The sequence below is a fragment of the Hakea prostrata genome, chromosome 3 (genome assembly GCF_041222555.1).
Source record: "Hakea prostrata isolate BN-2017 chromosome 3, UWA_Hpros_2, whole genome shotgun sequence".
In the NCBI taxonomy this organism is placed as follows: Eukaryota; Viridiplantae; Streptophyta; class Magnoliopsida; order Proteales; family Proteaceae; genus Hakea; species Hakea prostrata.
This window is the reverse complement of record NC_142602.1, coordinates 21,957,194-22,091,310: the sequence shown is the minus strand read 5'-3', so window position 1 is coordinate 22,091,310 and position 134,117 is coordinate 21,957,194. Positions and strand designations below refer to the sequence as shown.

The 134,117-nt window shown below is 37.4% G+C and overlaps 12 protein-coding genes across 15 annotated transcripts in view; 3 read left to right on the top strand and 9 right to left on the bottom strand.

Moving 5' to 3' along the window:
• Positions 1-3,378: 3,378 nt before the first annotated feature.
• Positions 3,379-3,840, bottom strand: LOC149021593 (glutaredoxin-C6-like). Its single transcript, XM_089147466.1, has one exon. It carries the CDS (start codon positions 3,838-3,840, stop codon positions 3,379-3,381), a length of 462 nt encoding a protein of 153 aa, XP_089003592.1.
• Positions 3,841-13,661: 9,821 nt separating this feature from the next.
• On the top strand, positions 13,662-22,400 carry LOC149021592 (uncharacterized). 2 transcript variants are annotated; one of them, XM_089149822.1, is made up of 11 exons: positions 13,662-13,863; positions 14,089-14,354; positions 14,530-14,624; positions 15,010-15,077; positions 15,192-15,235; positions 15,491-15,568; positions 15,666-15,819; positions 20,666-20,812; positions 20,958-21,065; positions 21,438-21,503; positions 21,588-22,400. In XM_089149822.1, the coding sequence occupies exons 2-11, from the start codon at positions 14,089-14,091 to the stop codon at positions 21,684-21,686; spliced, it is 1,125 nt and encodes a 374-aa protein (XP_089005948.1). In that variant the 5' UTR covers positions 13,662-13,863; the 3' UTR covers positions 21,687-22,400. The 2 variants fall into 2 exon arrangements, with proteins under 2 accessions (XP_089005948.1, XP_089005947.1); XM_089149821.1 differs by having other exon boundaries at positions 13,662-13,893; positions 21,588-22,399.
• Positions 22,401-22,943: 543 nt separating this feature from the next.
• Positions 22,944-25,949, top strand: LOC149021591 (heat shock factor protein HSF30-like). Of its 2 annotated transcripts, none has more exons than XR_016172347.1 (2): positions 22,944-24,877; positions 24,967-25,949. XR_016172347.1 is itself a non-coding variant. In XM_089149820.1 (2 exons), exons 1-2 carry the CDS (start codon positions 23,209-23,211, stop codon positions 24,499-24,501), a joined length of 1,194 nt encoding a protein of 397 aa, XP_089005946.1. In that variant the 5' UTR covers positions 22,944-23,208; the 3' UTR covers positions 24,502-25,946. The 2 variants fall into 2 exon arrangements, 1 of the variants encoding a protein (XP_089005946.1); XM_089149820.1 differs by having other exon boundaries at positions 22,944-23,544; positions 23,644-25,946.
• Positions 25,950-25,953: 4 nt separating this feature from the next.
• On the bottom strand, positions 25,954-32,029 carry LOC149021590 (BTB/POZ domain and ankyrin repeat-containing protein NPR1-like). Its single transcript, XM_089149819.1, has 4 exons — positions 31,221-32,029; positions 29,518-30,265; positions 27,700-27,900; positions 25,954-26,796 (listed from the first exon to the last, which is right to left on the bottom strand). The coding sequence occupies exons 1-4, from the start codon at positions 31,743-31,745 to the stop codon at positions 26,507-26,509; spliced, it is 1,764 nt and encodes a 587-aa protein (XP_089005945.1). The 5' UTR covers positions 31,746-32,029; the 3' UTR covers positions 25,954-26,506.
• A 5,784-nt stretch (positions 32,030-37,813) lies between these two features.
• On the bottom strand, positions 37,814-39,590 carry LOC149021589 (uncharacterized). Its single transcript, XM_089147144.1, has 3 exons — positions 39,395-39,590; positions 39,056-39,185; positions 37,814-38,985 (listed from the first exon to the last, which is right to left on the bottom strand). Exons 1-3 carry the CDS (start codon positions 39,525-39,527, stop codon positions 38,013-38,015), a joined length of 1,236 nt encoding a protein of 411 aa, XP_089003270.1. The 5' UTR covers positions 39,528-39,590; the 3' UTR covers positions 37,814-38,012.
• Positions 39,591-49,355: 9,765 nt separating this feature from the next.
• Positions 49,356-51,204, bottom strand: LOC149021588 (uncharacterized). Its single transcript, XM_089147145.1, has 3 exons — positions 50,914-51,204; positions 50,543-50,672; positions 49,356-50,472 (listed from the first exon to the last, which is right to left on the bottom strand). Exons 1-3 carry the CDS (start codon positions 51,044-51,046, stop codon positions 49,500-49,502), a joined length of 1,236 nt encoding a protein of 411 aa, XP_089003271.1. The 5' UTR covers positions 51,047-51,204; the 3' UTR covers positions 49,356-49,499.
• Positions 51,205-68,794: 17,590 nt separating this feature from the next.
• LOC149021587 (myb-related protein 308-like) lies at positions 68,795-70,265 on the bottom strand. Its single transcript, XM_089147143.1, has 3 exons — positions 70,120-70,265; positions 69,903-70,032; positions 68,795-69,816 (listed from the first exon to the last, which is right to left on the bottom strand). Exons 1-3 carry the CDS (start codon positions 70,250-70,252, stop codon positions 69,117-69,119), a joined length of 963 nt encoding a protein of 320 aa, XP_089003269.1. The 5' UTR covers positions 70,253-70,265; the 3' UTR covers positions 68,795-69,116.
• Positions 70,266-81,373: 11,108 nt separating this feature from the next.
• LOC149021586 (transcription repressor MYB4-like) lies at positions 81,374-82,819 on the bottom strand. The gene is made up of 3 exons (XM_089147142.1): positions 82,637-82,819; positions 82,417-82,546; positions 81,374-82,331 (listed from the first exon to the last, which is right to left on the bottom strand). Exons 1-3 carry the CDS (start codon positions 82,767-82,769, stop codon positions 81,623-81,625), a joined length of 972 nt encoding a protein of 323 aa, XP_089003268.1. The 5' UTR covers positions 82,770-82,819; the 3' UTR covers positions 81,374-81,622.
• Positions 82,820-93,635: 10,816 nt separating this feature from the next.
• LOC149021585 (IQ domain-containing protein IQM1-like) lies at positions 93,636-97,384 on the bottom strand. Its single transcript, XM_089149817.1, has 9 exons — positions 97,259-97,384; positions 96,627-97,119; positions 96,408-96,522; positions 96,217-96,282; positions 95,835-95,923; positions 95,383-95,470; positions 95,058-95,288; positions 94,654-94,755; positions 93,636-94,474 (listed from the first exon to the last, which is right to left on the bottom strand). Exons 2-9 carry the CDS (start codon positions 97,103-97,105, stop codon positions 93,974-93,976), a joined length of 1,671 nt encoding a protein of 556 aa, XP_089005943.1. The 5' UTR covers positions 97,106-97,119; positions 97,259-97,384; the 3' UTR covers positions 93,636-93,973.
• Positions 97,385-102,801: 5,417 nt separating this feature from the next.
• On the bottom strand, positions 102,802-105,172 carry LOC149021584 (IQ domain-containing protein IQM1-like). The gene is made up of 7 exons (XM_089149818.1): positions 104,948-105,172; positions 104,384-104,795; positions 104,174-104,276; positions 103,984-104,049; positions 103,592-103,680; positions 103,179-103,266; positions 102,802-103,078 (listed from the first exon to the last, which is right to left on the bottom strand). The coding sequence occupies exons 2-7, from the start codon at positions 104,779-104,781 to the stop codon at positions 102,992-102,994; spliced, it is 831 nt and encodes a 276-aa protein (XP_089005944.1). The 5' UTR covers positions 104,782-104,795; positions 104,948-105,172; the 3' UTR covers positions 102,802-102,991.
• A 12,191-nt stretch (positions 105,173-117,363) lies between these two features.
• On the bottom strand, positions 117,364-122,915 carry LOC149021583 (mitochondrial carrier protein CoAc1-like). The gene is made up of 7 exons (XM_089149816.1): positions 122,188-122,915; positions 121,410-121,495; positions 121,108-121,315; positions 120,451-120,577; positions 119,848-120,032; positions 119,216-119,347; positions 117,364-118,204 (listed from the first exon to the last, which is right to left on the bottom strand). The coding sequence occupies exons 1-7, from the start codon at positions 122,377-122,379 to the stop codon at positions 118,103-118,105; spliced, it is 1,032 nt and encodes a 343-aa protein (XP_089005942.1). The 5' UTR covers positions 122,380-122,915; the 3' UTR covers positions 117,364-118,102.
• Positions 122,916-128,361: 5,446 nt separating this feature from the next.
• Positions 128,362-134,117, top strand: part of LOC149021582 (coatomer subunit zeta-1-like) — a 14,074-nt gene continuing 8,318 nt past the window's right edge. For both annotated transcript variants that reach the window (XM_089149815.1, XM_089149813.1), the window contains exons 1-2: positions 128,362-128,480; positions 129,212-129,371. In XM_089149815.1, the coding sequence (XP_089005941.1) occupies positions 128,469-128,480; positions 129,212-129,371 (172 nt within the window). In that variant the 5' untranslated portion in view covers positions 128,362-128,468. The remainder of the gene's footprint in view (positions 128,481-129,211; positions 129,372-134,117) is intronic.

Sequence of the window (134,117 nt, the reverse complement as noted above, 5' to 3'; positions counted from 1 at the left end):
TAAATGAGAAACCATGTGCAAAGGCAAAAGAGATTGAGTTATGGAGTTTAGGGATGTACATTGTTCAACAAAGCTTTCCTTGCCAAACAGAGTTGGAGATTATTGACCAACCCAAATTCATTATGGGCCCAACAGGTAACGCTTGCATATATAAGGATACTTCTTTCTTTGAATGTTGTGCCCCAAATAATTGTTCATGGGGTTGGAGAAGTATTCTATTAGAGAAGGAGGTCTTTAAATAGGGCATTGTAAGAGAAGTGAAAAATGGTGTTAATGCGAATATTTTTAGGGACCCATGGATCCCTTATTTACCTTTCCATTCCACTAGCAATACCCCTTTGGGACATAGCCCGACTTGGGTGCATGAGCTTAATGATTGAGATGCTCACATTTGGAAATTACCTTAACTTCAATCTTTATTTTCTCTAGGCAAGGTTCAGGCTATTCTAACTATCCTTATATTATTTCCAAATACTTTAGATTCTTGGATTTAGAATAAAGCAAAAGATGGTAAGTTAACTGTGAAATTTGTTTATCATCAATGTTTAGATATGTCTGATGACCAAGGTAATGTAGCTTCTTTTTCCTCCTCATTTGAGTATTGAAAACATATTTAGCAGATCCCTACCCTCTCAAAGATTAAAAATTTTCAATGGTCATCATCATATGAGGCTATTGCAATTAGGAGTTCCCTTTTTCGAGGAATATTTCACTTACCCCCCCCTGTCTAATTTGTGGCCATGGCCTAGAGAGTGTATGTTATGCTTTGTTTTTTGTTCTCATGTAAGGAGTGTTAGAGACTATCCCCCCCCCCTTTATATTGATACATTTGATTTTCTAGGGATAAATTTATATGATTGGATGAAATTTATCAAAATAAAGTTCAATGGTTGTGACAACTTAGCCTTGGTGAATCAGATATGGAGTGCCTTTGTTTGGTGCATATAGAATGAGGAATGCAGTTCTATTTAAAGGGGTTGATGCTTCCATAATATACACAATGACTACCTTCTCTTATCTATGTGTAGATATACAACTTCATATTATGTAGTCTCAAATGGCTTGTTGAGAACTTTATCCAAGGCCAAGTCATACCATTACCAAGGAACTTGCTCTATTTCAAATATTTGTAGATGGAGCATGAGATAGTACTTCATACAAAGGAGGTAGAGGTTTGCATTATGTTGGATTATAATGATGGTTTGGTGACAGTTCAAATCAAATGTGAACATAGTTTCTCGACAACTTTAGTTGAACTTGAAACCATTAGAGAAGACATTCTTCTTGGTTCTTATTTAGGAGCTATTGATTTACATATCCATTTAGATTACTTACTTGTGATTTTTGCTCTCCAAGGTCTTCAATCCTCTTTAGAATGGATGAGTTTCAGTTTAGTTACGGATATCTTGAAACTTTGTTCGTTATTTAATGGGTTTCATTTAGTTATATTCCTAGAATCGGCAATAGTGTTTGCTGATTTTTTTGTTAAGGGTGTTTGCAGATTCTCCTTAAACTGAACTTGGTGGGGGGGGGGGGGGTATTCCACCTTTATTGATCGTGAATTCTTCTTGTTTGTATGAATCCTTTGACCTAAACGCTTCCATTCAATATATATATATATATATATATATATATATATATATATATATATATATATATATATTATATGCTTTTCTGTTTTGGCAAAAAAAAAAATCATGCTTATGATCACTTTTTATTCACAACACCTCTTTACCCACTCCATCTTTCCTGACTCTAGCAAATCTACAGCGACCCACAGCTCCCTCCTTCTCTTTCTTTCTCTCACCCTCACCTTTGTAGCTCTCTATCTCTCAACATCCTTGCCACCTCTTTTTGAATCGTCTAACCTTGCAAATCCCTCTACTACTAGAACTCTGTCTTTCTACCCCCCCCCCCCTTGCCCTTAAATTCTATATTTTCTTCTCCATCGGGTCCTAGAAATGCTTTGAGGCTATGATTTCCGATGATGGATGGAGGCTTGATTCTGTGGTGAAATGGAGACCTACGTGATGCTCCTTATACTGTCATTTTCTATTACTTCTGAATCATGATCAGACATTCATGCAACTTCATCATTATTGCTCAAAACATGACCAATTATTGGTTCATTACCGGACAAGATGAGTACATGAGGGACATGCCCCTGAGACTCTCCATTAGATACCATGTTGACTTCAAACATTTCTTAGAAACAGGGAATGCTGTGGGTAAATTTCAAAGTAAGGGCTCTCAATTAGTTATGCTCATGCCATGTTGGTGTCCTAAAACTTATTGGCATCATCAAAACTTCAGTTTTTAGTTTTCAGACTAATTAAAGAAGTTAGCTAAGATCAATAGGAAGTATTGTGTCTACCCCCCTCAAAAAAGAAAAGAAAAGTGAAGTATTATGACTAGCTACATGAATCATGAGCTTGATGAGCATTTTATCGCTTAATTTGTTGAGCTTAAGTCGTCGATGGTAATCAGTAGTCACAGTGACCCTCACCTAACTACAAGAGCACACATCTTAATTCGCAAAATCCCAAAAGGTCAAAAAAACACCATTTCCTCCGTTGTTCATGCTTCTTTTGCTAGCAATTAGGGTTAGGGTTCCTAACACAATCATGATAGTATTTGAAGATAAAGAAGAGACTTCAATCACATCTCAAATTGAAAATCCTTCTTGAGATTTTGTAGGAGATCGAATCACTAAATTTCATACAAAGACAACTCGTAGCAGATCATGGTTATAAATTTATTTAAATTTCATATAAAGATACCTCATATTAGATCAAAGCTGAAAAAAAAAATTTTCGGGTTGAAAATTTAATTGTGAGAAACCTAAGATGGAGGGATCTCTCAACTGGATGACTTAGATCCAAAAAAAAAGAAAAAAAGAAAACAAAAACCCACCGAATGAGCTGAGGTGTGTCATATCACCGATCAGCAGATCAGCCGGTTTTAATTTCGATTCTAAAACCTTGCAAAACCGTGATTGGAAAGAACGAGAGATACATAAAATATACCACATGTTCGTGTACACCTAAAGTTTCGTGCATTAATGAATACCCAAAAAATAAAAAATTGCAGAAGGATCGAGTAGGAATCTAGCTAGCCTTCCCTCTCTCCAGATATCACCTGTACGGGATAAATAATAAAGAAATTCTAAAAGTCAAAATAGAAAAACTAAGTACTAAATTTAACATCGTCGTTCTTCGTTGATACACATACACCTGGAAATCAATCCAATCCAACCCCACGAACAAGAATCAAGAAGAAGAAGAAGACTAAGAAGCATAGATATTTTACATACGAAGTTGAAAGGTAGAATTTGCTACTTAAATACAGATAGACGCATACATGGTGACATTGAAAATATCACGTCCAGAGAGCACCTACATCTCTGAGAAGAGGCACCAGCTGTCCACTGAGATGAAGCGCCGTCAGATTCTCTAATCCTCCCAGTCTCTTCCTTCCTATGAACACAGCCGGTGTAGGCGAAGACGGAGGCGCAACCCTGCTTGAATCTCCTTCACCATCGCCGCCCTGACTAGTGTGAGCAGCGAGTGCTCCCAATTCGGTTTCTTCCAACTCGATGACGGGTGGGTGAACACCAAGAGTGAAAAGCAAATTCTTGATGACGTTGCACATGAAGCAGGAAGTCCTTCCGAATATAACCACCGGATTTTCCATTATCAGCCTTTCTATCTTCTTCTCCGGTGTCTCCTCTCCGTCTATCGTCAACAACCCCGGCGACGGAGAAGAAGAAGAACCCGCTGCCGCCGCAGCCGCCACTTCCACTCTTAATTCCCCCTGTGAGAAGCTTGTTAGTCCTTGCATCGCCGCCGGCTGTCACTGTACGTTTCTGTATATGTATGTATGTTAACTCTAGAAAGAGCAAAGAGAGGAAGGGAGAGATTGAAGAAGGTGTGATCAGGCTTTCCTTATATGTCAACGGTAAGGTTTTTATAAGGAAGAAGGAGGGCGGGCGATTCAGTACATCGCTCCTCTATATGAGATCCCCATGGATCGGCTTCTGTAGACGCGACGTGAGTTACGAGACCGGATCGTGTTTTCTAGAAGGCAGTGTAAATTAGACAGGGTCATTTTCGGAATTACACCTTTAGAAAATAAGTGATTCTTCCTTCCATGAGTACTCTTCTCTCCCCCACGGGAACGGGAGACAACCATACTCCATACATCGTGTGGAAGGAGCATGACGTCAGCTACACGTCTTAGCCATTGGATCCCATCCCTGGAACGGGTTAGAGAGAGAGAGAAGGAGAAGGAGAAACAGTGTATCACAGCAGTGCCCAGATTCCCAGAAAGGAGGGTTTTGACGCAAGTGATGTTGCCGCGGTATGGCCCAGAAAGGAGGGTTTTGAGTTTTGACGCAAGTGATGTTGCCGCGGTATGGTGGAAAGGAAGGAATACAGAATACTTATGAGTGATGTCATCCGCGATGGATGGATGGATGGAGGAACTGAGGAAGTACTGTGTGCTCAGTGCGCCCGGTGGGACTTGACGTCATTGTCGGAAGAAAATCGCTTCCCACGCCACACTCATCTTCGTCTGCCACGTGTCTCTTCTCCAACCGTTGATATACTTACTTCTATCATTCTACATTAATTATTCTTCTTAATCTTAATTAGCGATCAAACAACATTTCTTATACTGCAATCTTTCATGGGACAAGCCTTATATAATGTACGTCGGCTATCACGTAATATATCATTAGCAAAATCAAATTCTAAGATTTCTTCACTAAAAATTGTTGTTTTTTATTAATTTATGTCGATTCTTCAACCTTTGATCAAAGGTTACCATTGCAAAACCTAGTGGATTGTAAATACTATTTTTGTTTTGATATAAAAAAGCCAACAGCTCTGAACAGATAGTGTGGGTGAGCCCTCGAAAATCCGAATTTCCAACAGTAATAAAATTATTTGCCGAGTTTTCCCGGTCCGCGATCATCTTTCTTTTAGCTTTTAGTTCTATCTAACAATTCCTGAAAATAAATATGTTCTACAATCAACATCAAGATAGGTCAGGGGCGTGTCGGAACGGTTAGTAATAGCTTAGTCTCATTCGAGAGTCCAATCTCTTTGTACTGCTTTTGTGTCTTTGAATCAAAATACCGCCTACGTATATGGGATATTTTAAGAATGAACATCTTTCTTAGCAGTAAGGTCTAGTAAGGTCTAGGGAAGGAACAAGAAAAGTGATTTCACTATATTTTTAACGGAACAACACTTATCACAAGAATTTTATTTTTTAGTAGGTCGATAACTTTGAAAAGAGATATTGCCTATTTTTTCTTTCATCTTGGGAGCGACTGGAAAACAGACATGCGCCTTTGTGTTTGACGGGCTTTGCCCTACGACATCTCTGGGTTTTTGTTCATCTATTCAATCAGGAGTCCTGAATAGGATAAGGACTAATGCTACTCATTCTATGGTACCAAAGCAGCAAGTCCACGTGTGATGATAAAAAACTGCAATCTTCTTCTTACAAGTAAAGACTCAAAATTCGAGACACTCTATTTGAGATCCTCTAGGCTACGTCAGTCTGCAAAGGGTGAGAATAAATGAGTGAAAAAAAAATAATATGTGAGCCTCATATATAATGGATGAAAGAAAAATATATAAAAAAATTTTGTGAAAAAATATTAAATATATGTACCACTGTGTTATTTTTCATACTTTCCTCTAGTGAATGAAGTCATAAAACACAATTGAGAAAAGGCGAGAAAAGTATAACACATTTCTTTTGTCCTTTCCTCTTGTTTACCATTTCCATCAACTACAAAGAGTTAGATCGTGTGAGTGCGTGCATAATTTTGTAGTTTTAAAAATACAAGGCAGCCCTTCCTTTTATTAATCCAATGCCCCAATCCCCACTTAGAAATACTATGGTCTGGCTAATGTTGAGATTCTTTTTTTACTCTTTACTTCACCCAAATTGAGGGAGAATCATAGACTTATAGCTTTAATGATGATGTAACCTTTGACTTCAATTTACATTAAAAAATATATATTATATTGTAATCTTAGTTTATAATGCACAATCTTCTTTCAGGTTATGCTATATTATGTGACTGGTCGGAATTAATTAACATAGGAGTTCTTTATTTCAATATTTGGTGTGCCTTGCAAGTGCGCAACCCACATGCAACATTGGTGTGGTTGGTTATGTTGTAATTCTGAACGTCACATATCCTTAAATTTATTGAATTTAATAAATTTCTCTAATTTTCAATATTTGTTCATCTTACTACCAATATATATTAATGATGCATTTGAATCGAGCTAAGAGAATATTCTTATCTTCATGTTCATAAAACTGCAAAGAATGATATATTCTTATTCACTTATTCGTGGCTCCTAATGAGTTTCTTAATCGGTGCTTACTAGTTGTTAATCTTTCCTTAAGTTGGTTTTTAGCACTTTGTGTAACCTTTTCTGCTTTTCTTCTTTTCGTGTAGAGTGCTATAAGTTGCGTCACATGGATTAGTGGAGTAGTTTTATCATAATGGAGAAAAGAAGAGGTGCAAGGAAAAAAGTGGAAAAGATCAAATCGAATATCCTATATATAAATAACTATCAAAAGTGCATTGTTTGGCAGATCATGCTTCAGTGATGTGTCTAGTGATGTGTCTGTAGCATCATTGTTGGATGTACGCTACGCGGATTCTATTAAACAACACTCGCTTAAACTGGTTTAGTTCATCATTTTTTTTTTTGTCATCTTCACTAATTTTGTCTCAGTAAGAGTTGAACCCATAACCTCTTCACTAAGAGATGTTGATTTTACCAGTAATATAAGTTTGCTGCTCTGACAGCAAAATCCTCTTTTAACTAGAGCTTAGACAACATCATCTGCGATTCACTGTTCTTCGTGGTGGCGTTTAATGGTTAGAATGATGAAATGGAAAAGGGAATGAAGGGTAATTACGTAATTTGGAACGTCATAATGAATTACTAAAAAAGTAAGCTAGAAAGCTAAAAATAGACTGATCCCATTAACTAGATTCTCTTGAAAACAGTTAAAAACAAAGAATATTCCATTTGAGTTCCGGTTTTCATGGACGTTTGCCCTTGATCTCTTTGTGTGCCACGTGGATCTGGAAGTCGGTGAGTGACGATAGGAATTAGAAAACTGGGGTTTTAGACTTTTAGTATTAGCTTTTGTTAAAAAATAAAAAAAATGATAAAATCTTTCGGTTGGGTAGTAATGTAGTATTATTGGTTTACTGTGGTGTCGGCGCCGCTGACATTAAAATTACGACAGCTCATGATACACAAAAATGTACACGTGTCCTGTCATTTCATATAAATAATGGACACGTCAATTTGTTGTGTCCCTGGGCCCACGGGTGCGTTTGATGACATCAGTCATTGAATCTTTGTCGGATTCTGATGGGTGGTTCGATGTGTTGGACAAAAGCAATGTGTGTAATGGTATCCCGTTGCCAACTCATTTGAGTCAGATTTTTTTTTTTTTTTTTTGGTTTTGTCCAAACTAATCCGGTGTTCGATCCAGGTCCCACACTTGGATGTGGTGGGTGAGTCTCTTAGCGAAGATTTTTTGCATCCACAAGATTTCGATACCATGACCTTGCTTAAGTGGACCAATCTACTTGGTTACCACTTGGACCAACCTCCGTTAGTCAAGTTAGACTCTTCTACGATAAAGACGGAGGAACTCATGTGAACGGAGTCCAATTGTCCAAAGATGAAGATGAGTCGAGATCATCTTTCCATTGGGGAGCACTCTCCAAAGATGAAGATAAGTCGGGATCATCTCTTCGTCAGGGAGTCTGTGCTCCCCGACGACTTCCCAACCACAAAAACATAGTAGGCCCCACAGGTCTCCGCCGACGGAAAATGATCCCAACTCGATGAAGATGGAGACTAGATTTATGCATTCACATATATTGCAAGGTACTATTGGCACATGTAATTTTAATAGTTTTACGAGAGTGGCTATTATATATTAATCACATAATATATCACCCCATGTAAACAATTTACATGTTAAATAATTGATGCTTTTTGGTACAATTAGATCCACTCTTCATAAGATTTGCGATCTTAGGTAAGTTCAGGATTGTGGGATCCTTTTCTAACAGATAGGAAGAGTTACACAAAATTCGTCAATATATAGGAGGATCGTAAGCTAGTTGACCCTATAGGGTGATGTGATTTTCTGTATGTTCTAAAGGTTGTTTAATGCATTTGAAGAGACTCTGCCTAAGAAGGCCTTGTCAATTCCCGATCTTGATTATTGGGCAATTTCCCATGCGTGCTAACGTATTCTCCTTAAATTTATTAAAAAAAGGTATCAATACTTGATTACTTGGGGGGGTCGTTCTGTGCTGTATTGTCCATTCGGTATTGCGAGTGCATTGTAGTGCAATTCAATAGAGAGATGTATCGATATGTGTTGTGTAAAATATGGATACCTAGCTAATATTGTATCATATCGTGAGATACTTTAAACCTCGTCCTTTAACATGATATCCGTACGTATAGAGGCCTTTACTACTATAGCTGTTGATGGTGGGGGTGTTATGGTAAATTAAGGTGGTCAGCATTTAATTAGTGGGGAATGAAGTGATGAATCCCATAATGTTTCACCCGCAAAAAGAAATTATGAAGAAAATGGAAGTGATGAACCCACAATCACTTATTGTTTAGCTGTTCTTAAAAAGATCTTTCGAACTAGATCTCGGAAGCTTAAGTGGTCTCTTCCAACTTTTTCTCTTTGCATGCTCTTTGTTGACACCAATAATATTTGATGTTTCCTCTTCACAGAGCAATTAAGTACACAGTGCGCGCCACCACCCTTCCATTGATCCACATATCCAATGGATTTTGATGCCTCAGATATGCATGTATTGTCATCTTCCATTAAACCACGAGGGCACTCACCATGCACCTTTTAATTAGCAGGTAAAGCTCAAAATCCTGTATCATCACCCAAAGCTGCTCAGCTTCAAACACTATATGATTCTGCCCAGAAATTGCCTTCACCTGCAAACTGTGAAGCTGATAATCATAGTTGAGAGAACCACGGATTTGTTACTTGTAATACCCAAGTGGGTTGTCCGTTTCTTATCACAGTAGATTGTTTTATGGCCATTTGAAATGCTTTCTTCTGTGTCCACGAGTTTGATTTTGAAGACACCCTTTGCTTTGCGATTTCAATCAATCACCATATCTCTGCAAGTAGCAAAGTAGTGGTTCCTTATCACTTTTCAGGCCTTCTGCCACAGTTCAATTAAAAAACCCAGTTCAGGAAAAGGAGCATGAAGACGACAACTCCACATCAGAGCATTCATAGGTCATGGTCCAATAGGTAAGACTTTTACAGTCCAATTCAAAAGCTAAAGTGCCTGGGGACTGCATTGTCGTTTCTGCTATTCCTTTATTTTCTTCTTTGAAATGGACAAGGAAAGACATCACATTTATTCTTCAACACTAAAGTTTCTGCTCTCTAGGGGACATCTTTGCTTGGATTCGAACCCCAGATAAAGAGAAAAAGAACTCCAGATGAAGACTAACTATTTATGGGCTATTATTACTTGTAGGGTTTAATTTCCTTTGCTCTAATTCAGTTGCTGCTTTTCAATTTCAGGTTTTCGTTTTAGCACGTAAATAACTAGCTGCAAAAGTTGCCCTAACTTTGTTTTTGGTAAACAAAAGTTGCCCTAACAAAGCATGAAACAAGAGCGCATATGTAATCAACTACTACTTTTTGAAAGGAAAATCTGGATTTCAACTTTAGTGCTGTGCATTTATATTCAAGTTCACTCCAAAATCCTGCATTGCTAAAATGACGTAGTGGTTTGCTTGCCTAACAAACTTTTTTTTTTAAGCATCATCATCAAACCAGCCACAATTGGAGGCTCGAATCCATTAGACTTATTGCCTCTACATAAGGAGTTGCTAATTAACATTGTGCTAGAAGCATGCACATCTACTGCATAGTAGATTTAACCTTCATGAAAATCGAATTTCATCTTTTTTGGTATGAGTGTCAATTCTAGGATCAACCCTTTAGAACAAAATTGGCCCATTGAGATTTGGATAAAACTAAGATCTCCACCCATTCACATACAATCACATGAGTATGAGACCCATAATGCTCATAATCTGCCCATATCAGATAGGGCAGTGTGGGTCGACACATACTCATGTAAGTGTGGGTGTGGATGGGTGGAGGGGCATGTTGAATGGAGAGGATTTGGACTTGTGGTTTATGGGTTGGAGATTGAAAAACCTATTGGTTTCAAGTTGCTTTGGTTAAACCCGTAAATGGCCTTTTGACTCCGCTCATCAAACCAAATCATCGAAATCCCAACCCATTATAACCTAATCAATTTAAAGAGATTTAAAAGGTTGGTTTACTTAGACCTTAAGACCTAGAGGTAAGATTGAAAGCCCAAATATAATTTTCAATTTGAAATGGTGTGAAATGGTTTGACAATGACTTAGTAATGGTCTCAAAGCCATACCTCCCCGAATCCAAACCACAACAACATCAAATTGAATCAAAACCAAATTTTGCAAGTACTTCATGTATGGGTTTTGGTGCTTTTAGCCCAAACCGAAACTAATGCAGACCAAACCGTTGATGCCCCTACTTTTTGGCAACTAGCAATTCTTCTAGGTTTGCACCTTGACTAGGAAATGAAGTACTGCACCTTAGCGGATTTTCAATTTTCATCCTATGTATTTTTGACAAGGAAATGGACCATTTATTTCTTAATGGATGAGTAACACATATCTATAAATCACATCAAAGGATTGTGATTAAATTAAATAATTTTTTTTATCTTGTAGATCTACCCCAATCCTTTGATATGACGTAAAGACACTTGTCACTCATCATAAGGAAAATGGATTGGATAAAATTCCACATCTCAGGTGCTTGAGTTGGGCTGGATCCTTGGCCCAACCTGATTCAACCTTATGTTCGAGCATTCAAAATCCAGGCCCAACTCATGGGGGTTCTAGTGGGCTTCTCAGGTTCAAAGCTTCTGCTCTCTGTGGAATAATATGTATATCCCCAGGCAGATCCATTAAATTATAAGTTAGTTTCCTAGAAAAACCATAAGTCTTCTCTTCCTTTCCCAATGGGCAAAGCTGATAACTTACCAGAGCCGGCACCATGCCCAGCCCTTGTGCTTAAGACAAATACATAAACCCAAATACCTAATTTCTTAAACCTTAATTAACGATAGATTCTATTAGGTAATAAGTTATTACAACTACAAAACTTAGAAAATCTCTGCTAGATTTATTGCAAAGATTTACAAGTCATGGCTACCATTACGCTTGGAAAATTGTATTCTAAACATACCACCAGGCTGGGCAGTTGCAAATCTTACCTAATGACTCAACCTAATCTTTGATTTCAAATTTCTGAAGAACTTTTTAATAAGCATCAAATGAAAATCAGAGATCTCAACACTCATCTCTGTATAATAGAATCAATATTCATGAACCAAATTGCACTCACACTTCCATTGCAGGTAAGAATTAAAAGAAAAAATAAATAATTAAAGGTACGTTGGTTGAAGATTTCAAATATGGGTTGGCTACAAAATTAAATAGAAAGGACTGGAGAAGAGAGATGGCATGAGCATTGGCGTGAAGATCTGAAAATGTTATTAAATATGGCTTCTGGGTTTGAGCGTGCTATGAGCTCAAACTGACAGACAAGTATAGGTAGTTTAGAAATTTTGAATGCCCATAAGAGAAGGTAGGCAAGGAATTGATTTGATTATTCATATCGATTAAAGTTCAACAACCAATACTTGTTATTTCTATTAAAATTTTCTTTCAAAGAGAGAAGATAACCCAGTTATGAAGGTAGTTAGAGAAGCCCTTCCTTAGGTTATGGAATCATTATACTTAATTATATGATTGTCTTTGGTTAATCACAATTCAATGTTTCAAAAAACCAATTTAGCAATCTTTTCAGAATCAGAGTACACTTGGCGGGTTGCGTTTGGTTGCCTTGTGGATAAGTTTGGCAAGCTTTGAAGATAATCAGATTTCTTGTTACATTTTGTATGCTTATATTTTGGATTTTTAAGCCAGACTTGCCTTTAAAATATAATTATGGTTTTGATGGGTTATCTTGTTTTTAAAATTTTGGCTCACGTAAGATAGTCATCATTTATAAATTCAGTAACTAAGAAAGATTGGAGTCAGAATTTCCGATATGGGTGAAGCACCTCTTTATATTTTAAATTTTAAATTTTATATAATAATCATTCTCCTTTGTATATAGTCAAGTTGCACATAAGCTAGCTCAGACAAACCTCAAATCCTAAAAAAAGAAAAAAAAAAAAGAAAAGATATTAGAGCCCAAATCCTCTGCCCTTGAGGATGGAGCATCTCGATTTGAAGGGTTAATCCTTGCATTTTCTTATGTAGGTAATTGTAATTAAAATTTAAATTTGAGGAGTTGCTTAGTTAGCAAAAATTAATGTCTCATAGTATGAGATTAAGGGCTGAAATTTCTTTAGATTAGGGGAAAACCTCGCCTTATATTTAAATATACGTCATAGCTAACCTCGAGGAGTCAACGTGCCAGCCCAGCTAATGTCAATTTACATAATTAATTTAGGGATTGTTTGGTTATATGAATCGATTTGAAATCTCTTGATTCATGTAAGCGAGATTTATCCCTATTTGGTTATGAAAATCCCTGGATATCTTTTTATACTAAAAACATAAATTTGTAAATTTATGGGTATAGAATGAAATCTAGAGATTTTACCCCTATTACAAAAGTACTAAACATTTGTGCTTTCGCAAAAATTACGTTGACCAAATAGTTTTTCAGGATTAATTCACATATTCAAGTTAACCAACCTAACAGGCCGTTAATTAATATAAATTGAAACCTGACAGAAGCCAACTCAGATTCTGGGCCCACCCACGGGACGCAGATGATTTTAATTGGTACTTTATGGTACACATGTAATGTGACAGAGCATCAATGAAGAAGTCTGGTGGGCCGTCCAAGTTGGCCTGGATGTGATGGTGGGCTTGCACTACTGCATTCTTAACGTGCAGGCTTGTCACATGGGTTATGGCCCAGTCCCCAGGCCCCTTTCTTACGCGTATCCGGTCAATTCAATTATCACCATATGCTTTAAGGGGGTGTCAAAGTCAAACTAGGAACCGACCGGTCGAACAATTGGTTTATTATTGATCCAATTTCGACTTGACCAGATAAACCAAAATATCAGGTCAGAGGCTCCGACCCGATACCGGTCTGTTTGAGACTTAACAGACCGGGGAAATGGGAATCAGTTGCTAGATTTCTGGTCCTCGGTCGATCGACCAATCTTGGAACTGACGAACACGGAACACACGATTACACGATTACACGATTACTCAGGCGCACACGTCTCAAGAGAGAGTCTAAGTTGCGCCGTTGTCGCAACGGACAACCGTTAACTATTTCGGTTTTGTTTGAGTTGAACTTGAACATGACGGTTATTCTGGTAAATGTACGAGTGTCTAAATGTTGACGACCGTCTAATCGTCCACTCGCAACTCGGCAAGTAATCACCGTCAAATCACAAAACTATAAATGGGTCCCACAAGAAACTGTGATCGATGACCATATGTCGCAAAAGTACCAACGGTGTTTCCATTCCCGTCCTTCGCTCCGTATCATATATCTTCCCTCCTTTCTCTGCAAATCATCAAACATAATTAGTTCGAAAAGGGGGAAAAAAAATAGATAAACCACCATTTTTATCCCTTTCCCCTGCAACAGGGACAAGCAATCTCTCCTATCTGGAAGTCTATTTCTCAAGAATCGCCATTATACTCGGTCTCTTTCTCTCTCTCATCTGTTCTTGAGGTGACCCTTTTCTAACTGTACTTTCTTGCCCTATTTCTCCGGGTCTGTCTTTCTATTGTCTATTAGGGTTCTTTTCTTTTTCTCATTGTCCTTTTGAACACTAGCCATCCGAAAACTGTCATCTATCTTCTTCATCATTTTATCCATTTTTCTGCTGAATCTTTCTCATTGAAGGGTTGGATCCTTTTGACTTAGATGACGACTTCTCTAAAGAACAACTTGTTGCCTCCTGGTCTCGTGTCTAATCTACAAGAGGTTCTAACTAGCAGAAAGGGCGGTGAAGAAGAAGAAGAATCCTCCGAAGCTCCTTCTTCTTCTGCTGCGGATGGTGTCAACGATTGCTCGAAACCCATTGTTCTAGTGACTAATGGAGATGGGATTGAAGCACCTGGTCTTACCTTCCTTGTTGAGGCACTCGTTCAAGAAGGCCAATGCAGTGTTTACGTCTGCGCTCCTCAATCGTGGGTGCTTTCCCATTTTAATGGATTCTTTCGTCTGAAATTTAGAGATAGCCTTAACTTATCCCTTCTGGGTATATCTGGTCTTAAAATTAATTAAAAAAAAAAAGATTGGCAGTCTTTTTCTTCCTTTTCTATTAACTAATTAACTATTTCGGTTGTTATTGGGATGGCGCAGGGATAAATCCGTTTCAGGTCATTCGCTGACTCCTCGGGAGAAGCTTGAAGCAAGTTCTGCAGAAATTACCGGGGCCACAGCATTTGAAGTTTCTGGTAAACGTTACGTTTGGAATTTCCTCCAGACTCACTTGCAATCCCTCTTTTTATTTTTCATCTATAGTGTAATCTAAAATTGCAATGGTTTTGTTATGGAATATTGTTTACATCAAAATGGTTGGTCCATCTTGTTCTTTTGTGTTGCCTTTTCTGTAACATCAATTGAGGGGCTTGTATTAATTCCGATAAAGGACCAGTTTGTATTAAACACCGAAAAGAATGAGATAATATACGGTCCTAGCTTTAAAATGAGGCTGATTACCCAAAAAAAAAAAAAAAAAAGCTTTAAAATGAGGGGCTTGTATGTCAGGCTTGTGATTTTTAAGTAACTGATTTCATATTGATTTGGCTATTTCTGATCATAATTTTTTTTTCTGATCAGGAACTCCTGTGGATTGTGTCTCTTTAGCTTTGTCAGGTGCATTGTTCTCTTGGTCAAAGCCAGTGCTGGTATGTTTGTAACCCCTGCCCCCTCCCTCTCTTTTTCTTTTCCCTTTCTTCTATAGACACTGTGGGTTGGTAATCATCAACTGTAACATTTAAAAAATTGAACTTGATATTCAGGTCATCAGCGGAATTAACAGGGGATTGAGTTGTGGTAATCAAAGGTACAGTAGCATGCTGATCCCTCCATGTCTTTGACATATTCTTGGGTTGGTTATGCTCTTCCTGTGCCTGTAGTTTCCGTTAGTTGGGTCTGCAGTGAAACTCTTTATTGATGTCCAATCAATTAAGATTTTACTAGGCTGAGTGTGTGTCTAATTTATGTATTAGTTCTGTGGACGCAGTCAGTATGTTATATGTTTATTATTTTCCCTTCTACATTTTCTTTGAAAACTAAATTTACTGGCAATACCACACAGTTACTATTCAGGTGCCATTGCTGGGGCGAGGGAAGCTTTGATCTGTGGTGTACCATCTATTTCGATATCATTGAAGTGGTTGGTGCATATTAATTCTTTCCTGGTAATTTCCTTTCTTATTTTAGCTTATCTGAGTATGTACGTTTTGAACTGCGTCTCTGCAATCCATTGATAGGAAAGAAGGTGAAAGCAATGAAAGCGATTTCAAAGATGCAGTTAAGGTGTGCTTACCATTACTGCATGCAGCCATAAGAGATATCGAGAAAGGAGTGTTCCCCAAAAATTGCTTTCTAAATATAGAGATTCCAACTTCTCCCTTGACAAACAAGGTTCACATTTTTGACCTTGACCTATGATTTTTTCGGAGCACTGAATTTCATTTTGTACTATGGTTAACTCCTCTGCAAACCTGTATTCTAATATTATAAGTTACCTTCAATATGATGATGATCTTTCTTTGACAACCTATGTCCTAATATTATAACTTGCCTTCAGTATGATGGTGATCTTTCTGTGACAACATTTAGGGATTCCATTGTGGTCTGCGGTCTTCTCTGAACATGCCTTATGTTTCCTATTTGAAACTATAGCTATCTTGATGTTTCCTGCCTCACTGAAAGGTTTCATGTAATAAGCTGGTAGATTAAAAGGAGCCAACTGGGTGTCTCAGCTATATTTCCATATGCTTTTGTTTTCCTGTTGAGGGTTATTTTCTTTCAGGGCAATTATTTAACTCTTTTAGTTGAGATTATTAATCTCTTACTCGCTCGGTGATAAAATCTGCGTATGTCCCCACTGTGGGACTTACAAGTACTAATTCAGTTAGAACAATTGGCCCTTGCCACATCCGTAGTGAAGGCACTACTGCAGTGAAGTTAATTGTTCATGAGGGCTTATGCAGCAAATCAGGGTCCAATATTTTAGAAGGCATGGCAAATGGCATAGGTTTTCAGGGAGTTAGGGGAAGGCTGATATTCCTCACCTAATCGAATTAGTTGGATAGTATGCTGCATTTTCTGTACGACACATTTTTTTCTCAAATAAAATATTGGCAAAAGGTCTTGCGCATGGTGCACATTCGCAGACAAAACCATTGGATGGGGATAATTGTCCCTATCTAAATTAAAAAAATTCCACCTATTTACAGTTCATCGGTGGCCCGTTTCCTCCTGTGCAAAAAATTCATTCCCCTAAAATATATTTTAGGAAATATTTACTGGCTATGTGTTTCTAATGAGATGTACCTAGGGTATATGATCCTGGCATATATTTATATTTGTGAAAAATCACTCATTAAATGTGTTGCCTTTAAGACTTTCAACCTTTGAGACTTTACCTTAGTGGAATCCCTTGCATTGTGAAACTTTTTGACAAGGTTGCACTTTAGAACATTCAGATTGACTTGCAAATCTCGAGAGAATTTCACAGCCTTCCTTATGGGTAGCAATTCTCAAATTGGGATTCAGCTCTAGAAATAATACTAAATAATTTATTCCAAGAGCCTATAGTTGGCTTCTTGATTTGAGATGGAATATATTCCTGCTACTGGAATAATCGAAGTCATTCTTTAGCCAGGGTAGGGGAGTGGGGTTGGAAACCAACTTCCCTGATAAGGAACCTTCATGTAGTTACCATACCAAAGCACAATGCCTACTTTTCCTCCTGCCTGTGATCTGTCACATATGAGACTCTAACCAAAGTCCCATCTTACATAATGGGGCTCTATGACCATTATTCTAAGTTTTGTGGTGATGTCACCCCTTGTAGCCTTACAAACTTTACATAATAGTCTATTGGACCTGCTGTTTAAGGGGAAAAAGAAATCTTTGTGGCCACTACGATACCTACTATGAGAGTAACTAAATGCTTCTCTATTTTTAAAGTAAAAAAACCATAGCTAATGACCAAATTAAAAAAAATGAGATCCCTTCCTCAGTCTCTCTTTGAAGTACATATCTTTCATGTCTGTCTTCATAGCCTCTTTGATCATTCCTAGCATGTCCATTCAGATCACTCCACAATGATAATCTTTGCTCCTTGTTTCTTGTGTTTAGTCTTGTTAAATCCAGATTAGAAGGCCTTCCTTTGATGGATGAAAATGAAACAATTTGCAGTCGAGATTTTTGCCCAAATTTTACTGTAGATACAATCAGTTGGTTTCTATACTTCACTGGAGATTTTTTTAATATAATGGAAACAAATTTTCAAATAGAGATTTTGAAATAAAGTATTTGGTGAAAGCTTTTGATAATTCTTTGAGAAGTAACAGAATTAGCACCTAGACACCAAGGCTCACCTAGGACGATCTGAAAAAAAGTGGGGAAACCTTTGGGAGCAATTGAGAATGATAACCTAAGAACACACATTAGTATTGGTCAATGGAAACTAATAAAAAGCTTGTTATTACACCCTCTGAGGATGGAGTTATATGTTCTTCTGTGTTGTTCATATGGCCAATAAAATCATTCCATTGTTTGTTGAAGAAAAGTGAGATCAATAGCTAGTCAAAACAGTGAAGCACAGTTTAGTAAAGCAACACATTTATATCTGAATCAACCTTTACTTTATTGCCCATTAAGATTTTTTTACAGAAAGAGAAGAGAGTTTTGAAAAGTCTGTACATGGTGCACAAGGCTCCAGCATTTAGGAGGGTGTTTGGGGGGGGGGGGGGGGATATATGCTGCCTACCTCTGTTTCCTGGACTTGAACCCTTGACCGGGCATCAGCAAGTTAGCACTTGATAACACGCCCAGTGAAGAGATTTTCAATTAGAGAGAAACAAATCTAACATCTTGTATTAAGTTCTTTTTGTTTTTTGTTTTTGAAAATATGGTTTCTCCCTATCCTTTTCAAACATTTCATGGGAGGGTTGTCATTAGATCCAAATACTGTGGGCATGTCACTAGTTAGTTTGATGCCTTTGGACTTAGATGTTGCAATATTTTTCATGGGTGTGAGGCTCATTCCTCCTATGTTGCTCATATGACAACTTGATTTGGTTAAGTAAGGTGCTACTGTGGTTTGGGCTGCAGTTCTTCCCAAAGTTTTCATAACTGCATGTGTAGAATATCTTTATGGTTCCTTAACTTGGATATGATTTGGTTAAAAGGTGCTGCTGTGGTTTGGGTTGCAGTTCTTCCTGAAGTTGTTTATAACTGCATGTCTGGAATATCTTTATGGTTCATTCTTATTTTTGTTAGTTTCAATGCTTTTATAGATATTCAGAAATAAATTTACACCGTGGAATATAGATTTGGGAGTTGCAAAAACTGTGAGAGATTCTAAAACAAATGAGGCTGCATAAGTTTGAGCCTCCCTAGGCCCTGCTTAATATGGGAGCCTAGTGCACTTGGTACATCCTTTTTTTTCTTTTCTTATTCTAAAACAAGTGACCAAGCTTTGAAAGTAACCTCTCCTTGCCAACCAGCCACCCCCTCCCCAAAAGAAGGGGAAAGAAAGAAAATCATGGGGGCATTTCCTTTTTGATTTTTCATTTTTTTAACATGGTTGTCCAGGGCTGTGGCCTGACTATTTCTGCAGGTCCATACTGACCCCAGAACCACATGAACCGGGTCAATTGAGAGATCTCAAGCACCTGTAAGAAAGAGATCTCATGTCTCCATTGAGGGAGAACTCTTCCATGGAATTAGGATAAAAAGTGAAAATAAAATCTAGGATCTTTCAAAGAATGAAACAAATCAATGGGATCTCCAACATTACTGACAAAAATACTGTAGCAAATTTTGGTAGAAGGATAGTAAAATAAAATTACTGAATGAGAGAGAGATAAGAGTGAAAATTTTAGGGAGAGAATATAAAAAAGATAACCCAAAAGAGAAACCAAAAGAAATAAAAAAAAAAAGAAAAAAAGAAAGAGATGAGAGAATAAAAATTTAGAAAGATACCTTATATATAGTATTTAATTATATCTTTAAAATCTACTAAATTGTAGGGGCTTTAACTTGTCAACTAAACTTTTAGGTATTCTAGTTCAGGAACAAAATTTTTATTTTAGAATGAAAACTAAATCCAGGGTTAGGTTTGGAGGATTCCAGTCTGATGATCCTTTATATGATGGTATCTAATACATGCTCCCTATAGGACCAGGTAGACTTTAATCTTCCATATTTCTAATATTTGATATACCAAAATTTGTGGGATCCATGATACCATTTATTCTATAGGCAAGTCCCAAGACAAAGTGTTCAAGAAAATAGTGAGTTTTTGATAGGACACTAATGTGGAGGAGCACTATAGGGACAGGTGAGTTGTAGGGGATCATTTCTACCCAACCATGTGAGGGACGGAATTGAAATACAAGGACACTTGGGAAGGACTTATTGGGGAGCAGGTACTTGCTGTTGGGAATATTCAAGAGGGTATGGCTGAGGCGGAAGGAGTGAGTGAGGATTTGTTTGGGTTATATTGGGGGAAAGTAGGGAATAGTTGGGAGGCTGGGGGAGGGAGGAGAAGAATTGTGTAAAGGGAAGAGATGAGCAGAGCTCGTAGTGAGGGGAAGACCCTCGGTTGGGGCAAGTAGAATAGGATTTGCAGGATTTCTGTGGGGGGGGGGGGGAAAATTGTATGGCATTTGGTCCTTAATTTAAGAGTTGATTGAAGTATTTCCCTTGTTCAGATCCCTGTTCATCCATTTATTTGCAGTGTGTGTGAGTTGGGTGTGGATTGTAAGGCAATTTCAGGTTTATGTCACCAAGATAGGAGCACGGTTGCCGGGCTCTATTGAGGGAATAGCTGGGTTAGATGGCAAAACTTCTTTCGAGCATGTCTCAGGACATTTTCAACACTCCAATAGACAAACTCAAAATTTTTAGGTGAATCTCCCATCCTGATTGTCGTTCCAGACAGCATGAAATATTCAACCAATGAAATCTGTAAAAGTATCCCCCACACCCCTACTCATCCATGTCGTGACAACCATATATTGCCATATTATTTTCTTTTCCCCACGTGGGGTGGGTGGGTGTTTGTCTATGTGATTTTTTTGGTTGAATTTTTCCCATTTCTGTTGGTGTCTTGGTCATCTGAATGATGTGGCTGCTGTGGAAGTGACATGCATGCGTAATTGAGTCTGTTCACCAAGGGAAATGGCTCATCATCAAAAGAACAAGGTTCTGATCTCTCTTTCTGACTTTTAATGATTCCTTTGATTTGCAGGGCTTCAAAGTCACCAAACAGAGTCTATGGAGGTCTATTCCAAGTTGGCAAGCTGTCTCAGCAAACAGGCATCCTGCTGGCTTCATGTCCAATCAACAGAGTCTGGGTCTCCAGCTTGCTCAACTTGGCCGAGATGCATCTGCAGCTGTAAGTTTTTTTCATATGAATATGAGGTCAAACTTTCAGGTTTCTAGACTAAGAGAATATATCCCCCTCTCCATTTGAAAAAAGTGTGGCGGGTGTGTGGTGCATGATTCGTTGCTTGAAATGCTCCAATATCGGTTGTCCACAGGGTGCAGCACGCCGCATTAGCACACAAAAGAAGAATGTGGAGATTGAATCAGTTGGGGCTGCTGCAAAACCTGGTTCCCAACAAGTGAAGAAGTATTTCCGTCTAGAGGTATGTCTTTTGTTTGAAGAACAGGTCAATGTTGGAAAGAAGTGCAATACCACATGAATCAGCCGCTCCCCTACCCCATGGCCATTTTTCATTTTCTTGTGTTAATTTGTGGTAACAAGACTGTTCTGTTCTTGTAACTAGTTATGTTTTCTCTGCTCTTCCTCTCCCCTCTTTATCTGGTTAAAATTTTTATGCTGTTTGTTTTGGTATGTGTTTTTTCTTCTGAGTTTTTAATGAATGACTTTTGTTTATGAGAAGCAAACCTCTACAAGTACATTGATGAAGATTGGATGAGGGTTACTACTGTTACTAGTTGTTTTAATTGAATTGTTGTTCTCTGGCACAAGTGTAACATGATTTTTGAAACTTCAGTTTCTGGAAAGGGAGCAAGAAGAAACAGATGAGGATCTTGATTTCAGAGCAATTGAAAATGGCTTTGTGAGTAAGAAGTGACTTTGTATATATTTCTATATTTTGTCTCTTCTGTTATCTGATTGATTTGCATTTCCTGCTTGTCAACAGGTTGCGATCACTCCTTTATCATTATCATCATACGTCGAATCAGATACTCAAGCATCTGCATCTGACTGGGTTTCTGGCGCTCTTTCCATAGACCAATAAAGCTTGTTTAGATTGACATGGTTGGCATTTGATGTACATTTGGAAGTGGGTTTATTTTTTAACTTTTTTTTCATTTTCTTTTCTGTTCAGCAGGCAAAAATTTGTTCTGATTCATGTTCCCCTTTTCTTCATCTCTACCCCTTAAACTTGGGGGGTTCTTTTATCAGTGTATTCAATGAAACACATGGTTCTCTGTTTAACTCATATATTGATGTAAAATCTCCGGTCAGTAATCTTCTTTTTCCTGATACTGACAAATATTTGGTTCGTTGAAACAGCTGTGGTTTTCATTTTTGAATCCAGTTGAGTTGAGTTCACAGTTTTACCTTTATATGTAGAATGCAGTGGGGCTTGTCTTTTCTCTTTTCCATTTCACCCTGGTACTGAGCTTTGCCTCCGAAATGCCATTTTGTGGACATCAATGTTGTAATCTATTGTTTTTCTGCCTGGAAACTAAGGAATTACCTTATGTCTACTCTTCTCCTTCCCTTTTGTGATGTTTGTTTTTCTGGGAGATTCTGAAAATGAATATCATTCACAGATTGGAAGATCCTCTATGTTTATGCTACAGTGTGTGGTATAAGAATATCACACCTTGGAAGAGAGATATGAATGGGAGTATGAAAATTTTATAGGATGGTGATGTAGTATTGGCAGTCTTGGAGGTTTGCCAAAAAGAAATGGTATTTATTCATTAATACTAGAATTGATGAATAAATAAATTTTGTAACAAAAATCATTGTTTATCATCACAATTCACAAAGGGGGAGATAACCAATTTTGAAATTAATAAATAATTCATTTTTAAGAAGATAATAATCAACATCGAACTAAAAAAGAGCTCTGCAATTTAAAAGAACGGTTATTCAATTCACCCACCTAAGAAGTTTATAACCCTAAATGCTTTTGTTGGATTTTCAGTTTAGAAAGAATCAGTCTGTATGAGACTCATTTCTTCTATAGATTCTGATGAACATAACATAGAACAATATCCCATCCTCGTGATTTGCTCCTCCAACAAAATCTCAGAAGCTCCCGTCTCATCACATCCCTACTGTAGCAGTTGCTGCTGCACCTTCTCAACACAACACCATGGTTCCCGGAGAAATTTTCTTTCCACCGCCTCCAGCAAGAACTGCTAGAAACCTCTTCGATGGGAGAGAGAGAGAGAGAGAAGCTGACAAAGAGAATGCAGTGGGTGTTGAGAAGTTTCTAGAAAGCATGCAGATGCGATACCTGTAGATCAGGGGAGAAAGATTTGATATGGTGGGCGCTGTTTGTACAACTGGCAGACACGTGGCTCTATCTGGACCCGAAACCGACAGGTCCGACAGGTTACATGTATACTCTCTTTCTCCCGAGAGTCTAGATTTTTCGATTCCATCGACTATATAAATTCATCACCGTTCTTGCTTGTTTTGTCACTTTGTGTTGATCGACCAGTTTGTGTTTGTTTTGGATTCGCGTTGAAATGGACTGAGAATCACTTGAGCAGGAAAGAGTAAAGAATCTATAGAAAACCATGGAAGGTGTTCAGGTTAAGGAAGAAGCGGTGGTAGTAATCGGCAGCGGCGGCGGCGGAGGTGGTGGTGGTGATTCTTCACTGTCGTCGTCTTCGTCTTCTTCATCTCGGACGTTGCCACAGCCAATGGAGGGCTTACACGACTCTGGTCCTCCTCCTTTCCTAACGAAGACGTACGAAATGGTGGAGGATCTCTCTACCGATTCCATCGTCTCATGGAGCAGAGCTCGGAACAGCTTCATCATTTGGGATTCCCACCAGTTCTCTACTACCCTCTTACCCAGATACTTCAAGCACAACAATTTCTCGAGTTTCATTCGTCAGCTCAACACTTATGTAAGAACTTGTTCCGGCCCTTCCTTCCTTTTCTCGATATCTTTTCACTTCCTGGAAGATTCTGACTTTTTTTTTCCTTGGATGGTTTCGGCTGTGCAGGGTTTTAGAAAGGTTGATCCTGATCGATGGGAATTCGCGAATGAAGGGTTTCTCGGGGGTCAAAAGAATTTGTTGAGGACCATCAAGAGGAGGAGGAATGTCTCTCAGAACGTCCAGCAAGGAGGAGTAGTACCTTGTGTTGAATTAGGAAAATATGGCCCGGAAGCTGAAGTCGACAGATTGAAAAGGGATCGTAACATACTCATGGTGGAAATTGTGAAGCTTAAGGAACAACAACAATCTTCCAAGGATCAACTCGTCGCAATCGAGGAACGGCTGCTAGGAACAGAGAGGAAACATCAACAGATGATGACTTTCCTTGCTAGAGCTCTTAAAAGCCCATCCTTCGTGCAACAGATTATTCAACGAAACGAGCCGAATAGAGAACTGGGTAGTGGCGGCATTCGAAGGAAACGAAGATTGCCTCCCAGCCGAAGTGCAGAAAATTTGCAGGGCGAGACAGTCTCGGCAGCCGCGGTAGAACCCATGGGCATTCCCGAATTTGAGAGTTTCGTCGGCGAAGGTCAGGAAGAAGTGCTTACTGTTGAATCGGAAATCGAGACATTGTTCTCTGCGGCCATCGATAATGAGTCGAGCAGCCCATTGCAGGGGGAGAAAGTCGATGTGATTCCAAGTAATAACGATCCCGATTTAGGTACTATTGTTAGCGATATAGTTTGGGAGGAATTACTGAACGAGAACATCATTGAAGGAGAGGAAGTAGTAGATGATGATGCCATTAATCAATCTGAAATTGAGGTGGAAGTGGAGGAATTGGTATCCACACCCCCGGATTGGGGCGGAAATATGCAGGACTTGGTGGACCAATTGGGATTCCTGGGGTCTAAAACACCCTGATGCGAGGGTGCAGTGAATGGGTTGCAGGTTTCTGGCTGAATGTTTTCATATCAACCCCTATATGTTGCTTTAAAGAACTTACTAGTATGGTCTACCTATGAAACTAATCAAGCACGGGTCTTTCAGTAGGAGTAGACAGCCCAGGGGAAAGGGTTGATGCATAGGTTCTCTTGTTTCTTAAAATACTGACTATCTTGATTTCATAGTGTTTTGTTGGTTGTGTAGGATAATTTGCTCTGTAGCTCCAACGAAGGTTGCAGAAACTAGAAGCTGTTGTTCCTTTTGACTGCTGAACTCCGGTGCAAGTGCTTGTTGAAAAGTTGGTCCTTGCCATCCATGGTCACCATGCGTGTGTTGAAGCTACTGTACAGAATAAGTATTAGTAGAACTCAGTTTAGTCTTAAAAACTTGGATGGACACTTTATTGTTTTGCTTTTAATTTAAGGTATTGATGGTGTGAATTAGGTGTATGTGATCAACAAGATGAAGAAGAAGAATTGGATGGAAAAAGGTTTGTTCTTTTGCAGTGGAAGCGAACAGACAATGAATTCTGTGATACCTGCGTTGTTTTGTGTTGTCTGTGGTCTACTGGTTTTGACACCCTGTGAAGGTGATTTCGTGCCAGTAAAGCACAGAGCTTAGGTATCAACAGAATGTGCAAGCTGATGGTTGCAGAACAAAGTGCCTACAGTAATCTTCTCCATTTGAATCAAATGAGGTTAGTTATGTGCTGGAAATTGTAACCCATTTTGCAGCCATTAGCAGGGTTCATACAGCACGATGGAACGATCAGAATAGCAGCTTTTGAGCCTGTATACCCGTTGTACTGCAGCCAGTTGTGAACATTTACACAACTCAGAACATGTTTAGGAAGAGGACTGTTTTCTCGACTGTGTAGCTTAGGAGAAACAAATCACAAAGTCGTTCCTTCATAATATAATAATAGTGTGGTCTCATGCGGCTCATGCCATTAAAGCCCAAACAAGCAGACACAATGGAACAATGTTGCCAAAAGAAGAAGATGATCTAAAGCGATGAGAGAAAATATCTTTGTTCACATTTCTCTGCTGTGTACACTAGTGCACTACTATAGACTAACATGTGTATTACACTTAATAAACGGCTGAGATTAAGATTTTAATTTTAAGAAGAAAAAAATTCCAGTTGAGAGACCGGTTTTGACTTATGCATGCCATCTCCAAGAACCTGGCACAACTTTCCTCTCCCATGAAAGAAGAAAGTTTAAATGAAGAAGAAAGTTTTCTCTTTCAGATCTTTCTTAAAGAATTGGAATTTGACGAATAGTCTCATCCACAAGAGACATCTGCTCGAACTAAACGATGCCTTCACTGTTATCATTGTTTTTCCATCATCCCATGTCTCTGCTTTGGTGCCATACGTCTCCTCTATTTTCTATCTCTCTCAACTATTAAATACTTCGGTTTTGCTTTACTTCAAAACTGGATCAACCTTGACTTCTAAGTTGTTTCTGTGAGTGATGAAGAAGATTAGATTGAGATGTGAAGAAGAAGAAGATAGAAGAATTGGGTTTGAATTGTGGGTGGTTTCTTGGAAATGGGCATGTATAGTTAAAATGCGTCACTCAACTAAGTTTTATTTTTTATTTTTAACTTAAAATTAGCATCTTAATCTCAACTCTTAGATATAATTCATGTGTCAGTTTGTAGTGTGCACAGCAGAGGCAAAAAAAACAGCAGGAAAACATTTCATGAATCCACAGTAGTTACAACTTAAAAAACATGGTCACCTTGAGGAGAATTCCACTAACAATAACAGTTTTGTTTCCTGAGCTCAAGTAAACGAAGCCAAGTCATCTGAAGTACCATTACAAACAGGAAACTAACAACAAAATTCCCTGCTCCAAACCCCAAGATGGTCCAGAATATGTTACAACAACATTGGAAGAGTGAACAAAATTTGACTGACGAAAGTAAATGAATTATAATGCTAGGACAAATCCAACGTGGAGTATGTATATTGTTTCTCAGCGATTAGTATTTTGCTTGTTAAAAGTAAACCTATTACTAGACCTTGCTGCTCCTAGTGAAGTGGTTGACGAAGATGATGACAAAGCAGCAGACTTATCAAATTCTTCTTTATCCTCATTGAAGGCTTGAGTGAGGATCTCTTGGAGTTCCACATACCTTCTCTTCTTCAGCTGACGCTCCTCTGGTGTGTCATTCCCAACATATGCAAGCTCCGATAAGTCATCGGCATCCATTATCTTATTGAGTACGTCAGAGCATCGAGGGAAAAAGCGTTTCCCAAGCTCCACTGGAACAACAAACCAAACAGACAATTAGGGTTTTGGATGGAGGACAATTTCAAGATATCTAGTTATACATGTAAATGGGGAACTCTATAACTACTTTCCATGGAGGACCTCCTCTATGTTTGACCATCAAAATCGTATATAGACAGTGAAATGTCTAAAACCAGCATTATTATAAATAAAAAAAAAAGGACTAAAAAAATAAATAACAAAAAGAAAAGAGATTAAAAAAAGCACAATCAGCACATTCTTTGAATATGAACACACAGGAATGAGAGACATTCAGTGATGTTGGGGGGGGGGGGGGGGGTTCAATTTTACCGAAATTAAAATAAGCAGTAAGGGTGGACAAGGATCAGAAAGCTTGTCAGATTCATCTCTGATGTCTTTGGTTCTAAAACTAAAGGAAAAGGAGCCGCACCAGGAGGAGGAATCGAGAAGAAGACAAGCATGAGACTAGGCTAAATCTACCGGTTTAGTCATCTTCATCTGATTGCAACAACATATAACCTTCGCTCCAGTTTGACAACCAGGCAATCTAAAAATTTTAAATGCTAGAGATTCAGCAGACCCAGCCACTCTGGCTCGTTGTATGAGCCTATAAGGTCTCATCAAGTATCGGAATGATAGGTGGACACCAATCTTGACACATCCATCAATAGAACCTGAATACTCAAAGCTGCCTCTATCTTAAATGAGATACTCACACATAATTATTGTTTCCACTTGGATATTTTCAATTTAGCCCCGTATGAATAACCAGAAAATACCTCACCCAGTCTCATAAAAAGTACACATTTCAGCTGGAGTCTTAATGCATGATCACCTAGGGCCCATGTAACATAGGGAAGAGAAAAAAACAGAACATGTGACTGCCAAGTGGACAAGGCATACAGCAGATGTACCTGTCTTGGAGAGTGCTCTCATCCTAGTTAGGTGCTCTTCTTCTATCCTGAAAGGTGCTTCATTTAAGTCCACAGTCCTCTGGCCACGAGGTGCAGCATTCCTCGAATTAAAATTTAATGGGAACTCAAGAGTGCCATCCACTTGAGCAATGTCCATTGCAACTTTTGCTTCCATGGGGAACAATAATTTTGCCAGACCAACTGAGAAGAAATGCAAAGAATCATAATCATTCAAAACGATAAAAATCTCTGAATAGTATAAGGATACAAAAGAATAAAGCTACAGTAATCAGCAGGAACAACGTTTCTCTCATCGAACAATGCTCTTCATGATTGAAAGTCATCGAAATTCAACAAATGTAGGGAAAGGAAACCTAATAAAGCTATTTTGATTGGATGACATGAATAAGATCAACATAAGCGGTAAACTTTTAACTACATCGGTAACCCAGGTACCATCCTGAGTTTCTTCAACTGAGGAGAATCTTTGTAACTTTACAAGCAATGATATAAACAGAAGCTTTCTTCTTAATGGGTTGAGTTGGGAATCTAAGATATACACATATGATGTGGTAGACATGGTAATCTAAACATTTGAACCACTTAGGTGAAGTAGCTTATCCCCATATCACAAGGCCTCTAAATATCAATATGCAAAGAACGTAAATTTAATCATGACAATAAACTACCAAAAATGAACCGAACTGCTATGAAACCAGTGAAGAAAAGGTAAAATCTTCACATTTCTAGTACATGGTGAGTAGCACACGATTCAGAATTGTTAGAAGAAGCACTTAATATTTTGAACAAAAATACATATCCAATGAAGGGAACGTTATTTATTTATCACTAAATATCACACAATCTGAACTAGCATGCTTAGAAACTAGTTCCTTCATAAAAGTTTTTTTTTGGTATAGCCCATTTGCCTTTCTTGCATGTTGAGACTTGAGCTACATGAATCAACTAGTAAACATGTTTTCTTACATGCCCAAATAACCAGGAACTGGAGCTACAGTGACCTTCATGAAGATACTACAGAAAAGGGAAGGAGGGAAAAGAAAAAGAAAAAAAAACACAACACCTTGAGTAGAAGGAACTCTGATGTAGGCCCCCTCAAAATATGCAACTCATCAAAGAGTAAAGTTAAGGGTATTAGAGCATCATCCGGAACAAAGTGGCCCAATAGGGATTGCAATAGAATCTGATGGGACATGACTTTTACCTAATGTGTACTCATTTCCATTCATCACCTGAATGAATGACTAATTGAAATTGGACCAACGTTCTATGTTGGCTGTTTAAAGAAACTTTTGTAAGGGGGCTGGAACTGCAATGTAATATCTTAGTTGGGTGCCTAAATTTTGTATATGGATTGTCACATCACCCTCCATTTATTTGAAAGTTTCAGTCAAATCACATTTCACTATGTCGTAGAATAAATGGTTTTACAGGTGAACCCCTCTTTTTTGACTGGTTTGGATGGAGATATGTCCCTGTTACCCTAGACGTGAAACAAAAAACCAAACCTAGAAAAGTCTTTTTAGGTGCCTGCTCTGGAGAACTGTGACTTTGAAATGGCTTCATTTTGTGCATTCCAAAAATGACATCAATTTTACTTCTCTATGAACTTCAGTTAAGAAATGTTATCATTTTATACCCACCAAAAATGGCCTAAATCTATGAAACCTAACTTATCCATACAAATATTACTGATTCAAAATAGAATAATTCCAAGTAAAAACCAAGGACATCTAAAAGCTGGTTACAGAAGAGATATAGAGAAATATATATATAGAAGTAATAGCGACAGCTCACCTCTGTTTTCAAGGTATAACAATTTCATTCGTAGATCATCGCCCGCCATTGCAAGAGAAACAGAAGCTTCTCCAAGTAATGGATCTCGTCTCTCTGCTTGCTCCAGTATCTCTATGCACAATCGATCTTTCGGAGAAGCTTTTCCTTCTTCAGTAGACCTATTGTAATCCACAGATTTGGTGAGTCTCTTGGAGATTTGAAGAGCCTTTCTTCCATCTGGAGTAAGATCAGATGGACGGGCTCCTTTTGTGAGAAGAGATACTATAATCTTGGGTTCTTTTCGAATTGCAGCAACATGTAGAACAGTGTATCCCCTTGGATTCGTATGATTAACATCAGCAAGTTCAAGATCGAGGAGTTCTGTTGTAGTTTTGGCATCACAATAAGCTACAGCATAGTGTAGTGCATATGCATCATCTAGGGTGGTATGTCTCTCTTTCAGTAACATCCTCACCAATTCAACATCATCAGAATCTAAGGCCCTATGTATTCTCTTCACGTGTCTATCTGGAAAGTTGCTGCTTTCCGGCTCATGTAAGCCAAGTTCCACACGTGAGTCCATGATTTGCTTAACAATATCATGGGGTAATGATTTTTCAAGAGTTATGATATCAATGTCAGACTTAACAACAATATTGATACACTTCTTCTGCAATCTCTCACAAGCTTTGTCACACATATTTGCAATGGATAATATCAACAATAAGTCATCTACTGCTACCTTGTCAAGAATGTCAAGCAGGTGCCTCTGCAACAATAAGAAGGTAGTTCATTCATCATTTCCAGATTGTAAGTAAGAAGAAAAAAGAAACAGAGATATGTTCACGTATATATAATAAATAATGGCATGTGAAGAATGTGTCAGCAGAAGTGGATATAGCGAGATGGCCCAGTTCAACTGTCAAAATGCTGACTAGGAATAGTAGAACTTCATAGTAGCTAGGAAAATACTCAGAAAGAAGCCTATATGTTCAGTTTTGATTTCCTAATTTTACTTATAGCTAGGATAGTGTTAGTTTATAGTCATCATACACATTTACAGTTTAAATGCTTCACATGCTTCAATCTTCATCTCACACAGCCTAAGAGGATCCATTTGTTTCAATACAAAAAAGGAAAAAAGAAATTCGTGGAGAATAAAGTTTTAGTCATAGAACTTATATAATTACAGCCTTCCAAATGTAACAAGGAAGCATACCTGAACATGGTTAGTTGCAAACAGAATCCAACCATGTGATGGGAATAATGTCATCAATCAATTACAATTCCATCAACCATACAAAAGCTTTTCATGGAAGATAACATGTGAAAAATAAATACTACCCTTGCATTTCAGTACCATGATTTCTGTTAAACCTAATTGTATAGGATTCTTATTTTTGGAATTGAAAACGATCCCTGAGAATAATTCAATACTCTTAATTATTGCCAGAGATAAACCTGAAGAAAAGCTTCCGTGGTATTCTATCAGAAGTGTCTGTTATTTCAAAAGTGCGTCGTTTTGCACTATGAGAAGAAAAAATAAAATAAAACTCAGAATAGATATTCATATTGGAGGGAATAGTGATATGAACAATAGCAGTGAGTTTAAGTTCAACGACAATGACATTTCTGTGTTATTTGCAGCTCAACAGAAATACAAAGAACTCGAGAAACTTCGAAGATACTTCAAAATAAAGCTGGAAAAGAAGAATTGATTATACCTGGTACAGAGCCACCAGTTCCGAAATCTGAAAGATGAAAGAGGCATATAGCACCTCCACCATTAAATCGATCGCCGGTCGGCAGCAAATATGCAAGCAATCTTCGTCAACGCATAAAGAAACATCTTTAGGTAAAGGCTTAACCTTGCCACTATACAGATAACCTAGAACGGCGACCAAAGCATCATAACCCACTTTAAAATCTTCGGTCAATTCCTTCAATTTGAACATCCCACCTCCCTCTTTCCCGGCAGAACTGAAGTAGTTCTTAAAGAAGGGGCTTCGAGCCGCCAGAATGCATCGATGTACAGGAACTTGACGGTCCCCATCGACGACGATCTTGGCGTCGCTCCAAAGCCCGAAATCTGATCCTCCGAATACGGATTCAAGATTTTCAGAGAGACGTCTTAAGGCTGCAACATCAGCGGTGGTCTCTGGGGAGAGTGTCTCGGTTGGTGAGACGAAACAGATGCTGCTGCTGCCACTGTTGTCGTTTGAATCAGAGAAAGTCGTACGAGATTCCATGGGCAACAAAAGAGATCGATAATACACAAAACCCACAGCTATGTAGGTGAAAACGCCATTAGATAAGCTTGAATCACAGAACGAAATCGCAGAGAAGAAAGAGGATAGAGAAATCTAAACACGAGAAAGGAACAGATTCACAGCGAAGCTTGGGAAGTCTTCAATAAAGTCAGCAGAGAGAGAATGGAAGGAAGGAAGAAAAGCATCCGAAGCTCTCTCTCTCTCTCTCTCTCTCTCATGTCTCATCACACTCATCAGCTACTCCTGAGTCCAGACAAGTCGACGAGAGACGATGAGAACAGAAAACCTGACGAAGGTGGACCGCATAAAAAGTCCATGGACCGTCTGATTGGAATTAAGAGTGGGTCCATCGTAAAAATAATTTCTAGAGTGGGAGAGTATTCTTTTTTGACGGATAGGATGATGGTATAGTGATTATAAATAAATAAAAGGTTATGTGATGAATGATGATGATGATGATAGCATGGCTTACGGCATCAATTGGCGTATTGAAATATTTAATCCCTCGACGTCTGTATGTTGATGCAAAGCAAAGGTGGAATAAGTCCGCTTTTTTCACCGCGGCTTCGTCGGTTTCTTTATTCCCTGGGTTTTTTCAGTATTTTTCTTTTTCTTTTTAAAGACCAAAATTCCCATTCGGCCCCGTTTGAGGGGTTGGTTTCTATGGGTGGGGCTCTGCTTTTATTTTCTCCTTTTTGGGTCAAGGAGAAAATTATATGAAGTCTTCCAAATTGATGCCCCTGAACCCATGAGTATTTACAAGGAAACGAGCTGGTGTAAAGGGGGGGGGGGTGTCAATGGTTCGAATTGGGCCGGTTTCGAGCTAGGCCTAACGGTTTTGGGCTAAAAAACACTCAGTCCAAACACAATCCCTTAAGAAAATAACGGTTTCGAGCCGGTTTCGAGCTAGTGCGGTTTGGGTTCGGGTTGACTAACGGTTTTGGCGAACTGTTTAGAATTGGGTTTACTAATGGTTTGGGTTCGAGTTTACTAGCCGTATGTTTTGAGTATCTTGTTGACGTGTGGAATTTATCAAGAACATGTGAATACAATAAGTATTAAGTTCTCTCCAAGTCTCTTGTGTTGGGTGTTCAAAACCAAAAACTTTTTTTTTCTATAAATAAGTAAAAATTATAGAACTAATATACAAAAGAAAGCTCTCATTTTGATGAATTTTAGTGGGTTGTCTCTGCTTATTCTCCTCCACTTTCTTGACAATTGTAAAAATGAATCAAAATAAAGCATTAAAAGATTTTCAAATGATAATACACTTGCTAAATATTTACTAAGCCCATCTTCCAAATGGTGAAGGCTTTGACAAGTTTATTGTTTGCATATTCCAAAGCAAAACAATTAAGGAAAACAAATGGATACTTGGGGTTTTTTTGTCTTTTACATTTAAATGTAATTTATTTTATTTATTTATAACGGATTTAACAGGCTAGTTCGGCTTCAGGCTGGTTTCGGGCCAAACGATTTGGGCTAGTGGGCCACACACAGGCTGGTTCAGCCCAGCCAGAAATAGTGCGGGCTGAGGTTGTTAAGCCCAAAACAGCTCATTAAGCTTTGGTTCGGGCCGGTTCGGTCCTGTTTTAACGGTTCGGATTATGTTTTGACACCCTTAAGGTGGTGACAACCATCAAATCTTTTTTTTTTTTTTTTTCAAGAAAATCTGTAGAGGAGTTTTCAACTTTGCTGCTAACTGTTGCAAAATCCTGTTCATCAACGCAAGTAAACTAACCTGTAAGAACGTGTTTGACCTAATTGGTTGAATAACGCCCCCAACAACTAAGTTAGTGAATGCACAGAACGTTAGAAGATAGAACAACAATTGTAGAGATCTCAAAACTAGCAGAAGTATCAAAAGAATGCGTACCTATTAATTGCAAAGGTGTAGGTATATATAGATTTTAGGTTGTTAAGGAGGTATTCAACTGAGATTGCTGGTATGTAATCTGAGAAGATATAAAATCTTGGAGGTTTGGAGGGATGTTAATAGTAGAAGTGTATCCCTCATGGCCTTGAGCAAGCTATTGACTTAGGGACCTTGCTTCCATTTAGCGAGATTCACAACCGTCAGATCGCATATCTCAGTCAAGATTTCCTGAGATTGCTGGTATGTAATCTGAAAAGATGTAAAAATCTTGGAGGCTTGGAGGGATGTGACAGTAGAAATGCATCCCTCATGATCTCAAGCTCAAGAGCTTTGGTAGAGAAGTCGATACAAGCTACTGTTTAGGAACCTTGCTTCCATTTAGCGAGATTCACAACCGTCAGATCGCATATTTTGGTCAAGATTTCAATATGGACCGTTTATTTTTCAAGAGTCGAGATTTGATCTCAACTGAGATCTCAATCCAATGGTCAATTTTTCTCGCTAAACTGAAGCAATTAGTTTTGCTTATTTAGCCACAACAAAGGAGCCACCTGGGTCCCAACTAATGAGACATCCCCACTAGTCCCAAGGTCCATCAGGATTAACTCTGAAGGTACAATTCTCCAATTGTTGGTCTTCCATCCTAGGTTGATTAGTTGCAACTTCTTGGAGTTGTTCTTGGCCTCTATGGTTCAAAGTTCAGCCATGTTGCTGAATTTAATGTTTAATTTTTTTGAGTCTAGATCCTTTACTCACATAAAGAGGAAAATTTTCAATTCACATGTTGAATTTTTTATATTTATTTAGTTAAAATAGAACTTTAACATCATTAGTCATTGTTTTAATTAATTTACTTAAAAAAAGAAAAAGAACAAAAAATGATCTTACTTCGAAACTGAACATGTGTTAAGAATTCAACTATGTGAGTTGAAAATTTTTCTCTCCATGTGTGTAGAGAATCTTGATTTAACTTTTTTCACTAGTGGATTTTAAAATGTCATTACATAAAATTATTCGGGATTGAGATCCTCTATCCTCGACTATATAAAGAATAACCCTACCCTGATGCCCCCTCAACTCCTTCCATGAGAATATGCTTCAATATATTTGATGAAGTCTCCATACATGACTAATCTAGACATCATTTGCATGTCCAATGGTCATAATATTGAATCATTTTTCATTTTTTATTTTATTTTATTTATTTTGAACTTATTGAATCATTTTCCAATGGATATAAATTAAATATGTGATTATCATAGGTTTGTACAATGGTAATGACCAACATCTTTTAGTGAAGAAGTAGTAGATTCGATTGGCACTGATGGTGAATGTAATATCCCCATCCAATATATATAAAAATTGCCCTTATACAAAAAATAAATTAAATATGTGAACCACATTTAATAGGTTAAAAATTCTAATCTTCCTAGGGTTAGGGACCCTCCCCTATAGTATAATTAAACCCCATTTCTTACGATTTTGCTTCGGTTCAATGCCATTAATGAACTAAACTGTTACGCGTTAGTTTTGGCTATCGGATCAAGATCTTGGTGGAGATTAAAATCTTGAACTAGATCTGGATCCAACGACCCATGTTGTATCGCTTAACGGTTCAGTGCATTAATGGTACTGAACCAAAACAAAATTGGCTTTTCTAAAGAAGTTCCCAAGTTCACCAAACATTTCAATTCCCTAAATTTTTTTTTGTTTGAAACAATTCCCAAAAATTAAATAAATATGTGGACCACGCGGGTTATTCTTTGACTAAAGCTGCCTTAGACTAGGGTTCGCCTTATCTTTAAGCAAAGCAACAAAATCTGTACTCTTTGACCCTTTGAATGGAAAATGAAATCTTTTAAGAGTTCTTAGTACCATTACACCCAAAGGCCAAAACGAATAATTTCTTTTTCTAAATCGCCCACTTAATTAGCATCAACATTTAATATATCAAATAATTATCTTTTGTGTATTTGATATACTATCTTGTGGGAGAACTAAAGTGTTTGCACAATTTATAATTAATATTCATATATTATGATTAAACAGAAGAAAAAAAAAAAAGAAAAAGAAGAAGATCCGTATTGCAGAAACCCATAAGTCAAAAGTATCTTTTGTTATGAAAATAGTTTAATCTGGTGAAATATAAATGTGGTTACTGAAGTATGGTCCCTGCTAAATGAGTTGTCACATTCATCATGTCAGACTCTTTGCCGCTTCTATCTGATGAATACATTGAACTACAATCTATTGGTCAGGTGACACACGTTTCAGATCTCCCATTACTTTGCTGACAACAATATATACATGTGACTCACTTTTGAGATCCCCCATTAATTACTTTTATAACAAAAAAAAAAAAAAAAAAGAGGACTCTCTGATGCTATAGAATTTGGAAGCGTTTCAGTAGATGACTGTTCTTCTGGCACAATGATAGAGACCAAGGAGTTCTCAAGTTCAATTTTTCGTATCTTCACACTTTTCATAGAGTAATATTAGGTCCATTTTCTTGTAGATGTGTGACAAGTGTCCAGCATCACATCAAATGGTGGAAATCTATTTACAGGTTACATCAGTTTGTTGATTGATGTGATTTGTAAAAGAATTTTTACCATTTGATGTGATGCTGGGACACTTGTCACACATCTGCAAGGAAATGGACCAGATAAATTTCCCACTTTCCACCTCCCCTCCTCTCCCTTTCCCTGGGAATATACGAGATTGGTTTTGGTTTAATGAAGGGTGGATTTGGATTACAAAATAACTAACCTAAGGGCTAAACCTGAACCCTACGCGATCTTGTCAGGACCAATTATTTTGTGACCAAAACCCTTATTTTAAGTTTAATAAGTCAGGTGGGCTAGAGTCAGGCTTAGAGTAGGTTTGGGTAAATTAGGACTAATAGCATTTTATTGGCACCCCTAAAGTACAATCTCTTGTTTGGTACTACAAAATGGACATTTGGTCTCTGCCCAGTAGCAAGTCAACTTTGGTTCGGATTGGTTAATACTTTGGACTCAACTTATTTCAGTAGTTATGGGGTAGGCCTTACGGGTTCACATCCTCTACAATCCCCAATTCTACAATTCCTTTCAATTAACCTTTAGGATTGTGACATGTGGCTTCAAAAAAAATCCAATGGTCAATATAGAAACTCATTTAGGAAAAAATTGATATTCTCCTAAAATTTCTCCCCAATTTTTTCTCCTCTTTCCACACGCCATGAAAGAAGATTTCCAAGGTGACTCTCTTTTGTGCAATCTATTTGCACCTCTTTCTTCAATTCATCTATTTTATTTTATACATGTTCGATGCTGTATATTCTACAATTTCCAAACCTTCATGTCCTTAGGTAAATGACCTTGTTTCTGCATGTCAAAAATGAAGTTCGAGAGTGCACGGTGGATCCTCTTCCCTTTAACGTGTTTACTCAATTTTGAAAAACAAAAAAAAAAAAAAAAAAAAAGAATGAGAAGAATTTGAAAGTTGGGAGAAATTTGAGGAATTCACAAGATGTAGTTTTTAATATGAGTTTCTATATTGACCATGGGATTTTCTGAAGCCTCATGTCACAATCCTAAAGGTTAATTGCAAAGAACTGCAAGATTGAGAATTGTAGAAGATGTGAACCCACTGGGCAAATCAAAGTCATGAGATGCCATTACAGTCTATGGAGCAGCCGTAACTTTGGGACTTGCTGATAATCCCTAGCCGACCTAGCTGATTGGGAATTTGAACCAACATGGTTGAATTCAGAAGCTGAGTTTGGGCTAACCCAACGAATTCTCTCTGGGTCTTAGTACATAATATCCTCTCTATCACTTGCATGTCCACATTATCCTATAGAAATTTAACCAGAAGAGGGAGGGAGACAGCATTTCTGTAGGTCCTGGTTGTCTAACTCTATCTGGAAAAAGCTAAAGAGAGGAGTCAAAATTACGCTAAGCATCTTACTTAACCGTAAGGCACGTTTGTCGTTGTTTCTCTCTTTCTTTCTACACCTTTTTTTTGACCTTGACTTGTCCCTTAATCATCTTCAAGGAGGAGCTTTGGCGCTTTCCTTGGCTTCCCTTCCCTTTCCCATTTCCTTTGCAAGCAAACAAACCTTGAGAAATACTGTAAATTACGTGGATGACAAGCATGGGACCATCAATGACAAATGATTCTGCAACTTTTTAGCTTTATTCCTGAATGACTCCGGACTTTCTACATTATATTTGCATCTTTTTTAATTAAGGACCCCTCGTAAGGTCATTAATCATCATTCAATCATACTCTCACAAATGAGACCACACCATACTTAACACTGTAAATCAACAGTTGTCAGAGGAAGAGAAAAGACAGGAAAAAAAAGCAAGTACCAACCCTAGTCATGGATTCCAGTTTGAAGAAGGAAGGTTAGGGTTCCAACATGCTACAGAAGAGGACGAGGAAGATGGCGTGAGAGCAGTAACAACATTCCCCATTTGGTTGGTGGGTACATATGGGTGAGACCCAGAGAGCAAGCTAGGAAGGCTAGCACTACCATGGTGATCAACTTCATGAGTAGAACCAGAGAAAGAAGAAGAAGGACATGATGATAGCAGACCAGTACGTTCATAGAGGCCCAAGTCCAACATCTCGCACAGATTTGGCATCTCAGGCATCAGCAGAGGATCATCATGAACAGTAGCTGCGGAACTGATGAACTCCGAATCAACTTGGGTGGAAGGCAAGAGATAATCATCCTCATATTCCTGAGTCTCAAGAGTTTGAAAATTCAAAGAGTGAATTGGATCACAAGTAGATCCACCCTCCAGCATCGTGGGTTTTGTTCCAAGAGAATTGGAATCGTACTCCATGAGTACTTCAGGTTTGAGATCACCATTGTTGAAACTTTGAATCACAGGAATGGGATGGGGAAGTTGAAAATATTCATGCTGGGAATTGATGAGGAAACTATGGTTGACAACCATTGGCAGCATAGCCTCATTGAAACCAGAATGTTGGTTGAAGATAGCAGGAATGGTGTCTATTTCAGAAACATCAGGAGACAAGAGCTGCTTCTTTATGCTTGAGTTCCAGAAATTCTTAATTGCCTCATTGTAACTAGAATGGTGGTTATTGGTGATAACAGGAAACTTCACTTGTTCAGAAATATCAGGAGGAAAGAGCTGCTTCTTTATGCTTGAGTTCCAGAAACTCTTCATAACCTCATTGTAACTAGAATGGTGATTGGAGATAACAGGAATGGTCACCTGATCAGAATTATTCGACAAGAGCTTCTTCTTTATGCTTGAGTTCCAAAAATTCTTGATTTCATTATCAGTTCTTCCTGGCAGGTGTTTGGCTATCTGTGACCATCTGCACAATAACAAATTATAGCAAGGTGAACTCTAAGAATAATGATGAGGGTATGGAGTATGATTTTTACCTGTTACCAAGAATTTTATGGAGCTGTGTGACAAGAGATGCCTCTTCCAGAGAGAAGCTTCCTCGTTTTAAGTCAGGTCTAAGGTAGTTAATCCATCTAAGTCTACAACTCTTTCCACATCTCTTCAAGCCTGCACCATCAAGTGGGTAAGCTTTACCTTTCTACAATTATTTCTTCATGGGCAATTCAGAAGAAAGAGAACTGCAATTCTTTCTGGTAAAACCCAAATGTTACTATTCAACAGAATACAAATGGAGAGAGAGAGAGAGAGAGAGAGAGAGAGAGAGAGAGAGAGAGAGAGAGAGAGAGAGAGAGAGAGAGAGAGAGATAGAGATTTACCTGCAAGCTTGGGAACTGAACTCCAGCAACTATGGCCATGGGTGGAAATATAATCTTTGAGTTTCTTATCTTCCTCAGGTGACCACAGTCCCCTCCTGACTTTTTGTCTGTCACAGCATGAGTGATGACCCATTTCCTCTCTCTCTCTCTCTCTCTCTCTATGAAATAATGTATAATTAATTGAGAATGTTTCTAAAAGGTGATGACAATTATGTGCAGTTGAGCATAAGAAGAGAAGCCACAGCCCAAGAGAATCATGGGAGATCAGAAAGTGTGGAACGACAGAATCCTATGGTATCCCAGTCAAGCTTTGTATTAAGAACTAAGAACTACTGCAAATGCTATTTCAGGAGCCCCATGGCTTTTAATGGATTTATGGACTTCACTGTACCTTGTTGTCACGAATCACGACACGTGCGTATTTTTAACAGATTCCCACCCTGATCCATGGAAACCCATGCATGGATCAAATGTATTATGTCTGTTAAGAGTATTTGGCTCCTCTAGTTATTTGAAGGAAATTTCCACCAAAAAAAAGTTATTTGAAGGAAATCTCTCAATTAGCTTTTAATCAGTAATAGTACTCAGTTATGTGTAATATTATAATTTAAAGGTAAGATCAATTCAATGAGTATTTTTAGATTACAATAATATATATGACAGAATCTTAAAACTCATTGGGGATTCAATCAGTTGACCTAGTCAATGGAATATTAGAATATTCAAGAATTTTTATTTAGTTTGTTTTGATTTCACAGAGTTTACATGGACTGACATGAGAAACATAAAAAAACATTGAATGGATAGGAGAACTAACTAAGCTAACCCGGAGATTTAAAGAGGTAATTGACATGCCAACATATGTGATTCATCTATGGACAAATACGGACAAAGTTACAAAAGTTTTACTATGCATAAAAACATGATTAAAATGAAAATTTACTATGCATAGAATATAATTAAATGAAAATCTTTCAAGCACACCCAACTACCCAAGAAGCATCATAAGCTCTCATTCAAATCTAGTACCCAAAAAACCCCAAATCTTATAGTTATGTTTTAGAGCAAATTACACTGGTACCTCAAAATGGAGGCCTTAAAGCACTGACACCCCACTTTATGTTTTTAAAAAAATCTTTAACGGTATAATAGTCTTTAAGATTGTATAGCTAACCATTCTAACAGAGTAGGACTTGTGTGATTTTTAAACATAAAGTGGGGCGTCAGTGCTCTTTGACCTCCATTTTGAGGTGCCAGTGCAATTTGCTCTATGTTTTATAAAGGAACAATGAGACAATATCAAACATATCCAAACCAAGATCTTTCGCTCAACTCCTTGTGCTCCTTACCATCAAAGATCTTTTGTGGTTTGAATAAGATCAAACCTCGTAGGTGGAGTAGACTCTTAGCCATCAAAGTAGGTTGCAAGGAGTCGGTTGAATCTTTCTTGGCTAGAATCTTATTCCAATTAACTTGAGATTTACAACGTCTCAATTTTTTTTGCAGACTACCAAGTGATGGAAAGCATCTAAATTTCTTCTTGTACTACCAATACTCTGGAAACCCTCTCTTAGTATAATATATTTTGGATTATCAAAAAAAAAGTATAATATATTTCATTCTAAAATTTGGAAGCCTTTAGTTATCAGATCTATTAATCCGGTTCAACATTATTTTCTTACCAAAAAAGATCAACATTATCTTAAGATGGAGGAAGAAAAAAGAAAGAAAAAAAACCCCAAAGTATCTTCCAATGAAGTTGGATATATAAGTTAAAGCTTTTGGTAGACTAGAGTGTCAGTTCAAAGGATTGTTGCTTTTTTTTGGGTTTAGTTCAACTAGAATATCTTGTCATGGACCGGCTGGCATTGTGTCCTCCAGGTGTTATTTGTCATTTATTTTCAGACATCCAAATCTATCATAGGTTTCTCTTAAAGATTGTTTTGGTAGCTAATTCCTAAGATTTCAACAAGATAGGGGTGCGTTTGGATCTATGTATAAGCATTCTTAATTCCTTATTATCCAAAGAAAAAATTCATATACAATTTCTTCGCTTTTTCAGAAAATTAAATAAAATGAACCCCTGTTTTTTTTAAGTAGAAAAAAAGAAAATGAAACTATAGCTTATCAAATCTGAAAAATGACCATTTTTGTCCGTATATTATGTATGACCTGTAAAAATCCAAACCAAGTAACTGTACATTAGAACAGGTGCTTTTCTTATAATTGGGGGGATGGATATGACATTTTTTGTTTTTCGTAAAAAGTCATTTATTTATATTTAGAACGAATACGATAAAACAGGATTTCGCTCCTAACCCAAAAAGATTACAATTCTTTGAAGTTGTTGATGATTTTTGTTTGTTGCAGCAGCTGTTGCAATTAAGCGATGTGTACATAAAACAACTTTTGTGACTAAAAGGGTTTAATGTTTTACAAATTACAAAACGGAACCCAACTCTACCTCATCATAATCAAGGTTTAATGGTTTACAAACTTACAAAACTACCTGATACTAAACCTCTATTATCCATTGGAGAGATTCAGAATATTCTCTGGAACTAACTCCTTTTTTTGGTGAATTTTTTCTGGAAGTCACTCTTAAAAGTAAATATAGACAGAATCTGAGCTTAAAATGGAGCCCAAAAACCAACCGCATGAATCTGAGTTGGTGTAAATTGTTGTTCTAGTTCAGTTCCAACTCCTATATATATATATCTACAACTGAACTAGAACAACAACTTAAACCGGGAACTAAAGAAAAAACCCTAATTTCTATTACAGACCTAACCCCGGAACCAGTCCTCTCGATAGCATAAACCACATCCATGGCAGTCACCGTCTTCCACATGAATATAATCAGAGTTGAATGTTGCAATGCCCGAAGACATGCCTGACGCTTTGATTCATGAATGGTCTCTGACAGCCAGAAGCTTAAGCAAGGCACAAAGAAAAAAACAACGGCGAGCGAGAGAGGTCATCCAGAAGACATGCCTGACGCTTTGATTCTTCTGCTGATTGAAGCAGTGCACTCGAGTCCAACTCAGGCTGTCGTTTATCTCTCTGGCGAAGCTTCTCTGGTTCTGTCATGTTTCATCACTTCTACCCTTTTATTTCCTTTCACTTCTCCCAAAACCCAAGTAAAATTCATGCTTGATAGTAGAACTCGACAAATACTAATCTCCAATTCGGGCGGCTTGCGTAAACAGGGGTGTAGGATCGGTAGAACCAGGGGTTTCGCTTTGTAAATTTACAAAATATTGAACCTTCGATTATAAAAAAGAAAATTAGATTTACAATACAACCCCTGCCGTTGTGATTCTTTCACTTCTGATTTCCAATCCAAACAAAAGAACTAATGAAGGTGAGAACTTTGGATTCGTGCCAGTTGTTATAATCATAAAGCATGATTGATTGAGCTTTATTCGATTAATTAATGGTGTTGCTTCAATTTTAGGTTAATCCAGCCGTACTTAATGATGGTAAGCCTAGCCAACTGCATGTCTGCATGCATCAAATTAATTTTGTCCCGTTGAAAATTGAAATCATCGTGGTTGTGGATCGCTTCTTATTCCTTAAAAGAAAAGCATATTTGTCAGAGATTCTCTATCCATCTAGTTTCTGTACGGATAGGAACACTGTGGGGTCCATCTTTCTATGGCTCTGCAGATTTAAGGTAGATTCTGTGAATTCCCCCCCCTTCCCCCCCCCCCCCCCCCCCCCCCCCCCCCCCCCCCCCCCCCCCCCCCCCCCCCCCCCTCTTCTTTATTATAATTAAATCTCCCTCTTGTTGTTGTTTTTTTTCCCCCCCCACCCACCCAACCACCCCCCTCCCCCCCCCCCCCCCCCCCCCCCCCCCCCCCCGCCCCCCCCCCCCCCCCCCCCCCCCCCCCCCCCCCCCCCCCCCCGGGGCCCCCCCCCCCCCCCCCCCGAGAAAAATCCGGCTTTTCCCCATTTGAGGCGGAGAGCCTTACCGCTGCGGCTCTCCGCCTCCCCTGCTCACCTCTCCGATCTTCTTCCCTCCCTGCTTCTTCTCCGTCCCATCTCCCTGCTCCTTCTCCCTCCTCCCTGCTCCCCTCTCCCATCTTCTTCCCTCCATACTCCATCTCCGATCTGATTCTCTGCTTCCTGCTCCTCCCTACCTCCTCTCATCTTTGCTTCCCCGCCCTCTCTGTTTCTCTTTCCCGTTTTCTCTCTCCCGGCGTCTCTGTTCTCTCTCCCACCCTCTCTGTTTCTCTCATCTTTGCTTCCCCGCCCTCTCTGTTTTCTCGCTTCTCTCTCTCGCCCTCTCTGTTTCTCTCTCTCGTTTTTCTCTCTCCCGGTGTCTCTGTTCTCTCTCCCACCCTCTCTGTTTCTCTCTCCCGTCTGTCTCCCGTTTCTCTCTCCCATTTCTCTCTCCCGTTTCTCTGTTTTCATCTGTTCTCTTTTCCGTCCTCTTTCCCGTCTCCGCCTCCCTATTTCCCGCCTCCGTTGTGCTTTCTCCATTAATAACCAGATCTAGGGTTTCCCCTTAGATCTGTGGTTGCAGTGCTTTGTTTTGGTTTTTTGTTTTATTTTATTTTTGTTTTTTTCATAACAGCTCCTTTGGTTACAGCTTTTCCTGGTGCACACCGCAGAACAACTCCAAGTCTGGGTCCAAGTTCTTCTGCGTCGAGCTTGACCGGTACGCCTTTACGGCATCGATGGATGGGAGGTTTTGAACCTTCTCCACACTTTCGCTGCTACCATCGCTGTAATTGTAGGAGTTTTGACTCCGCCGTTGCGGCGTGTACTTTGTCCCCCTATGTGGGTGTTATGTCCGCCCTTGCGGCGTGTCATGTTGTTTTGGTGTTCTTGTTCTAGGGTTTTGTGGCGTGATCCACTGGCTGACCCCACCCTTACCCCTGCGCCCCGTCTCTTGCATGCGCGTTGTCTTTGCCGCCCTGGTTCGTTTTGAACCTTGTGTTCTCATGCATGTGTGTTTGTACTTTGTTTAGTTATATAAATGAAGTGCTGTTTACCAAAAAAAAAAAAAAAAGGGAAGGGAAGGAGAGGAAATCCCCGGGGGGGGGTTTTCGCCTTGTGGTGTTTGGGGGAGGGGGTTTTCCTCTTGTTTTCTCATTAGTTGTAGTCAACGATAAGTGTCACTTTATAGATTCCTGAAGAAAAGAAAAGATCATGTGGTGTGATTAAATGTGTAATTGATGCATGAATTCCTAGACAGAAGGAAAAAATAAAATAAAATATGGATAACCATGAAGAATAATTTATGGATGAGGTGCCAAGGATATGCTTATTTATCCTCATTATTCCGTATTGTGATGTTGCTGGCTACAGATACACATTCCAATTCTACTGTAACCTCCTCTTAGGGTTAGCGAATTTTTTTTACTACTTAATTTACAGGGGTGGTGTTCCTAAAACCCTGTCAGTTCAAACTAATCCAAAACCGCCTTGAATCTGAATCAAGCTCAGATTGACTTTTCAATCCAAATAAGTATGTCTGAAATAACAAAATAATTAGCACTATCGAGTTTAAAAATTCTTCTTTTTTTTCTTTTTTCTTTTTCTTTTTAAAAATTAGCAGCTTTATTGGGGACTATTACGTATACCATAGGAAGTATTAATCCTGTGGTTTTTTTTCACTAAGAAGTGCTAGTTATTACTAGACTTGTAAATGGATGGCTGGGGTTTGCCACCGAATTCACATTCGTATTTGTTTAAGGGTGTTCGTATCCAAAATTTTTCTTACCGGAAAATATCCATATCTTTTTGATAAGCAACTTGATTCAGATTCGAATAATTGCTTATTAGATCGGAAAATATCCAGATAAAAATTTATCCGGATATAGTAAAGTATTCAACATTTATTTTTTTCTCGAAAATGGAGGATAATGGAAACCGGTAATCGAATAATCAAGACAATTCAGCTAAGAAGAGTTCCAACTCATGTGAATCAACTCAAGGTATTTCGATCATGTGTGAAGGGAGATAGACATTCAAATCAATTCAATTTTGAAACTAAAGCTAAGAGTTCCAATGCATGTCAAACAACCCAATAGTTGGACACTCTCACCATTACTGACTCTTATCAAAGACATCAACGTTTTCAAGAGTTGTAACATACCAAGAGACTCTTGAAAATTCTATATAAAGCTATGTACAAATACAATTTAAAAAGGAATAAAGAAAACTAGCAACTACTCTTCACCGTGGATGTAGGTTGAAGTATACAAGTTAACTTCTCTTGGGTTCTCTTATGATTTCCTTCTTTTCTTTCACGTAAAATTTAGATTTTAATATGGCATCAAATGCCCAGGTTGGTCTCCCATCCCCTTCGTTTCCCTCCCTCGACAACTTCCTCTCTATTAGCTGAATGAGAGCAATTCTACAAGGCCCTTGCCAATACCATAGTTGAGTTGACCTGGCTTTAGTCCTTACTTAAAGAATTACGAATCTTCTTATCCACTCCACCCGTCCTATGGTGAGACAATGTGGGGGCGACATATCTCATTGCCAACCCTATTTTTCATGCTCGTACAAAGCATGTAGAGATTGACTATCACTTCGTTCATGACAAAGTGGCCAAACACCAGCTTGAAGTTTGATTTTTTTCCACCAAGGATTAATTCGGCAAATTTTTTTACCAAACCATTTTCATCTCAATGATTTACTTTCTTGATGGGCAATCTCAACGTCACATCCCAGCCGTTGAGATGAGGGGGCATGTTAAGGAACCTCCACGAGTCCCACAGGAATTCTACCACAACAACTCGTAGAAGTTAGATTTGAAGAGTTTCAACCCAACCGAATCACCTCAAGACAATTCAGCTATGAAGAGTTCCAACTCATGTGAATCACCTCAAGGTATTTCGGTCATGTGTGGAGATAGACATTCAAATCAAATTCAAATTTGAAACTCAAGCTAAGAGTTCCAACACATGTAAAACAATCCAGCAGTTGGACTCTCTTACCATCACTCACTCTTATCCAAGGCAGCAATGTTTTCAAGAGTTGTAGCATAGCAAGAAACTCTTGAAATTATATATAAAGCCATGTACAAATACAATTTAAAATGCAATAAAGAAACTAGCAACTACTCTTCACCGTGGATGTAGGTTGAAGTACACAAGTTAACTTCTCTTGAGTTCTCTTCTGATTTCCTTCTTTTCTTTCACATAAAATATAGATTTTAATAAGGCATCAAACGCCCAGGTTGGTCTCCCATCCCCTTCGTTTCCCTCCCTCGACAACTTCCTCTCTATTTGCTGAATGAGAGCAATTCTACAAGGCCCTTGCCAATACCATAGTTGAGTTGACTTGGCTTTAGTCCTTACTTAAAGAATTACGAATTTTCTTATCCACTCCACCCGTCCTATGGTGTGACAATGTGGGGGCGACATATCTCATTGCCAACCCTGTTTTTCATGCTCGTACAAAGTATGTGGAGATTGACTATCACTTCGTTTGTGACAAAGTGGCCAAACACCAGCTTGAAGTTCAATTTTTTTCCACGAAGGATCAATTCGACAGATATTTATACCAATCCACTTTCATTGTTAAAGTTTTTGCATTAATTAATAGATTTAGTTTAAATTTAGTTTTGTTGAATTCAATTTTAGTAACTTAGCCTTTTAGTTCCCCATAGTTCGACCTCGTACTTTATGCTAGCTAGATTAATATAAAATTTTATTTTTGATTGGTTAGCCACACGATCAACATCACATACTTAACAACATTCCATCTGAAGACATCATACATTCACTACAACAGAGCACACAAAGTTGAAGAGAGGAAGAGAGAGAAAGAAAAAAAAAAAAAACCCAGGAACGAAAGCAAGCCCAAGTCTGCAGATTAAGGTTTGAAGAAGGCTGCAGATTAAGGTTTATACCAAGATTTTCACAAGGTAAAATAAAGATAGAGGATGATGGCATAAGAGCAGCAACAACACAGTACATTTGGTTGGAGGGTACATCTGGATTAGATTAATGTTGGAAACTAGCTGGCAATACTTGAGTGATCAACTTCATGTGTATAGGCACCAGAAGAAGAAGATGATGATAATAATGATGGCAAATGGGTATATTCATTCGTGTCGAAGTCCAGGATCTCGTATTGCTTTTGCATCTCAGGCATCACTAGAGGATCATTATCACCAAAAGACGTGAAAGTGAGCTTGGAATCCTTGTGGAATTCCTGAGTTTGTGGAGCTGATAATTTAAAGACAATATTGGGTCACAAGGATAGCCTTCCAGCATCATCATGGGTGCCACTCCAAGAGAATTTACATTCAGAAATCCAAGCTTGAAATCTCCGTTGTTGTTGAAACCTTGTTAGAATTAGAATACCAAAGGCACTGTATAAATAGAGTAATATCAGACAATAAGATACATAATCACAAAGTAATATAATCTTATGTCAAAAACACTTACTTGTATGAAACAGAAGAAGCAAAACTTAGAACAACACAAACTTGAACAGGGAGAGTTGTACGAAAAATACTTTTCCTTAAGGTATTTGAATGTAACCTTAAGAGTAGACCGGGTTTGACCTTGGTGTCCTCACCTCCAAGCTACAACAACTCTTTTAGATATGAAGGCTAGCACTCCAACAAATTATACTTGCAAAGGAGATATGAAGGTAGTATACAACACATGAAGGGAAGAAAGCAAAAACATGAATTTTTTCACTTTTTAGAACATGATTTTTTTTTCCTACTTCAAAAACCAGGGAGAGCAAACTCTTGTTTTTAATTTCTCATCTATAATTCTAAACTCATATGAACACCTATATAGGAGAGTGACTTATTGTACAATCACCTCCCCACAACAAAACCCAAAAATGAGTTTTCTAGATCATAATCCATGTCCCACGCCCCATTCAAAACATAGAGGCTTAAATCTTCATCTGATAAACTCTTATCAATAGCAGCTAATTGATCCGAAGTAGATTTGGTTTTATGCAGATAATCATGAATGGTGTCACCTCCCTTTTTAATGTTCTGAAGATGAAGTCGAAGTTGCATGACTCGAGCTGTTGAGGAGGTGGAGTAGAGCTTTTCTAACTGATCCCATATGGCTATAGAATTTGTGGATCCAATGACTTGTGCATGAACATTCTCAAGCAGAGAAGTAAGGAGTCAGCACATTAATAGTTGATCTTGACGAACCCAATGGTCATACTTTGGGTTTTGAAGATGCATAGGAGGAGTTGCAGTGAAGGAAGCATCCACAACAGTTGGAGGTGGGCGAGGATCGGTCCCATCTATGATATAGTACAAGCCATAGGTTCACAACAAGGGAACAAGCTGGTTCTTCCACATCAAGTAATTGCTCTCATTCATCTTAATAGGGAGAAAGTTATTGAGGAACGGAAACAAAGGGGATGGGAGACCAACCTGGGCATTTGATGCAATGATAAAATTGATATTTTATGTGAAAGAAAAGAAAGAAATCATAGGAGATCTCAAGAGAAGTTAATGTGGTTCGGTTGTGTACTTCAACCTACATCCATGGTGAATAGCAGCTGGTGTATTTTCTTTATTGTGTTTCAATTGTATTTGTACATGACTTTATATAAAATTTTCAAGAGTTTCTTGCTATGCTACAACTCTTGAAAACGTTGCTGCCTTGGATAAGAGTGAGTGATGGTGAGAGAATCCAACTGCTGGGTTGTTTTACATGTGTTGAAACTTTTAGCTTGAGTTTCAAATTTGAATTGATTTGAATGTTTATCTCTACATATGATCAAAATACCTTGAGGTGATCACTTGAGTTGGAACTCTTCATAACCAAAATATGTTTGAATGTTTATCCCTATAGGACTAATGGAAATTCTCTTTTAACACTTCGCAAGCAAACAAACCTTGTAAAATACTGTAAATTACGTGGAAGAAAAGCATGGAACCATCGATGACAAATGATTCTAAAACTTCAGCTTTATTCGTAAATGACTCAGGACTTCCTATATGATATTTGCATCTCTTTTAATTAAGGACCCCTCGTAAGCCCATCAATCATCAATTCAATAATACTTTCATCAATGACACCACACCATACTCAACACTGCAAATCAACAGCTGTCAAGAGAAAAGACAAGAAAATAACCAGGTACGTACCAACCCTAGTCATGGATTCCAGTTTGAAGAATTCAAAGGAAGAGTAGGGTTCCCACGTGCTACAGAAGAGGATGAGGAAGATGGCGTGAGAGCAGTAACAACATTCCCCATTTGGTTGGTGGATACATATGGGTAAGACCCAGGGAGCAAGCTAGGAAGGCTAGCACTCCTATGGTGATCAAGTTCATGAATAGAACCAGCGAAAGAAGAAGGACATGATGATAGCAGAGCAGTATGTTCATACATGCCCAAGTCAAACATCTCGCACAGAGATGGCATCTCAGGCACCACCAGGGGATCATCAACAATAGCTGCGGAAGTGATGAACTTCGAATCAACTTGGGTGTAAGGCAAGAGATAATCATCCTTATATTCCTGAGTTTCAAGACTTTGATAATTCAAGGACTGAATTGGATCACAAGTAGATCCACCCTGCATCGTGGGTTTTTTCCCAAGAGGATTGGAATCGTACTCCATGAGTTCTTCAGGTTTGAGATCACCATTATTGAAACTTCGAATCGCAGGTATGGGATGAGGAAGTTGAAAATATTCTTGTTGGGTATTGATGAGGAAATTATGGTTGACAACCATTGGCAGCATAGCCTCATTAAAACCAGAATGTTGGTTGAAGGTAACAGGAATGGTGCCTATTTCAGAAACATCAGGAGATAAGAGCTGCTTCTTTATGCTTGAGTTCCAGAAGTTCTTAATAGTCTCATTGTAACTAGAATGGTGTTTATTGGTGATAACAGAATAGTTCACTTGTTCAGAAACATCAGGAGAAAAGAACTGCTTCTTTATGCTTGAGTTCCAGAAACTTTTCATAGCCTCATTGTTACCAGAATGGTGATTGGAGATAACAGGAATGGTCACTGCTTGATCAGAATAATTCGATAAGAGCTTCTTCTTTATGCTTGAGTTCCAAAAATTCTTGATTTCATTATCAGTTCTTCCTGGCAGGTGTTTGGCTATCTGTGACCATCTGCACAATTACAAATTATAGCAAGGTGAACTCTAAGAATAACGATGAAGGGAGGGGGTATGACATTTACCTGTTACCAAGAATTTTATGGAGCTGTGCGATAAGGGATGCCTCCTTCATAGAGAAGCTTCCTCGTTTTAAGTCAGGTCTAAGGTAATTAATCCATCTAAGTCTACAACTCTTTCCACATCTCTTCAAGCCTGCACCATCAAATGGGTAAGCTTTACATTTCTACAATTATCTCTTCATGGGCAATTCAGAAGAAAGAGAACTGCAATTCTTTTCTGGTAAAACCCAAATGTTACTATTCAACAGAAGACAAAATGGAGAGAGAGAGAGAGAGAGAGAGAGAGAGAGAGAGAGAGAGAGAGAGAGAGAGAGAGAGAGAGAGAGAGAGAGAGAGAGAGAGAGAGAGAGAGAGAGAGAGAGAGAGAGAGTTACCTGCAAGACTGGGAACTGAACTCCAGGAACCATGGCCATGGGTGGAAATATAATCGTTGAGTTTCTTATCTTCCTCAGGTGACCACAGTCCCTTCCTGACCTTTTGTCTGTTACAGCATGAGTGATGATCCATTTCTTCTCTTTCTCTCTATTAAAGAATATAAAATTAGTTGGGAATATTTTTAAAAGGTGATGACAATTATGTGCAGTTGAGCTAGCAAAAGAAGAGAAGCCACAGCCGAAGGGGCTGGCAAGAGAATAATGGGAGATCAGAAAGTGTGGAACGACAGAGTCCCCATGGTATCCCAGTCAAGGTTCGTAGTAAGAACTGCAAATGCCATCTCAGGAGTTCCTTGGCTTTTAATGGATTTTTGGACTTCCCTGTACGTTGATGTACTTGTAAAACTCATGACACATGCATATTTTTAATTAGCAGATTCCCACCCTGGTCCATGAAAACCCATGCATGGCTCATAGTTACTATGTACATTAGAGTATTTGGCTCCCCTCCTTACTTGAAGGAAATCTCTCAATGGTTGTTATATATGATTCAACTATGTATATATTCTAATACATGCAAGGGTAAAATAAAAAAATAATGATTAGAAGCGAGAACATGTTCTGCTTAGATATTTACGGTGTTTGACATACCAACATGTTTTGCTTCATATAGCTGTGGATAAAATTAAAAAAGTACTACTATGCACAGAAAGACGATTAAAATGGAAATCTCTCGACATCCCAAAAATTAAAGTATCATAAGCTCTCACTCACACCTAGAACCGGAAAAAACCCCCAAATCTTATGGTTATGCTTTATAAAGGAACAATGAGGCATATAAAAGATACCCCAACTGGTAATGGGTCGACTCCTCTGCTTCCATCAAAGATCTTCAGGAACAACCACCAAAGTAGATTACTGGGAGTCAATCTTCGAGTACCAAAATTTGAGGTACACGTCTCAACATTTTTTTTAGACTACCGAGTGATGTTAGCATCTACATTCCTTCCCATACTAGCAGTATTGGAAACCCTCTCTTAGGAAAATGTATTTCACTCTAAATTTTGCATGTATTTAGTTGTTATATCTACCACTAGATCAACATTATCTCAAGACGGATGAATAAAAACCACAAAATCTTTTTTTTTTTTTTTTTTGGGAAAACAAAGACTTTATTTAATTAACTGAAATTCCCGCGAGCTCTTACACATTAAAGAGTCAGAGTAAAATCCAAGACAAAATATATTCCACTATCGGGTATATATGTTTAGCTTTGATAGACTAGAATAGTAGTTCATCAAGGGATTGCTGCTTAATTTCGGATTTAGTCCAACTTGAGTATCTTGTCATGGACTAGCGGGCATTGCTTCCTACATGGCTACACACGTTACTTGTTCATTTGTTTTGAGGTATAGATCTACAATGGGTATTTCTTAAAGATTCTCTGGATCTTCATGATATGTCACCTTCAATCCCAACACTTATCCAAAACTCATATGTATCGCTCAAGTGGTAAATGTAGAGCTGGTAAAATGTGGTTGAGGTTATTTGAATAATTAAAAAAAAAAACCCAAATAGATCATCAAAGGATTCATTTGACTGGCAATAACCATCACATCTTAATAAAGAGGTCACAAATTTGGCTTTAAGGATATACATGTACTATCCGAAATATATATAAAATGTACCCTACAGAAATGAACCCAAAAAATTTCATGTGTCATCCACGTAATTGAGAAAATTATAACTAATTCTTACGGAGCTGCAACAACTATCAACTATACAGGGATGCGTTTGGATATCTGTATATTAATAAAACAAAATGTATATATAATTTATTGTATTTCATTTTTTTCTTAAAATATTTAGAACAAATCGCGGTATATCAGTGCTTTAAAGTCTCTATCTTAAGCATGGTACCCGATATACGGCGAAAAATTGCCATGTAACTGGGGGTCGACATGAAACCCCTCAGCGACATGAAACCAACAATAAGTCGGCGATATATCGCCGACGATCGAATAGTCGAGAGATCACCACCATTCTTCCAGCTATGGTGTAAACTTCCGAGAGCAAAACATAGATTTGTTTCCTCTCTCTTTCTTCAGATCTGAGGGAAAATATCAGAATAGAAAAACAAGTAAGAGTTTGATCGATTCCCAAGCATGTACATAGCCGCGACCGGCAACCGCTGACCTCGAGACTCGTCTTGTGCCGCAACGGAAGGGTTCTCGACCTCTTCAACAAATCCTCCATTGCAATCGGGGCAGACTATGGTATCTCGAGTTCTCGACCCCAAACCCTGCCCAGGCCATATATTGATTCTCTCTACGACGCCCAGTAGGGGTTGTGGAACCTCAGAAGAAAAAAACCAACATTTCGATGAGAAAGACACCAACTTATCCCTAAATTTTAGAGCTTTCACGCTTCTCAGATCGTTGAGGATATTGTTCGGCGCGAAGGCGATTATCAAAAATTTTAAATAAATAAATAAATAAGACAACACGGAACGGAACTGCAGAGACTCGCCATTTCACTCTGCCGTTCGACTCGGTGTTAACCTTGCACCAAAAAATCGGGCAACATGTTGCCTGTGTTGTCCAGGGTCCGACACGGCGACATGTCGGACCGTGATCTTAAGGTACCACTGCAATTTGCTGAAATATTTACTATTTTTTCTCTTTTCCAAAAGGAAAAGAAAAGAATTACACGTTATCAATCTAAAAAATGACCATTTTTGTCTGTACATTATGGCCTTAATAAATTCAAACCAAATAGTTAAAAAAAGAGAAGAAGCTTCTGATTTCGAAAGCTCTCAACTTGATCGAGCTAGCTTTATTCGATTAACAGTGTTGCTTCAATTTTAAGTTATTCAGAGTACCAACTTGCATCAAATTTATACCATTGAATTCACATGGTTCGCTCCTTAACCAGGAAAACATATTTGTCGGATTCTCTATCTATCTATCTAGTTTTTGTACGTTAGGAACATTGTGGGGTCGATTTTAATTGACCTCACGAGTCTATTATGCATCAAATTCTCCATGGCTCTCTCTACCTAGCTAGCTATCAATGATATGAATGATGATCGCTTTACCGTTAGGTAATATCAATGTGTTCTCTTGACATTTGTGAACCAATAAAGACGTGTCACACACACACACTCCTATTTGTTAGGTTCAGGTGGAGCCCATAATACCAAAAGACATAGTAATTATTTTCTCTTTTCTTATCATTATGCAGAAGCAAAAATCATTACATTGAAAGAGAGTGCAACTATAAATTTCAGATTATCTAATGGTAACTATTATAATATAATTATATGAAAACATAGTCTTCAATCTTACAGTATTATCTAAACAGAACAACTCTACTATCTTATATAAAACTTTAAAATTTAACCCTTAAAATGAGATAAGTTAAACTATTGGATTATAATATCCTTATCATTGCCTTGGGTCTACCTATTAAAGGGGAAAAAAATTAAAGTATAGAAGTTCAAATGATATTATAACACAACCATATAACAATTACTAAATAACATGAGGATAAAAGTCATCATATATGCCAAAACAAAACATTCCTTTGTATAAAATATATGTTAGGGAAAAATATATGTAACATATCTTTGTTTTTTAAATTCTTTCACATATTTTCGTCTTTGTTACTCTTGTATTAATGGTCTTAAATCTAGGCCAATTTAGAAGATGTACATTTTTTTTTACCATCTGAAGTGATTAATGTATTTTACAATCGTAGTGACATCTTTTTCTTTCCACCAAAGTGGTCTCATTTTTTGGGCACAAGGCTATGTACACCTTGTAGATCATGCATCATCATTGGCACAAACTCAATTTTTTCACATTGCTCTGTCCACGAGGGTTGTGCTCGTCTATTGTGTTTTATTCCGTTTTAATGTTACAGTTAAATTTTATATTAAATCATTTAAGATGCAAGAATAATAATAAATGTATAAATAAATCCATTGAATTGTCAAATTATAGGCAAATTCTAAAACACATGTAGGTATACAATCATGTCCAAAGTATGTGTTAATCTAGCGCACATCATGTCAAGAATCAATGGGGCCCATAGGATATGAATCAATCATGAGCATAACATGCGAATCAATTAGGTGCACAATAATTAGATGCAAAATCCCACAAATAAAATAATATTGTGAGATCAGAATGCACATAATCTTGCAAGTGACCATAACATGAGTTGGTCATAATATTCAATGTCTTTGAAAATCGAGTGATATTTATTTAGTGTAATACCTTGGGGTCATTAATGGGAAAAGAAACTTTCTCTCTCTCTTTAAGATATTTTACAATATATTTTAAATTCATTTAATTTTCACATTTAGCATAAGGATGACACTTCACCCACCTTAAAGATAAAGATTATAGTTTATTAATTTTATTTAAATAGTCATTTAATTATATTATGACACCTCATCCCCTATTTGCTTCTCCTTTGCTTCCCCACCTCCCACTTCTCCTATGGAGGTGGAAGTGGGAGAGGAGAGAGAAGGCCATATCATGTTATTTATTGATCCAGCAGGAAGTTTGAGTCACTCAACACAATGGACTGGACTCCCTTTGAAATCAACTCTGACAGAAGACTAGGTAGACGGAAAGACCCATTCTCCATCCCGTATAAACTCAACAACTCTATTTTTAAAGTTTCAAAAAAGACCCTCCCAACTGTGTACTCTTCAGTACGTTTACCAAAAAAAAAGCTGTGCACTCTTCATCACAGAGAAGGAACCCAACCATCTGTCAGTCCAGAAGTTAACATTTTCAATGCAAAACTTTACACCTAAGTATCCTGTAGGAATAGAGGCAACTTCTACTTGCAATGCTTCCTTCACCTGTCTCTTCCTGCTCTCTACATTGGAGCCAAAGAATATTTTGCTCTTCTCCAAATTTACATATTGTCAAAACCTAATAATAGAGAAAGTTTTTTTATTTTTTATTTTTTTATATTTTTTTATATATTTTTTATTTTGTATAAAGGCGCTTTTTATATATAGGGATAGGGAATTACATATGCCGTCGGTAGGAGTTTAACCCATGACCTCTCCATTGAAAAGTCAGGTTCCTAATCATCCTACTACTCCTCCATTGGCGTAATAGAGAAAGTTTGCCATATCAGCAGATATGGCGTAATAGAGAAAGTTTGCCATGCAAATATGGCGAAACTTGTCTAGAGACTTAGCTCCTTCCACTTTAGGAATCAAAGTAATAAAACTATTATTAATGCCCTTTGGGATGCATCTAGAAGCAAAGAAATATAACACTCTAACTAACAATCATTCCCGATAACATCTCAACAAGTGCGAAAAAATAATCCCGAATAACCATCAAGCTCAAGGGAACTCTATGGATCAAGATCCCACACTGCTTGCTTTACCTCATCAATTGATGGCAAAGCATCAAGCAACAACCTATCCTCATTAGTCAAAAAAGAAGGGATCACATGTAAGAGCCCAGGAAAGTCCGATTAATCCACGTTCTTATGAAAATTCTCACAAAAAGATGCAACATAATTAGCAAGAGATGATTGACTTGACATTGTAGTACTATACACCTTTTGCAAAGTGTGAATTTTTGCCTTCACTCTCCTAATCTTCTCATTCAAGTGAAAAAAACTTCGTGTTCCTATCACCCTTTGAGATCCTACGAACATGAGCTTTCTGCTTCCATAATTTTTCAGGCTGAGCTGACACCTTAAGAAATTTTGTTTTGGCATCTGCCTCCCTGACAAACAACTCATCTAACATCCTTGCTAGTGGATTTCTTCGTGGACAACAACAAGCTTCTTTTCTACTTCCATCACAACCACATTTAAATTTGTAAAGTGAGTTTAGACCAATCATTCAATGCACCTTTCAACATCTTCAATTTCCTGCAAAAACTAAAGAGAGGTTCACCACCCTGATGCATGCAAATTCCAAGCAGCCTCAACAAAAGAAAGAAAAATCTTATCATCAACCCAAAAGTTCTGAAACTAAAAGGGTATATTCACATTCCTCTCCCCCACCTCACAACACACCAAAATAGGGTAGTGGTGAGAAGCCACTTCATAAATAACCTCCTAATGACAACCCCCAAGCAAGTCTAGCCATAAGTTATTACATAAACTCCTATCGAACACCACCATCACATGCCCTCTTCAGTGGTTATTAGACCAAGTAAATCTCCTCCCTGACGATGACATGCCACCAACTCACACTGATCCACCCAACCCTGAAACTCTACAGCTAAAGTAGCATTAAAATGACCTATACCCCTTTTTACAAAAGAGAAAAGAGTGGCATTGAAGTCCCCCAAAACAAAGCAAGGTCTCTCACTTGATATAACTGACTGCAAATCCCTCCATAAAACACGTCTATTCACTCAAAACAATTTACATGCACACATTCAACACCTAATGTTAAATCATTCTATTTCATCTCTAAAGCAATAAACTAATTAGAAGATGCCAAAACTATTGGGCGAGCAATTTCTTGTCGCCATAACACCCAAAGGTTAGACAGCTCTTCCGCCCGATAATATCACTAAAATAATCCAAACGGATAAGAATATAAAGAGAGCACTGTTTACCTCAACCACGGGCTCCACAATACATAGAACTTCAGGCCTATGTTGTTGTAGCAACCTCCCCAATGCCCTACCAGCTACCTTTTCCGTGTCCCACAAATATTCCAATAGAAAATCTTCATGAAGCAGAAACAAAGCAAGTTGAATCCTCTACATCTCTAGCCAAGTCAGCCCCATCAACTATATGTTGGTCTCTTAATAGGAGAGCCTCATCCACGGCCTGAAAAGCAAGGTGAGCTGCTTCCAATTTGCGCTCAAGCTGTCCCAACTTCTTTCGGTGCCACGACTCAACCCCTTGGACTCATAACAAACCCCAGCACCTCAACAACAATCCTCTTTTCAAACCCCTGTGATTGTGTTTCCACCTTGGCAGCAACATGTATAGATGGTTCTTTCAAAGGCTGTGACAATTCCACCACAATATATTTGATAAAAACCGATATATTAGAATCATGTTAATAACAAATTGCTAATGATATTGTCTTCTTTTTGGGTAGTGTATTGTTTTCTCTTCGTCGACTAGGGAATGGGAGGACTGGGATATTCTTTTTATTTTTTTTTTGGAAAAAATGAAACTTACGTTAATAAAATACAAATAAAATTACAGGTTTACGTCCTAAAATACCAACGATCACACCGCTCTTCTTCAGAGAGATCTGCAAGTTGGTCCGATAGACTTCGCCACGGTTTTCTTGAATGAGATTTGTAAGTTGGTCCGACAAACTTTGCCACGGCTCTTCTTCTTGAATGAGATTTGTAGGTTGGTTTGTTGGAATTCTCAGAAAATTGTTGGGTCCGTGACAAGATTGCAATTGAAGATTCTGTGAACTAGTATGATCGGTTCAGACTTAAGGCCCGGCCCCACACGGTTTCTTCTCCTGCAGGAAAAGCTGTGCTAGTTTGGAAGGATACGGATGCCTTAAAAAAAGAAATGTCTTGGCTGATTGGTGGTATTTGACTTCACTCACAATGATTTTTTTCTTCTTTTGGGTTGGGGGGGGAGTGGGGGGTAAACAAAAACAATGAAATTCACGGACCTGAGATTTCATCAGGTAGTTTTTGGATAAAGAGACTCTCCTTTTGTTTTTTCATTTCTAGGCAAGGAGAAATGTCTCTTAATAGGTTCCTGTTCTTGGAAAAACAATGATCATGTGCTGTAATTGATGACTTCGAAGTATTACCAAAAAAAAAATGATAACCTCGAAGAATAGTTTATGGATGAGGTGACCAAGGGTATTCTTATATTCATTCAGTAATGATGCTGCTGGCTACACATATATATACATGCCAATTCTACTGTAACCTCCATCTTAGGCTTGGAAATCTTTTTCTACTATTTAATATTGGGGTGCCAATAAAACCTTGACGATTGAAACTAATAAACTCCGCCTTGAATCTCAGTCAAGCTAAGCTTTGACTTATCAATCCAAATAGCAGTTCCGGGTTACAAATAATTAGCATCGTCGAGGTTGGAAATTCTTCTTCTTCTCCGCCCATTTTTTTCTTTTCTTTTTTAAAGAATTGGTAGTTTTACACTGGGGAGCAGGACCATTACATATACCATAGGAAGTGTCAAAACTCGTGGTCTTTTCACTAAGAGGTGCCGGTTATTATTAATGATACAGGTGTCAATGAGCTAGGTTGGGCCGACCGATCCTTGAACCCTAACCCACCCTAGAGACTGATATTAAAACCCAAGCTCCACCCAACCCTATCAGAATTTTAAAATTCCTACCCCTAACTACTCAATCCTGGTAGGGCTTGACCCAACCTGGCCCACCCTGATTATTCCTTACCTGACTCTTGGGAAAGAAAATGAATAATCTGCTAACTACTGCAATCGAAGCCAAGACTTTCTAGATGAGGGGTGATGGTCTTACCATAATCAACATTGCTATTATTTTTATGTATACAACATAACTTAACCTATATAACTAACATATATAGGGTCAGGTTGGCTTGATCCAGCCCCATCAAGGCTGATTATTTTTCTATCCCAAGCCCGCCCTTTGGATTGAAAAAATTGGGTTGAGATTGGGCCAAGCTTAGGGCAGGTTTGGACTAGGCCGGGTCAACAAGGTTTTATTGACATCCCTAGTTGACAAGCAACCCTGCGGGCTAGGATGATAAGAAATTATTCTTCTTTGTTATTTATAATTTTTTCAAATCCATCACATCTTTTAACCTCTTCCGTCTCGAAGGCTAGGCTATTGGGGTCTAGGTCTTTTACTTGAATAATTGAACCTTGCCAACACAAGGTTAGTCGATTGGTAAGACCCAAACTCTTATTGAAGAGATTGTGAATTCTAACTCTTGCGGACGGCATATATAATATCCCGATCTCCTATATATATAAAATTGCTTGTTATGAAAAGGAAAAAGGAAAAAGAATAATAATAATAACTGAACCCATGTTTGGAAAGCCCATCATATCAACATCTTCAGCCCAAAAAATTAAATGTATTGGCCATGGCCATGGCCAGTGTCTCATGGACCAACAGTGTGGGTGTTATTAGTGTTACATATATGGAAAGCCTATCTTTTTGAACAATGTTACACAAATGATGGGTATCATCATCCTTCTTTGGCTGCCTTTGTTGCAAATTCTGTAGGAGACTCTTCAACATAAAACTGAACAAAGCCCCTCATCTATCCTCTCTTGCAAGCCCTAGCTCTTTCTTAAATTTGTAACACTGGTCTTTCATCCGGCTAAAGACTTCTGTTATGGTTTAGATTAAGCCCATGGATAGGCCCAAGGTTGAAGACATCATAGGCTCAGAAGTTGGATGGGTGTACAGCTGCCCATCTAGCCCTTGGCTGCAGGTGCAGCCACTGCACTGAAGCAAAACAAAACTGCACATATTTAACAACATTTCACCTGAAGACATCATACAATCACTACAGCAGAGCACACAAAGCTGAAGAGAGGAAGAGAGAGAAAAAAATACCAGGAACCAAGCCAAGCCCAGGTCTATGGAAACCAGTTCGAAGAAGGCTGCAGATTAAGGTTCGTATACCAAGATTTTCACAGGGTACAAAAGAGATGGAGGATGATGGCATAAGAGCAGCAACAACATAGTCCATTTGTTTGGAGGGTACATCTGGATAAGACGACCCAGATATCAATGCTGGAAACTGGCTCGCAGTACTTGAGTGAACAACTTCATGTGTATACGCACCAGAAGAAGAAGAAGATGGTGATAATAATGATGGCAAACGGGTATATTCATTCGTGTCTAAGTCCAAGATCTCGTATTGCTTTTTGCATCACCAGAAGATCATTATCACAAAAGACGTGGAAGTGAGCTTGGAATCCTCGTGGAATTCCTGAGTTTGTGGAGGCTGATAATTCAAAGACGATATTGGGTCACAAGGATAGCCTTCCAGCACCATAGTGGGTGTCACTCCAAGAGAGTTTACATTGAGAAATTCAGGTTTGAAATCTCCGTTGTTGTTGTTGAAACTTTGAAGCATTGATATCGGATTTGGAAGTTGAAAATATCCTTGTTGAGGATTGATGAGGTTGTCCAGCATTGGCAACGCACCCTCGTTGAGACAAGACCAGGATGGTGGCTTGAAATAGTAGGAACGGTGGGCAGTTCAGACACAGCATCAGAGAAGAGATTCTTCTTTATGTTCGAGTTCCAGAAGTTTTTGACTTCATTATCACTTCTTCCTTGCAGGTACTTCGCTATCTGAGACCACCTGTACACCAAATGAGGAGAAAGAAAAGTTTTACGTGGTTGGGCCCCAATATATAGAAGTTACGTCCACAGTAAGAAAATCCTCGGCTCATTAAATTACCGATGAGAGTATTTGATTATATAAACTTGGACGGTCTTGTCTTGAGTTCTAAAAAGTTACGTGATGAAACGTACTATGAAGCTACCTGTTGCCAAGAATTCTATGGAGTTCTATGATAATGGATATCTCTTCTCTAGAGAAGCTGCCTCGTTTGAAGTCAGGCCTAAGGTAATTAGCCACACAAATCCGGTGTTTCTATTATAACTCACTTCTTCGATGTTGTTAAGAGGAAGAAGAACCCTTTGGGAGCTCCGTCTTTGTTAAGACTTCAATCAATTTCTTCTTACAAAGGGCATCTCCATGTTAGACCTTTGCATTCTCTCTGTGCTTCTTGATCATCTGCGATGCCATTAATATCTCACTAAAAGCTCTGGTTTTTTCGCGAACTCCATAAATGCTAATCTAGGGCTTGTGAAATGAGAGATTAATGTCACGTAGACTCAGGGGTTTCGTTTTGTAAATTTTGAAAATATATAACCCTCGAATGTAAAACGAGCTAGAAAAATATAATTACAACTAAAACCCGCTTTTTTATTTTATATCGTTCGATTTCTTTCTAAATACATGGCAAAATCCAGACCATTGGTAGTAGCCTGCAACTGTTATAACAAATGAAAATTCACTTAATACTAGTTCGTTCACTTTCAGAGAAAAATGATAATAATAAAAAAAAAAAAAAAAAGAAACTTGACAATCAAACAATCTAGAACAAGGTAAAAATATCAACTAATTGATCATCAGTGAAAATAAGTTACATATAAAAATTATTGTTTGTAACCAATGTGAATACACTAACATGAATCCATACAAACCAAATAATTAAAAATGGCACATTACATATAGACCCCCCTAATTTCGAATCAATTACATCTACTACCCTTGGAGGAAAAAATCAATTAGAAATGCCCCTGCTGTTTAAGTGTTGGGATTAAATGATGATGTCATTGGTTAACAAATATATTAAATACCCATTTTACCCTTCTTTCTTCTAGTGTCCTTAAAGGGCAAATTACATATAGACTCCAGATTTCAAATCAATTACATCTACTACTCCTGAAAAACAATCAATTACAAATGCCCCTCTATTGTTAAGTATTGGGGTTAAATGATAATGTATTACACAAACCTTTACTATGTTTTAGAATTTACATCTAAGGGTGTGGGTGCTCTATTCAGCAATACATGATGTCCTTGCATAACTTATTGAAGTATTTCCCATACAATTGGTTCTTTTTTATATCACAAGCTCTCACAAACCTATTACGTTGAAGCATTAGCATGCATAATTTCTTACAGGGCGTGGGAGCTAAAAGTAGATGTAATTGATTTGAAATTCAGGGGGTCTATATGTAATTTTTTTAAATGGCATTAGAAAAAATGGGTATGTAATATATTTGTTAACCAATGACACCATCATTTAACTGCAACACTTAATAGCAAGGGGGCATTTGTAATTAATATATTTTTTTTAAGGATAGTAGATGTAATTGATTCGGAATCTAGACGGTCTATATGTAATTTACCCAACTAAGAAAGCACAAAAATCATGAGGATTCCCTACTAGTTATAGTTTTCTTTCTTCATTGAGTTTGGTTCGATTGATATAGGCTTTATGCTTCAGAATTTATGCTAATGGAGTCTGTCAAAATAAGATTCCATAATCATCTCCTCCCATAAAAGGAAAACAAATATTAGAATGTGTTTACTACAATTCCCATACATAACTTTTAACGTGTAAAATTCTTTTTATTTTCTTGGGTTTTTAGGGGTTGGAAGGGGGGGGTTATTCGCTTTGTTTTTTACAAATCTTTCACCTACTTACGAGTTAGAATTTTTTATTTGTGAGCATAGACGATTGTGCTTTCTTCACACTTTTGCATCATATAATAGAAGGGAGGACTAGCTTTGGTCAACTTTGTCAATACTCAAAGATGGGTCCTTATTCCTAATATATGGTAGAGAGATGTGAAGTGAGCATCATCTTCTATGCTTATGAGTAAAGAATCTAGACTCCCTAGCTACTATTGTAATTTTAAACACTGAAGAAATTATGATTAAAAACAAAATAGGTTAACACATCAGAGTGTTTCGATGTTGCTTTACACATTGACTAACATGATGTGTTGTATTCATGGAGAAGCTATAAATCTTTTCACTACACATAAGACAAGAACAAGACTAATTATGATAAAGGAATCCAAAGAACACTCAAAAAAGGTGTTTTTCACTTGAAGCTCTGAGTCAAAAATCCCAAATCTCACTGTAACTTTGTAAGAAAACAATAAATCATATAAATAACCCTCTAAAACGTGTAAAAAAAATAAGCCTATTGCTCTGCTTCAATTACAAATTTAAACAAATTGGTCATTCAGGTCGCCACCAATATATATTGAAGTGTGTTTATCTTCGAACAAGATATAAGAATTTGAAATATGCATAATGTTGCACCGAAATTTGACCCTTTGAGTGAACCATGATTGAGTTTTATAGAATGTTTTGGAACTAGTTCACAAAATAGAGAGATGAGTGAGGGAATTAGCAACCATTGTCTCAAGTTAATTAATGGTGTGACCATTGCTGCTGATTCTTGGGAACCCCAATGACATGTCTTTAACTCAAAATAAAGTTTAGCAGTAAAAAAGTGCATTCCCCATGATAAAAGAAAATAAATTTTATATTATTATTTTAATTTTCAATTATAATTTTTTTTGGAGACATGGCTCCATATGTAAATTGTTGTTATTTGTGAATCAAGGAACAAAATATTCCATCAAAGCTATTATTTCAGAAGTGAGACCAGACAGATTAATTGCTGGCAAAAATTGAAGGGAGACGAGGAGAGCATAGACAAGAAAGCTTCAGCTAGATATTCTTGTAGTGCACAGCTACAGACAAGAAAGCTTTTGGGCTTTCGCATTCTCATTATATACATACGATCCCAAGCAGTCAAGTGGGTAGGAATATTAATTCTCTTATTGCTGGCTATGTAAGCTAGCTTGGAATCCTTTTGATGAGAACACCCAGAGATAGAACGTTGGAATAATAGTTCAATAATTTTCCAAATTTTGAACCAATCTACATCTTAGCATTGATAGCCATATGCCTAGGTTGAGAAATAAATCAAATAATTGACCTATCGACCACAAGATATATTCGTTTGAAAAACAAGTGACCTATCTACCACAAGATATATTCGATTAGAAAGGCTAGCAGCCTAACTTCCCAAACCTATCTTGCATGCATGAGTCCATTCAAGGTACGAATTCAATCAATTATATATAATTTCAATTACTTCTTTGTTTCCGGTTATAACAATCTCATATAATTTTAATTACATATTTGTAATTGATTAAAGTAAAATTTGTTGGGTTTCAAACTTTCAATTTTTTTTTCTTTTTCTTTCAATAAATAATAATTATAATTATATTAGAAAGAAATGCAAATATTATCTTATAATTTATTTTCTAATTTATAAATTTATATAATCAACTTTACTTTATAATTTCAATTAATCTTTGTTTTCAATTATAATAACTTTACATAATTTCAAGTACATCTTGGTTTTTTTTTTTTTTGTAATAAAAAGAATTTTATTTATTCAAATGAAAATTTCTAAGAATCTTACACATAAGAGAATCAAAGAGTAGGACCCAAGATAAAAAAGAAGGTGGGGAATGCTGATACACAAACCAATCTTGGGATAATGCTTCAATTACATCTTTGTTTCCCGTTATAACAACTTTTCATAATTTCAATTATGTCTTTGTTTCTAATTATAATTCTAATCAATCTTATCTCTAGTGTTAGGTTTTCATTAAAACTTCAATCAATCTTATTAGTTTCTAATTATACATTTTAAATTTTTAATAAATTTCATCTTATGTTATATATTTTGGTCAATCAACCTTATCTTTTACCCTAATTTTGTACATAAATGACAAAAAAAAAAAAAATTAAAAATTGTCTGTAAAGAACATTTTGTGTCTTCTTCTCCCAGAACAGCAAAATATCACTAAGTATTCGCCAAAAAATCCTACCTTGGGTCTATCTCAGCCAGAGAATTTCTCATTAATTTCCTTGACCACATAAAGACAAGATGGGTCTTGGGTTTAAGGCTCAAGCTAGCCTAGCCCAGAAAGACAGGATGGGCTTGGCCATCCTAGAGTGATAAGTGATCTAATAAACCCTAAAATTGAACATATCATGTCACCTGCTGTTAAGTAGATCGTCATCTTCGCTCAACCCAATCAAGGCTGGTGCCACGTTAAGCTTGGAAAAACTTTTCTATAGGCAATAATATTGTCGTTCTTCAATGTCATCAAGATATCTTTGATTTTATACGATATGGACAGAGCTAACAGCTTGACTTTCTTGGCCAAAATTCGAACAGAATCACATCATGGTGATGAAGAAATTCTTTCTTTGATAGGAGGTGACAAAAAATGTCGACCTTTTTAGTTGCCAATGGTGATAGAATGTGGTTCAGGTGATTTTAAGGACTGTTTACCAAGCTTCCGGCTTCCATACGGTAAACACCCCGGTCTTAATGCCTACCCCTCCTCCAAAAAAATGATAAAAAAAGGGGTTTTATTAAGTCGGGGATGGGGATATTAATATGCTTCAGCGAGTGTCGAACCCACGTCCTCTTCACTTAGAGATGTTGGTTTCAACCACCAGAACAATTCTGCGTTGGCAACTCATATTGTCCTTATAATTGATGGTTTTCACATATCCTATTCAGTCTTAGTTCAGTCGTTGAACCCCAAAATGACATGTCAGAATCCTCCATCACAGGAGGTAAAGGATTGTGTCTTCTTAAATTTTTTTATCACTCATTTAGAAAAAAAGTTTATTTTTGAATACTGACAAAGTAGATTATTAATAGATTTTTATTAGGTCGAACCATTCATTTTCTTTTGAATGGAGGACACATGTCTATCAATTAAATTAAAATTTATTTATTCTAAATTTTACCTCAATTTGTTCTTTATCAAAAAAAAAAAAAAAAAAAATGATCCATTGATAAAATTCTGATTATAGTTGTGTTTCCTTTTTAAAGATATGATAGAAAGACATGGAAATGACACAATTCTTTGTGGTGAAAAAAAAAATACAAATGACAATGACAGAAAGTAATTATTTGTTAACCTTTTATTTATTATGATTGCTCACTTTCTTTGACATCATTGATGAACAAGTGAACAACCAACCCAAATAGATGTTTGAAAAAACCGTCAGTGAAGTCCCAAAACATGCTGATGAGTTTTGGAGATTTCATAATTATTGTTTCCTTGGGATTTAACAGAGAAAACACATGGATGTCCTAAAACAGTTTAATGAGTGGTAGATCTCATAGTTATCATTTCCTTGGAATTTCACAGAGGAGACACCAAAGCCACGTGGAGTGCATGGCATCTCCCAATAATAGAAGAAATTATTTGTTCAAATCTTACGGATTGGGGATGTTGACACTCATTTACGTAATACAATAAGAACCAACTTTACAGGGATACAATAACGGGGACATAGAGGTCATGATGTCACCTTTACATCAATGTTTTGGTCCATTCTTTTTTAACATATACTTTATGTTTTAGTGTTGAAATGTTTAAGATCTTTATTATGTAATGTTATTTTAATATATTTTTCCTTCTTTTATACATATAGGGTTTTTATCTTGAAAACTCTAGCCCATTGTCAGAAAGTGAAGAGTTAAACGTTTGATTTATATATAGAAAGCAATATATGTTATTAATCTTTTGAGGTTAAAGATCGCATTTGTGTAGTGAAACACAAACCCAGTTAATTACAACCTTAATTCGACTAAGCCATCAGATATATAATCTATATATTAATATTCATTAATTGTGTCTATGACTTGGGGCGTGGGTTGTGAATCATGGGTCATGGACCTTGATTTGGAACATCCTTAATTTGTTGGGTTGAAGTAAGAAGGTGGTAATAGAAGGGGTATCTTTTCATATGGAGGTGACCTTACTATTACATGTTTTGGAGTCTATATATCCCAGAAATGAGCTCCTTTATTTTGGTTGATTTTCTTTCTTCTCTCTTTCGTTTCAAGCAGTGAATACAACTTGGAGGGGCACTTGAAGGGACCATTATTCGGATGCAATCTTAATTGTTAGGGACTAATTGATCTTCGAGATGAAAATGCATTTTCAACATGTATTGCATAATTTAGGGTGTTTAAAGACCTTAAATAAATTACAGACAATTTATATGTTTCAGTTCCGATATATTTATGATTGCAGTTTTAGAAGTGCTCATTTAAAATCCTTAATAATTTAGTGAATTTTCATATTTGCTTTTATTTTTGTTCTTTGGCATGTTATGGTTTTATTAAATTTTGTTTCCCAATATTTTGTGATGATTTTATAAATCTAATACGAACCTCAAAAGCCTAAGACAAAAGGATTTAAAGGCCAAAGGAATTAGGTCCTGTTTGATCGTTTCCATATGAAAAAAGCTAAATAGATTAACATCTACTATATAACACATGCTTAGAAGCAGCTTGCTGCTACAGTTGAATAAAGCTTACAGTCCCTGATTTGTGCTATATGGGTACCAAATATGTCTTCACCCCGAAAATGTTACTTCAGGTGTAGTTAGGTTGTTTTCACTGCTTAACAAAAAGACAACAGGGGGAAAGAGAAAGAGATAGAGATAGAGAGGAATAAAAAAAAATTCTTTGTCAAAAATAAGTTTATATAGAGCCCAAAGGTTGTGGGTGAAAGGATAAGGTCACCTCCCTTTGTGAGGATACCTAACTATTCAGCTCAACACCCTACAAGAAGATATCTATTCTGTTGACTACTGCATCTCTAATGACATCATCATACTTTCATCCATCAGTGGCCCTTCGCTAATGGAGAGTCGGTGGAATGATTGAGAAGCTTATTTTTCAATAGAGAGGTGGTACCGGGAAAAAAAAAAATTAAATATGCATGGAATAGAGAGCAGAGGTGGCCCAAAATCCACCAGAACAATTATATGGCTTCATCATTATTCATAAACATAAGAAGAGACGACCAAAATAGAACTACTTGCTAGGTCTTACTCCTAAGAGTAGCTGCAGGCTTTGGAGGGTGGGAGGTCTTCTTCCCACTATTAATTCTCGGCATTATCAAGGGTGATTGCTTAGATCTCACGGTGGTTCCTTGAAGCAATGGAAGTAATCGTGCTACTTATAAATCATGTCCTTATTCAAAAACATCCAAGATAACCTAACGATACGGGTGATGATAAGATAAGCAAAATCTTAAGTGAAAAGTTTTCCCCGACTGAAGCATGTTTAAGAGATTCCTCCCCACGCTTGTTCAGGAACCCTAAACCCTGAAACCGCTCCCTCCCCCACCAACCCCCAGAAAATAGAAAAATCAAGTCTCTCGCTTAATGGATGGAACAAAATAACCCCAAAGAAACTCACTCAAATGAAGATAATATCCTGCAATAAAATTAGAAAACTAACCATTATAAAATTTATTACCAAGTACAAGCAGTGGAAACAACTAGAGTAATACTGGGAATGCATGCATGAGACCATTTAGGATGACACAATCTCTGCAACTTTCTAATAGAAGAAACAAGAAAGCTCGTATAGCTATATATATGGTCTCCAAATATATATGGATCAAGAGAACATATATACCACACCATCATCAAAGAGCACGACTAAATTAGGACTTCTCATGTAATACATGCATCTTCTATTAAGAACTGTGAGCCTGTCTATAGATAGTTTTAATTGAGAGAGGAAAGCCAAGCCAAGCTCTATGGAATCCAGCTTGAAGAAAGTTGAAGATTAGGGTTCATATATAGAAGTCCAGATGTTGCAGAAGAAGACGAGGATGATGGCATGTGAGTAGCAGCAATATAATCCACTTGGTTGGTTGGTATACATGGGTAAGACAATCCAGATGTCAAACTTGCAAGGTCAGCAGTGCCCGGGTGATCAACTTCATGTTTAGCACCAGAAGGAGATGCGGATGATAATGATGGCAAACCAGTACATTCATTCATCTCCAGGTCCAAAGGCATCTTAGGCATCGTCATAGGATCACTATCACTGAAAGCTGTGGAAGTGAGCTTGCAATCCACTATGGTGTAACCTAGCAGAGGATCCACACTACATTCCTGAGTTCCAATAGGTTGAGATACATTCTGCAGCATCATGGGTGTCATCCCAAGATAATTTAGTTCAGGTTGGAAATCACTACTGTTGGAACTTTGAAATACTGAAATTGTATTGGGAAGTTGAAAATGTTCTTGTTGGGTATCCATGAGGAAGTCAGGGTTGAAAGTCACTGGCAACATAGCCTCATTGAAACCAAAAGGGAGGTTGGAGATATCATGAATGGTGGCCAATTGAGGAACAGCAGGAGAGAAGAGATTCTTCTTTATGCTTGAGTTCCAGAAATTCTTGACCTCATTGTCAGTTCTTCCTGGTAGGTGCTTGGCTATCTGAGACCATCTGTACAATAACATGCAAATTCATCAGTTCTACATATCGATGTGATTCTGAAAAAGATGAAGATGGCAATGGATCATAGTGCTTACCTGTTACCAAGAACTCTATGGAGTTTGAGTATCAGAGATACCTCTTCCAGAGAGAAGTTTCCACGTTTTAAGTCAGGTCTAAGGTAATTAATCCATCTTAATCTGCAACTCTTACCACATCTTTGCAAACCTGAACCATTGATCGACAAGATAAAAGTTATCATCATGAGAAATATCATTCATAAATCAATGATATACCATTAGGTTTTAGTGTTACCTGCAAGCCTAGGAACCGAGCTCCAGCAACCATGGCCATAGGTTGAGATGTAATTGAAGAGTTTCTCATCTTCCTCAGGTGACCACAGTCCCCTCCTCACCTGCTGTCTGTTGCAGCATGAGTGACGACCCATTCTCTCTCTCTCTCTCTCTGCTAAGTGTCTGTGAAGGCTTTCTCAGAAGTTCCTTGCCTTTTAACGGCATTACAGAGAGTACCGTGGATCACATTATGGTAGTCAGGTAAAATTAATGAGGCCCACATAACAAAAGATTCATATGTGATTGGTCTATGATTGCCTCAATCACTAAAGTGACGATTTACAAATTATGAACTCTTAATTTTCTTGAATTGCAGAGGGGACAGATCTGAAACAAGTTTCCCCCACTAATATCAAAAGAAATGGCCCCATTCTGTTGCCAAGTCTAATACCAACTTGTCCTTCTAAGATTCTTCTAGTACAACACATGGTACCTCTGCAGAGAATGTGGTAAAAACTACTGCAAGAATTCTATGAGGGAGATACAGAATAGAACCGACATCCACAGATTCCTAAGCCCAGCTCTGCAGAACGTATTTATGTTCAAATCACTTTGCATTTTTCATTTCATAAATATCCCCATTCCTAAATAAGTGATTAAGAAAATAAGTGATTTGACTCACAGGATTGCACTCAGCTATAATATACGTGCAACAGAACCGAAATACTAGTAGTGTTAAGTAAGTGAACCCATGATCTCCATATGGGATTTGTGCTATACTCTAACAAGTAGGATTGTCCAAAATATGGTCAATGAAACAGATTTGAGGCAGTTGATAGACAAACATCCTAATTTAAATCTTAAGAGGCGTTATTGTTCTCCATCTCCAAGTTCATCACTCATCAGTACATGGCTACAGGAGCTAGCACTTTGGTAGAGTGGTAGTCACTAAAGTTTCATTCTTTTTTTTTTCCTGTTAAGTCACAGTCAAGCTTTGGGGTGGGGTGGGGGGGGGGGGGGGGGGTGTAAACCAACATTCATTCAAGTGAAATAGACAAACCAACAAACAAGTCAATCAACCCTATTCAGCTAGGTGACCGCCTTCCTAGCCAAGAAGTCAGCACAACTGTTAATCTCCCTTATAGAAAAAGAAAAAGAACATCCAAAAAACTTACAGGCTAGGAAATTAATATCCCCAACTGCATTACTAATGTTGAATGGGACATCCGCTTCCCCTTTAACATAACTCACCAAGGACTTGCAATCTACCTCAACTTCCACCCAATCGAAGCCTTCAATGAGATACTGCAATAGGCCTTCTCTCAATGCCAATGACTCACCTTCCATCGCCTCAGAAAACTCCGCCGGCATAGACACCACTGCTAGCGGCTCATCCCTAATATTTCTAACTATAAAACCGAGACCCGGACCCAGCCGGGCTGAACCCGCCCGCTCCCCTTTCACCACGGGGGTGGCGGGGAGCTTGCCCCCGTTGGTTTTGGCCCACTAAGATTAGCTAATGATTTACAAATTATGAACTCTTAATTTTCTTGAACTCTTCCCCCCTAATATCAAAAGTGCTTGAATCTATGGCAATGGTGAAGAGAGAGAGAGAGACATTTGAGAGGCAAGAGAGAGATTCATGTAAGAGAGAGACCAAGGTTTACGTGGTTCGGTAGAATGTAACCTACGTCCACAGGAGAGTTTGATATGTTTCCACTATGTTAATGAGTTGTGTATATAGCTTCTTACATAGAGTTAGAGTCCTTGTTCATCAGTCTTCTAGGACTCTTACAGTTGTCATCATGTAGATTCCCTATGCTACAATTTTGTAGAGTTTGGATTTACATGAAGATAAAAATTTGAGATTACATAAAATATTAACCATGGATTTGTAGAAATTGTAACTTACTTCAAACTCTTCTTTGGTTCGGTTAGAGTCATTGTGAGTATCATTTGTAGAATCCATCTTGAGTGAAGTAGTATAAGTTTGATCCACTTTGGACTTCTTAGGAGCAACCCTAGCCTCATAAACCTAAGAGGAAATTGCGGCTAGGGTTTTGGGTGGTTTGCCAAAAATATCCCTAATACGCCCCGCAAACTCAAGGGAGGTGAAGTGACCTTGGGGTAGGGCGACAGAGTATTGAAACACTGAGTCGAGAGTGGCTTGGTAAAGATGTCAGGCAGTTGATCATTATTTAGATAAAAAAATGAATCTAAAGATCCCCTTTGACAACTTTATCATGAATAAAGTGAAAGTCAATTCCCACATATTTGGTATAAGTATGGAAAACAAGGTTTGCAGTGAGATAGGTTGCACCAATGTTATCATATCAAAGGACTGTCGCATCAGCCAGAAACACATGTAGCTCATGTAGGAGAGAGATTGGAGCCAAGTGAGCTCGGCAGCGGCATTAGCTAAGGCTCTATATTTAGACTATGTACTGGAGTGGGCCACTGTGGTTTGCTTGCGAAAGCTCCAAGAGACAATGTTGGTTCCAAAAAATATAGCATAACCACTGCTAGACTTACAACTGTTAGGGCAACCAGCCCAGTTAGCATTAGAAAAGGTTGTTAACGTCACATTGGTGGATTTATTAATGACAATGCCATGAGAGATAGTACCCTTTAAGTACTGGAGAATCCTTTTGACAGTAGATTAGTGATCAAGAGTTGTACTCTGCATAAATTGACACACTTTGATGATGGCAGACTAAATGTCAGGTCTAGTCATAATAGCATACTGTAGAGCCTTAAGTTGTGTTGTGTGGTGTGTGGGAGTTTATATGTGTGGTAGGAAGGTCTAGAGTTGGAAAGAACACTTCTCCTCTAGAACTCTCCCTTTGGAGAGGTGTATAGTAAGGGCAAGACTCATTACAAATTACATCCATGGATACAATGGTTTTCTTAGGAAGAGGATAAGAATATTTGTGCCCTTTCTAAGTAGAAAAATACTTTAGAAATATACAGCATAGGCTGTGGGGAGCTAACTTACTTTGGTAGCCTATGATTCTAACATAACACACACATCCAAAACCTTTGGGAAAATAAAAAAGGAAGAGTCTCCCAGGAGAATGTCATTAGAATATTAAATCAAGTATCATGCTGGGCATCTTATTCGTAAGATAAGAAGCAGTGAGAATAACATCATTCTAGTGTTGATTAGGGACATTCATAGCAATCATAATAGAATAGGCTATTTCTAATAGATATCGGTCCTTCCTTTGGCAACCGCATCTTAGGCACCCGTATCAACACAAATGATCTGATGTATTATACCAAAGTCAAAGTGATATCTCTAAAAGTCACCATCAATATACTCTGTGCCATTGTCATTGCTAAAGATTTTTGTAGTGGCATTAATTGAGTTTAATCATATTATGGAAATCACAAAAAAATCAGAAAACCTTTTTTTTTTTAAAAGATAAATCCATGCAAAACAAGAGTGACAAACAATAAAGTAACGAAGTATTTATGGCTCCGTAATAGACACATGTGGCAAGGGCCCCACACATCAGTATGAATTACCACAAAAGAAATAGATTTTCTGTTATAAAGAGAGGGTAAATAAATAGAATGAGTCTGCTCACAAAAAAAAAATCGTTCTTATTTAAAAAAACTAAATCAAGAAATACTTTCTTAAGAGTTCCTAGAGGGAGGTGACCTAGCCTATGATGTCATTGATGAAGGTTTGACTGAATGGACCTCATGAAGAGATGTAGCTAGAGTAGAAGTAGATCTTCTAATCGACTCTACCAGATAAAGCCCATTGTCTAGTTTATCACGTCCAATCTCCTTCCCTATTACCAGATCTTGGAAGACACAATAGGATATCAAAAATATCACTTTACAATTATAAGACTATTGATAGAGTACAAATTAGTAAAGAAAGAAGGAACATGTAAAACATTAGACAAAAAAAGTGATGGAGAATGCAAAATAATCCCTTTTCCAGCAATGGAAGTATAAGAGTCATTAGCAATTCAAACTTTAACTTTCTCAAAAGTTGGAGAATAACGTTAGAAAAAAGAGGATTAACCTACATATGATTTGTGGTTCCTGTATCAATGATCCAAAGAGTAAAAACCAAAGAGACATGGAAGCTTGTAAAAGTTTTACCTGAAGTATCAAGGTAGAAGTTGGTATGGGTAGTAGAGGAAGCAATTAAAGAGGTTACACCAACAATAAAAGACTATAGAATACGTTGCAAAGTAGCTAATTCCTCATGTGAAAAATCAATATCTGCAGAGGGTGTTGTGGGAACAATCTTCAAAAGATTAGCCTTGTTTTCTCCCCTTCTTTGTGTCATTTTTTGCTCAAAGTTAGCAAACTTTCCATGAAACTTCAACAGTTGGCCTTGGTATGATATGGTTTGTGACAGTACTCATAGTTGACAATTTTATTGATCAAATTAGATTTAGTGCTAACAAAGTGTAGGATTGATTTCTCCACAATAGGAGCATGAAGTATGGCTACGATTTTTTTACACTAAACAAGTGCATAAGGCTCTTCTAGTATAGAAAAGGGAGAACGACTCAACACTTATACCTTGATCTAATCATACTCCACATTCAAACTGGCCAAAAAATCATATACCAAATCCTATCAACGTGCATCCTATAATTAGCCACATCATCTGGATTAGTAGGTTGATAATTCCTATAATGATCCAAATCTTGCCAAAGTGATCATAACTTAGCATAATATCAGGCCACAATCAGTTTCTTTTGGGTAGTCCTATGAAGCTTTTCTGTAGCTCATAAACTTGTGCATCATTCCCCAACTGTCCATATATTTCTATAATAGCTTTGAGCTATGGCATCAAATAATAGGTATCCAGGGACAATATTTGGATTCATGGAGTTTAAAAGGAACGACATAACAAGAGAATCATCCGAGATCCATTTATCCTGAGAAAAATATGTAGTGGTAGGTTTGATAGTGGTGTCCTTAATATATCCAACAAGTCCTCTTCTGGCAATATTCAAGTATACAAATCCGAGACCAGATCAAATAATTTTTTCCATCAAATCTTACTGAAAGAGGAAGAAGAGTGGGATAATATTCAGCGCAAGTGGGAGCAGTAGTACCTTCTATGGTTGCCATGATTTCAGAAAACTTTCTATTGTTCTTAAATCTTCACCCTTTTGAGACAATTGAAGTGAATAGCCTGACCACCCAAATAAATCTAAGGATTTGTAGGATTCATAGGATAAGGGACATATAATTATTTTTTATTATTTATTTATTTTTCTAATGGTCGTTGGGTCAAAAGGAGAAACCAGATGTCAATGGGTTCATTGGTTTGATTGGGTCTAGTTCATTGGGTCAGGGTTTGGTTAGATAGGGGGTTTAAGTGATGGGGTTCAATCGGTGATTTTAAAGGAAGCAGAAGAAGGCGATAGAGGAGGAAGGTAGACGCAGATCAAGGTCAATGGGCAATAGCAGGGCGATAGGTGTTCTTTCCTCCTTTTTATTTCCTTTTCTTTTTCTTGGTGTGATGGTTCTAGTTGAGGCAATGAAGACGACGGGATCTCTACAACGATCAGGCGAAGTAGACGATGGGATTTCTACGATTGGCTTCTGGTGAAAAAGAAGATGTGATGGAGTGCAACCAGGGGTGGAGTCAGAGTTAAACATTGGGGGGAGCAAATAATAAAGTTTGGATCACCTCCCCGTCGAGCGAGCACAAACGCCTTTTCACCGCACATATTGTGTGGGCCCATGTGAGACCCACTTTTGAATTATTTTATCATATTTGGATGTGAAGTCCACAATAAAAATATAAAAATATAGAAAAACTAATAGGAGAATTAAAATATAGATAACACAATTATAGGTAAGTTATTAAAAATATATTGAAATAAAGCACAACAACTAAAATTGTACGATTAGATTTGCTAAAAGTTAAAACTTAAAAAAAAAAAAAGAAAGAAAGAAAGTAGGGGAGAAATTGTGATAGAAATTGTAAAAGAAAATATAGGTTTGAAGTCTATTGACTAAATATGGGGAAATAATTAGTTTCCATAAATTAAGTAGAAAAGATAGGTTTTCTAAAAACAATAAGAGTTAGATTTTTTTTTCAGTTAGTTCAATTACTTCAATAATTCTTTTTTTTTTAAATAGAACTATTACTTCAATACAACTATAAAAATATACAATGTTGGAAAAAAATGGAGAGAGAGAGAGATAAATTGAGGGAAAAAAAGAAGAAGAGAGAATACCTATTATTTAAATAATTAGTTCTATACAATGTTAGGAAAAACAATTACTTCAGTAATTAAACTGGAAAAAAATATATTCAATTGATTGGTTCAAGCTTTTGTAGTTTTCTAAGATTTTTTTGAAAAGAATACCAAAAAAAACAAGAGACAGAGAGGAGAGAGAGTGTGTGTTTGTGAATACCCGATAATGATAGAGATGATTTAGGAAAACTCCAACGCCTGCTAGTGTTTTCAAACTAACTTCCTAAGCCGTTTGTGAGAGGTGTGAGGTAAAAAGAAAGAAAAAATACAGAATAAAATAATAGACTTAGGAGAGAATAAATTGGAATGAAAATATGAGAGAATAAATAGGGAGAAATTTATGGATCATGAGTTAGTTTTTAGTTAGGATTTAACTTTTTATTCATTGAAAGTAGGGTTTTAATGGTAACAATTAGATAATGATTAAGAATGATATCTAGACCTATTATCTTTACCTTAAAATTTTATTTTTAATATGCGTTGGGGGGCATAGCCCCCCTTGTGGCTCCACCTATGAATGCAGCAATAAGTTGGTTTTAGTTGCAAATGTAGTAGCAGTGGTCATGAATCTTCGTCAGTGAGAGAGAGAATCGATCAGCGTTAATGGAGGATCTTCTTTAGGTGGAATTGATTCGTCCATTTTCCCCCTCTTCTCTTTTTTTTCCCCTTTTCTAATCAATCTTTGGCTCGAATTCCATTTTGAGAAAGACAATTGTGATAGAATGGTTTAGATTGATCAATGTAATTCCAAGCTCTTTATTTACAATATATTAATAAAATGAAAAGAAAACTATTACATAAATACAGTTATAGGACAACAAGAAATAAAAAACTACATGAACCAAAATTCCTAATATAGTTGAACTCTTAATAGAACTCAACCAACAGCCTATTTACTGGTCTTGCACTGACATATTCTCCAAAGAAAATACATTATTCTTACGACAATCAAGTATTGGTTCACAAAATCCTGTTAACCCATCACCCAACATATTACATATAAGTCAAAGAATTTCAAATGTGCATTGACATTATCATAACATACAAAGAGGACATGCCCTTTTTGTACGAAGAGACCAAGATCGTCATGGGCACAAAGAGTACAAGAAAATAATCGAGAAGGAATCAGATTCCATTCTTTGTCTCTCTCTCTCTACCTCTCTAGAGTCTCTCCTCTTTGTCCACCGCCCATCACGTATATGGGTTTGAACTAGATGCATTTCACCACCAGCAACATGTGGAACCCTCTCCCTTTCATTAGAGTTTTGACCCTCCCTTCACCAACCCCATGGGATTAATCTACAGGTTCATCATACCCACTACAAGACGTTTTTAGCAAACACTTGTATAGCTCGCTTTAACCAAACTTTCCTGATTTACCTCATCAACAGTACCTATCAGACCAAAACATAGATATACAATTTTATTTTTTTTAAAACCAGGTATTTTCATTAAGAAAAATTAGACTTAAATATCATACGAACCTCTCCAGAAAGTAATATATATCTGCAATCACTGTTACCACTGGCGAAATGATGAAAGCAGAAGTAGATAAAAGTCTAAAATCTTGGGCTAATGAAGCACATGGCTGGCTGAATCTGGAAATCCAAACAAAATAGGTACAAGAAGGGAGAGAATCTTACGGATTTCGGCTGATCAAAAGCTTCTCGCTTTGTTCGAGTTTGAATTGATTGATTAGGCTTTAGCTTAAGAAAACAGAAAAGAAAAAGATTCGAGTTGCTTTACATTTCAAAATTCACATCATAAATAGAGCAATGGTGATAAGCCCAACCCTACAGAGCTAATGGTCTCCTGCAAATCATGTCGTCCTGGAATTTATATATAAACAGACAAAATCATCTTCTCTACGATCCCTATTACCTAAACTTCTCACATGCAGAATGGACAAAGAAATAGCTCCTATTGATTTATATAACGTTCTGTTCTTAATTTGCTTTACAAGTCGTGACATTGATTGTTTTAATCCAATCTCTCTCTTAGTTTTAGGTGATAAGTAGTTACCATGCAGCAAGGTTATGGTTTTTAATATTAACCTCCCTCCCTCTTTCTCTCTTTCTCATGAAATGATTTTCTTAACCCTCAAGAATCCAATGAGTATTGAGAATCTGTTCCTTCTAAAAAATGAAAAAGGCAAATCTAAGAAACAAATAGTCTTTCAGATCTCAATTATCTGTCATCATGTGTCTATAGATATGCTAGAAATGCAAAAAGGAATACCAACAACAAGAAGCAAACAATGAAACAGTTAGAAGCATCCAAGTTTTCTTTGTTTCTTCGTAATTAGTTAACAACTAGATGCCCATCTTGGTGTGTAGTATCTAAGCTTCAAAAAATCTGGCCCAAGTTCATTTAAGACTTCTGAAACAACTAATTGATGAATGCAGCAGCAACACCTCAGAAATTGTTGTCCTCTCTTCAACTGGAAACAAGTTCTACAGTTGCTTCTCTTGTCTTGAAGCTATCATCCCATTTTTGCCCAAACCAAGAATTTTTGTGGACAGCAAGCTACAGATTTCTTGTCCACACAAATCATACTCTGAAAGAATTCGTAGTCGTACAATGCACATCGTATATCTTAGCCAGATGGTTTGCCGTATGCTTGTCCATTAATCACGAGATCATAATGAAATGAAATTCACGAATTCACTTCAATCACATCATGATGGATATATGAAAAGATACTTATAACTGTGGCTTTGAAAGAGAATTCATAGATAAGACATTACCTTCCTAATAAAGTCGATGAATTTCAACAAAAGAGGAAAGAGAAGGCCTTGGGATTCTTGAGGCAAATATGAAGTTTGAATTCGTGACCTCTTAATTATGTATTATTTGTTAATTCTTAACCAAATGTTTATTTACTAATAATAATATTTCTATCTTTCCTAAAAGAAATGATCTCATGCCACACAATATTATACTTCATTGTCCTCATAAGATTAGTACCCTTTTGACAACAACAATAATGAGAGAGTTGGATCTAGATGCCTTTAAGATGTCTTTGATTGATATTTTAATATATTTGATTTTTGCATTTCATGTGAGTAGGAACCAATGAAATTGGGCGTATTGGGGGCAATTTTTGTTGTAAAAATGAATGTTGGTTCATTACATGTATGATTGATATTGTTGATGTACTTTTTCATTTTTAATAAAGATGATTCTTTTTTTTTGTTTGTTGGCGGGGGGGGGGGGGGGCGGGGCGGCGGCGCGCGGGGGGGGGGGGGGGGGGGGGGGGGGGGGTTGTGGTGTGCCGGCGGGGCGCCCCGCCCGGCGCGGGCGGGCCGGCGCTCCCCCCCTGGGCCCCCCCCCGTGGGTTAAAGTGTTTTTAGTGGGGGAAAAAACTACTTCAAAAGGTAATTAATGGTATATTATTTTATAAGAATTATAAAAATAAATAAAAGGGTCTTGCTGACACTTTATTGCCAATATAATAGAAAAGGAATGGCAAGATTCACAAAACAAGAGTTATTTAAGGTCCTGTTTGGTTACATGAATCCAAAGATTTCAAATCTCTGGATTCATGAATATGAGAATTATACCCGTTTGGTTGTAAAAATCTCTAGATTCATGAAGTCTAGAGATTCAACTTTTTACACTAAAAACGTGAATATGTAGATTTATGGGTAAGGGATGAAATCCAGAAATTTTAAAAAAGTTATACATTTGCACATTCACAAAAATCACGTTGATCAAATAGTTTTTTAGGATGAATCCACAAATTTCATTCCACAACCAAACATCTAATTTTATAAATTATAACTCCATCAATTTGAAATCTATATATTTTAAATCTCCAGACTCATGTAACCAAACAGACCCTAACAAAACTTGAAAGAATAGGTTGAAAGCCCACGAAAATGAACCGGAAAAAATTTAAGTGACATGGAACATTAGCAAGGCAAAATGTTAAGCCATGTTGGGTAGCCCATCTTATACTAGCTCTTTTTTTGTTATCCACATTAAAGGCCCAAAAATTTTAAATGTAAAAGATAAAAAAGATCCTCTATTGAAAATTTATCTAGTCCATTTCTTTGTAAATGTATGACATGTGTCTCAGTATCACATCAAATGATTGAAATCCATTTATAAATGGATGTGACTTGATGTGACTTATAAATGAATTTTAACCATTTGATCATATGACATTGATGTGACTTATAATGGATTTCAACCATTTGATGTGATGTTAGACACATGTTGCACATCTATAAGTCAGAAATGGACATGATATTGGTCCATCTTCTATCTTTCTTTGAGTGAAGAGTTAGGGCATGAGATGGGCCCTTAAGATCCAACCACATGATCCAATGTATAGCATAAGCATTAACCAATCAACAACCTTTGGGCTGGGCCTTGGGGAAGGAATAATGGGTCCGCATGTAGCGCCATGTAAGCCAGTCTTGGTGATAGGCGGACCTTTTAGTGGAAATTTATCCAATCCATTTTTGAGTAATTTATGACATGTGTCCAACATCACATCACATCAAATGGTTGAAATCTATATGACTTATAAATGGACTTCAACCTTTTTATATGACGTTGGGATATGTGTTACACATTTACAAGAAAATTGATGGTCCATTATTTGTTAGAAATGAACTGGAATATTGGTCAACCTCTGAGCTGGGCCATGGGGGATGAATGGCGCCCATCTCCCTAACTGGACTTGGCACAACCCTTGGTGAAAGGTTGACTTCCTCCAGTGCCATACGTTGAAGCTCAACCATGTAATCCTTGACACACTCGATACATGGAAAGGTTCCAGTGCTGGTTCCAGTGCTCCATTTGCATGACAAATGCTTACTCATTCGATCACCCTTGTATGCATTCTCAGATGGATTTTTTCCCAACAATATTATTTGGTGTGTATTAGCACGCATCAGCGTTGGAACAAAATAACCTAAAAAAAACCCACTCAAATGAAGATAATATAATTAGAAAATAACCATTACTGAAATTCATTTCCAAGTACAAGCAGTGGAAAAAAAAACTAGAGTAAGACACCGGGAATGCATGCATGGGACCATTTTGGACGACATAATCTCTGCAACTTTATTATAGAAGAAACAGGAAAACCGACGTAGCTACATAGCCTTCAAATATATATTGATTAAGAGGGACATATATGCTACACGATGACACCATCGTCGTAAAGCACGGGCAAATTAGAGCTTTTAATCTAATACATGCTTCTTCTATTAAGAACATACACGCTAATGCGCACCAATAACTGAGAGAGGAAAGCCAAGCCAAACTCTATGGAATCCAGTTTGAAGAAAATTGCAGATTAGGGTTCATATATGAATGCCCAGATGTTGCAGAACAAGACGAGGATGATAGCATGAAGGCAGTAGCAGCAATGTGCTCCATATGGTTGGTTGGTTTACATGGGTAAGACAATCTAGATGTCAAACTTGGAAGGTCAGCAGTGCTCAGGTGATCAACTTCATGTGTAGCACCAGAAGAAGATGCTGATGGTAATGATGGCAAACCGGTACATTCATTTACGTCCAGGTCCAAAGGCATCTCAAGCATCACCAGCGGATCATTATCACTAAAAGCTGTGGAAGTGAGCTTGGAATCCACATGACATTCCTGAGTATCAATAGGCTGATTATTCGGAGGCCATATTGTGTCAGAATGAGATAAATTCTGCAGCATCATGGGTGTCATCCCCAGATAATTTAGTTGAGGTTCGAAATCACCAATGTTGGAACTTTGAAGCCTTGAAATGGGACTGAGAAGTTGAAAATGTTCTTGTTGGGTATCCATGAGGAAGTCAGGGTGGAATGTCATTGGCAACATAGCCTCATTGAAACCAGAAGGGAGGTTGGAGATATCAGGATTAATGGTGACCAATTGGGAAACAGCACGAGAGAAGAGACTTTTCTTTATGCTTGAGTTCCAGAAGTTCTTGACCTCATTGTCAGTTCTTCCTGGTAGGTGCTTGGCTATCTGAGACCATCTGTACAATAACATGCAAATTCATCAGTTCTACATATATATGTGATTAATGTGAAAATGATGAAGATGTTAATGGCAGTGCTTACTTGTTTCCAAGAACTCTATGGAGTTTCAGGATAAGAGACACCTCTTCCAGAGAGAAATTCCCGCGTTTTAAATCAGGTCTAAGGTAATTAATCCATCTTAATCTGCAACTCTTACCACATCTTTGCAAACCTACACCATTGATCGACATGATAAAATTTATCAAGAGAAATATATCATTCATAATCAATGATATACCATTAGGTACGGTTTTAGTGCTACCTGCAAGCCTAGGAACCGAACTCCAGCAACCATGGCCATAGGTTGAGATGTAATTAATGAGCTTCTCATCTTCCTCAGGTGACCACAGTCCCCTTCTCACCTGCTGTCTGTTGCAGCATGAGTGGTAACCCATTGTCTCTCTCTTTCTCTTTCTCTCTCTGCTAAGTATCTCTTCTGAGTATCTGTGAAGGCTCTATCAGAAGATCCTTGCCCTTTAACGGGCTTATAAAGAGTCCTTGGGTTTTGGACATACTAATGGAAGCATGAAACGCGTGCAACCAGCATGGTAATCCCTGGATCATATTTAGTAATAATAGGAAAAATTAATGAGTCCCAAATACAAAAGATTCATATGTGACTGGTTTATGATTGATCTATAACTAAGGTGGTGTTTTACAAATTATGAACTCTTTAGTTTCTTGAACCGTAGAGGCAACAAGGACATATCTAAAACAAGCTTCCCTCTCTAATGTCAAAAGCAATGGACCCAAATCTGTTGCCAAGTCTAACACCAACTTGTCCTTCCAAGATTCTCTCTAGTACAACACATGGTACCTCTGCACTGTGCAGAGAATCTGTTAAAACATACTGCGAGAATTATAAGAGAGAGATATACAATAGAAACCACAGGAACAGATTTGAGCCCAGATCTGCAGAACGCATCTGGCGTTTTCCTTTCCATAAATATTAATTCCTCATTCCTGTGTACATAAATATTAATTCCTCATTCCTGTGTAAGTGGTAAAAAAGATAATTGATTTGACTCCTAGATTGCACTTAGCTATGCTGTCGCATTCATCACCATAATATATACAACACTTTTAATTTATGACACTAATAAGGATAAAGTAACAATGAACCAAGTTTAACCACAGTTGGACCTGTGAGCCCGATTGGTACTAGTTCAAGAGTTGAACCAAGGAATAACTTAAACCTGCTCCCATTAAATCCGGGATACACGATCGTGCCATACATAGAAACTACAACCAACTCATAAAGAGAGGGGGGGGGAACCTTACGATTGGATGGCTACCACGAAGGATCATGAACGAATCCAACAATCGAGAATAAGAGGTAATCAATTCTATATAAACTAAAGTATCACACAAATCAAGGGTATCTGGATCGTTTCCCTTCATTATTGTTATTCAATTAAGTTTTGCAACTAGCCAGAGCTCTGTGGTGATCCATTACTAATTTAACCTTTGGAGGTGGTTTCGTGACCACTGAGTCAACCCACATCTAACCTTGTTTTGCAAGCAAGCCTTAAGGAGTGATACAATTGGACACATCATTTGGTGTTGTCTGTAGAAACGCTTAAAAAAGCCATGGTAGACACTAGATCTACGATTCATAGGCATCAAAATCAGAATTTTCAACCTCCATTGGATGGAAATCTTGCTCCCCCAGAGAAGAATTGTGTTCATGAGGGTGAATAGCATGAAGAGGAGGAAGTGGCTAGAGGAACCCATCTAAACGATCCAAACAAAGAGATCCAGATGATTCCGGTCATCCAGGAGCAAATGAATCAAAGTCAACAACAGATGAACCAAGTCCAGATTTAGTTTCTTGAAATGCAGAACATGCTCCGAACGATGGCCAGCCATTCTGGGAGTCCCAAGGAACCCGAATCTCCATGATTGTGAGGAAGTGAGAAGGCAAGCCCAAAGGACTAAAAGGAGGAATTCCCCAGTAAGGGGACATTCTCTGCAAAGGGAAAGGATCCTAACCGAAGGCCAAAACTTCCATTAGCCATTAGAAAGAAACTTAAGGTTGCCAAAAGGAGGAGAACGTCTGGGTGTGAGACGGACGGGAGAGTTACTAAGGAGAAACAACCCCGAGTGCAAGATTGATAGCAGGGAAAGCCCAACGAGGAATCGACCAGGATCGAGAGAGGAGTACGAACGCACTCAACAACATCTAAGCGATCAAATAGAGGTAGCGTTCAGACCCCGAACACAAGGGTAGTTCAAATTGATCGGAAGTTGGCAGATATAAACCAGCAATTGGGGCAGCTCATGAAGGGAAAGAAATCAGATGATATACATTCAATTATCAAAAAAACTCCCTTTGTTGATGCCATAGCCAATATGAATTTCCCCATAATTTCAGACACCCGACCTCCTCTTTGTTCAATGGATGTGGAGACCCAGTGGCCCATATGAGTTATTACCAACGAACAATGGCAATTGCTGGCAACTCGAACGAGATCTTGTGCAGAGTGTTCGGGTCATCATTAACAGGAGCAACTCATAAGTGAATTTCGAACCTACCCTTGGGAAAGCTAGCTGACTTTAATGAGCTTGCTCAAAAGTTTATCGGTTGGTTTCAAAGTGCGAAACAGACTAAGGAAATTGAAGAGACTCTGTTCACCGTCAAGCAAGCAAAGATTCAATAAAGAAACTATGGAGATCAAGAACCTTGATGAGCAAGTGGCCAAAACAACACACTTTACAGGTCTTTCTAACAGATGACTTCTAGAGTTGTTGTTGTAGGGCTAATGACCACGTATACTGAGCTTGTTCAAAGATGCCAAAATCAAGAAGAAGTAATAGAAACCCTTGACGCTCGGCAAGGTGAGGGGAAAGCAACAAACAAGGAAGCAAAAAGCTTCAAAAAAAAAAGGCCAAGGTTCAAAAGCACCAAACAATGATCATGGAAACAAGGGACAATCGAGTTGGAGACAACGCTCACTCGACCATGCTGAGTAAAATCCATTGAATGCCTAACGCTCAAAGATTCTTATGCAAATTAAGGATCAAGATATCTTAAGATGGCCACCCAAAATGGAATCCAAGCCTAAAGAAAGAAACATGAACAAGTATTGTCGTTTCCATAGGGATTATGGACATTACACTAATGAGTGTAGGCACTTGAAGGGGGATATTGAAAGGCTAATATCCCAAGGGCATTTGGAAAATTATATAAAGCATCGAGAAGACGATCGAGAAAGAGGAACAACTGGAGAAAAAAAGAAGAGAACAATCGGGAAACAGAGACCATTGGCTTGAGTCTTCCAACTCTAAGAAAGGAAAGGAGATAGCAAGGTCTGGCCAATCTCCAATCCTCACAATATTTGGAGGATCAAAACCCGAGTCCCTTAGAAGACTGAAGGCAAAATCAAAGTTTGTAGGATCGGGAGAGGCTGTGAAGAAAAGAAAGAGGTCGATCCCCGAAGAGACCATCGTGTTCAGTGAGGAAGATGAGAAGGTGTGTGTGCTCCGCATGACGGTGTGATAGTGATAAAAGTAGAGATTGGCAATCGAGAAGTACACCGGGGGTTGCTGGTTGACATAGGATCATCAGTAGATCTCGTCTTATGAGGCATATAAAAAATTGAAGATGGAAGAAGATTTAATGAGACCAACTTCAACTCATTTATATGGATTTGTTGGGTCATCAATTGTAGCTAAGGGATCGATGCAACTAGATTTGATAGTTGGAACTTTTTCAAAGGAGATAATTGTTCAGGTAAATTTATTGGCTGTTAGAGAACTCCTTGAGTACAACATCATACTTGGGAGCCATCACTAAGCTAGGAGCAGTGTGTCAACCAAGCATATGAACAACGAATTCCCGACAAGCAATGGCGTCAGAGAGGTAACTTCGATAAAAAAAAATCCTTCCAGACAATGTTATATTTCTTATTTGAAAGACAAAGCTAGATCGAGAAGACGAGGAGATCATGCAAAGACCCAAACCTGTGGAAAAACTGGATATAATTGGACCCTTCCAAAGAGGAGAAAGCAACCTTCATTGGGTTAGAGCAATCTGCAAAATTTAAGGAAGAATTGAAAAAGTTCCTTCGCAAAAATATAGATGTATTTGCATGGTCAGCAGTAGACATGCCAAGAATAGACTGAAGTGTTGTAGAGCACAAATTATGGATCGAACCCAAGGCCAAGCCAGTCATTCAAACGAGAAGGAACTTCTTGATCAAAAAGCATGAGGCAACAAGAACTGAAGTAGAAAAGCTAAAGGGTTCAGGATTAATTGAACCAATCAAATGTCCAACTTGGTTAGCCAATGTTGTGATGATTAAAAAAGCAAACGGGAAGTGGCGAATGTGTACTGACTACATAGAGTTAAAAAAAAAAGCATGTTCGAAGGATTGCTATCTTTTGCTCCGAATGGATCTCCTTATCAATGCAACAGCTGGTTATGAGACCTTGAGTTTCATGGATGCATACTCGGGGTACAATCAAATTCTAATGAACAAGGAAGATGAGAAATTCACTGCATTCATAACTGACCAAGAAAGCTTTTACTATTAGGTCATGTCATTAGGGTTAAAGAATGTTGAAGCAGCATACCAGAGGGCCGTGAATAAAATTTTCAAAGACTTGATTGAAATATAGAGGCATACGTAGATGATATGCTCGTGAAGATCTAATTTTGAACCATTGCTCAGGTGTTTGGGGCCCGAAGGATCAAAAAGTGCATTAGCAGAAGTGCACGAGGGTATCTATGGAGCTCATATGGGTGGACGAGTATTGGCGCACAAGATACTCAGGCTCAAGATATATTGACCAAAAATACAAGAAGATGCAATAGAATACGTGTGTTGTTGCAGAAATTGTCAAATACATTCAATAATGTCAAAAAGACCAGCAACACCCTTGACGTCTATCCTGAACCATACCCGCTTGCATTCAAGAGTTGATTTGACTCCTAGGATTGCACTTAATTAGCTATGCCGTTGCATTCATCACCATAATACAACACTTTTAATTTATGACACTGATAAGGATAAAATAACAATGAACCATGTTTAACCACAGTTGGACCCGTCAGCCCGATTGGTACTAGTTCAAGAGTTGAACAAAGGAATAACGTAAATGTGCTCCCATTAAATTCGGGATACACGATCGTGGCATACATGAAAACTGCAACCAACTCATGAAGAAGGGGGGGAAACCCTATGGTCGAACGACTACCAAGAAGAATCATGAACGAATCCAACGATCAAAAATAAGAGGTGAATTCTATATAAACTAAAGTATCACACGAATCAGGGGTATCTAAATCGTTTCCCTCCATTATTATTATTCAGTTAAGCTCTGCAACTAGCCAGAGCTCTGTGGTGATCCATTACTAATTTAACCTTCGGAGGTGGCTTTCTGATTGTTGAGTCGGCCCATATCTAACCTTGTTTTGCAAGCAAGCATTTAAGAGTGATACAATTTTTGGGCACGTCACACACACACAGAGATGCTACACACAGTGAGAAGGAGAAAGAGAAGTGAGACTGGGGAATTTATGAATCAAGGTAAGACTTGTGTTGTTGTTGTCGTTCTATTCTTTTCGGTGCTTGCATTGATAAGTTAAATAATAGAAAATAAGTTTGTATTGTTAGGTTCTAAGCAATTAACATAAGAAGTTGAATTAATGTTGGCATAGTCAAAACATAGCATTATTCATACGGTCTTCAAAATTTGAGGCGAACAAACATTTGCAGGGTCAATTTTATTAGGAGCGGTGCTTGATACTTATTGTTCAAAATATTCTCAATCCTTTATCAAAGGGTTATAGGATGGTGCTCCCCTTACACTCATTCATCACATATTTAAGAGGATCTACCTATGAGTATTAATAAAGCACATTACAAGTGGAACCTTCTCCTAAGACTGTAAAAGGAGCGAAAGAAACACAATCCTCTATCCTCCCAACCCTACAAGGGCTGGTCAAAATACACATAATTTTTTTTTTAATGGAAAACAAATCTTAGAGGCAATTGACATACAAACAACCAAATTTAAATCTTAGTGACATTATTATTCTGTCTCCATGTTCATCACAAACCCTAGGGAGGTTTGGATTTCATGCTAGTACATGGCAACAGGATCTAGCATACTGGTAGTCACACTAAAATATCTTATCTTATCTTTTTTCTTTTTCTTTTTAACCTGTTAAGTCACAGTCAAGCTGTTTGTAGCATGTATATAGGAATTAAAAGTAGAGAATATATACATATGTATGAGTTTTAAAAAAAAAAAATTATGTTAAATCACTGTCAAGCTGTTTGAGCTAGGGTGCAACCAGGCCGAGCTAGGCTTGATTTTGGAGAACCCAGCCCAAGCTCAAGATCTCACAGCCGGCGTGGCAGGGGCTTGGCAGTGTTCATGGTGAGCTAGATTTAGCCATGTTCTTCATTTTTATAATAGTTGAAGGACTAAAGAGCTCGGGGCAAGCTAAAAATGAATTTAGGGTTAAATGGTTAATGTTATGGTTAAATTAGGGCACTCAAGGTTAACCTAATCCAACCCTATTTTACTCTTGGGTAGAAATATAGAATCAACAACAACAACAATAAGCCTTTTCCCAACTAAATGGGGTCGGCTACATGGATTCTTGCCCTCCAATCGATTCTGTTCAAGGCCATACTAGATACAAGGCCTAAGCTATACATATCCTTTCTCACCACTTCTCCTAAGGTTATCTTAGGTCTACCCCTAGCTCTTCTAGTTCCTTCAATAAAAAATAAGAAAGAAACAATATTGTTTATAAACAATCTTTCTTGGGCATGAATTACATTAAACGTAATCAAATTGACATTAATTTCTATCTATAATGACATGAAAATTTATCTACCTATTTGTTGTATTTGCACAGATATATTTTCCAAAACAAAAATACATTACTTTTAGGACAATCAAGCATTGTCATGCCTTTTTGTACAAAGAGTGCAAATTGTCATGGACATAAATGGTAGAACAAGACAAATTAAAGTAAATAATCGAGAAGGAATCCGATTCCATTTTCTCTGTCTCTCTTTTTATCTTCGTCAATCATTAATTCATGACAATTGTGGTTTTTTCTTTCTCACAGTAGATAAAATTGAATGCATGCGTAAGAAGGCTAGACCTATATATTTGCATTATCTCGCTAAGTTTTCCAAATAAGGACAAAGTTTCCCATAACGCCGAAGCATATCTCACATGGTTATTGACTTATTTCTAGTCTCCTCTTATCCACGGACCACCATACATGTGGGTTTCAAATAGATGAGTCTAGTTTTTTGGACCACTGACAATACATAGAACCTCTTCGTTTTATTAGAACTATGGCCCTCCTTTACTGTGCATCCCATGGGAATGGTCCATAGGGCTCATATCTACTCTTACCATGGAACACTTCTTTAGCCAGCACTGAAATTGGCAAAATTACCGGGGTGGAGCTCCCTACCTAGATGCCCTCCTCTCCCAATTTTTTTTTTAATTTTAACAGAAGCACTTTTTTTTTTTTTTTTTTTTGGGGGGGTCATCTGGCCATCATGCTGATATGAAATTTCAGCACTTACTGAAAATGGGTATGAATTACATTAAATGTAATTAAATTGACATTATTGTCTATCTAGAATTACATGAATATTTGCACGGGATATATTTCCCAAAACAAAAATACATTACTTTTGGGACAATCAAACATTGTTAGAGTAAAAATGTAAAATTCCATCAAACTCATAAGCCTTATGGTACATACAGGTGAAAGAATTTTTAAATGAAAATTGACATTATTATACGGTACAAAGAGGACATGCCTTTTTGTACGACAGAAAACAAAATTATCATTAACATAAAAAATAGTAGAAGACAAAGAAAATAATCGAGAAGGAATCCGATTCCATTTTCTCTGTCTCTCTTTTTATCTTCATCAATCATAACTCATAACATTAATTATGATTTTAACTTTTTCACATTAAATAAAATTGAATGCATGGATAAGATTTTATGTACAATGGATGCCATAATGCTAGACCAAATTGCTTTGTAAAGGAAATTGCTAAGTTTTCCACAACACTCAAGTACCGTCTCACATGGTTCTTAATTTCTAGTTTCCTATTGTCCACGGACCACCATACATGTGGGTTTCAAATAGATGAGTTAAATTTTTGGACCACTGGCAATATGTGGAATCTCTTCCTTTCATTAGAACTGTGGGACCCTTTTTACCATGCATCCCATGGGTATGGTTTATAGGGCTCATATCTATTTTTACTATAAGACACTTCCTTAGGTGACCCTTAAATTGGCAACATTATCAGGGGTAGGGCTCCCTAGAGCCTAATTCAAAAGATTCTCATCTTGTTTGAATTGGATTTGATTGATGAAGGCTTTAGCTTAAGAAAACAGAAAAGAGAAAGATTCGAACTGCTCCACATTTCAAAATTCACATTAATTGTGCAATGGTGATAAACCCCTTCTTTTTTTTGGACTTAGCTCGTCCTCGCGGGATCACGACCCTTTGTCCCGTCCATAGACAAAATCATGTTGACTTATAATCCCAGGTACCCCATCTTCTCACGTGCATAATGGACAAAGAAAGAGCTGCAATTTAAATTATGTCAGATTGTGTTTTTTATTCACCATATAGAAGTTATGACTTTTTCTTCTTAGTTTTTTCTAGAAAATCAAATCTTACTCTCTGTTTTTTTTTCTTTCTTCTTGTTTTTCCTCCTTATAATCTAGTAAATCTTACTCCTAATATACACTGTTAGCCAATCCAACTTTGTTTCTTTATTGCAGGTGGTCAATAGAATCGCATATATGAGTGATGAGAATTTGCTCTTCCTAAACCAGAAAGAGTTCAAGAGACGAGCTAACTTTACTTGCTCTGCTCTTGTGAAATCTTCAAATGTCAAATATTCTTTCCTGACAAGCTAACTTTACTCACCCTGCTCTTGTGAAAGAATCTAATGTCAAATATTCTTTCTCATCAATTATCTCTCTCCATCATGTTTCCATCATTATGCTAGAGATGCAAAAAAGAATACCAACAACAACTATAAAACAGTTAGAATCATCCAAAACACTTTTTGTTTCTTTGGTTAGTTAACCACTAGATGCCATTTTGATGATGTGCAGTGACAAAGGGATCTTGTTTGGTATTGCATAATTGATGTACAACATTGCAAAGGGATCTTGTTTGGTATTGCATAATTGATGTACAACATTGCAGCATATGGTCGAGATCTTTATTGTAAGTTGTGTGGTGTCGTTGCACCAAACACAACTCGTGTCAACGGAGTCCACATTGTCTTCCTAAAAGAAGAGCACTCTGTACTCTCTCAATAGCTGTTGACCATGAATTACAAGGGACCCATCGGATTAAGGTGATAAGATTTATTTATTTTTTAAATGTTTTATTATTTTTTATTTGTAGGTCCAACATAATTGTGGTTGTAACCATAGTACAAAGTGTTGGCTATACATTGTTGTGTCGCTGGGGCGATGCGACACATATTTCACCATAAAATTGGAGATACATAGTGAAAAGTCGATTTTTTTGGCAATATGCACCATATTTAACGGAATTTCATACGGTTTTTCACCTATTTTTCATTCGATTTTTGCCAAAGTGACATAGCAACTCTACAAGTTCCGGAGGCGCTGCCCCCACACCCTCGCCGGGCAGCAGCATCCCTGGACCCTCGCGTTTGTCGGCAACAGAATATAAAGCATGAGTCATACTCAACATAATTGTATAATGAATTGTAGACTTTAGTATTTCTCTTCACTAGTTGTGTATTTGTGTTCTTTTTACACGTTTACATTAGTATTTATATGAGTTTTCCAAACTTCAATTTTTTCCTCACATGGCTGGACATGAGTCAATCAGAAACCTTAGATTAAATGATGTTTTAGACCAAAATAATTCTCTCAATGTGCTTATTGGCCTCAAATTAGGCTACACAACAAAAATCAAATCAAAACGACCTTAAATACTCCTCCCACCCTTACCCCCACCACGAAAATCAAGAGTAAAATTTTCATCAATACCTTGTCAAAAGTTGTCAACATGTCGGCAAAATTTCTTGTCAATGGTGTCGCCAGCAACCAAGACGGCAACACAGTCCGACAGGTTGGACCTTGGTTGTAATGCCATCACAAGAGCACAGTGTGCTCCTGATGGGAGGAGACGATGCACACGCTTCTCAAAGCTTCAAAAGCCAAGTTCACCAGGGACTCCCGGAACGACTAATGCAGTAAGAGCACCTCAGTCTGATCAGAAATTAATTATTGTCGTCCCTTAAACTGGAAACAAGTGCTTCCACGGTTGCTTCCCTTGTCATGAAGGCTGAAGCCATTATTCAATCTTGCCCCAAGACATGAAACTTTTTGACTCAGTAATTTTATGGACAGCTGCAGGGTTCCTGTCCACAAACTCCATGCACTGAACCAGAGAAGAAATTTTAGTCGCAATGTGCCAAACGTACCACTATACATTTTGGCCTTCTAGCTTTTACCAAAGGAATCCGTAGCCGTACGTTGCACGTTGTACCTTATAGCCCATATGGGTATGCCCTATACTTGTCTAATCAGTCACCAACATCATAATTAAGTTCACCAACTCATTGCAATAGCATCTAGTGGATGAAGAGATTCTCTTTTACTATAAAATATGGAATGTGACAAAAGAAAATTTACCTTTCTTGTTGCAATTTTTAAAATAATAATTGCGTCGTTGGTAGCTTAGTCATAGTGGTTAATTTTTAAGTAGAATTTACAACTGTTCATACCTTTCAAATAAAGTCAATAAGGTACTACATAATATACGGTGGAGTTTTACTCTTGACATCCAAGAGATTTGAACTCTAATCTCCAACTTAAAATAGTTAATTTTTACTAACTAAATCACCCCTTAGGGTTAAGCCAATGATTTCAACAAAAAAAAATGAAGATGGCCTTAGAATTCTTGTATTGCACAATTGAGCCCATGGCCGGACAGACGGACACCATGAACGGTTGGACCCGAGGAAAGTTTGAACTCATGAACTCTATGAGTTATTTGGTACTTATTAACAAGGCGTTATTTACTAATAATAACATTTTTATCTTTCTTGAAAGAAAGGATCTTATATCAAGGATCATCAAACTCGATCTATCAATTTATTCTTTAGAATAGAAGAGAAATTGTATACAATCTTGTTCTTGACTTCCATAATATTAACTACTCAAAAAAGTAATTGGAAAAGATAAATTATTTTACAAAAAGGAAATTGAAAAAGAAAATTTTCTTCTTGAGACTTTATTGCCATTATATTAGAAAAAGAATAGCAAGATTTACAAAACAATAGTTACTTCACAAAGACTGAAAGAATGGGTTTAAAGCCCACTAAAAAGAACCAAAAAAAATTCAAGTGAAATGGAACATTAGCAGGGCGAATTGTTAAGCCCATGTTGGGTTAGCCCATCTTATCCTTGCTCTTTGTTTTGTTATCCACATTAAAGGCCTAAAAGAATAAAAAAATAAAGATGATCTCTTATCTCTCATGAGTGAAGTGTCAGTGCATGAGATGGGCCCTTGACACCCAACCAGATGATCCAATATTTAGCATTAACCAGCAACCTTTGGGCTGGGCCTTGGAGAAGGAATGGGTCCAAATGTATGAGGGCGAGATGGGCTGGGGAGACCCATGTAGGCCAGTCTTGGTGATAGCCGGACCTTTGGGCTGGGCCTTGGGGAAGGAATGGGGCCCCATCCCCTAACTGGACTTGGCGTAACCCTTGGTGAAAGGTTGACTTGCTCCAGTGCCCTAAATTGAAGCTCTGCCGGGTAATCTCTGACACACCCGATACGTGGCCCGGTTCCAGTGCTCCATTTGCATGACAAACGCTTACTCATGTCGAACACCTTTGTTTCCTCTACTTCTACTCCACCTTCCACTTCGCTGGCCCTTGCATCTCCACCCTTCGTTTCTTCCTCTTCTTCATCAGCAACCTTGGCAGTATCTTGGATGGTAGACTCAATTTCATCCGTTGATTTCGTTGACTCTGATGTAACTTCCTCATCTGTTCCAAGTACAGACGATGGGCAATCGTCATCTATTGCGTATCTCTGTCATCAAACAAAGTCAAAAACCAAAAAGTCAACACCTTGGAATTCTCAATTAACCCTGACTTCAATTTTTTCCATGCATAATTATGATGCAAAGTTACGTACGGTGTCCATTTTGGACTCGTGAGGAAACCCTAATGAGAAGAAGAGAAATATATGTAACAGTTAAATTGTAATACCTTGACATTGGTGAGATCTACTTCATGCTCTTGGAGGAAGGAGATGAATTCCTTGAAGTTCTCCTCCGTTGGGTGATAGTGCCCACTGTATGGCCATATAGCCTGCATGCATGTAGGAAAAATGTTAAAAGGAGTCAAAAGAAAATGAATAATTGAGTTGGGTTCATGGGTTGTGGTATCGAGTATTATATTAATCAGGTGATTTTAAATCATCTACGTCCGAGTAGGGCATTCATCCACTGGATGCGCTGCCTGTGGTACCTGGGTTGGTTACTGGGTACCACGGGAATGACATCCAACGGCCGAATGCATGGAGAACCGCCATTCCCGAACGCAGAGGATCTGTGTTATTATGTCCAATATGAATATGTATCGTCCAATCGTTATAGGAAGAAGTTAATTACCTCAAGAATGCCATTGTGTGCTACCATTCTTCCAGCGGCTGTGGTAGCAGCTCCAGATAGAAAGCTGGAATGTTGGAAGACACCTTTCTTTTTCTGGCCAACATACAATGACCTTGTAGTACTCAACACAAATATCCACTTGCACTGCTCATTTGTGTCCACAAGTGTTCCCTCTGTTTTGTAAACCAGCTTCCCATCCTCTACTATCACTTCATAAGCTTCTCTCTCTTTCTGTAATTTCAAAAATCCCACATTCAGTTAAAAAATAATAATAAGAAGAATGAAAAGGAAAGAAATAAGTAGGTTCAAAGTCACAATAACTTACTGGTCCAAGGTACTTGATGCATTGCTTTTGTAGTCTCCCTCTTGGACATTTTTCTAAGTTTATTTCTTTCCCATTCCCTATATCCAACCTTCATATATATCCAAAGAAAAGCCAGCTTTAGTCAACAATCAAACTCATGGTTTAATCTTTTGAACGTTGACATGCAATTCATATAATCTTTTAAAAATAGAAGTATTCAAATTCTCTATTCTTGAACGCAAAGAATAGTACTATTTTGATTTTCTTTGTAAGAACATTTAAGAAAAGAGTTTATCTTTAAACGCTAACAAAGTAGATTTATATTTAAAGATGACACGACGTCAAAATAAAATTATTTTTTAAAGATAAAAGGAATTAGAATATTCAAAACCATGGAACACATTTTCCATGCACAGTTATTGGTTGATGGGAAAATAATTAAAGAGTTTTCTTATTAGATGTAGCAAATATACCAGTAGAAGAAAGGTTGGGAACTCTCGCTGTTGAACCAAACGTCATAATACAAGTGTAAATTGTGTCCATAACGATGACGTGGATCGATCTGCAAAATAAACAAATATTTAGGATGAATATATTCATAGCAAAACAAAATAAATAAATAAAGTCAATTTAGGAGAGCAAGTTTTATACGTGATAAAGTGACAACAAAGACATCACTAGGAGTAGGAGATAAGGTTAGTTTGTTTGACTTGTCAATTGAGTGAATGGACAATAAGCCAGCAAATGTAGCGGGGAAAGGAAATGACCCGACAAGTGTTTGATGTATTGCCTTAAAGAGGTTTTAAAGTTTAACGATAAGACAAATAATTGAAGAGAAGGTACGTAAGCGCTTACAGCTTCAAGCCAATGTTGTAGCGCTAGCTTCTGAGCTTTCTCATCTTTAGATAAACCTTTTCCCACCTGCACCGTACAACACACTTTGATTAACAACCAGATGATTCGCATCCATCATTTTCGCAGAACCCAACTGGATATAAACAACAACAAAACCACAAGTTAAGATTTCCATTTTTGTTTTTCAATACCTTGGCAACTCTGGTCTTGGCCCTTGCCCACCGTGAACTAGCAGTTTCTGGTTTTTCAATGTCAAAGAACGACACAGAACTCCGCTTTAGAGCTGCAAAATCTAATGCCTTCCACCTGCAATAACTCATCCGTTAATACCCACCTAACCAAACAAATCAAAGGAAACAAAAAAAATTTAAAAAGAAGGGGCAAGTATTGGTAAGAAAAGGAAAACGAACCAGAGCTCTTCCACCAAGACAGCACAATCTGCAAGATTTCTTCTTGTCCTGTAACTCTTATATACTTTCTGAAGCTTAACTGCAGCAGCATCAAGCTCACTTACGGGCCTTGGAGAAACAAATAAAAATGGTTCTGGTCCAGGAAGAGAAATCTTTGGTTTCTGAATCCGAACAGAGTCATCTTCTTTGTTATTCCCTGAAGAAGCTAATTTAGCTTCCTCACTTCTTGAGACTAAATCTTTGAACGACACCATTGTTTCAAGTTTCCTGTTTTCAAGCTTCCCATTATTATAACTTATAGACTCTTCAATAACCATCTTATCAGACCCATCAGGTTTCAAAACAGTATCTAAATCTCCTCTCTTGAAGGAAACTGTTCTCATGATCATCTTCCTCTCGTTCCCGTCGAAGTTTATCGGCCTGATTGTAATTTTCTGAACATCGTTTTCCAAACGCAACTCCCTGTTTTTGAAGATCATACTTGTAAATCAAACTGCAGGAAACGGGGCAAGTAAGTATTAGCAGAAAAACCCAATTAATAGAGAAATCATTGGAACTTACGATCAATTAAAACTAATGAACAAATTAAGCAAGAGAAAAAAAGAAGAAGAAGATCAAGATTCTTCTTTTACCTGAAAACCCAGATAATTAAAACCAACAAGCTTCACGGAATATTCAAATAGAACTCACTAACAACCTTCACAAGATCTCCTGCTAAGAAATAATTTCCTAATGATGGTTTCTAGTTGCTTGTCCATAAGAATATTTATACGGTTTCGATTTAGAAAAATAAAGGTAGATGGCCAGTCAAAGCTCAGAAAGCGAAGTTAGAAGAGCGTAAAAGAAAATTGGATATTCCACTGGACGTGTGGACCTTCAAATACGTTTAACAGAGAAAGATAAGAGTAAGCATTCAAAATAATACTTAAATGTTGAACCGACGGTCTTCCAGTAAATTTCCTGCTAGAAATGGAAAGGTGGGATCAGACGAGGGATTTGAAGAATTCAAAATTCTTATGGTCAAGGAACTACAGTGGTGGGTTCTTCTTCGAACCTTCATCTAATCTAATTATCCACACTCTAGGCGAGAAGAGAAAGAATATTGAAATCAAAAGACGGGCGGTCAAAAATCAAAATATAAATAATTTGTTTAAATTCATGAAAATAATTGATAATATCCGTGTGATGTGGGAATGCTTAGGACAGTTCGCCCTCAAATTATTATTTCAGTCTTGACGTCTTGCCTCGTGCAAAAATTACTTTAAAAAATATTTTGGAATAATCTTTTCCATACGTTTTTACAAAAACTCTGTCATGCTCAGCTCACCAATGTCCAAGTTGCAATTTATTTGGTTAAATACTCAAATTCATGGTTTTAGTTAATGGTTTTTGTCCTCGTAATATGTAAATTTAATATACAAAAAGAACGAGATCATTGTTTAGTTGTGTAAAGCTTGAAAGTCTTCGCCAAAAACTTCAAGTGTCTAGAACTAAAACAAGTAGATACAACGGATCTACTTAAATAAATTGTTTTGTTATAATAGAGATTGCTTAATGACTTAATGTTATGAGCAATGTATCAATGCTTAAATCTATGATTAAACAATATCTGAGTGTTTGCCTTCTATTCTTAATTATCCTTGCATTTAATAAATGATGGAGATGCACAACTAGAAAGCTGGGACATCCTTCCACTTGATTATAATTTTGCTTTCACAAAAGTGGAAAGATGACTTTCATTGCCTAGCTTCCCCGTCCTTTTTACTTGAACCTGTTCTCTTTTCTCTCCCCTGTGTTTCTTATCTCTTCCTCTAAGTAAATAGCCTATGGGGGATGCTAGTATGGTGAAACACTAATGTGATGGAACAGCTTGAGGTGTCATGAGTTTCAAAGCCATTGAGAGCTATTGGGTTTTTGCAGGGATGTCTTTATTTTTACCAACCTCAGCTACATTGACTACTATCAACTTCATTTATGTAGACCTAAGACATTTATTAGGTTTATATTAGGTTCAAGGGAGAACTACAAGGGGTATTCAAACACGATGGGATGAAAAGAAGGGGGGTCATCTAATAATTTCTCTGCTTGTTGCCTAGCTTCCAAGACTTTATATGGGCTGGTGATTGGAGAACACTTTAAGCGTATTTTAGAAATTTGCAAAAGGTTGGTGGAGCTGTGGGTTCCTCTAGGAGCAGTTGATATCTCCATTATTGGTAGAGCTGGCTTTCGAGCTATATTTGCTTCTGAGAATAATAGAAATGAGATTCTTTCGATGTCATCATGGTGGGTGGACAGGCTGCTTCTTCATGTGGTTATGGATCTAATTCCAAAAAACAAAAATAGGGGTTCACTTCCTCCGATTGCAATTTGAGAGCAAATGAGGGGCATTCGTTTTGATTGCTTTGAATATGGGCTGATATTGAAGGCATCCAGTGAACTAGGGAAGGTGGTAGTGGTTCAAATGGACGTTGAAGCAATGAAGCTTTCGGAGGTATCAGCTCAAATTAAGTTGATGCATAATCGTAATCACCTAATTGGACTATATGTTCAACTAAAAAGTTGTGGGGATCATGACAACATATGATCATATAGCAAAAATTAGTGGAACCCAATCTAATGTTTGAAAGTGTTTTTAGTAAGATAATGTATTTTTCTCTTTCTATAATAAAAAATTAAAATTTGCTATCACAAGGCTGTCAACCAACAAATTTAAATAATTCACTTCTCCTTTGAATTTTTTTTCTTTTTAGTTGAAACTGTAAACTTCTCATTTGAATTCACAAATATCTCCGTATAGAACCCATGGTTTACCTATATCCATTTCTTAATAGATGTCTTTGGTATTGACCCCAATTACAGGTAGAATCAATAATGGAGTCGGCCTATAAATAAATAGAGATTGATTGGCAATTTTGACCAACCAATTCATAGATCATTGCTCGATTAATATCTTTTGTAGCATGTTTGCAGGTTGATCGCAATCAATAACTGAAACCTATTTAAAACTCTAAAACATTATAATTATGGATCGATAATCGATCAAAACATGCACCTCTTCCTAAAATGCTCACTAACAAAATGATATAAACAAATTAAAGTGATCAATAACCATACTAAGTTTGGGTTTATTATTAAAAATACATTTCCACACCCTCTACGGAGCTTAGGTTGTTGGATATGTTACTTGTTTAGTTTTAACACTTCAACGACTTAAATGAATACTTAATAATCAAAACAAAATAATATAACAAATTGAAATAGATCAAGTACGTGACATAAAAATGGTTATCATTGTAGTGGAGATGCGTATAATTAGGGGTTATACGTGGCAATGATTCTGTATCAATTTGTCCAAATTGACACATTATTTACTTTTTATGCTTATGTGTCAATTTGGACAAATTAGGTACATAATGGGTACTGAAATCTTGTATAGTGAGCACGAATGGACACTTTTCTCTCGCAAAATGGGCATAAAATCTTGGATGATATGTATAAAATGAACATGTTTCTTGTTTTATTAATAAAATAATAAAAATAAGTAAATATAATTAGTTAATCTACAGTTGTCAAGATACTACACTATAGAGCAGCAAAGCTAAGTCTAGCAACTCACATCCAACCCCATTGATTTCCACAATTAAGTCATTTGACATAGAGAACTATAGAACATGTTTTTTTTTTTTTTTTTAACCAAAAGAGCAAGAAGCTAAATATAAGTATTTAAACTTAAACAAAGGAGAAATCACTGACAGACTATTTAAATAGAAATGGTTTTCATCTATTTGATAAGAAGAAAATTAAAAACATGAATTCTGATTGAATCAAACCATCATAACCTAGAAACTTTCTAGGTACTTTTCCATTTTTGCTAAGGAATCACCTACAAAAATACATGTTAAAAATCAATCCAAAATAGTACATACTTAGAAAAACACCTGGATGAAAACATCAAAATAAAATTTCTAAGCTTTTTGAATGCATTAAAGCAAACCCGAGCCCAAACTACCCTTAGCTTCCGATTAGCTTCAAACTTTTGCATGTAATAAAATTTCTAGTTTATACATGTACCATCAAAAACATAGGCTTAGATTTGGGGTTTTATATTGCTCAGTTTGTAAAAAGCATCACCGCAAAATGATTCACAAGAAAAAATGTCAATTCAATAATGCATGCAAATGAAAATTATATTTTAAGGCAGCTCCATAGCACTTGAGATAAGTTTTTTTTTTCTTTCTGTACATACTACATTTTGCTTGACTATAGTTTAAATCAATTGGTGGACATAGTCTCATATAATTTAAAACAGACAACGCATGACTTATCTTTAATGGGGTGGATATGATAAATAATTTTGTCCACATTTTGCGGTTGTCAAATTCTAGTATGACCGGCCTGTCTATTTATTCAAAATTCCATCATTGATGAATGTGACTACAAATTACACAAAAATTATTTTCAGTGATTTATTCAAGTAACCCAGCTCAACTGAGTCAACATATCCCAACTAAGGGTGTCAATTTGGTACAATAGGGTACGGTAACCATACCCAAATTGTACCATACTGAATTTGTACGGTACAGTATGAAAACGGTATTTTTAAAAACAGTGCAGTACGTTTCGGTATAAAATTGGTACGGAAAAAGGCACAATTCGATATATGGTATGGTATAATTTCGATATGAAAAAACTCATTGTTCTAATCAAAGCATGATTTGTTCTTTCAATGGGTCTCTTTGTAACATAGTTCTTGTTTTTTTTTTTTTTTTTTTTTTTTTTGAGAAAAGAAACAGAAACTTCATTAAATAAAGGTTTTGCAGTTACACCATGAGCCATAGTCTTTACATAAGATGGTCCTATGTGATGACAGCCATAGTCTTGCTAATTTGTTGCTTAGATTACAGGCCTTAAGTTTGGTAGTTATAAGTAAAATATTTGTCAAAATAGGAAATAGAAAAGGAGGATAGATTTTGATCTAGTTTCCCCTGAATCAGATGTTCCATCATGTGTTTATCACACCAAATTTGTTGGAGTTGTATTTGCTTCACTTGTGTTGACTGTGTTACTTTCCAAATAGCTTGTAATTGATTTTCCAAGAGTTGTTCTTTTGAGAGCTCTTCCATTGAAAAGTTCTTGAATCTTTCCTTCTCACAGCAGTCCCACACTCCAATATTTGTCTCTTTCTAGTTCATCAAATAGCCTGCATACATAAGGATTGGTAAGTGCCCAAAATTATTTGATGTGTTTAAGCATTTAAAGGGTGGTGATTGTTGTTTTTTTTCCCCGTTATTCGTCCTATTTTGAGGGTGGAGTTGTAATTCTCCAATCCATCTATTGATACTAACAAGTACCTTTAGTGGGTTTGAGTTTTTGTTTCTATCCAAATGTAATAGCATGCAATACTAAAAATGGAAAAAACCACGTTTTAGTGTCTTTGTCATGGTCATGACGGGCTATAAATAAATTGCAGAGGTTAGTGAGAGAATTATTGTTTATGAATTCCGTTCGCAGTCCCAATGGTCCTGTTGACCAAATTCTCTTCGTCCAACTGCATGATAAAAAAAAATGTGCCATAAAGATTCTTTATTGTTATTGCAAAATTCACAGGTTGAATCTACTCCTGTCCATTTAGAGACTATAGCTTTCGTCGACAATCCTGCAGTCACAAGTCACCTGAAAAAGATTTTAAACTTTGGATGAATTGGTAGTTTGAAAAAGAATTTCCACCATCTAAAGTGAAGTGTCGGTGATTCATCGTTATTTAATTTTGACAAAGCTTTCCTGGCTAACTTAGCTATAAATTCACTCATCCTATTAGTAGACATTTTGAGTTCAAATTTTTCAGACCCTTAAAAATCAGCTTGTTTGTTTGTCCTGGCACACTAGATGAATTGGATCCTGGTACTTGCCTCATGGGTTTGGCGTGATCTCTTCATCACAAGATCTGAACTTGGTCTGCTATTCTAACAAATTATGATTCAAGCAAGCAAGAGCACAACAAGAGGCATGTGATACAACTTTTACACATTCAAATAGGTACTGACATTGAAACCTCCCATCTCCATCATTCTTCAACAAATGACGACACCATACACAGTGGTTGCCAAACTTTAATACATGAAAATTTATAGAATATTTGAACATAAAGATTTCATTAACAAGGTTAAACCATGAAATTAACTACCTAATTAAGAAAGCTCTGATAAATAACCATTAATAGAGATACAAAAGTATAGGTCCACCACTGAAGCTTCTGACAATTGGAACCCAATAAACAAATCGAAACTCTAATTAAACAAACCAATTTGTGATACATTGTCCGGATCTATTTTCAAATTCTTCTCTACAAAACATAAAGCATATCATTACTCATTTGTGTCCACAAGTGTTCCCTCTTCTTCGTAAACCAGATTCCCACCGTCTACTATCGCTTCATAAGCTTCCCTGTGCTTCTGCAATATCCAAAATCCCACATTCAATTAAAAATAAGAAGAAAAAGAAGAAGAATGAGAGAGAAACAAATAAGTAAGGTTCAAAGTAACAATAACTTACCAGTCCAAGGTACTTGAGGCATTGCTTTTGTAACTTCACTCTTGGACATTTTTCCAAGTTTATTTTTTTCCCATCCCCCACGTCCAACCTTCATATTTATCCAAAGAAAAGCCTTCAGTCAACAATCAAACTCATGGTTTAATCAAAATCTTCTATTCTCGAATGCAAAGAATAATACTATTTTGATTTTTCTTCCAAGAACATTTAAGAAAAGAGTTTATCTTTGAGTGCTTTCAAAGTAGATTTCTTCTAAATATATAATCACAGATCGTCGAAATAGTATTGTTTTTGCCCTCAAAGATAAAGGAATTGAACTCTTCAAAACCATGCATGGAACACATTTTCCATGCACAGTCATTGGTTGGTTTGGGGAAAATAAAGAGGTTTGTTTTTTTATTAGATGCAACAAATACCAGTAGAAGAAAGGTTGGGTACTCTCGCTGCTGCACCAAACTTCATAATACAAGAGTAAACTGGGTCCATAACGATGACGTGGATCGATCTGCAAAATAAACAAATATTTAGAATGAAAAGATTAATAGTAAAATAAAATAAATAAATAGAGTAAATATGGGAGAGTAAATTTTATACGTGATAGAGTGACAACAAAGACATCACTAGGAGTAGGAGATAAGGTTAGTTTGTTTGACTTGTCAACACAGTGAACGGACAATAAGCCAGCAATAACAAGGCAAATGTAGCGGAGAAAAGAAAATGCTCGACGAGTGTTTGATGTTTTGCCTCAATGACGTTTTAATTTTTAACGAAGGACAAATAATTGAAGAGAAAGTACGTAAGCGCTTACAGCTCCAAGCCAATATCGTGGCGCTAGCTGCTGAGCGTTCTCATCTTCAGACAAACCCATTTCCACCTGCACCGTACAACCACGCTTTGATTAACAATTTTGATGATTCACGTCCATCATTTTCGCAGAACCCAACTGGATATAAACAACAAAACCATAAGTTAAGATTTCCATTTTTATTTTTCAATACCTCGGCAACTCTGGTCTTGGCCCTTGCCGACGGTGAACTAGGAGCTTCTGGTCTTTCAATGTCAGAACTCCGCTTCAGAGCTGCATCATGTAATGACTGCCACCTGCAATAACTCATCCGTTAATACCCACCAAACCAAACCAAACCAAACAAATGAAAAGAAACAAATCTTAAAAAATGGGTAATGTTGGTAAGAAAAGGAAGACGAACCAGAGCTCTTCCACCACGACAGCAGTATCTGCAAGCCTTCTTCTTGTCCTGTAACTCTTATATACTTTCTGAATATTAACTGCAGCAGCATCAAGCTCACTTAGGGGCCTTGGAGAAACAAATAAAAATGGTTCTGGTTCAGGAAGAGAAATCTTTGGTTTCTGAATCCGAACAGAGTCATCGTCTTTGTTGTCACTTGAAGAAGCTAAATCAGCTTCCTCACTTCTTGAGACTAAATCTTTGAACGACACCGTTGTTTCAACTTTCCTGTTTTCAAGCTTCCCATTATTATAACTTATACACTCTTCAATAACCATCTTATCAGACCCATCAGGTTTCAAAACAGTATCGAAGTGAACATCGTTTTCCAAAGGCAAATCACTGTTTTTGAAGTTCATACTTCTAAATCAAACTGCAGGAAACAGGGCAAGAAAATATTAGCAGAAAAACCTAATTAATCAGAGAAATCATTGGAACCCACGATCAATTAAAACTAATGAACAAATAAAGTCCACCCAACAAACAGCAAGAAGAGAAAGAAAAAGATTAAGATTCTTCTTTTACCTGAAAACCCAGATAAAACCAGCAAGCTTCACGGAATACTCAAATAGAACTAACTAACAACCTTCAAAAGATCTCCTGCTAAGAAAGAATTGCCTAATGATGCTTTCTAGTTCCTTGCATACAAGAATATTTATCCGGTTTCAGCTCAGAAAAATAAAGGTAGGTGGCCAGTCAGAACAAGTGAACTTAGAATAGAGGAAAAGAAAATTGGATATTCATGTGTTGACGGAGGCGGACCTACATTGACACTGGAAGGGCCACTTTACCTTTAATAGTGAAAGATAAGAGTAGGCAATTAAAAGAATATTTATTGAACCGACGGTCTTCTGGGAAATTTCCTGCTAAAAATGAAAAAGTGGAATCAGACGAGGGATTTGAAGAATTCAAAGCTTAAAAAGCAGAGATGTTTTTAACAGAATTAAAAATTCTTATGGTCAAGGAACTACAGTGGTGGGTTCTTCTTCGATCCTTCCTCTAATATTGAAATCAAAAGACTGGCGGTCACAAATAAAAATATAAATAATTTCTTTAAATTCTTGACAATAATTGATATACCCATGTCAAGTATGAATGCTTGGACTGTTCGCCCTCAAATTATTATTTCAGTCCTGACGTCTTCCCTTGTGCAAAAATTACTTTAAAAAATATTTTGGAATAATTTTTTCCTTACATGCTTACAAAAACTGTCATGTCACCAATGTCCAACTTGCAATTTATTTGGTTAAATACTCAAACTCATGGTTTTAGTTCATCATATTCATCTTGATATTATATAAATTTAGCATATAAAAAGAACGAGATCATTGTTTAGTCGTTTAAAACTTGAAAATCTTCACCAAAAAAACTTCAGAATCTAGGACGAGTAGATACAATGGATCTACTTAAATAAATTGTGTTGTTATAATAGAGATTGATTTATGTTATGACCAATTCAATTGATTCAAGTTAGATAAGATGATATCAATACTTACAATTATGATTAAGCAATGTTCAAGTGTTCATCCACTTGATTATAAATTTGCTGTCAGCCAACAAATTGGAATAATTCATTTTTCCTTTGACTTGTTTTTTGGGTGCAACTTCTTGTTTGAATTCACAAATATCTCCTTGTACAGAATCCATGATTTACCTATATCCATGTCCTAATAAATGTCTTGGTATGGCCTCAATTACAGGAAGAGTCAATAATGGAGTTTGGCTGTAAATAAAATAGACATTGATTGGTACCTTTGACCGACCAATTCATAGATTATTGCTGGATTAATGTCATTTGAAAACTTGTTTGCAGGTTGATCACAGACAATAACTGAAGCCTAATTAAAACTCTAAAATATTATATTTATGGATCAATCAAGATAATTGATCGAAACATGCACCTCTTTCTCAAATGCTCACAAACAAAATGATATAAACAAATTTAAGTGATCAAAAAAAGAGCAAATTGCACTAGCACCTCAAAATAGAGGCCTTAAAACATTGACATATCATAGAGCAGCAAAGCTAAGTCTAGTAGCGCACATCCAACCCCTTTGGTTTCCACAATTATGTCATTTGATACATAGAACTATACAGAACTCCAAAGGCCTTTTTTTTTTTTTTAATTATAAATAAAACCAAAAGAAATCACCAACAGATTCATCTATATAAAAAAAATGATTTCCATCTATTTGCTAAGAAGAAAATTAACAACATGAATCCTGATGGAATCCAACCATCATACCCTAAAAATTTTCTAGGTGTTTTTTCATTTCAGCTAAAGATTCACCTACAAAAACACATGTTAAATCAATAAAAAAAAAATATTCATACTCAGAAAAATATTCGATAAAACATCAAAATAAAATTTATAGTCTTTTTGAATGCATTTAAGCAAACCCAAGCCCCAATTACACTTAGCTTCCAATTAGCTTCAAACTTTTACATGTAATAAAATTTCTAGTTTATACTTGTACCACAAAAAAAACACAGGCCTAGATTTGGGGTTTTGTATTCCTAGTTTGTAGAAAGCATCACTTGCATTATTGGCCAAGCCTTGATATTGGATACAGTGCAACAACATTGGCCAATACATTACCCTGCAAAATGATTCACAAGAAAAAACGTCAATTCAATAATGCATGCAAATGAAAATGATCTTTTAAGACAGTTCCATAGCACTTGGGATAAGTCTTTTTTTTCTTCTGTGTGTATATTACATTTTTTTTGACTATATTTTAAATCAATTGGTGAACATAGTCTCATATAATTTAAAACATACAATGCATGACATCTTTAATGAGGTGGATCTAATAAATAATTTTATTTGTATTTTGCGGTTGTCAAATTCTAGTATAACCTGTCTATTTATTCAAAATTCCATCATTAACGATACTTGTGACTACAAATTACACAAAAAATTATTCCAGTAACCCAGCTCAACTGAGTCGACATATCCCAACTAAGGGTGTCAGTTCGATATGGTACGGTACCAAATTTCAAAACCTCATACCGAAATTGTACTGTACCGAATTTGTACGCTACGATATGAAAACGGTATTTTTAAAAACAATGCTGTACAGTTTTGATATAAATTTGGTATGAAAAAATGCACAAAATCACACATATTTAATGAAACTTTGAAAAGGGATAGGGTGAGAAAGTTTGTTTGTAGTATGCCACGTCAACAAACAAACTTTCTGCCAATGCAGTGTTGATTGAGTGGTAAAGATCTATGCTTCTTAAAAAAAACAAACAAACAAACTTTCTTAAATTAAAGAGGTTTATCTGCCAACTTTTCACTTCATCAGTTAACTGAAAAACCACACTTTGAGATTTTATGAAAATTTTTTATTTTTCAAACTTGTTTTCATCCTTTTTTTTCTTACCCCACTTCAGATTCAACAAACTAATGTTGATTCAATCATAAGTTTACCTCCCTAGTGAATTTTTTTCAAATGTTTTTGCCCTGATGATTCAGACCACTCCATGTGGTAGAAAACAGCCAACCTCTTATCAACATATCTGAACCCTAACCAAACCCAAGCCCAAAGCTACAGGTGGTTCTCCCCAGAGTTTTGAAGGAATGATCTAATAGACAGTGTCTTCCAAATGAATCAATTTGCCAGATGTGCTAGAGGATTTCTCTTCTTTCCCATACTTCTTTTCTTCTTCCATCTTGCTCTTCATGCAGTTGTCTTCCTAAGAAAATAGAAGGGGGAGAGGCAACTTGAGCCTCACCTTGCCTGTTCTCCACCAAACATTAAATGAAGATGAGTTGCAGGTGTTCTTGCCTTGGGAAGAATTGCTCTCCAGCTCCAAAATGTGGCTCCGATGATGGGTTTCCCACTGCAAAAGAACACAGCTTGATTGACATACTAGCATAACCATCTGTTGCCTCTCTTTTGGTTCTTCTGATGGTAAATTTGTTGCAACACGAAGCAGCCGATGGTTTCACCTTGGACCCTGGACGGACGAAGAAGATGACGAAGATGCCTCAACCAAGGATTGACTCCAGCTGCCGCAGAGTTTTCCTTGGTTTCTTTTTTGTAAATTTAAAAAATTAAAAAATATTTAGTATAAAAAAGTAGAAGTTATATTTACAACTAAACCCTATACTTTTAATTACAACTGTCTAATACACGTAGCAAAATCTGGGGCGTCCGTTGCTGGCAGCAACGGCTGCCGCAAATAAAAATCCACTGAATGATTAGTAGAATGGAGGTTGTAATCTGAGATTAGGTTGGTGAAGATCATGGTTGCTTATGAGCTAACAACCAAACTTAAAACAAGAAAATAGTATAAAATACATTTTAGTTACACATACATATCCAAACAAGCTAGGAAACACTTTGTTAATCTCAAACCCGAAAATACAATTTCAAATAAGTTGCACAGAAATCAAAGGCAAAGGAGAGGAAGTATAGTGCAAAGAAATCATGAGAGAGAGATGAAGAGTGGGCAAAATAGAGTCTCAAATCCTACATGCGATCAATTGAGAGTTTGAACTCAATGGACGCACAAACAAAAGTTGTACCAAATACCCAATTCAGCACATTGTCCTTGAACCAACATGGTTATTTTTGACTAGATTACCATACAAGTGTTTTTGCTAATTCTATGCCAAAATGAACAAATGGCATAAAGTAATTGTACTGGAAGCATTACCATACAATCCCTTACTTTTACATAATTTGAAGCCTATTTTCTCAAAAGGGTAACTTTCTTTTCCCCTGCTCCTCAACTTTGTCCTTGCATGAGCCCCTTTTTCCCATCTCCTTCCATTCTAGGAATTAATCCAATAAAAAAAAAATTTGATAAATAACTCTAAACCATACCACACTGCACTTCTGAAGGAACATGTGTTCTATTGTTAAAGCATGATTAAGTTTTTAGCCACGTGGAAATGAAGGTTGAAGCAACTCGGAGTTGACAAGATCAGGGCCTACTTGGGAAATTCCCTGGGATGGCTAATTCAAGTATTCAACAAAGTTCATGCGCGTGGCACCACTAGACGTGACACGGACGGCTAAGATCACTCTTTTCACAGACAGCGTTCGGACGGCTGAGATCTCGTCTTTATCGCAACCCGCTCCCACTACCAAAAAAGCAAAACTACCTTTTTTGACAGTTTTTTAAGGTCTGAGGAGTCGCGTTTGCTTGGAAATTGGATACCCTACCGGACCGTAGAAATCGAGTGTGAACCGCGTGCTTGAGACTCCAATAATGGCGGAATCAAAACCAGAGGGAAATGATTCTCCTTTAGGTACCTTTTGTCTTTTTGATTCTTGAATGTGTTTTTCTGTATCATTTTGCAGTGTTCACAACGGAAAATGGGAAAGGGTTAGCAGATTGGATTGGGCAAAAGTGACACGCAGTTTTTGGCTGCTGAAGAGAGATTCCCAGAACACATTATTGCCATTGGCTTATTGGGTTTCTGTGCTTGTAATACCCTCCTCTATTTTCTATGGCGCTTTCATGGCCGGGATCAGGAAAACAAAAACACTCATCCCACATCCTACCGCCCCCTTTTTTTTTTCCTACAGGAAAGAAGCTTTTTGAGTGATATAAATTTGTTGATCAGCAGTGTTAATTTTTTCTTAAAGTATTAATTGTTAATGATGTTGTTGTTGTTATTTACCTAATGGGAGCTGGTTGTTTTTGGGATGGATTCATTTGAAGGGTTGAATGAAGTTTTAATCTAGAGTATGTTTTCTGAATGGCAGAGAAAAATGTGAAAGCACCCAATTTAATTGAAAGATCAAAGGAAGAGATTGAATCAATTGTGCATCACACTGAAAGATCACCTCACCATCACAAGGAAAGTCATGGTAGAAGTGATGACATTGATGAGAACACCCCAATAAGTGAAGTCAAAGGTCCAAGTGTGTTTGAACGGGCTAAGGAAGAGATCCAGGCCATCGTCGAAACTATTATTCACCCACACAAGGAATCTAATGGCCACAATCATACCTCCAAGAAGGAAGGCTGAACATGGGCCTCCATGGGATGAAAGTTCGAGAAACTCTGCTATCCTTGGTGTAAGAAGTCGAGTTGCCATTAATCATTTATGGAGGTTAGGTTGTGTTCTTGCACTTTTCAGTTTCTAAGTAGATTGTGGAACAGAGATGCCCATGGACTACCTCAAGAATCTACAGAGTGATGTTTTTTAGTTTCTGTTGTATGGAACTTGTGTTTGATTGTATGCTGTATTACTGTTTGTATTAATATACAAGTGAACTAGCTTCGCTGGTTGAGGGAAGCACACATTGAAGATTGCTAGCATGAGTGCCTTTTGAGGGGGAAGATTATGACCTGAATTGATTCAATCAGGTGAGGGTTTGGGAAGGGAATGGTAAATAATGCTTCTGCAATTTTAATTGGGTTTGTATGGCACCCATCTAGTTATTGGATGTTCTAAACACTAGCAAGTACTTGTTCCTGGGAATGGAAAGTGTGTTTCTCATAGAATAGATAGCATAAATTTTACAGGGATTCATGTAATGGCATATTTGTATTGATTGGTAAAATGCCCCCACTAGGTTATCTGAAAGCTCCAAATAGTGAGGAGCTGACTCTCCTCAGGGAAAAAAGTTTGTATTGAAAGAAAAGGGCAACAAAATCACACAAACACTTATATCTACACCCTGTATCATATACAATTCATTTGAGAGAATGCCATCCCATATCCTGGGGGCAGAGGCTGCAGCCCCAAGATAGCAGATGAGATTCTAACATTACTCTAACCAAAAATCCCCCCCCCCCCTCCTCCATTCAGGAGTTGGGGGAGAAAGGGACTAAACTAAATGGCTTTTGTTCAGTGGTTTGGAAATATATGCAATAGCCAGTGACTTGATGTGGGTCTCAGTTGGTCTCTTCATCATTCACATGAAGAGAAGGAAGTCATGCAAAGAAGAAACCTTGCATTACAGACACCTAGTTTGATTATGGAATCTTCCAGGAACTTGCCAAGGTTTGCAGGGTGAGGCTTTGTCTATCTCATGTTATTAAAAACCTAGATATATATGCTATGTTCAGTTTCCTTAATAAGGTTACTGCTGTAGAAAAGTATGTCTCATTTCCGTTCAGCATCATATATAATGAAGCAGCTTTTACAGTGACAGATCTCAGTCATTGACTTATCAAAAAGCTTAATCTTAGATTTAGCATGTGAATTGTGATACTACTGTTGGTGTCATCCATTTGGCATAGATCTAAAATTTGGATTTAATTGTAATTTTTGTTTACATAAAAAAGTTTGTAATTTGGTTTTGGCCAGCTCAGTTAAGAAGTCAAGAAATCAACCAAAACCACAATCACAAAAGAACTTCTTCCTTCTTTCATAATTCAGGAGAAACCAATAAAACGGATTCAGGAACTCAGATTCAACTGAAACTCTTGTAGAAGGCTCTATCTTAAGGACAGAATTATATATCAAAAGCTTTGGAAAATTCAACAGTTGGGATGAGATCAGAAGAATCAAACAGTAATTAGGAATTCCTTTTAAATAATTTCAGAACCAGAACATGGAGAAACCAATGGTTATCAGCACAACTCAGAGGCTCAAAGAAAAGTAGCCCTGGTTGAATTGGCCGGAGAAACCAATGGTTATCAGCACAACTCAGAAAGTGCTCAGAGAAAAAGTAGACCCTGGATTGTATAATTTTAGAGCCGGAACTTGGAGAAACCAATGATTTATCAAGCACAACTCAGAAATGGCTCAAAAATAGTGGAGCCTGGTTGAGACTTGAGAGTCTTATCCCATTTGGTTGAACGCATTTTGAATGTTTCTTGTGTTGTGTTCTATGAGAACAAATTGGGACAGAAATACATTTGGTAAATCTGTTTTGTTCTTGGAGGTCGATTGATCATTGCTACTACACCTGAGGGGTGAAGGGAGGTTTGCCTGAATATTAAAAATTTTTGAAATGGAATCAGCTCATCCTAGGAAAACTGCCTCTCCCCTGGGACTCTTCTTGTGCTGAAGCCTTTGGCACTGGGTTGTCCCTTATTTTAATCAGACCATCCTGGTGTTAGCTGAAGATTTCAACTAGCCAGGAAGAAGAGTGGGAAGAAATCTTGTTTTTGATACAACTGAAGCAAGGGTAGAGACATATGTTACTACCCCCTACATTTCCTCCCCCCCCCCCCCCTTTTTTTTCTTCTGCCACACTCACATACAAAAGAACAAGATTACAGCATTAATGCCTCTGTTGTGTTGCTCCACACTATCCTTGATATCCCTATGTAGTTGTGTATGAAGGAGCGCAAGCGGATCTTGGAGGACCTGCAATGGAAAGAGCTGTCATTGTGTTCCAGCCTGAGAAGAAAGTATGGCTTTTAGTGATATTAGATTGATGAAGCACAAATTCACCTTTTAAATATGAATGGGTATAATTGTGGATTTTTAAGGATATGTTTGTTAGATTTGTTGAAACACTTGTGGATTTTAACCATATTTTCTTGTTTTGCTATTGAATTATAAGTCTGTTTTTACTATTTAGGATGTAAGATGATATTCTTATTATATGTAATTAGATATAATAATCATATAAAGGTGGAAGTCTTGGTTTGCCTTTTTTCAAACGTTGAAGTTGAATTCAAGAAACAAATCTGTGTCAACAAACATTGTTCTTCTAGCAAAGAACATTCTCACAGAACCAAATTGAAAAAGAACAATCTGTGTCAACAACATTCTCATGGAAGAGAACCGCTACCAAATGTGGCCTAATTGATGCACAGCTACTGATCAGTAACTAAGATATGCTAGAATTAACCCAACAGCAACTAAAAATCAAAAGAAGAAAGCGTATGCTGGGTCTAATAATCTAAAGAAGAAGAAGATATAAGAGAGGAAAAGGATCTGATAAAAGGATAACAAAACAATAGACCATTATCCCAACAAAATTGAAGTCGATTACATGGATCCCTCCTCTTCAATCAGTTGTATTTAAAATTAGATAAGATATGAGGCCTAAGCTATGCATATCTTTCCTGCACCATTTCTCCTAGGTTTTTTTTTTCTAAGCAGGCCCCTGGCTGTTGAGTTCCTTGAATCTGATGCAAATCACTCTTCCATACTGGAGCATTCCAAGCTATATAGTGAACATGGCCATGCTACTTCAAATGACTCTGTCAAGCCTATTATGTTCAGAGCTACTCCCATCGCAGCTTTAATATGGTCAGTCCTTGCCTTGTCCTTCCTAGTTTTCCCACTCATCCATCTCAACAGACTCATATCCTGTACACTTAGATTATCCATATGACTCTTACTCGACTATCGAACGTTCCATATCATAGCATGTCCATCATAGCCGGTCATATGCTGGTCCTGTAAGTTTTCCTTTAAAGCACTTCATGCACACCTTTCCACTTCATCCATCCAATTATAATTCGTAGGAAATATCATCCTTCGTTTTACCTTTTTTAATTTTTGATTGATCCCCGATATCTAAAATAATTACTTTGTGGAATCTCTCTGTCATCAAAATTCACCTCATTAACTGTCCTAGAGTATTTAGAGCTACACACCATATGCTCCATCTTTGTTCTATTTGTCTCAAGACCTTTTGGTTTCAAGGATGATTGTTATAGATCCTACTCAGCATTAATCTTTGCTTTTGTCTCATCTGCCACAAATGTAATCTGCAAAACCCATACACTATGGAACCTCATAAAGAAGGGGGTAAAGAAAGAAGGCATAACCAGAGGAGTCACCACCTATGGCTTGGATTGGAATCACCACCAGTTAGTTTGTTGGATAACCACAATTGGCATGGTTAGTATTTTTAAATCACCACAGGATACTCAAAGGCTGAAGCCAATTTTCATTACCCAGAAACATGTATAAGGTCGAAGCATCTTACAGATTTACATAGGGAGCACCTAAAGTGTAAAAGGATGTACTGGTCCATGGGGCTCCTGCCATTGTGTAATTTGAAATCAACTTTGATCCAATAAAAACTTGCCACATCATCTAACTAGGCTGCCTTTCTTAGCATCAAATCCCAGTATCCCACAACCTTGATGGTGTGGTTTGGGGCTTCTTTTTTCTGGGGAAAACATGGACTGATATCTACATCACTTCTCCCCATCTTGGGGGGAAAAGAAAAAACTTGTCCTTGAGCTTGGATGGAGTTATTTAATCAGACCTGCATGATGAATGTTCTGTTGGAAGTAGCCCCTCTGCACGGCGCGAGGCGAGGGGCACGGCGCCGGCGCAGGCGGTTGGCTTAGATTTCCCTCCTCTATCTATCTTCTTTTTCTCCCCTCGTTCCCTCTCCCATATGGTCCTTGTCCTTCTTCCGCCTGGCTGTGGGGTCTGGTGGTGGGGGGGCTTGGTCTTTCTCTTTCTTTGTTTGTTTTTTTTTTCTTTGTCTGGTCTCTGCGGGTTTTTGGCATAGTATCTTGCCTCGTTCTTTTCGTGTTTGCGGCCCTTTGCCTGCCGCTTGCTCCGCCCCCCTTGCGCACCTGCGCCGCAACTACTGTTGGTCGTGGCTACTGGCTCTCCTCAGCTCTTTTCCAGATAATCCAACATTACCTCAGACAAACAAAAACTTGCCACATTATCTGATAAGTGTGCCTCTCCCAGCAGTTCCCACAGCCTTGCTTGGCTGGTTTTGGGTGTTGTTCCTGCAGGTGATTATCGACTTATGACCCACATCCACTTTATTTTACAGGGGTCATAATTTATGCAGCCTAACCTACTTCACAGGGAGGATGTTTCCCAACTTAAACCTGCAATGTCAGATTGCGATGGAGCAACTCTACCATTGTGCCAAGGTCCACCCTCTGAAAGTACTTTAACTGAAGCAGACACTAAAAGGGAAAGGCTGGAGCCAATCAAAATTCCTTAACTAGCCATTAAAAAAACACATACACACATCACAAAGCAGGAAATCTCCTCCTAATCACAAGCTCTAGAAGTTCCATCTAACTAGGGCTTGCTAAAACAGAACAGGAAAAGGACCTGAGTTTATAACCAGGAACAAGGAAACCAGTTAATGAAATTCGAAGTTAACAGCCATTAAACTGGCCACAGTTTGAAAGTGTCAGGAGATATTGTTCAATGGGAGCAAGACAACCATGTTATGCAATTGCCAGTTGGGAAAAAACACAGATAAGAATATGAAGAAATACTTAGGATGGAGCATATGGACAAGCTACCATCATGAACTGCTGAGGTTTATTGCCGTTTATGTTGCACAGAATGGTTGGGAAACTAACTTCTTGATATGTCATGAACCGGACAGGATACTTGGCCTGACTTAACCCTATTGAAACCCATTCTGGATACTGCGTTTTGGGTGGCTTAACTATTGTTGTCGGATCGATGGATTATTTAGCATGATGCATTTGCTCATTTGTCATATGCAATGAGTTGTTGAGTGCCGTTATCTCTTTGAAGGTGGTTCTGTGTGACTGAGTTCTAAAATATGACGAGTAGTTTATTTCATTTTTAGTGTTAAAGCTTTCTTCTCCTCAAAGTCCATGATCCTCTGTTGAGGTTAACAAGCATTTAGATTGTTTATCTTTCCATATTATACTAGACATCTTCATTTTAAGGCCACAGGGTTAATTGTTTATCTGAATGATTCTGATGGTTAGTATTGTTACTACTTGTCTCATACATCTGTTTTAGCACATCTCTCCTGGGACAGGCTTTGTTAATTAATGTCAAAAGTCATGCTGCTTGTCTAGGAAATGCCCTAAATCAAGGTCTTCCTTTTGTTGGCTATCAGTTTTGATATCGGTGTCGACCTAATTCTCATGAGTTTATGGAGGTCTGCTTTTATGACACAAACCTTTTTCATTTAAATGGAAGCACCCAGATTTAGTTACACAGGTCAGATTCTTGATCAGTTTGTTGGCTTGTGAAGGTCGATTATGTGTATGGTAGCACTGTTGGGAAGTCATTCATGATTATGACTCAAGGAATAACAGTCCTGTAACCTGATGACTTGGGCAGATGAGGGTGACTAAGCCCTTAGCGTCCATAGTGATAATTGAGAGTAGTGTCATGAACTTACAGGAATTCAAAAATTCTGGTTTCTATTGTTTAGCTTGCTCTACCAAACTGAAGTATTTCAAACTAACATTCTAATGTTATGATTACTTGTGAAATTAACTTGTCAACGTGCAATTTTGATCTGAAAGTTCTCTGTGAAACCACAGCAATTTTATGACTGCAGAAAGATGAAACCATGACTGAGCTCCTGCTCTGTCTCACCAATAGCATAATTTTGTGGTTTCTACCAGGGAAAACTGCACCATTTTTAATCCTTCTTGGAATAGATAGTGAATTAGGGTACATTTCACATGTCAAGTTCTGTCTTGATTCTGGATATATTGCTCATGTTCAGTCTTTTCGCAAGCCAAGTTTGATTTGATTCAACCGGCCATTAGAAGAAATTCAGGTGTTTGAACAATGGCTGTAAACAAACGAACGGTTGCTAAGTACGAGGAAGAAAGGCTAATATTGGTAAATAGAATAGATATTTTCAGAATATCTTTTGTTTTCTGATTTACACGATGTATTAAATAACTTGAGGGGCAACTTCGTTAATATGTGTTAGTTAAGATACATACGTAATATATATTGTACTAAAGGGACCCAAGGATCTAACACGTAAAAAAATCTTATGCACATGGTTATCATGTAATTTAGGATTAATAGTAAATTACCACTATTTTCACCCAAAAAATAGTAAACCCGGTGTAATTTTCAAAGAATGATGAAAAAACGTAGCTTTCTTTTCAGCAAGCAACTATTTTCTCCCACAGGGCGGTCATTTCCTTTTAATCGCTATCAACTTTTAGGAATTCAAAGTTTCAATTGTCATTAGTTCGATTGTTAATTTGTAATGGATATCAAACAACACTTCACTTTGTTAATTTTTTTATTTTTTATTCTTTAATTGTTAATTTGTTATGGATATCAAACAACAATGGGCTTAAAACGACCGTAGGTTATATATCAAGGCAAACTAGTGATTCTGATCGAGCGTGTCAGATTAACAAAAGGTATTGCTTAGGTTGCGTTTGAAGTGCATAATTGGAATTGACTGCAAGGAAGAAACAGATTTCAGAGTCCGTTCCATGCTGGAACCCATTTGGAAAAACTTTACACAAAACACAACTTTAGATGGTTCTCAAAATTGACGAGGAACTGCTCTTTGAAGCCTTTTTACTCCAATCCCAAGAAAAATGATATATTCCACTCCCCAAACCAGGACAAAAAGATGAACAACCTTTGTAATTAAGCAACTCCGGTACAAGAAAACAGATGATCATGCATAGTTATGAATCACAGAATCATGGATATAACAGATGATTGGCCAAAGGGTATTCGCCCACCTCTAGAGATACCGCCATTACCTGCACTGTGTATGCAGTTGAGAAGGATTTGATCCTTCGCCTGCTCATGTAATTTGCTGTTTAACATTGAATATAAAGTCGGCATTGAATTCCCAGGTTCCCTGAGACTAAATCCTTTGCTTTCATGTCCTTAAGAAAAACCCCAATCCCATTGAGGGTCATCAGCATAGATGACGAGAATTCATGGTATACCATTCACAATGGACATCTACTGGTCTGGATGCTCTCCATCATAATAGCTAATTTTGAGAGTGCCTGAGCAATTTTTTGTGATAGTACACCTTCTAACAATCTGCATCGTCTTCATCCAGCTGAAACAGATGGAGATTTCTTACGTTGTGGTACACGTAACCAAGCCTTCATCATATCATATGCCGTGAAACCAATGGCCACGGATGGAACTATCTGAAACAAAATTCCAGGTCCTTGTCAGTATACATTCAGTATTATTTTCTCGTAGCAGAGTGACCAAAACAATAATTGGATAGGTTGCAGTAGTCATGTCTAGAGATAAAAGATGTATTTTTTTTTTCTGTTGTTCATTTGTTATATAAATGACAAATTTAGCTACAATGGTGTCACGTACTGATTAAAACTAAAGAAACTTAGGTGGACAGTGGAGCTATCCATTTGAAAACAACTAAACAAGTGGTACCTAATGTTCACTTCATTTAGTCTATCGCATCAAGAATGCACTACTCATGACAACTGTACTTTCTAGGTCGTGAACTTTCCATGTCAAGTTTCAGCTTGTGCCCCATTCCTCATGTGAAGACATCTTTGCAGCCACTTCATATTTTAAGAGAACTAAAGAATACTCAAAGCTCAGTTTGGTTGCAGGGGAAAGGAAGTGAAAGTATTGTACTCACCATACAATATAATTGCATAAATTAGATAATTCTTAAAATATTTAGTATTATATTTTAGAACCTTTATACTTCTCAAATCGAAAGGACTCTGATGCAAAGTAGAATAATGTCTAATAAGTAAAAATACGATAATTTGTAGTGATCATTTCATTTCCCTTGCAAACAAAAGGATGATGCAGTAGAAGGTTGGCTCTAGGACTGAATGCTGAAATGGGACTGTCCTTCTGGCTAATCCAAAGGGTTTCACATAATATGGATGCTCTAGAACTTCCACATCAGCATCCAAGCAAAAAAACCTGTTAGCACAGGCTTTAGAGCCAGCAATCCCCTATTGGAAAATCCTTGGCTTAAACTTATTGAATCAGTTATTTCCACAAACGGCATGCCACCATTTTCGGGGAAAATCAGATATATGCATATACAGAGCATTGGCGAGCTGGTTGTTTTGAAAAGAATAACATAATCCTTGTATACAACTAATTTACGACATTTGCATCCAAAATGCCAGGCATGACAGATTTGAGAAAAAGCATTTTTGTTAAAATACCTTTAAATAGTTGATGCTCAGACCAGCAAACAGTTGTCTCCATCCCTGATTATTGATGATGGTAACAAGCCCTTCCATTGTGTTCTTGTATCCAGGATCTCCTCGTTGAATGGCTGGTCGCAGGCCTTGGACCTGAAATTATCAAGTGAATCCACAAAACAAAACTTTTATCTGAGCCAAAATGAAGTTGATAACACAGATGACATACAAAATATGGTTCTTATAAACTGTGTGAGAATAAATAAGACACACTAATAAGAATATAAATAACAGGCAACACCAATGGATGTGACAAACAGCCCCAGATGGATGGTTAACTGACAGAGGAAATGTGGGCATAACTGCCCATGCTGGATAGTGCGATCCATCACTACGTGTGTTGGATACTGCTACAACAGTTATTGTGAACAAACATGAACAGATACCCGATGGCTGAATCAGTCAAACAATGTATCACATCAGCCAACATGCAAATGTTTACGGCTATATCATTGATAGGACCATCCATCAAGCCTATCTAGCCAAATTAGAATCAAACTCAGCTAATGTAGGTACTAAATTCAAGCTTTCACAGATAAACCACAACACAATTTTTTAACCTTTAGACACGCCAAAATGAACAGAGGCTCTACCTGCATTTGTCTCCTAACTACGTCCAGTGGATATGTCAAGGTCTGCCCCAGTAGCCCAGCTAAAGCACCACAGGAGAGGCGCGTTGCAACAGATTTTTGGTGTTCTTCAGGGACCTGGTTTTTCAGTGCTTCATAAATGTAGAACTTTAGACCAGCGTAAGGGAGGATACCGATAAGTGTTGGACCTGCTCAAAGAAATTTGGATCATTGCCATTTGCATTTTCCTAAAATCCTCTTTCTTTCAATATTTGCCATTCTCCATACTAGTCAATATTTTTAACAATTGCACTTTACATGCTTGGGATCCAGATCCTCTCTGCCCGGGCAGGCCTTCCACCCATCTGCCCGCACTCTGGATGGCCTGCCTGTGGTCACCAATCCAGAGGGGGCACCAGGGGATGGGCGGAAGGACTGCCCGGGCTGAGAGGATCTGTTTCCACATACTTGTCCAAGCCATTAATTTATTTATTTATTATTACCTTCTTTTTTTTTGGGGGGGGGGGGAGGGGGGGTAACTAAGGGAAAGAAGGAGCCCTGGTTTGAAAACATGAAGGGAACTTATCATATGCATAAGGAAGATAGAATAACTTGACTAGCACATACCTACACCCCTATATAAAGCACGCACTCCACCTTCCTTGTAAACACTCCTGAAAACATCTTTTATACCATGATATGCAGGCTGCATTTGGTAACTACTCACCCCATTCCCAAAACTTCTTCCAGTGACCTACAAAAATTAAGAAAACCATATTTAAAGAAAAGGAAAACATAATTCAACCACAATCCACACTGCAGCAGAATTTGAAACAATCATCTAGATAAGGAGCTCTGTAAAAAAGCTAAGTCATTAAGATTAGTAGTTACAGCATGAACTTAAACTTCACACTTGACAACCTACCTAATTGCCTACTTATCTGGTATGGGATGCAATAATTCAGGATTCTGAACTCATCCAATTGACATAAAGTAATTAGATAATAAATGCATCATCAGAATAGATCCTGAACCATTATCATGAATTAGCTTGAGGTGTAATATCATCTAGTGAATAACTTCAAACATTTGGAAACAGAAAAATTAGTTTGACATGTAATGCCTAAACTTGATCAATTTCGGCAGATTACTCCCCAAGAAAAGATGTATTGTTTTTTTTTTTAATAATTGCGATACATATAATTCAAAATTTCAAAATTATCGACTTGGTTGCTCAACAGAAAAAGTACCAGTGAACCAAGTCAATCTCTGTGAATAACTTACCTGATAAGCTAGTTTTGTTCGAACCAAATCTAAGGGGTAAGTGCACAAAACTGCTGTTCCTCCAGCTGCTGAACCAGCCAATAGATCTATGAAAGGCCCAGTTCCCAGAGCAGAATAATTGTTTAATATCCACCATTTATACTGCTCGTATGTCATGAAATGTAAAGCTGCATATGGAACAATCCGAAGAACGCTTGCACCATTTCCTCTGAAAGAAGACAAAAGCCCGCAAGGGTAAATCAATTTCAAGGGAGCTAATAATCTCACAAAACAGAGAGCTAAACTTCAAAGATCCTACTCACTTATAAAATCCTAAAACACCTTCATGTTTCAGTAGCTTCTTTAGGGATTGGTAGACACTGAGAGAATGAAATCCTTCAGTTCTTGTCTGTATAAATCCAACATGAGAAGAATTACAAATATCCAGGACAAGAACATGTCATCTAATGGAATCATTAAGAGATTATTCCCAAAAAAACCAAAAAGGAATGATATCAAAGGAAAATATTTCATTATACTAGAGCGTCACAAATAAAAGCCTTAATTAATTTTCCACCCAAAACAAAATATTTTTTACATTTAGACAAAATTGGCTACTTCAATACAAAATAAATACTGTGGGATCTCGCTGAAATTGCAGAAATTTCAAACAGAGATGGGAGGGTGGGGATCGGGGACTCTATTTTAAAACACAGATATCTTTGCATTACCCTAAACCCAAACCTAATTTCCTTCTAACAGGCTCCACAAACAATACGATAAGGTAATGCAATGACACTAAGCTTAAACTTTTGAAAATTGAACGAAGCACACAACGGAGAACTTTCCCAACAATCATATTCACATAAGGATGCAAGAATGCAATACAAAAGGTGTCTAATCAGGACCAAGCTTCCTGCAAGCAAACTAGCTAAGCGGACATCAACAAACACTGATTAATAGGTCTATTCCTTAACATATAAATTTTATCATCCAAAATATCACAGCATAGAATAACTACATTAGAAGCTTAGAACTAATAGTCCATTGAAGCAGTAAGCATTTCTGCAAAACCACAGCAAAGAAACAGTTCGTGCTTACCTGCAAAAGTATCTTAATACGCTCCAATGGAGCGACTGCAGTCTTGGCAAATGCACCAGCAGTACCCCCAGCAATTAACTCCTTGACATAAATTGGCAAAGAATCAAGGAAGACAGCCTCTCCACGCGCAGAGGAACCATCAACGAGCTTCGCTACGTTTCCGGACAAAGAAGAACCTTGAGAAGAATCCATCTCAATGATATCTTTCTCTATTAAAGAAATCCAACAGAATCAAGTAAATTCAAATCTCTTATATCCTCAAAAGGTAGATAAGAGGAAATCGAGGAAGCTCAATTAACCAGCCTGCAATTTGGCGAATTCTTTATCCCATCGGTCTCTTGGGAGACAAAATGAGAAAGCCTTCTGTTGAAATAGCAGAAATATCATGCAAGCACCGAGAAACCAGGTGTGTCTCTCGGCATATCGATCATTCTCGTCTCCGAAGATAGCCAGATACATCAACAGAATCAGAAACAAATGATTAATTTGCAGAACCAAAAAAAAAGGCTCATAAATCCTTCAATTGAAAGAGCCCTCCCATGGATCAAAATCAATTCTAAAAACCGCCATTCGAAAATCAAACAGAACAGAAGAAAGCCAGCAATAAAACGCAATGCCTATAAAGAAGAGCCAGAGTAGTAACGAACACGTTCCTCTTGCGGGAGTTTGCTTTCGGTTTTCCCTTGAAGACTCCTTAGTCCTAGGCTCCTAGGTCTTTCTTCTCTGTGTTGCACGCTGCCACGTTGAACGCGGACTCTGATCTACACCGTAAATTATATAGCGATGCCAATCGCATCGCAATCATCGATCCCGATTCTACCGTGGGAATTTGGACCTATTAGGGCATAAAGAAGTCGGTGGGTGGATTCGGGTTGTGACTGTGAGCAATGAGCATGCTTGGCTTGGGCGGTAAGTTTCGATCTTTGACCGGGTTCAAAATCCGGACCGGATCTGCATTAAAATCCTGATTCTGGACGGTTCCTTTCAAAAATCCCATAAAATCCTGCCTGATTCGGATTGGTCCCATTCTGGACTGTCTGTGTCAAGTGGCTTCCACACGCAATTATCGGCTGACAGCTCTCCTTTAATTCGACAGCTTTTTTTTTTTGAAAAGTAGTTTATTCAAGGGGCAAAAGTCGAGAAAACGGCTACACAAAAATTCCTGTGCGGATATAGGCCAAATAGTCACGCTTGCAGCCGACTTGGCCCTTCTTGCGAAGTGATCAACTATGGAATTGATGCCTTAGAAACATACATGAAGTGACACTCTTCAAAATAAGAGTTCTTATGCTGAAAATCTGATATAGTAAGACTAATTTCTAAAGGACATAGATCACGTGGACTACTTAAAGAGTCCATTTCAAAATGAGCTCTTCCAACAACCTCAGATAGTTAAATTCAAAGCTTCAATTCTGCACATTTAAGGCGTAGATTGTCGAGCGATACATTTTGGTCCGTTTGGATCAAAATCTCCGTTTGGATCGAAATTTCGGTCTCAATTTTGACTATTAAATTTCAACGGTTGCGTTTGAAATCTGGACAAAAATTTGAATCTAACGATTCAAAATTTCGCTTGACATTAATGTGATGCAATTTCATTGAAATACACTTCGCATTTCATGGAAGCTTCCTCCCACCCATATATGGACGTATACCTTGTCGGCTGGTTGATCTGGATTGAAGATTTTCAGTGACCATCCACGGGGGCTGTCCTTCTAGAGCATCAGCATGGGAGAGCATCACATCATAGTGGAATCTTTTCTTTGGCAGGCATAAAGGTGGAATCTACAATGTTGGACTTATGTCTTAGAAGTGTGGTCCTAGCCATACTGAATCGTTCCTTTTAGGTTTGGTCAGAAGTGTGTGGGCCATGTGGTACCAAGAGTTGTGTGCCACCTGGCTCGCCTCCAATATGGAAATCCAAAAATTTTAGTTGATATTAATTTTTCCTTAAATTATGGGGAAAATTTAACTCATGAGTCATGCATGACCTCTTCATTTTAGATAAGCAACCGTAGATTTGTATTGTGAATGAGAATTCAACCGAGGTCTTCATTGCATGAGAGTTTTTTTTTTTCAGTTAAAATATGAGAGCATAATAAAACGATATTCTCAACAATATATTAAAATTTTAGAATATAAATCATAAGTTTCTAAATTCAAATTAAAATTTAAATCCACTGTAACTAACTCTATCCTTAATTGATATCTCCAACCGATCAAAGAGAGTTTTAGTTATAGTTAAGGTATCAACAATTTATAGAGTTTAAAGTATCAACAAGTTGTAAAATTTGATTGTAAACAAGTAATAATTTAAATTCAAATATTATTAATATACATCTCCCACTCACTAATTTTAATGTGTAAAGAATTATCTCTCTGATCTGGTCTTTTTCAATGATCCCAGCAGAAAATGACAGACATCCTTAGAGAGGATTCTCTCAAGAGTTATCTACACAATCCGAAGGACCAGCTCCACCACTACCATGGTTTCTCCTTGATTTCACCTAACAATCTTGCATGTATTGATTGCCAGAAGCTTTTAAATTGCTTGTGCTTATAATGGATTGAAAAAAGAATTGAGTGCCTTTGTTTTCCATGTCATCCATCTCAAGCGAATCAAATCATGAACCAGCAAAGGGACTAGCAAGTTACTGGATGGACAGGAAGTCGACCTGTTGAGAGTGCTTACCCATAGGTCTTCTAAAGTCCTTGTGTTACTTCCATTACCGAACTTCCCTTTCATGCCTTTGCAAATCCCTCCATGCCATCAAACATTTTCAGCCAAGAGATGAAAGTAGGGCTTTTAGCATCAAAAGAAGATGATTGAGGATAACATTCAATTTAAGAAATTGAGTCCACAAGCTGCTTGAATATTATAGTAGTTCCCAACTTTGTTTTGCAAGAAAAGTTTTGTTAGAATGTTGGATATCATTGGAACCAAACCTACCAAGGTTCTTGGGGGTGCATATATATTTTTGACCATTTCATCCAAAAAAAACACCAAGATCACAATTGTGTTTGATAGAAGTATTATTACAATAAAGAACCAATGAAGCAAATGGGCATCAAGCAGTATCCTCGTTGAATGCGACTTTATGGTTGCTTCTATGAATGTTAGGGACAAAAAACCAACAGCGGCTTAGGGAATACTTGTAGGATTATGAAGCCAAACCTCTAAATGCATGCACAGTTGTATTGATTGTGAAGAACCACTAATATGGACAAACAATAATTTTCCATCCATGCCCGTAGGGATCCTACACTATTATGTTGGACACTAGATCCAATGTAAGGGTTGGTTCAATTGGCAAAGACTAAACTCTCATAAACAAAAGGTTAAGAGTTCAAATCTCCATGAGGTCGGGGCTTTGACGTACAAAAAGTTACTCTCAAGATTATTTAAAATAAATAAATAAAGCATTAAAAGATTATATATATTTTTTGAATTGAACCCTCAAATTTTGCTCTTCCACCAACTTTTGTTATGATCCATAGGCTGCCTTGTATCCATCACACTCTATTTCTCATCATCTAGTTAAACTGGAACCATCGAATGGGTCTCATAGGCTAGGGGCAGAATGGTTGGAACATCTCTCTATTAGCCTCTTTATTACCTACTCATTTTGTGTTTGAGATACTTCATTCCAGATTGAAGGGCTAAAGGACTCATGGTCTTGTACTCTTTCTCGGTTGAGGAAAATGGAAATTCACTACACAACTGGCTGCTTTTCACCTTACTTCTGATTCTTCTCTTACAGGAGTTAAGTACGTGTCTTTCATTTGGCAAGTACTATGTAATGGCCTGCCTGTCAAACCAATTATTGGTAAGTGGTTGTCATTAGGGAATTCGGATCTTCTCCCCGTTGGGGGAGCACTCTGTGCTCCCCATGGCTTCCTGATCACAAACATCAGTGGGTCCCACTAGTGAAAAAAAAAAAAAATTTTTATTTTTTTTTCAAAAAGTGTTTTTCACCGTGGGCCCCACTGATGTTTGTGGTCAGGAAGCGTGTTTGTGCTCCCCGTACGGGTCGCTGATCCGGACTCGTCATTAGGTACTTCGTGCGAAGCGTTTATGGAATGTGGTCTTCTATTAACTCGTCTACATTGGCTATGGCAGGTTTTCGCTCCTCTAAGTTGAGGGGTAGACATGTTGATACTTTTTGGTCCGTTCATGATGTCTTGTTTTGCAGTTGGTTGGGAATGTGGGTTTCGATAGCCTTCTTGAAGTAGTATTGGATGGGCTTACGCATGCAATGCAACAAGAACTCTTGAAGGACGTGGTTTCGCAAGACCTCATGACAAATAACAAAAAATTACCCCACTTACTTCCTTTGCCCTAGGGCTAGATATGGGTTCTTATGTTAATCCCCATTTTGGGGCAATTAGCCCCACTTTTTGTCAATGTAAATATTGTTGCTTTTACTAACCACCACCTGCTGTGCTATAGTCTTAAGGTTACTGTCTCTCCTGCATGAACTCTACTAAAAAGTATAGTTTTTACCATTCTACCAACCTACATTGACAACTCTATTTTTTTTTTGTATAGTGGGGCTTTATTAAGCCGGGGGATGGGAATATTAAATTATTAATATATTTCAGCGAGAGTCAAAACCACAACTTTTTCACTAAGAGGTATTGATTTCAACCACTAGAACAACTCAACGTTGGCTGACAACATTATTTTAAATATGCTTAAATAGTACTGAAATTTAAAAAGAAACACTAAAAAAAGAAAAGAAAAAAAAATGTAATGTTCATCTGGACCCCTGAGGATTGGTGTATGTCATTTTTAGTCCAAATAAATGGATTTTTGCATCTGCTTCCCCTGAGGTATTTAATAAGATCAATTAAGGACAATTTGTGATTTTTATGACCAAAATACTTCACATCTATTCTAATGTAAAATTTGCATATTTTCTTCACTGATTAAATCCAACAGTGGAGTGTTTACTGGATCATTCCAATAGGATGAACATAAATCCATCCGAAAAAGTACACATTTTTAAGTCCCCATTTCTCTCTCTTCCCCTTCATCGTCTCCATCTTCGCGTCACCGCCATCCCTGCGAACACAAATATAAGTAGGTCCAATAAAATCAAAAAACAAGATCAGAAGAAAGAAGAAAAGATGCAGAAATTAAGTATGGAAAGAATGAACCTCGTAAATAAACCCCATTTCGATTAGAATGAACTCGGATGAGGTGAGGATGCTCGATTCGTCCCATTCGACTCAGAAAATAAATGATGTTAACAAGCCTTTCCTGAGTGATCACCTCTTTCTCTTCTTTTACTTCCATTAATATTAATATTACCCGTTATCTGCAATTAATCACAAACAATACCGATTCTTAATTCACTGTCGCTGCTTCTACGAGTAGAAGTGAGTGGAGTTATCCAGCACTTTCGGTTGAAGGAGTGGAAAAAGATGAATCCATTTATACAGAATTTGTTTCTCAAACTTATCTGAAGAATTTTGGTTCTGAATTTTGCTGTTATCTTTCCTTCTTTCCTGTTTGGTTTAACGATCTCAACCTTGAGCTCTAACCAAAATGCCAGATAACTCCACTCTCATCTACTCCTTCAACCGATATCGGGTTACCCTAACGTTGTATGTGAATCACACACATAATGAGATCAACCATCATGGGGTTGCTCACCTGGCAATGACCGACCCTTCGTCATGGGTTTAAACTTTCCGTGGAAAGAAGGCATAGATGGCGGGACGCGGACCGAAGATAGAGACGATGAAGGAGATGAGAGAGAATTTGGGACTTAAAAACGTGTATTTTTTTCAGATGGATTTACGTTCATCTAATTGGAATGATCCACATGTCTAAAATCTAACGGCCAACCGGAGGTAATGGGAGAGTGTCGAGCGGATCTGATAAACACCCCTACTCTTTTGCTTTTCACGTTAGATTTAATTATAAAGAAAATATGCAAATCTTATGATAGAATAGATGTGAGGATATTTTGGTCATAAAAATTATAAATTGTCCTTAATTGATTTTATTAAATATTCTAGGGGAAGCAGATGCAAAGTGTCCATTTTTTTGGACTAAAAATAACATGGACCAAACTCCGGATGAAAATTAGAAAAAAAAACCTCAAATGTGCAAACCTTAACACTTATTAATGAGGGTAACAATGGTATTTTAAACCATCACCTTTTCTTTCCTTCCATCCGACGTCAGAAGCAACGGTCGTGCAAAATAACTCTCCTGAATCTGTTTCGCCATTCAGCTTTTCGACTCCAACTTCTGTTTCAGAATTTCTTCAATGGCTTACCAGGTAAGAATTCTATCTCTCGCTAAATACAATGTCTATTTTCTCGCTTTCAGCCACTGCCTGGCTATACATTGTTCATGTTGATATTATAGTTCTTCAGATCTATGTTGTTTGAGTTGGAATCTAAACGATCGCTTTGCAAGAGTTCTGCTACTGTTATGCTAATTTATATTAGGAAGAGCAGATTTCGCATGCTCCGATCTGTGTTCGTGGGATCTCGCTTGTCCATTTTCCCCTCAGGGCGGGGTCAGTCACTGTTTTAGATCAGTGTGCGTTCAGATCTGAATTAAAGTAAATATGTTTCTTACTTCCGATCGATAAACGCTAACTGAGAACAATCTTTTAAGATTTGGTTCGAGTGTATCCGAAGAATTCGGTACAGAATACATGCGGTAAGTGTGAGTGCTCCAAACAATACTTGTTCTCAGGGGTCTGAAGAAAAAACTGCTAATCTGGTAAACTAGAACCAGATCCGCGCTCTTGGCTTCAAATTTCGAAGAATTTGATTCATTTCTTACTGTACACTTTGACATGGCTGCATTTTTTATTTTTTATTTTTTCTGGGAGGGGGCTGTGGGGGTGGTACAGGGGATGTAATGAGCTAATGTTCTTTTATGCTAATTCTGTAGATGGTTCAGGGTTTAATTCCATAGGAGGAATTCTTTCGTTCTTTTGAATATTTCACATTACTTTTTTGAACTTAACTATCCTGAATTTTCTGCAATCTCGTGTAGGAATCGTGCCCTTCAATAAAGAACATTCTTCTTCTGGATTCAGAAGGTAAACGGGTAGCTGTCAAGTATTACTCAGATGACTGGCCCAATCTAAATGCAAAGTTAGCTTTTGAGAAATCAGTGTTCACTAAAACTCAGAAGACAAATGCTCGGACTGAAGGTGAAACATTCTCCCTCCTCCCTAACTATAGGCATTTTGCTTTTTAATTGTTTATAGAATATCATCTTTCTCCAGATGACAGAAAATGAAGTGAGAGCAAACCCCTTAATTATGCAGAGTTACACTGAGCTAAGCTCAGTACATCATGGACAGTGAAGTAAGATTTTTTGTGTAAGCCTTTCCCCATCTACCTTGGCTAAGTGACCAACATTGGCTAGTCCAATCCTCTACCCGAGCTACACTGATTTACATTTTTGGTTCCTTATTTCTGGGTTAGTGGTGTGGTTGGTTTAGGGTGGAAGGGTTGCCTAGTTTTTCTGGATTGACCAGTTAAATCAGTCAAGTACTGTCATCTTGGCCTTGGTACCATGCTACCTCCTTTTTCATAAGATACTCGTTTGCAGTTGAGAACCTTTCCAGTCACCCATGATCCAGTTTCATTGCCTGGATTTCTTCTGAAATTATATGTTGTTATTGTAACTTCATATTGTGATCATGTTAATAGTCTCTCATTTATCTCCAACTTGATTTTCTGTAATGCATTGCTCTGAACTGAGAACTAAGAATAAGTTGATTATCAATGGTTGGCCCTATATAGATCAGCTGTCCTGGTCTAGGATTTGGAATCAACACCACAATGTTAGACACTGATTTGACAAGAGAGTTTACACCAGTAGTTAGGAAGTTACTTTGAATCTTTTTGAAGTGAAATATATTCTTAAGTTCTTATTCCCCATCTAATTGTTAATGTTCCTGTTAGAAGAATATTGCTTGTTCTCATCTGCTTCCAGAATTGGACAATTGGAATTGATCTAGAAGTTAACTTAGCCCACTTGTGGTCATCAACTTGCTTCCAATCCATAATAATCTTATGGGAGAGGGAGGCCTGAGAACAGCTTTGCTCCAATATGGCAAGGGTGAGAAATCATCTAAAGGAGGGAATTTATTGAGGAGAGAGGACTTGCTCAAGATTCTGTATATTAGGGTTGGGCACTTTATTTTCCCTAATCATATGCAGAAATTTAGATTTAAGAATTCATTTATTTACTATTGTGGGAAAGAAAAAAAAAACAATAATGGACGTGTACCATTAACCGATTATTGAGATCTATGGATGAACGACCATCTTTTTCTACTTCTGAAAACTTGACTGAAATAGTTTTTCAATGAAATGAAATACAAGATCCTAACTTCTGTAGAAAAAATGGTTATCTGAATCCATAATAACGGTCTACTAGTGATCTAAGGTATAAGCTATTGGGGGGGGGGGGTGTATGGACAGTTGATAGCTGGAAGGGGCTCCAACTGCCAGTCCTTTTCTGCTGTTTTGTGGGTTAGACTCGTTTCTTTATGACTAGTATGTCTTTCCATCTCTAATTGAAGTTGTAACTTTAAATCTGTACACAAAGTTAATCCCTTTTGGCACCTTTGCAGCAAGTTCTGTAGAGGTGTACTGCTAATAAGGGAGTTGACTATTCATGCTTAGGAGCCTAATATTTTTCAAGAAAAGGATTCTAGGGACCATTACATGAGATTTAATGCATTATCTTGAAACAGCACCCTTTAACCTGTGATATCAATTACCTTGGCATTTGGTGCCAGGGTAGTCATTACTTTGCAATAAACTCTATAAGTTAAGGAGACATTTGAGATCCTGGCTTCGTTTTGATTTTTGACCAACAATATTTTAATAAAACCATCTAGTAAGTTTAGATCTGTTACTGCCATTGGAAAGTTAGGAGAGAGAAGAAAAATGGACCTTCACTTAGGCTAGGATAGTTTGTATTGAGAATCATTGAACCTTTCATGTCAAGCATCTCTGACTACAGCAAGGACAGGATCGTTTAATCCTTGCCATGCTAAAGATTTAGTTGCAATTTCCACAACATCTATTCAAATAATTATACTGTCAGCTAGTATGTTCTTGGATTTGGGAAGAAATGAACAGTTGACATTGTTCTTGATCATTGATAACTGAGATAGTTCATATTGAGAATCAGTGAACCATTCATGCCAATCATCTTTGACTACAGCAAAGACAGGATCATTTGATCCTTGCCATATTAAAGATTTAATTGCAATTTCCACAAGATCTATGCAAATAATTATCCTGTCAGCTAGTATGTTCTTGGATTTGAGATCCTTTGAGCAGTTCATATTGTTCTTGCTCATTGATAAGTGAGATAGTATTTTCTGAAATCTTAATGGCATGTTCACTTTTAAACTGAAGGGTGCCTTGATGATAATTTTTGGTATACTCCAATTCTCCATGTGTTTTCTTATGCTTCTGAAAGTATTTTCTTCTGAATTCTGAATATTTCTAGAGTCCATAGATAAACATCTAGATGAAAAGCGAAATAGATTTGCCATAAGGGAAAATGTTACTGGTAACTATAAACACAAATCAGCCCTCAAAACCATGCCTTGACGACAAATGAGGTCAGTGCAACTTGGGTGATAGTTAGTAACCCTTTACAGACTATATCTTGCATTACAATGATCCTGCTATTTCATTTTCTATTAGTCATTGATCCTGCTACGTATGGTACTAGAGTCTCTCTCTATCTATTTGTAAATAGATAGATAATCAAAATCTTGTTGTAGCTAAAGTTGGTTTCAAGAAGATTATAATTTTGCCTTTTTGCCCCTTATCTTGTTCTTGAAAGTTATTTTAGCCTTGAGTAGAAAAGCTTTCTGAAAAAACGCTAAAGGTGACCTATCACTATGTCATTTTCAACATTGTCATTATTTATGGGATAACTAGATAATTCATGCACTAAATAACTTTTGAGAATAAGACAAGGAGCAATAAAGTAAGGTTACAACTTCTTAATTCACCAACTTAATGACAACAAGGTGCACACACTCCGTCTTGAGGAGGGAGTGTCCATAGTGTAAGTTATGTTGAACTATAGAGTTTTAGTTTGTCTAAGTTGAGTCTGAGATTAGTTGTTAGTGTGTACCATTGGTTTTTATTTTCCTTAGTTACTTTTTTGTGTCTGGCAATATAAGTGTAGGTTGTCCTTGTTGGCTACACTTGATGGTGTTGACTATAAGTGCTTGTTAGTGGTTTGTGAACTTTGAAGAGGACCTGGTGGCCAAAGTAGCTTGGGAAGGTTTTAGGTGTTTGCTATGCTCTTTGAGGGTAATTAGCAGTATTCTAATGGTTTTGATAGTTTATGGGAAGCTTTGAGAGCTTTGGGTGAAGTGAAGGTTTCATTGTATTGCTGATCTATTAGATCACAACATATGGATCATGTTCAACAAATTTTTTATTGGTCATACAGTTGTTTTCAAGGTCCAACTTGAATTGGAAAAGGCTAGTTCATGAAGTCCTCTTTTTGACACACTTTCTGGGTCATGCTTCCGACATTAGATGAAGGAGTTTTTGTGTTTCTCATGAGGGTGCACAGACTAGAAGCAACTTTGGCAGTTTGAAGTTTACAAACTAATTACTCTTTGTGATCCATAGTAGTTGTTTCGGTTGCAGCGGTTAATATATAAATTTGAAAAGTTTTGGTGGTCCTTTTCAATAAGAGTTGGGTCTCAGGGGGCAGTTTGCAATTCTAAAAGTTATTTTTGTTATTCTTTACTTGGATGATGCAAATCGAAAGGCTGTAAGAAAGCCAACCAAAAAGATGTGGTTTTGAGGGCTCATATTGAAACACTTAAAAGTGTAAGTGATTAAAGCAGAGAAGATTCCATTGTGAGCTCTTTGGTTGGTCGAGCATATGGAAATTCGTGCCCTGCAAAGCACAATGAACAAAACAATTTGGCGTATTGCTGGTCTAAAGAATGATTGCAGAAGTTTTCTTTTGAAATAATCTCGTGCAACGCGAATTAAAAGATTTGATGGTCTATATTTCACCCGCCTCTTTAATAGATAATCTAACGGCTCTAGGAGACTCCAGTGACCACATAATCTATATTTAAGTGTTAGATTCCATTTGGGCTTTTCTCATAGGTTCCACTTTGATCTAATTGGGCAAACCCTATACTCTCCTTCCTATTTCTCATAAATACCGTTCTAAATAGAAAAGAAGTAGGTTTTTAGGATTTTGGCTTGTGAAAACGAGAGAAAAACATGGAGAAGAAGGCGAGAGGTATGATGTGAAGAAAAGTTGGAAAAAGGGAATGAGACCTTTTAAAGGACTAGAGATCAACGTTAGTGAGTTTCTCTGTTGAGATTCTTTTTATTCAATTGTATTACCTTTCACGTGGATGGTTGTTTGGTATAAATCTTTAGAGGTTGTAGGCTCATTCTCTTGTGGGTTTAAGGGTTTATTTTGGAGTGGGTGGTCCATATGTTTGTTGTATTGGGAGTTGGTGCTTTCTGATCATTGTAGTGATCAAACTTTAGTGGAAGAGTATGGAGTAAATATAAAGCTCTATAACCTATTATAGCATTACTCCATGGATATAGACAATATGTAGATCAATTTTCAAGAGTAATGATGTGTTAGAGTATGAGGCATCTTAGTAAATTTCAGAATAGGGTAGGGGGTCTTGGTAAATTTACTTTTATTCAACGCTATGGGGTTTTTTTTGGTCCTTCGACACTTAAAAGTTTAAATTACACTAACAATGTTAGAGACCTCCGGACCAAGACATAATTTTTTGCATGAAAGGGAACCAACAAGGTTTTAGCCTTCACTAAAGGGACCCACACATAAATGTTTCCACATCAGCCCCCTTTTGTGTCCTTTTGGAAACAGAACGAACCCCCTCCAAAATCAAAACCTTACA

Excerpts from the sequence above, each read along its gene's own strand:
- LOC149021593 (XM_089147466.1), bottom strand. The coding sequence starts at position 3,840 with ATGCAAGGACTAACAAGCTTCTCACAGGGGGAATTAAGAGTGGAAGTG.
- LOC149021592 (XM_089149822.1), top strand. The coding sequence starts at position 14,089 with ATGACGACTTCTCTAAAGAACAACTTGTTGCCTCCTGGTCTCGTGTCT. Across the intron at positions 15,820-20,665 it reads CTTCTCCCTTGACAAACAAG|GGCTTCAAAGTCACCAAACA; the intron begins GTTCACATTTTT and ends TTTGATTTGCAG. Across the intron at positions 20,813-20,957 it reads GCCGAGATGCATCTGCAGCT|GGTGCAGCACGCCGCATTAG; the intron begins GTAAGTTTTTTT and ends GGTTGTCCACAG.
- LOC149021591 (XM_089149820.1), top strand. The coding sequence starts at position 23,209 with ATGGAAGGTGTTCAGGTTAAGGAAGAAGCGGTGGTAGTAATCGGCAGC. Across the intron at positions 23,545-23,643 it reads TTCGTCAGCTCAACACTTAT|GGTTTTAGAAAGGTTGATCC; the intron begins GTAAGAACTTGT and ends TCGGCTGTGCAG.
- LOC149021590 (XM_089149819.1), bottom strand. The coding sequence starts at position 31,745 with ATGGAATCTCGTACGACTTTCTCTGATTCAAACGACAACAGTGGCAGC. Across the intron at positions 30,266-31,220 it reads AACTGGTGGCTCTGTACCAG|AGGCACCTGCTTGACATTCT; the intron begins GTATAATCAATT and ends TTATTGTTGCAG. Across the intron at positions 26,797-27,699 it reads GAGAGCACTCTCCAAGACAG|TGGAGCTTGGGAAACGCTTT; the intron begins GTACATCTGCTG and ends TTGTTGTTCCAG.
- LOC149021589 (XM_089147144.1), bottom strand. The coding sequence starts at position 39,527 with ATGGGTCATCACTCATGCTGTGACAGACAAAAAGTCAGGAGGGGACTG. Across the intron at positions 39,186-39,394 it reads TTCAGTTCCCAAGCTTGCAG|GCTTGAAGAGATGTGGAAAG; the intron begins GTAAATCTCTAT and ends TTGATGGTGCAG. Across the intron at positions 38,986-39,055 it reads CATAAAATTCTTGGTAACAG|ATGGTCACAGATAGCCAAAC; the intron begins GTAAAAATCATA and ends GTTATTGTGCAG.
- LOC149021588 (XM_089147145.1), bottom strand. The coding sequence starts at position 51,046 with ATGGATCATCACTCATGCTGTAACAGACAAAAGGTCAGGAAGGGACTG. Across the intron at positions 50,673-50,913 it reads TTCAGTTCCCAGTCTTGCAG|GCTTGAAGAGATGTGGAAAG; the intron begins GTAACTCTCTCT and ends TTGATGGTGCAG. Across the intron at positions 50,473-50,542 it reads CATAAAATTCTTGGTAACAG|ATGGTCACAGATAGCCAAAC; the intron begins GTAAATGTCATA and ends GTAATTGTGCAG.
- LOC149021587 (XM_089147143.1), bottom strand. The coding sequence starts at position 70,252 with ATGGGTCGTCACTCATGCTGCAACAGACAGCAGGTGAGGAGGGGACTG. Across the intron at positions 70,033-70,119 it reads CTCGGTTCCTAGGCTTGCAG|GTTTGCAAAGATGTGGTAAG; the intron begins GTAACACTAAAA and ends TCAATGGTTCAG. Across the intron at positions 69,817-69,902 it reads CATAGAGTTCTTGGTAACAG|ATGGTCTCAGATAGCCAAGC; the intron begins GTAAGCACTATG and ends GTTATTGTACAG.
- LOC149021586 (XM_089147142.1), bottom strand. The coding sequence starts at position 82,769 with ATGGGTTACCACTCATGCTGCAACAGACAGCAGGTGAGAAGGGGACTG. Across the intron at positions 82,547-82,636 it reads TTCGGTTCCTAGGCTTGCAG|GTTTGCAAAGATGTGGTAAG; the intron begins GTAGCACTAAAA and ends TCAATGGTGTAG. Across the intron at positions 82,332-82,416 it reads CATAGAGTTCTTGGAAACAA|ATGGTCTCAGATAGCCAAGC; the intron begins GTAAGCACTGCC and ends GTTATTGTACAG.
- LOC149021585 (XM_089149817.1), bottom strand. The coding sequence starts at position 97,105 with ATGATCTTCAAAAACAGGGAGTTGCGTTTGGAAAACGATGTTCAGAAA. Across the intron at positions 96,523-96,626 it reads GTCTTGGTGGAAGAGCTCTG|GTGGAAGGCATTAGATTTTG; the intron begins GTTCGTTTTCCT and ends GAGTTATTGCAG. Across the intron at positions 95,924-96,216 it reads TACAACATTGGCTTGAAGCT|ATCGATCCACGTCATCGTTA; the intron begins GTAAGCGCTTAC and ends TTTATTTTGCAG.
- LOC149021584 (XM_089149818.1), bottom strand. The coding sequence starts at position 104,781 with ATGAACTTCAAAAACAGTGATTTGCCTTTGGAAAACGATGTTCACTTC. Across the intron at positions 103,681-103,983 it reads CACGATATTGGCTTGGAGCT|ATCGATCCACGTCATCGTTA; the intron begins GTAAGCGCTTAC and ends TTTATTTTGCAG. Across the intron at positions 103,267-103,591 it reads ACCCAACCTTTCTTCTACTG|GTTGGACGTGGGGGATGGGA; the intron begins GTATTTGTTGCA and ends ATAAATATGAAG.
- LOC149021583 (XM_089149816.1), bottom strand. The coding sequence starts at position 122,379 with ATGGATTCTTCTCAAGGTTCTTCTTTGTCCGGAAACGTAGCGAAGCTC. Across the intron at positions 120,033-120,450 it reads TGCTTTATATAGGGGTGTAG|GTCCAACACTTATCGGTATC; the intron begins GTATGTGCTAGT and ends TTCTTTGAGCAG. Across the intron at positions 119,348-119,847 it reads TAGTTAGGAGACAAATGCAG|GTCCAAGGCCTGCGACCAGC; the intron begins GTAGAGCCTCTG and ends TGATAATTTCAG.